The sequence below is a fragment of the Eretmochelys imbricata genome, chromosome 8, assembly GCF_965152235.1.
Source record: "Eretmochelys imbricata isolate rEreImb1 chromosome 8, rEreImb1.hap1, whole genome shotgun sequence".
Classification (NCBI taxonomy): domain Eukaryota; kingdom Metazoa; phylum Chordata; order Testudines; family Cheloniidae; genus Eretmochelys; species Eretmochelys imbricata.
The window spans coordinates 84,131,141-84,240,292 of record NC_135579.1 but is presented as its reverse complement, the minus strand read 5'-3'; the positions used below and the strand labels follow the sequence as shown (position 1 = coordinate 84,240,292).

The following is a 109,152-nucleotide window of genomic DNA, read 5'->3' as shown; positions in this document are numbered from 1 at the left end:
ATTTCATGCCGAATTCTAGTGTGGAAAGCACCGAGGTGCATGAAAATTAAAAAGTTTTCAAGAGGGAACCAAACTTTTTTTGAACCAGAAAAATGCTTTGCTTCAGGTTTGGCTCCAATTTTCCACACAGATTCTTATTTTATCACAACCAGAAAGTGTATGTATAACTACAGTCTATGCATCTGAGCCTACAATCCCTATGCAAGGAAACCCCTCCCCCGCCCCCCATTGGCTTCAACCGACTTAATGGAAGCTTTCCTGCGTAGGATGATGAGTTTCAGCACCTGAATCTTTATGTCCAAGAATGCTGAGAGTCTTAAAAATATCTTTGAACAGAACTGCTGATTATCAGCGTTGGAGAAATGTCAAAGAAGTAACTCAAACATGTCTCGATGCAGCCTCCTTATCACTAGCGTTACCCCTGAAGTGGCACAGAACTACAGGGACCCTCATAATCTTTTTATAACATCATTATAGCATCATCGCTTTATAACACTCAGAACTCTTGGCTTCCAGGAATGGAACAGTAATGGAGTGAGCACACAGGATTCTTGGCAATATCACAGACTGTTGCAATCCTCAAATCTTTACTTGATTTTGAAGTCAGTGAGCGTTTTGCTTGAATGGAGGTGAGGAAGAACCAAGAAAGGGCATGAGTATTTGGCCCTATATTTATATTTGATTTGGAGTCAGAGAAACTCAGATAAAAAACCCTGAGTACTATTTTAGTAAGCCTGTGATTGAAATGACTCCAAACTCTATCTCCCTTGATTCTTAATGTCTACAGAATATTCCTTATAATAAATATTAATAATTTGCAGTGACATGGATGAATACATTTTTATAATTATCAAAAACCAGACATACTGACTTAGTGTTTAAAATTAATTATTGCAAGGAAACTAGCATTACATAAGGGAATTACATTAACACATCAGAGTAAGTTCATCTTGCCTTTTCAGTTTACCCTTGTTAAACTTTATTTAGTGGTTTTGTATTGAACGTCCAAGCACTTAGTGAAAACATGATTTTCCTAACTAGAGGGCTTTATTTCCAAACATTTCAAATAATATTCATTTAAATTACAACAAAATAGAGCTAGAACCTGTTATGAAACCATGAATGCCAACACATTAACAGGAGTGACCATTTTTAATATTTACCCATAGTGGAATAGTCATTGGGCCAGAGAGAGAGAGAATGGGAATGACCATGTAGTTCAGTGGTTAGGGCACCTACTTGGGAGGTGGACAACCCTAGGACCCTTCCCCCTGTTTCAATTACATTTTCTCTATTTATCTACAGTAGACCAGTTTCAACAGGAGAGATGGAAGGAACCCACATCAGCAGTGGGAGACCCCCAGGGAAATCTTTCCCCCCCTCCGGCAGAGAGGGGGGAATTGAACCTGAGTCTCGCACATCCCAGTTGAGTGCTCTAACCACTAGGCTAAACGTTATAAAGGTGGGGACTATCAGTGATGTCAATGAGGTTTTGTGTGGAGCGAACCAGGTGCCTATCTCATTGTCTCAAGAAACACTTTAGGTGCCTGAGCCGCCTGTCTTCAAGTGGCTGGTTTGGATTCATGGGTCTCTAGCAGAGATAGGTGCCTTCCTACATTCTGGACTTAGGCATCTATCTCTGAGAGAGAGACAGGGCTTAGGTCACACCCCTTTTGTTGACATCTCCCATTGGCTAACTTAGGTGGCTCCGCACCTGATGTGCTGGCTTTTGTGGCTTGCATTCTTAGGAGCTTTTCTCTACCCATTCACTGTATGGGGAGTTTAGTGCCTAACTTGGATTTGTGGATCACAGTTTTGTTCCTGTGATTTTTCTAGCCATCGACAAGTTAGGTGCTGTGATGCGCAGTGTTGCAACGCCTAAGTCCCTTTGTGGATCCCACCCCAGGTCTTTAAAAGGGCTGTTTTTAGCATGTTTGTTTTTCCTCCATGCCCACCTTAGTTTATCATATCACTGAAATGTTTAATTAGGGGGAAGATTTCTAAAGGCACAAATGGCGTTAGGAGCCCATTGACTTTCAATAGAAGAGAGGTATATAACTGCCCTTTGGGCTTTGGAAATCTCCCCTTGAATTTCTCTCCAAATTCCAATGTTGAGGCTTTTTGTCTTGGAAACCACTGCTCAGTTGCAATGTATTAAAGAGAATAATGACATATAGCACTGTATGCATTGTAACTGTTAAAGAGCTGTTGTGTTTCACCCCAAAAGTGGCTGTGTTTCAGTGGTGGTGAAAATGCCATGTGACATAGAGAATCTCCCATGTATGTTGTGGTGATATGAATATGCTAAATTGTCTACCCATGTGACAAACTGTGGACTCGGTGGTCTGGTTATGTTTAATCATACACCCTTCACCATTCTATCTGTGCTCTGCCCTCTAATCTGTTTCTGGTGGGACTACTCCCAACTTTCCAATCCTGGAGAGGCTATTTCAATATGGAAGCTGCCGGAAGTCACAGAGTACTTTGCTGCTGAGGGTGACCTCGGGACAGAAGGATCCCTGCCCATAGCCCCAGGGAGCTCTCCAGAACATAGCCTGCCTACCCAGTCTGGGCAAGTAACAACAAATAGGTAGGGATGGGGTGAGAAAGAAAAGGGTTACAATGACAAGATTGTGTGTTGGGGAGGCTGGAGGTGCTGAGAATCATGAGCTATACTGTGCAGGAGTCAGTGAAAGCCTCAGAATAGCTCCACCAGTCTCTTCTTTCCCACTCAAAGATCTTTGAGCAGTAATTCATCTTAAATCTAGAGAGTTGCCTCAAAGCAACCATTATCCCCAGGATTTGGTTTAGACACTCCAAAGGATTAATAATATATAATAAAATATTATTTCACACTGTGTAAGGACAACTGTGAGAACATGAGCTCTCAGCTCTAACACATATTGCCGTAGCCTCCCCCACTTATTCTTTTAAGAATTGGCTTGCATACAATTACACAAATAGCACTGAAAGGGGGCATCCTTGACTAGTCCCCCTCCAAAGTCAAAATGAAGATAATATTGTGACATTAGCTTGTGTCCTTGCTCAGAACGCTGTAACTGATGGAATACATTCATGGCAAATTTTAAAATTTCCATCATAGTAAAGAGAAACTGCCATTCAATCCAGTGAAATGCTTTCTCAGTGTCAAAAGATGCTATTACTACAGGACTGGCGTCATTTTTCATCTTAAAGAGGATATTAAATAAGCACAGCAAATTCGTGCAGGTGAACCTACTGTACTAAACATAAAATAAAACCACACATTCAGGATGAATTATTTTAATGCTTATGCTTTGAGTCAATTGGCCAATAACTTTGGCAATTTGTTAATACCTACATTTAGGAACAAAATAGATCTATATGACCCACATTCCTATACACTTTGGTCTAGTTTCAGTGTTGCTACAATCAGCACAATGTGATTTGGAAAGCATCAGTCGGTCAGCGCTTCGTTTGCATAATTTATTGACACCAAGGCACGAAAACAGCAAACATTAGCTTGCAGAAATGATGTTCCCTTTGTGAACTGGGAGGACTAGACTTGCCTAAGGCTTGTAAGATTTATGAACAGCTCGATGGCAATAGACTGGAACAAGAGAAGGCCAGACCACACATTAAAAAAGAGTAATCTGCTTTGTCTAAAATTAGAAGTCCAAGACACATTTTGGATCCAAATCTGAATTTCCTTGTAGTCAGAGGGAGATGTGGGTGCTCAGTAACTTTGAAAATTAAATCACTTATATTTACTGGTTAAATCCTAACTATGGATTTAGGGACAGAAATTTCAGCACCCAGGTTTGACTGTTTAGTCTCCATCTTGTGGGTCTGTGGACCCCTGGACTCCAAACTAGGTTGCAGAGCACCAAGTCCTCTCCTTTTAAACTATCTATATTTTTAAGGTTGTAGATGTGATATTCCTGCTAGTCCCAGAATTTCTCACCCCCTATAGTGTCAGTGAGCGTACACAGCATACCAAGGCTTCTCTGCATGCGGCCCTCTACTTTCTTACTAAATCCCTATTAGCTGGTTTGAGATTTCAGCAACCTAGGGCAGGCTTTAGGCCCCAGAGCTTTTTTCTCTGCCTGTCTGAGTGAAATTGTGCCACTCAGACTAAATACTTTTATAAATATCTTTTTTGGCCTCGTGGCCCTCTGTGATGATGTCTAAGACCTTGTTTATCCCTGGCATACCCTCAAAGTGCTTATCATCATGTGCTATATCCTCACTTGCTTCACATGCTCTCTCCATCCCCTAATCCTTTCCTTTGCCATTCCATCCTAAAATGCGAGAAGCACAAATGGGGGCACTCTTTCTTCTTCAGTGACTAATACCCTGGCTATGGATGTAGAATTTCTGGTGCTACATTTTCTATTAATCCAGGAGCTTTGCAATCTCATTTGCACTCGTGTATATATATACACACACAGAGTATTACATATGCCGATTTAGCATGACCACTTGCTCAGGATGAAAGTACCTGAAGGGTCAGAAATAAGGCAGTGGTCCTACTTAATCTTTCTCTACCAATTGCGGGGAGTGAACAGTAACAAGGGGAAATGAAACAGCCTTTCAAGTCATAGAAGGCTTAAGAACCATGGCCTATAAGCAGAAAACGTCACGGCTGGAAGGGTAGGAAAAGGGTAGTTCTACACTGATTCTCCCATAGCGGGTGGATTGTGACTCAGGAAAATGTATTTGAGAAGCCACTTGTTTCAGATAGCCCAATGTGTTACTGGGGATCTGTAAAGGCAATTGCTGTAGCAAAACTGTATAGGGAGCATCATAGCAATGTTAGGGGTAGCAGCTGAGGTTGTGCAAGCCCGCTTCCCACCTGGTACTGGCAAAGGAGGTGATTTCCATGAGAACATGAACCGGAGGTGGTAGGTGGTGTATGGAGATAGAGAACTGAGGAGGAGACAGTGGAGATAGCAAAGAGGTAGGAGATTCTTGCAGCAGCTGACAAACTTTCCCACTAATTGGCTCTGTGTTGTGTGTTTGGTAGGGATGAAGACGAGGGCCCCAGATATTTTCTTCTGGTGGCCTCTTGGTCTCAAATGCATTTGGCTGTGTTCAGCTGGAGTTGATGGTAAGTCAGTAGAGGCTGCGAGGTTTTGAGACTCGTTGTACCTGAAAATGTGTCGCTGTTACAAAAATATTTGCCCTGAAGCTTATTGGGATATCTGATGCTGCTCTAGTTATAAGAGGTAGGGTTTCATTGCCCATTCACTGAAGCTCTAATTTAACTTGAAAGGTTTTCTACCTCTGTTCTATCAGGCTGAAATGAGACGTGAACACAGAACTGAGAGCCAGAAACTCCTTCCTCTAAAAGTGAGTTGGGGCCTGATGTTCAAACCAGGTCTCTTGTTCGGGGTGCCCGACTTTAGCTTCTGAGGGCTTGATTGTCAGAGTTACTCAGTCGTCCCAGCTCTAAGGCTTTGTCTACACTATGCACCTTTTAGCGACACAGCTGTGCCGCTACAGCCATGCTGCTAAAAGGCGCGCAGTGTAGCTGCTGTTCGTCAGCAGGAGAGAGCTCTCCCGCCAACAAAAAACTTCCACCCCCAACGAGCGGCAGCAGATTTGTCAGCTGTTCACACTGGCGCTTTTCTTTGGTAAAACTTTTGTTGTTCACAGTGTGTGGGGTTTTTTAACACCCCTGAATGACAAAAGGTTTGCCGCCAAAGTTCCAGTGTAGACCAAGCCTAAGAGATTTCAGCTAGAGTTGTGAGTGAGCAGGGTTTCCTGAAAATGTTGGCCTTATCTTTTCTGCCCAAGTTTCCACTCTGTAAAGTTGGGATAAAAACACACAACTTCTCTCACAGGGGTGCTGTGAGGATTAGTTAATGTTTAGACAGGACTTTGAAGATTACAAGTATTTGGAGTAAAATTATGTAAGAGTCTTAAGGCAAATTAGAAAATGTAGCAGTTTCTTTGATTAAGCAAGATTGATTAAGCCACACAAACAGGAGTGGCAGCTGGTTCCATCTCCCTGCTTGAGGAGAAAACACCCTCCCACCAGCTGGATAGCAAGTTATAAATATGAAATCTTCAGAACAAGCTCAGTGGCTGATCAAACATTGAGTGACTCAGAAGTCATTTTATACTAATGCTTCATGACAAGGTTAAAGGCTAGTTTAAATGCTGGAATCCTCACTCTCCTGGCCAGCCCTTATTCCTTTCCTAGTGTTTGTAAGTCCTTGAAATATGTGCTTCAAGCCCCTCATCACCAGCAACCTCGCTAACCAACCAGTCTCTCAGACTCCAAGCTCTATACTCTCTCAAACTGATGTTACCAGGCTTCAGAGGAGCTCTTGTTTACCAGCAGACAAAAACTGAAACCAATCAAAATCCAACATATACATGTGAGGGTGGGTCCGGTGTGATTTGGGCTTGTAACGGAGATGAATCAGTGGGAGATTGAGCAAAGGAAACCTATAAAACGAGGAACAAGTTGTCACACTAGCATCATTTCTCCCTCATCTGAATGTATGGTCTAAACCATGAGAGGTCTAGGACCCCGTTCATTTGAATTTATACTGTCCTACTTCAAGTACTAATCAGAAGAAAAATTGAACAGACTCCACAGAATGCTTTTGGTGACTACTGGTAAATAAGGCATATATTACAACACAAATGTAAAATACTCCAGAGAAAACAAAGACTTCCAAACTGGCCCTTCTAAACTGAAACAAACAACCATAAGCAAAGAGGACAAAATAAAACAATTACATAAACATGACTACTTGATTATAATACTTTAGCCCAAGGAGAGATTATGACTCTCCAAGCAAAGGGACAAAGAGAATTCTCACAAAGGAGACTATCAGAAGGAAATGCAAATTCTGTAGCAAAATTAGTGTTGGTGCATTCCAGGCAAAATGCTTCTGCTGTACTATGTATACAATAGATAAGTAATGGTCAACTTGAATAAAGTATTTAACAGTGACCAGGAAAAAGACCGGGATTTTCAAAAGGTTCCCAGAGCTGAATGAAAAGCATTGCTGGGTGGAAAAGGGGGTGAGGGCAGAGATAGCAAATAGGACAACTGCAGTTCAAAGAAAGGAAGGTACCTGGTGATATACACTCCACATCAGGCAGGGGAGGCTATCTAATTGCATGTTGATTTGAAAGTGATGAATAACAATAGTCTGGCAGAAATGATTCAATAGGCTCACAGTAATTGGGAAAAGAATGATACTACACAGAAAGAAGACTATCCATCTGCCTTGATAGCTGGTTTGAGGGGGTTGATTAGATTTGCATTGCGAGGAAGAACTTCTTCTACCAGTGTGGAGCCTGATCCTTACTCATCTAACTAGTGTTAATGTCTTCATAGATCTGGTCAGGTGAGTAAGAAGTTAGGGTTTGCAGAATCAGGCCAGGAAGAAGGAAATGGGTAAGTTGTTAATGTGATTCTGTAACCCCTCTAACATGACATTCTTAAGGCCACATTCTATTCTCAAATGTGGGTCAAATAAAAATATATAAAAATGGCTTCCTTCTCTATATCTTTGTACTATCACACTACATCACTCATTCCCTATAATGTTTCCTAGGACAAAGCTACCCTGGTGATTGGCTCTGGGCTGTGGCACCCAACACTGTATCTCTAACGAGCACCCCGCTTTAATGCATAAAGAGCCCAATCCTGACAAGGTGCTGAGTGTGGTCAACTCCTGTTGACTCCCCTGAACACCAATGCTCAGCACCTTGCAGGATCAAGACAATATCCCCAAGTAGAGCCGCATCCATTGGGATAACTGTATTTGGTGTATACTGGGGAAATACCATTTGAGATTTATGAACATATGGAAAAGACCACTAAATAATTTCAGTCTAACACTCCATGAATTAAATGTATTTTCTACTTTATCTTATAAAGCTGAAATATGAAACATTCAATTACAGCATAGCTTAGACTCTGAGAAGTACTGTCTTTAACCAGGGAGAAAAGGTGGGTGAGGTAATATCTTTTATTGGACCAACTTCTGTTGGTGAAAGAGACAAGCTTTAGAGCTTACACAGGGCTATTCTTCAGGTCTGGGCAAACAAACAAACATAGCAGGTACATAAGTTATACTAAGGCTATTATCTACGAATAGTAAGGACAGCTTGGATAAACCCTTAGTTAAGAATACTAGTTTTCTGCCAAAACATAAGACAGAGAAATCCAAAATTCAAGGACTTCTGTCAATTCACTGACATGTCCCTATTTCAATTTCATAGTAACAGATCCACTTGTCATAGTTGTTGTTCAGCCTGTCATCATAAGTACCATTTGTGTTTTTGTAAGTAACAGCAGGAGGCTTCCCAGATGACTGTCTAATAATACATGATGCACTGAAAGCCAGACCATGATGAGTACTTATCCATCAATCCTTTTGCATTCTTTATTAATGCTTGATTCCTGGTTACTCGTTAGGTCATCTTATTTTTTTAACTGGTAATTTTTTTAAAAAGTTTAATATTTCCTCCCAGCTTAATGCTTTACCTTCTTACTGGTACAGAGAGTTCTGTGCACTGGTTCTAAGCAAAGGAAGACAAAATATACAAATATTGGATGTTACAATCTACTGGAAGGAGGCTAAAAATCTTATTGATAGTGCATTTTCTGTATTAGATCAAAAAGCACACCCAGAATATTCAGTAAACATTTATCCAACCTCTTACAAAACTCTAGTAATTAAACTAATTCCCCCAATTACTTCATTCCATATGTTAAATTCGTGCCGTGTATAGAAAATTATATATTTATTCCTTCTCTTGCTTTCGTAGCAGACACTAGCTCAAAAAGACCTTGGTGTGTCTAGGTCTTGGAGTGGCTATGTTCTTCCAAAGCTGGTACTGTATACTGTACCTCAGTGATTTCCCCTCTTAATTTCCTCATATCTAAAGAAGACTATCAACCTCTAACAATTCACATATATAAGCTATGTCATGTTCCTGTATCATTTTTTGTTCATCCTGCATTGAGCCTTGTCTATTTCTACATTTTAATTTTTTTTTCAAAGGTGATCAGAACTAAGCACAGTATTTCATATGTGGCCTTATGACTAGTCAGTACCTTTGGTAGTGCTGGAAAGATTGGTTCTGAAATATCCATTACCTTTATTTATGCTTCCCAGATTGGGGAGAGAACCACGAAATAGATATGAATAAAACAGCAGACTTAGCAGATCTTTCCCTGTGTTTTCATATTCACTTCTATTTCCATGCAATATTTCATTTTTGTATGCATCTGTCACTGTTTGCTTCTGTCAGAAGTTCAAAGGCAGACCACTTTCATAAAAGGGAGATAGTATTGACTGATCCATAATATTGTTTCTACCTTCTTTTTTTTTTTTTTTTTTCTTTTTTTTAAACCAGTCCTTGATGCACATCTCCAATTTTGAAAAGCATTTCATGACTCACTGGGCAGTTTGAAAAATCTATACCATGAGCTCATTACCATGTTGGCTGTTGAGTGTTTTCCATTGGTAGTGTTTGCAATGCAAAACTGGTTTCACCAGGTTCTTTTTCTCTATGGGGAAAAAATGTTAAAAACTAATCTATACATACATAATAAAACATATGGGAAGTGATATCAATGTGATGGATTACATTTATCATGCAGCTTTGACTACCCCTCTGCTCATTAATCCACTTCTCCCACCAACTTCCAACACTCAGAACACCTTTGTACAGCCCTAATGTTTTAATCAACTCATCAGAAAAAGATTTTCTTCTTCCCCCTGAAATGTGGAATTCCCAATCATCCCCCCAAATCTCCCTGGCCTGAGGTCCAGAGAAGGCAATATGTTGTCCTACACCAGTGACCAGCTCTTTAAAACATGATATCTCAAGAGCCTGCAGAACTGGATATAGGAGTTTTACACTCTTGTGGTGAAATCCTGCCCTAAATGAAGTGAATGGGAGTGTTACCATTGACTTCAATGGGGCCACGATTTTTTCCCTGTAGAGGGAAAAATCCTAGCTTTCATAGAACCACATAATTTTCTTCTAGCCCTGGAAGTGCTCAAAATATGAAACTTTAAAGAAAACACAATTTTAGGTAATTTTTAAAGGTATTTTGCATGTTGAGCAAAAAATGTTCTCTCATTCTCAGCACTATATGGAACCTTAGTAACTAAGACACCTGGCTTTAGGGGCACAAAGATACAAAACTAGTCCCAATAGTTTTAAAAAATTCTATCTAAATCATTCTTGTGTCTCATTTTTCTGTAGAATACATGGCACTTACAGAATGCATGATGGTGTGGTATAAACGTGTTTTCAGCATTCATTTTGGATGACTTGCAGAACTCACCTAGAGCTTTCCTGCGGATGATGTATTCTCTCCCTCTCTCATTCCCTTTCTCTCCTTTGTGCATGATGCTAGACAAACAAGAACTTTGCCCCCTAAACTGGGTGCACAGCAAGCAGAATTACTATTTCATCATAGCACTCACTCTTTTACAGCAAAAGAACCACATTGGAATCAAAAGAACATCACAGAGAGCCACAAAATGATTAAATATTTAAGGCTAGGTTCTGGCTTTGATGAGATTGAGGCATGTGTGAGCAGCTGGAGCAGCTGTGTGGCAATGACTTGGAGGCATTCTCTTTACAGAGGGCAGACACAGACAGAATGCCTCCAGGGTGTCGTGAGGGGGATGGAGGAGCCGCATGATCAGAAGTGGCATTTGCTATACCTACACAACGGGAGTAGCAGCTGCCCTTGCCAGTGCTGGCCTCCAGATACTAGGCAGTGTGCATACTGGCAATGTCTTGGCCTCAGTCCATGAGACATCCTTTTGGGCACCAGCAGCAATGCTAGCCATTGTCATATCCCCAACTTGCACTCAGGGTGCGTGAACATTAGCATTGGATGTCTGCTACTGGGTGCTCTTGGGGGAGGAAGGAAAAAGAGATTCTCCCTCAACTGCACCCACCCCAGGGCAGCCATAATATGGCATTTGCTGTGTAACAACTTTATAGGCAATAGTTAATGCATTCATCTAAAAAGCTAAGTGAAGGTTACAATGTGAGCAGGAGTTTTTTTAGCTATCAGTGAGAGATCTCTGGCATTACCAAGTCTGTTACTGGTTTTTAGAAGTTTGCTTGTCTGTGTCACTGCTACCTACATGTTTCAGAGTAACAGCCGTGTTAGTCTGTATTTGCAAAAAGAAAAGGAGTACTTGTGGCACCTTAGAGACTAACCAATTTATTTGAGCATAAGCTTTTGTAAGCTACAGCTCACTTCATCGGATGCATACTGTGGAAAGTACACAAGATCTTTTTATACACACAAAGCATGAAAAAATGGGTGTTTACCACTACAAAAGGTTTTCTCTCCCCCCACCCCATTCTCCTGCTGGTAATAGCTTATCTAAAGTGATCACTCTCCTTACAATGTGTATGGTAATCAAGTTGGGCCATTTCCAGCACAAATCCAGGTTTTCTCCCCTCCCCCACACACAAACCCACTCTCCTGCTGGTAATAGCTTATCTAAAGTGATCACTGTCCTTACAATGTGTATGATAATCAAGTTGGGCCATTTCCAGCACAAATCCAGGTTTTCTCCCCTCCCCAACAGACAAACCCACTCTCCTGTTGATAATAGCTTATCTAAAGTGATCACTCTCCTTACAATGTGTACGACAATCAAGATGGGCCATTTCCAGCACAAATCCAGGGTTTAACAAGAACGTCTGGGTGGGGGTAGGAAAATACAAGGGGAAATAAGTTACCTTGCATAATGACTTAGCCACTCCCAGTCTCTATTCAAGCCTAAGTTAATTGTATCCAATTTGCAAATGAATTCCAATTCAACAGTCTCTCGCTGGAGTCTGGTTTTGAAGTTTTTTTGTTGTAATATCGCAACTTTCATGTCTGTAATCGCGTGATCAGAGAGATTGAAGTGTTCTCCGACTGGTTTATGAATGTTATAATTCTTGACGTCTGATTTGTGTCCATTTATTCTTTTACGTAGAGACTGTCCAGTTTGCCCAATGTACATGGCAGAGGGGCATTGCTGGCACATGATGGCATATATCACATTGGTGGATGTGCAGGTGAACGAGCTTCTGATAGTGTGGCTGATGTTATTAGACCCTGTGCTGGTGTCCCCTGAATAGATATGTGGGCACAGTTGGCAATGGGCTTTGTTGCAAGGATAGGTTCCTGGGTTAGTGGTTCTGTTGTGTGGTATGTGGTTGCTGGTGAGTATTTGCTTCAGGTTGGGGGGCTGTCTGAAGGCAAGGACTGGCCTGTCTCCCAAGATTTGTGAGAGTGTTGGGTCATCCTTCAGGACAGGTTGTAGATCCTTAATAATGTGTTGGAGGGGTTTTAGTTGGGGGCTGAAGGTGACGGCTAGTGGCGTTCTGTTATTTTCTTTGTTAGGCTTGTCCTGTAGTAGGTGACTTCTGGGAACTCTTTTGGCTCTATCGATCTGTTTCTTCACTTCCGCAGGTGGGTACTGTAGTTGTAAGAATGCTTGATAGAGATCTTGTAGGTGTTTGTCTCTGTCTGAGGGGTTGGAGCAAATGCAGTTGTATTGCAGAGCTTGGCTGTAGACAATGCATCATGTGGTGTGGTCAGGATGAAAGCTGGAGGCATGTAAGTAGGAATAGCGGTCAGTAGGTTTCCGGTATAGGGTGGTATTTATGTGACCATCGTTTATTAGCACTGTAGTGTCCAGGAAGTGGATCTCTTGTGTGGACTGGACCAGGCTGAGGTTGATGGTGGAATGGAAATTGTTGAAATCATGGTGGAGTTCCTCAAGGGCTTCTTTTCTATGGGTCCAGATGATGAAGATGTCATCAATATAGCGCAAGTAGAGTAGGGGCGTTAGGGGACGAGAGCTGAGGAAGCGTTGTTCTAAGTCAGCCATAAAAATGTTGGCATACTGTGGGGCCATGCGGGTGCCCATAGCAGTGCTGATTTGAAGGTATACATTGTCCCCAAATGTAAAATAGTTGTGGGTAAGGACAAAGTCACAAAGTTCAGACACCAGGTTAGCCGTGAGATTATCGGGGATAGTGTTCTTGACGGCTTGTAGTCCATCTTTGTGTGGAATGTTGGTGTAGAGGGCTTCTACATCCATAGTGGCCAGGATGGTGTTATCAGGAAAATCACCGATGGATTGTAGTTTCCTCAGGAAGTCAGTGGTGTCTCGAAGGTAGCTGGGAGTGCTGGTTGCGTAGGGCCTGAGGAGGGATTCTACATAGCCAGACAATCCTGCTCTCAGGGTGCCAATGCCTGAGATGATGGGGCGCCCAGGATTTCCAGGTTTATGAATCTTGGGTAGTAGATAGAATATCCCAGGTCGGGGTTCCAGGGGTGTGTCTGTGCGGATTTGATCTTGTGCTTTTTCAGGGAGTTTCTTGAGCAAATGCTGTAGTTTCTTTTGGTAACTCTCAGTGGGATCAGAGGGTAATGGCTTGTAGAAAGTGGTGTTGGAGAGCTGCCGATCAGCCTCTTGTTCATATTCCGACCTATTCATGACGACAACAGCACCTCCTTTGTCAGCCTTTTTGATTATGATGTCAGAGTTGTTTCTGAGGCTGTGGATGGCATTGTGTTCTGCACGGCTGAGGTTGTGGGGCAAGTGATGCTGCTTTTCCACAATTTCAGCCCGTGCACGTCAGCGGAAGCACTCTATGTAGAAGTCCAGTCTGCTGTCTCGACCTTCAGGAGGAATCCACCTAGAATCCTTCTTTTTGTAGTGTTGGTAGGGAGGTCTCTATGGATTAGTATGTTGTTCAGAGGTGTGTTGGAAATATTCCTTGAGTCGGAGACGTCGAAAATAGGATTCTAGGTCACCACAGAACTGTATCATGTTTGTGGGGGTGGAGGGGCAGAAGGAGAGGTCCCGAGATAGGACAGCTGCTTCTGCTGAGCTAAGAGTTTAGTTGGATAGGTTAACAATATTGCTGGGTGGGTTGAGGGAACCATTGCTGTAGCCCCTTGTGGCATGTAGTAGTTTAGAAAGTTTAGTGTCCTTTTTCTTTTGTAGAGAAGCAAAGTGTGTGTTGTAAATGGCTTGTCTAGTTTTAGTAAAGTCCAGCCACGAGGAAGTTTGTGTGGAAGGTTGTTTTTTTATGACAGTATCCATTTTTGAGAGCTCATTCTTTATCTTTCCCTGTTTGCTGTAGAGGATGTTGATCAGGTGGTTCCGCAGTTTCTTTGAGAACGTGTGGCACAAGCTGTCAGCATAGTCTGTGTGGTATGTAGATTGTAATGGATTTTTTACCTTCAGTCCTTTTGGTACGATGTCCATCTGTTTGCATTTGGAAAGGAAGATGATGTCTGTCTGTATCTGTACAAGTTTTTTCATGCAGTTGATAGATTTCCACTCCATACGGCTAAATGCAGTGCCTTGCATAATGACAGATTTCAGAGTAACAGCCGTGTTAGTCTCTCTCAGTCTATCTGTTTTCATTTGCCATTTAACTTTTCTGCCTTGCCTGTAACCACTATATGCAGGTCAGGACATCATGCAACTTCTAACTCAGACCACAGATAATACCAAGGGTTAAAGTAAAGAGCGGGTGTATGGTAGGGGTTTGGGGGGAGCTCCCCTTCCTCTCCCAGGCCTGTCTGAGCAGCATTTACCCTCCCTCTTTCTTGTGGTATGAGAAGAGCACCCTCTTCTGTTCCAATATACCTTAACCTCTTGATCCCATAGTGATGGGGGTCATATAAGTACAGAAATAGAAACTCATAGAAAGAGACATGTGCAGGGTGATGACAAGTGGTATGTGTGACACTGGTCTGGCACTTCAGACTGAGCATCACTGACCTAGACCATGGTGAAACATGTCCTCTGAAAGCAGCAAACAAAATTGTTGATTGATAAAACACAGTCCTTGTAATGCTTGATATAAACAGGGGACTGTGGCAGAGTTCAGAATAATCAGAAATCCATTTCAGTATCCCTTTCATATAAAAAAGAAATTATGACCAGATGATTCACTTGATATTGAATCAGGCGAGTCAGATGAACTTTAAAATGTTTTATTCCAAGTTGATTAAGTGTTTATGAACTCAGCCCATATTCCTCTACTTCTTGCTAGCCTAATTATTAAATTTAATGTGTGCGTGCATATAACTATATATCTATGCATTTATGTAGACACAAATACATTTTCTTAAATATAAAACCCCACAAAGCTAAAACGATTAACTTGTGGGAACTTAAAATTAAATTAAGTATCTGGGCTGTTTTCCAGTTGATTTATAATTTTCCCTGGACAAACCATGCTTATAAATAAAAACTACTGCAGAATTTACTTTATACTACACTATTTGTGTCGCTGCCCATTTGACTGCCAAGATTAGTGTTTATGGCCAGGATGGCAATCTAATTAAATATCTAAGAATCAGAAAACTGGACAATATTCAAGGCCAACTCAGCATTAAATTAGAAAATTTAGCCTGGCTACTCTATCAATATATTCAGCTATCAGCCCAGCTACTACCCCAACTATAAGTTTAATGAATTTGGTCAGCATACTGTGTCACAGATGTCTACATACAGCCATGAACCTAAATCATCATAAATAAGATGCTTCAGTTGGGCATGGCAAAATATATTAGAGGAGCTTTGTCAGTTACCAGCAACCTGCTTGCTGATAGTTGAGAAACAGCACTGTAAAATGCATGAGCTGCCTTTTGTAGTTTTTTGCAGGAAGCCTTGGAGAGCCGCAGATAATTTGCTTTCAATGATTCATCAAGTTGGCCCTTTGTTTCACTAATTTGAGTGTCAAGTGCAACCACATAATAAAGAATTACCAAGAACTGATAAGATTATTCTTATACTGTAGCTCCTGTCTTAACAACTGGTACTATTCTAACCTAAACCACAAATGGAATAAATAGCAAGTATACTTGCAATGCCAGCAATCTTCTTTGAAATGACAAAGCATGTTTACTGCCATCTCCACTGATGTAGCATACATTTTTGTTTCTGCTAATAATTTCTACTTTCTTAAAAAGCATCACCTGCTGAATGCTGTGCCATAGCTAGAGATGACATTTGTTCCACTGTTAGTCTACCAATGAATTAGTAAAGATGAAAAATGGATTTCAGCCTTGAGAAATTGACAATTCCAGCCTTGAGAAAGATATTATTGTGAACATGGTTGAGTTAGCCTGCTGATCATTTTCTCCTTAATGTAGTCTTTAATGTTATATTGCTATAGGGTAGATGTGAAGTCATATATTAGAACTATTATTTTTGATGAATAATTTCAAGAGAAATATGTTCATAATTAAGATCTAATTTTTTTCAAAATGCTATACTGTCATTTTAATAACTTCATAAGAAACCAATCTGAAAATGGGTTGTTTTGAAGGGGCGAATATATAAATATGGAATTCCTAGAGCAAGAAATTCATGTAATTTAAGTTGCTTTATTAAAGTTTTCACAATTGAACTATGCATCATTAATACAGCAAAATCAAAGAAGGAAACAGTAAAGGATGCCAGAGGACTGCTTATGAAATGATAGTAGAACGACTTTTATTTCCAGAAACCAGAAGGATGGCATGAGGAGCAAGAGTACAAGAAACTACAGCTCCACTTACTAGTGAGACCAGCATGTGTTTACATTTTTAAAAACTTATTATGAAGGGTTGTTAGATAATAAGGAAGCAGGAGACTCTAAAAGTTGTTAATACTATACTAGAAATGGAGGGTGTTAAAATATTTACAAACAAAAAATTAAAATTATTTAGATGAAAAATTGTTGCCTCAAAACCACAAGGCTCAGAAAACCCAGTTAATGCTTAGAGAGGGGTGAATCTTCCTCTAGGCAAAATGGAAATAAGGTAATTGAAGATTGGGTCCTAGTGTTAAAAGCAGGATTTTAAAAAAGGCAAAGCGAGTGTCAGCCTGCAGGGATATAATGCCGTTGTAGTTTGAAAAGGTTTCATTTATGTTGATCAGAATCCCACCCACTGATTAAATATGACATTGTGCAGAAGACTGTAGAGTGTGTTTCTATCCCTCTCTGCTGTTCTGTTTCAGAAGAGGGGAAAGTGGCTGCTGTGTGTATGCTGAGATGAGGTTTCTTTCTGAGGAATAATGCGACCTAACTTATGTCTTCCTTTAATTTCTAAAAAGAAAAGGAGTACTTGTGGCACCTTAGAGACTAACCAATTTATTTGAGCATAAGCTTTCGTGAGCTACAGCTCACTTCATCGGATGCATACCATTTTTTCATTCTTTGTGTGTATAAAAAAATCTTCTATACTTTCCACAGTATGCATCCGATGAAGTGAGCTGTAGCTCAGGAAAGCTTATGCTCTAATAAATTGGTTAGTCTCTAAGGTGCCACAAGTCCTCCTTTTCTTTTTGCGAATATAGACTAACACGCTGTTACTCTGAAACCTTTAACTTCTACTTATCCTGAAACTGCCTCAGTGCTGGAGACGAGGAAGGACCCGGAGTAGTTTAGGACCCAGCAGACAGTGGCAGGCGGCAGTTGTGTAGATCACTGAGAGACTAAGAGGGTCCAGTCCCGTTTTAATTCTGTCTCTAATCTCTGCCACAGCAGTGCTTTCCCCAACAGCCCCAGCTCGGGCTCGGGCGTCTGTCTCTCCAGCCTGATCCCCGGCAAAAAACATGTCACTGGCTTCCTCACAGTAGCAACCCTAGAGGGAAAAGTGGCCCCAGATGCGCAAGCCTGAGGATTCGGTACAAAGAGGTGCACAAAATGAAGACCCTGATGGTAAGTCAGTTGTTGGACCTAATTATCCTAGGTCACCCGGGGACCAAACGAAAGCAGCCCTGGTGGGGAAGAGGACGAGGGTAGTGGATCGGGGCTGGCCAGGGCATCAGACATATGCTCCAGCCTTTCCAGGGCTGCTAGCTTCTCTTTTGTTATATTTGACGAAGGGGAACAAAACCGAGGAGGAGGAGGAGGAGAACTTTCCACCTGCTTTTCTTTTATTCATGTGCAGCGTTATTGTTCAGAGCGGGTGGAAAACAGATCGGCTTAAAGGATGAGTCTGGATGTAACTTGGCTAGTACAACAATTCCTAACAGTCATGAAAACGCAGGGATGGAATGGCTAAAGGGGGATGAAGGCACGGGAAAGAGAGCGGAGGGAGAAGGGGAAGCCTGGGAAAGGGAAGGAAGGAGAGGGGGACAGGGAAAGACGGGGCTGGGGGGCAGAGGCGGAAAGAAAAGAAGAAGAAGGGGATGAGAGATGAAGGGGTGGAGAAGGGAGGGAGGCAGCGAGAGGGGGAGAAGAGAGGGGCGGCGGCGGGGGAGGGGGGATTATTGGAGTTCTCTAGCCGCACTTTTGCCTGGTCTTCATTGGTGTCAAACTTGCAGGAGGTGCACAGGGAAAGGCGCGGCAATTGCTGCCAAAATAGACACCTCACCCGAGCAGCTGCACCCTCCCGCCCGCCTGGATAGACACTGCCCCGCAAGTGAAACAAACTGGGAGCCCCGCCTTCGCCGCTGCCCCGGGCTAGGTGTAGCCCCCTGCAATGTGATGGCCCCCCCGAGAGAGGGGGGCAAATAGGTAGCGCGGCATAGGGCTGGGGTGGGGGGAGGGTGTGCAGAGCAGGAGACCCAGACTCCAGCCCGTCTCCCCCGCTCAGGATTTGAACCATCCCCCCTCCCCTCGCCTCCTTCCAGGGTGTCCAGTCTTTTCCCACGCGGGTCGGGGTTTGAACTGCGCCCTCCCCCGTTAGGCTCCCTCCGTCCGTGGGTCTGTGCCCCAGGCCCTGCGCTTTGCAGTTCGCAGCGGGGGCTCAGTGTCTCTTTGTCCCCTTTGCAGCGCCACGGGCTGGCGGTGTGTTTAGCGCTCACCACCATGTGCACCAGCTTGTTGCTCATGTACAGCAGCATCGGCGGCGGGGGCCAGAAAGAGCCGAGCCAGCAGCAGCAGCAGGTGGCGGCGGCGGCCAGTGGGAAGCCGGAGAGCAAGCAGCTGGGCCCCAGCCAGCAGCGCCCCAGGCTCCCTGTGGGGGCTGGGCTCCTGGAGGGCTACAGCGGCGTCCTGGACCACAAGGTGAGGCGATGGCACCCCGGCCTGGACACAAGGGCAGGGGGGATGGAGCACCCCAGGCAGGTGCAAGGCCCTTTGGGGGATCTATGGGTGCCTCCCACATGGTTCTTCCCAGCTCAGGGCCTGCTCTCCCAGCAGAAGCTTTGCTCTCCCAGCAGGTCCTGAATGATTGGCTCAGACATGTCATTTGGCACCATTCCCCTGGGAGAGGGGTGGGACTGGGGTGGTGGTACTCCTTGTCCATGGGGTAGCCGTGACTCCTGCATCCCTTGCCCTGGTGTGACTCTACTGCCCTTTGCTTAATGGGAAGCGGGACTGTGACTCACGGTGGCAGGGACGTCATTGTTTTCTGCTTGTTCTGTGTGTATGAGGGAGGGGGGTGGTATGACTGGCACCCTTAGCCATTTATTTGTGGTGGTACACCAGTGGTTTCATTGCTTCCGGACTGATGCCTCGGACCCTATTCTACTCTCCTCTGCTCACGTCCGTCTACTGCACTCATTCCTGTAGTATCTGAGCACCTTCCAGTAATGCAGAAAGCAGGGTGGCTGCACCTCTGTTCTATGTTTGTTTCTCCACAAGCAGTGTTTTATTTTGGATTTTTAAAAAATAATATACATACCCATTGCTATAGGTTTATGTTAGAGATAGCAAGGTCAAAGAACCAGGCCTTGACTTAGAGTGGAAGGTGGTGCAGCTTGCGATGATCCTTAGTTCTTGTAAGAGTTCATGCCACAGACTTGGACTGGCCCCCAAGAAAGCATAGGTGAGCTTCATCTTTATTGTAGAAAGGTCCATTGTGCCAGAAGAGTGAAGTTGTCGACCACGGTCTTCCTCTTGGAGGCATGCTGGCTGTGGTGCATCTCTGTGATTATGTACATTGCCGCCCTTTGATCTCAGGTGAACAAACTCGGGTGCCCTTCACCCATTCTGGGTAAACTGTGGTATCCCTTCCCTCTGTGGTGCTCAAAACCCCAGAGTGGGCTGACTGGGAACACTTGAGCCTGGGATGTCAGACTTCCGTATCCTTTACCTAAGGGTGAACGGACTCTGGTGTCCATCACCAGTGGTGTGCAATCTTGGCTGCCCCTCACATAGGACAGACCTTAGTGCCCATCGTTTGGCATGGGTAGATCCTGGAACCCCTCACAGAAGGCAGGGAGGGTGGATGGAGTCTAGTGGAGTAGGGCTCTCTAATGTGGTATCTAGACTCAGGAGAAGAAATATACAAAAGAAAGATATTGGCACGTATAAAGGTTGTATTTTGTGGTTGTAGTGGCATTTCCCTTCAGGGATAAAATTTAACAATTATTCACAATACTAAAATGTCACAGGCTACAGTATGTACAGCTACTGGCATTAGTGGGCCAGTACTAGTTTACTACCAAAGTAAATCACCTTATGCTTGAGGAGAATATTTGTCTGAAAATCAAGGCATTGGGCCTTGTAGAGCAAAGTATCACATCAGGAATGTCTACACTGCAGTCGAAGGTGTGGTTGCAGCTTAGGTAGGCATACCTGCACTAGCTTCAAGCTAGCTAACACAGCTACAAATAGCAGTAAAGATGTGGTGGTAGAAGCATCGGTGTGGGATGTAGAAGCCTGCCTGGAACTCTCGCTTGCCTGATTTGAAACCCCGGCCACCTTATCTGCATTGGTCTTGTTAACTGTGCTAGCTAGGTTAAAGTTATTCAGGTATGCCTATCTGAGCTTCAGTCACACCTCCAATTGCAGCATAAACATACCCTAAATTTCAGTTATCACATACTATGCTCAGATTACCTACCACATTCTTCTTTCACTTCATATACAGTCAGAATAGTAGTTCCAGGTCCACTCAGACATGGTGGCCACACAGCTTCTAAGAATATGGCTAACATATCTAATTTCCTATTCACTGTTGAAGAATGCTTTGCATGAGCCTCTCAGCACCTACTGAGGTTTGAAACTTTTTTCTTATTAATCTTTGTTTTCATGCATTTTACCTTGATTCTGCATCACAGCCAATGTTCTTAGCTTCAGCAGCGTTTTGCACTTTAGAAGCTGTATAATATTTTTTTTGAACTGAGCTCTTAAAAATTGTGGAACAGGCTGGATGGCTCTGAATCTGGTTCTTAGCATTTCACCCTTAGCATCTCAGGCCAACAGTGGTTGAAAATCATTGCCACCTGATGACTGAAATAAGTGGGACATCTCCCTTTAGTTCTTAGTAGCCAGGTGTTTACATTATAAAAACTATCAGGAGTGGCACAGAATCACTGTTTGTTGATAGCTGCTGCTGAGAGGTCAAAGACTGAGGGAAATAGCAACCACCTTGCAACTCCTAGAAGCTCTTACCTCACAGCAAGACTGCGGCACATTGTCAGGCCAGTCTGGAGAAGCTTTCCCTGCTTTTGTCTGTGCTGTACTTGTTCAATGACTAAAGAGAGGACACTGGTCTCACAGACTATCAAAGCAGCACCTTTCATGACGTCTGTAGTTGATACGAATTTTTATATTGACTTCCACAGAAGCAGGATCAGGCTCTGCCTAGTCATCAGACAGGGGGATGTAACTTTTTGATAGTTTATCAAAATGAGGATCACAATGTTAGCAATAAATGGCATGCTAATATTTTATGAGCAATTACCGCATGTGAGTAGGACAGAATTTATGAAAACAGAAAGGCTAGCAGTATTCTAAATCTTGCAAGAAATAAGTATTTAACCATCTGATTGTTCTGAAGTGAACATGAGAACAAGACTCTGGATAGTTAAAAAGCTTTTTACCCAGTATTGACTCAACAGTGGTTACTACCAATAACATGTGAGAGTTCTGCCACAGATGTAACTGGAAAATATTTCAGACCACCAAAGATTTTGCATTTCCCCCCCAAAAAAAGTACCATAACAAAACCAATCTTGCAAACAAAATATGAGTTTTTAGGCCTTTGCTGAAGCGCTCAGAGAACTTGATGACCAACCCACTAATTTACATGGATCACAATGATATTTATATATATAATTAAACAGATCAGAGAGTAGTACAGTTAATCAAGTGTTTGAAGAAGAGTCATTCTGCAAATAGTCTTATAGCTCCATAATCTCTCAGACGTTAGTGCTGGGACTTTATTCCTACATGGAAAAAATTATTCTGCTTTCTTCTTTACTCCGTCCACCTAAACAGGCAACAGCATTGACATGTTTGGGGTGAATGGCTCATAGTGTCATCACATTAACCATTCTTATCTGGAAAATTATGGGGATAAGGAAAATGAGTCTGAGGGTTCAGTCTATTCCATTTTGTTATATCACAAAATCATACAGCATTTTGGAATAGAGTAGTCAATTGCTCCTAAGGAGATCAAGGAGATTGGTCCTGGTGAGAGGGGGGGTCAAACATTGAAGTTGAGCTGTAATGGAGACTTTTGTGGCATATGGCTAGCAACATGAATGAAGTCCTCTATCCATAAAAGTTCTGCTGTGGAGTGGAGACTTTATTATGCAATAAACATCCTGATGGAGGCATTATGATGTAACAGATCTACCAGGGGGAGACTTTATTCTGGAATAACCTTGTCAGGGGAGAGTGTGTCGTGACATAAAGCTCAGCAGTATGTAGTTATGTATGACAGAGGGGTTTGGGCTTCTTTTTATGGCACTGCCTCTGTGTTTTGAGATAGTGGAATTAGTCTGTACATATAGCATATATAGTTATTAAACACTAATACAGTTAAGAGATTAAAAAATGGAAAAAGTATTTAATGTTTCCATCAAACTTTGAGGGAGAAGAAAGAGTACAATCGGATACAGTGTTTGATTGTAACAAGACTTGGAAAAGATTTAATTGGGTGAAAAAATATATACACATAGTAGAAAAATGTGTTTTACCAGGCTTACATTTGGAGCTGTTTGAAAGTGTTATAATTAATTGGATGCTGACTATCTTGTGTTTATATTTTGTTGCTTTTGTGCCACCAGCAGTGATCTCTATTTTTCTCATTTTAGCAAATCATAATACTGGTTCATTGCATTTTGATTATCCTTGTTTAAAGTTTTTAGCAGCTTCTGTGTGCAATAGGTGATAACATTCAATTTGCATTACAGAGCATGCGACAGAGATAGAAAATGGTACCGTTCGCTGTATTCCAGATTGCAGGCACCTCTGCACACAGCCAGCAGTTCTGGCTTGGCACTGTTACCATCTGTAATCTCTCAAAGTACTGTACACATTACTGTTGCTGATTACGGATCAGTCAGCTTAGCATGTTATGCATTTACGGTTTTGACTTAAAAATACAGGGTCAGATTTGTGCTGTCCTTAATTGTGCAAACTTTCCATTGACTTTATTGGTAGTTTTGCTTGAATGTGTGGACAACAGAATTTGGCAACAGAAAATAAAAGAGAGGGGAATGCAGCACAGGTAGCTGTGTGAAGTGTAAGTCTTCATAAAATAAGAGTTATCTAAGGTGGAATTTGGCTGATGGAGATACTGACTATGGATATGCAGTATAATTACACAGGCCAGGAATTTAGTTAATTGATAAAATATGTTAGCAAAACATTTTTATCAAAACAGAAACACATTTAAAGAAATGTAGCTACCTGATAAGCCTGAGTATCTAGTGTAGCTGAAGGAACGTGGTCTCTGGTCTCTTATTTCATTATGCATGTAAGGTATGAAGTTGTTATACATAAACTCACACCATGCAATCTGTAAAAACAAGGGTGGGCCACATTGGGTGGGGAAATTGCATGCAGGGCCATGAATGTAGGGCTGGGGCAGGGGGTTGGGGTGCAGGAGGGAGTGAGGGGTGTGGGAGGGGGTGCGGTGTGCAGGAAGGGGCTCAGGGCACGGGGTTGGGGCACAGGAGGGGTGCGAGGAGTATGAGGGGGCTCAGGGCAGAGGGTTGGGGTTCAGGGAGGGGTGAGGAGTGTGGGAGGTGGCTCAGGGCAGGGGGTTGGGGGCTCAGGGCAGGGGGCTGGAGTGCAGGAGGAGTGTGGGGTGTGGCAGGGGGCTCAAAACAGGGGGTTGGGGTGCAGGAGAGTGCAGCAGTGGGCTCAGGATAGGGGGCTCAGGGCAGGGGGTTGGTGTGCAGAGAGGTGCGGCAGGGGGCTCAGGGCAGGGGGTTAGGGTACAGGCGGGGTGTGGGGTGCAGGCTCCGGCCCAGCTCCGCTTACCTTGAGTGGCTCCGGGGTGGCAGCAGCGTGCAGCAGGGCTAAGGCACACTCCCTGCCTGTCCTGGCCCCACACCGCTCCCGGAAGCGGCCAGCACCATGTCCCTGCAGCCCCTGGGGGAGGGAGGGGCAGAGGGATCCACGTGCTTCCCTTGCCTGTGGGTACCTCGCCCGAAGCTGCCATTGGCCATGGTTCCCCGTTCCCTGCCAATGGGAGCTGCAGGAAGCAGCGCCTGCAGGCGAGGGCAGTGCGGGGAGCCCTCAGCCCCCTGCTCCTCCAGGGGCTCAGGGACATGGTGCCGGCCACTTCGGGAGCGGCGCGGGTACAAGCAGGCAGGGAGCCTGCCTTAGCCCCGCGGCGCCACAGGGGTGGCAATCCCGCAGGTCGGATCCAAAGCCCTGATGGGCCGGATCTAGCCCGCAGGCCGTAGTTTGCCCACCCCTGGTGTAAAAGCTTGTACTAACACACACACAAATAATGTGATTCTGATAACATCCCTGGTTACTGTGATCGTAAATATCAAAGGCAGATCCTAAACTGGAGTAAATTGTCATAGCTTCAGTGAAGTCAATGAAGCTATGACAATTTACAACATCTGAGGATCTGTCCCCAAGTAGTTTGGATGTCATCAGAACTCAGAAATGTGTGTAAAGCTTCATTCACTTCTTTTGCTTGATGGATTTTATATATTTGAAGAATTTTAACAACTAAAACTAGTTTTTATTAAACTCATCTCTTTGCACTGAACTTATCCATGTGTTCAGTGTTTTTAAAATGTTCTTTCATAGAAACCCAAACAACACAAAACTATTTGGGAGATTTTTTTTTTTTTAGTCCTACAGATTGATTTCGGTACAGTTATGAACAACAATGGGAGAGGTGGTCAGACTGAGACAGAGTTAACTCAGGCTAATTCAGCTGACAGTGGTTAATTTGCATATTGCAGTCCTTTTTGGTTTGAAACGCTGTAAAAGTATCTAGGCCTTTTCTCACACTTTCAAAATGTCACATTTCATGTGTATTATGTGACATCCATGAAATGTACCATAGTGCTCTGATCCCTTCTTTACAACAGACTAAGGTAGAAAGTTCTTTTTCTTTACAGACTTTGTGGAAAATAGCAGAACTCATAGAAGGACTCTAAAAATGCAGGATCCATTTTTTGTCTGTGGTTTCTCCATTGATCGTAGTTATGACCCTCACTCTGACTTGAGAACAATGAAGCTACAGTAAATATCTCTCCACTGTGAATATTAATATAATCATATATTAATAAATAATAGCAGCATCACACACACACATACCCTAGAAGGTTCACAAAATGCTTTGTTTTTCATCGTTAGTTTCATTGTTCTTATATGTATCTGTAGTATGCACTGTACTGTACTATTATATTGGATATCCTTTTAAATTTGCCATGTTGTACAGTTCTCACATGTTGAGTTTTACTTATGGGCATTTCAGGCAAACTGTCCTCTTAAGAGACCCAATTCTGCTTCTAATGACTACAGTGGGAGCAAGGCTGAGCCAAAGGAGACTAGCCATGAAGGAAACTGTAGTGTTTGCTCACCTCTGCTTGATGACTTTCCCTTAAGTTTTCCCCTTTAACCTGTACTGGAACTTAGGTGGAAATTGGAAGTCAGAATTTACAGGGATGTCTATAAATCTGCAGAACTTCTGATTACAGGCAGAGCTTTCCTTTTGTTACCGACCTTCTACATTAATCCAACCTGCATTGCTCAGTACAGCACGGTGTACAGTGCTATTGATGCAGAGATGGCATTGATAGTAAGGAATTCAGTGTATTAATTTAACTTCTAATTAATGCAATTATGATCAAATCAGCAGAGCTTTGGTGCTGATATAAACTGATGTGACAGCCCAAAGGTCACTTTCAAGGTGAGATTAAACGTCATACTGTCTCACCTCATCCCTAAGTAATGTGTCTCCATTAGTCAGTGCTATTTTGTTCTAACAGGTTTCAGAGTAGCAGCTGTGTTAGTCTGTATTCGCAAAAAGAAAAGGAGTACTTGTGGCACCTTAGAGACTAACCAATTTATTTGAGCATAAGCTTTCGTGGGCTACAGCTCATTTCATCGGATGCATTCATCCACTGAATACATCCGATGAAGTGAGCTGTAGCTCATGAAAGCTTATGCTCAAATAAATTTGTTAGTCTCTAAGGTGCCACAAGTACTCCTTTTCTTTTTGTTCTAACAGTTAACATTAAGTGCTTTAAAGACCAGGTTAATTAGTGAAGCTTCCTGTCAGCTTGAAAAGCAAATACGTTAAGTTCAGAGACTCCTACTAATGGTTCTCAAATTCTCACTTTTGAAAATTTCCAAATGCCTGTGTAATTTAATTGTAGATAAGAGCCAGATTCTCCCCTGATCACCATAAAACCCTGTGGGGCAATCAGAGCCTCCTTGCAGCAGAACTGGTGGAGTTCCTTGGTGCTAATGGTGGGCTAGGGGCCATACAGAGGATATGTGCATTGTGGAGTTCTGTTCTGTTGGGAAAACCTGCATGTTAGCACAGGTGATGGGACGGGTGAAGATGGGGCTGGGATGGGGAACCTGCTACTGTTTGGAGTGTATTCTGGAGGAGAGGGTTTGCCCCTAAATGCATAAGAGAAGTGCATTGTATGTTTTAAGTATGTGTATATTAAGTACAATCATAAATATTGGATTCTCAAAGAAACATTGTCAGTTATAATGTAGGACAAAAATAAATTATTTTATAAGTGAGATGCAAATCAATTATATATAATTAGTAAACTTAAACATTCCCCTGGTGTGTTTTGAACCCAAACACAACAGTATTGTGTTAGTGCATAAGAACCAGGACTTGTAGCATCACTGTTTAAGAAAAGGGGACTGTAAAGAGTAAATCCACAGCATAAATGGTAAACAAGCAGCATAGGTTAATTTCAGTTTTAATAATCTAGAGTGTGGTTAGTAACACAGGTTAGAAATTTATAAAAAAAACCAAGATTTATACTTACATGTGCCCCTTTAAGATACCATTGCAGTTATAGTCAAAAATAGCATCACAGAAGAGATACTTCGATTAAAAAATAGTGTGGAATAGACAAAGGATAACGACTCTCAATTGGTAGTCTGTGAACTCTGAATTAGCTTTGCTTTTTAATTCCCGTACTTAATATTTTGCTTTGCCAGCACCTCACAGTGTCATACCAAATAATATCATGTTTGTAGTTTAGTACATTATTAGCATCCTTAGATATTGCCGTGGCTTAAGTACTCAAGAACAAAATATTCTATAAAGTTCATATTGTTAGCCAAAGTTAACGTAGAGTATATTTTGTCCTCAGCTGTGGGAGGTCAGAAGTAGAGAGAACAGTTATAACGATAGTCAGTGGAGCATCCGTCCCAGTAGTTTTCTCTAAGGAAAAGAAAAATTAAGCAGGGAAGATCTGTGCAAACATGTACATGCACTTCAGGCACTACGTATAGGAAGCTTAAGGGAAACTGCTCTTCTTGGGAAACTGCTCACTGAGAAATACTCAGGAATAAAAGGACCAGGTTCTTCTGGGACTGCGTTCATCACCAAGAACGTGTTTCTCCCCACCTTTCCTTCTGGTTCGAAGGCTCAGGGATATGCCTCCTCTATAGTGACGTGGGTCACACTCAGGCTCATTTCTCTTCTGAACTTGTGTTTTCTTTTCCTTGCATTACATTCTCTATGGACAGACACCTATTCCATAGTGATGAAATGTGCCCTCTAACCCTGCTCAAAAACATAAGAGGAACATAGAGGCACAGAACGCACTTCTCCAGCCCGCTGCCAGGAAAATGGGCTGTGGTCGTAGGCTGTGGTAGTCACCATAGCCCCTCCATGCTCCTTAGGTGAGGGCTTTGGGCCGATTATTATCCGTAAGCACAGATCTCATGACCTGTTCCCATCCTGCAGCAGCCCCATACTTGACAGCCTATTCAGGGCCATTGTGCATACCCATTCCAGAGAACACAGAGGATCACAGGCACCAGGTGCAGCTGTAGAACCTGTGACTTCTCATCTGAGCTCCACGGCAGAGTTTAAGGGGCGTCCTTGTGTGAGCCATCCACATTTGGCTGAACTCACCCTCAGAGATTATAACAGTTACACCTGTACTTTTAAATATTGCTGTCCATTGTATTCCTAATGCTGCTGTAAAAGGGTTGGTTCCAGCTACGTCGGCATATTGGTTGGCTCTAAAATAGGAAAATAAAAACTCAAAATAGAGTCAGTGGTGTAACTGTGACTGGCAGGGAAATGCTGAATTAAAACTGCCACTTCTTTCTCAACTCATCTGCTTGTGCTCAGCTGTTTGTTGGGATCCTTCCTAGGAAAAATCCCTCTTCCAGTGTTCAGATCATTTTGTTCTTCATTTTTTTATTGATAAGGATCCAAAATTCATTTTAAAAATTAAAAACATGTAATAACTCCCTGCCCTGCTAATTCCCCATCCATGTGCACATTCCTTCTGATATTGCCTCACTTGCTCTGCCTTTGAATGGGACTGTCCAGTTTTGCCTTTCAGCACTGTAATGTTTACTTTGCAACTATTACAAATAGTGGGCCAGTTTGTTGTAACCGTGGTTACATTGAATAGTAGACATTGACTGCAAAGTCCCATTGCAGCCAATGGGACTGACTGTGGAGTAGGGTGCTGCCAGATATGAGTAAGGGTCTTGCAGTCTGACCCAGTGTCAGCCTGAAAGAGTGTCAGTAAGTCTCTTCCTCCTCCATGCCACTGGGAGTGCCATGGATGTAAGACACGACGCAGTGCTCTAGCTCCATGCAGCATGCTTACCGAGCAGCAATACGTTATTGAGTTAGTCAGGATTTTACATATTGCAAATGTTACTTGTCTCGGAGTAGTCTTATTAAACAAATCTTGGTAATGAGAACAGTGTGTCAGATGTTTGATAGACTTACTTAAAATACCGTCTGTCTAACTTTGTGCATTTCTGTAACACCTAACAACATAGATTGAGACTGACAAATGGCATTGATGGCCACATTTTCAAACCTGAATGCCGAAAGATAGGCACCTAGATCAGAATTTAGGCATTTAAATCACTGTTAGAGACACTGACATCCTGGTTTAGACACCTACATCTGCACATTTTTGTCTAAAACCGCCTGTTAGGTGTCTTCCTTTAAACACCCAAGTTTGACATTCTGGCCAAGTGTTGTCAGTATAGCTAGGTTATTACTCTATGTATTGACAGGTCAGTTCCTTTGCTGAAGTTTGCGATATACCTTACGGTGTTCCTACTACGTAAAATCCTTCTGAAAGGTTAACAACAACATGTAAGTCTTAGTTCACAAAGTCCCCCCAAAAACAATAGAATTTTTGGTAGTAGCCTTTCAGTCCATCTAATCGAGGCCTGCTAAGAAATACATTAAATACTATTCAGAAACATACATATGCACATGCATAATTAACCCCTTATTAGATTTAAATACCTCTTTTCTTTCAATCTGTATGAACACCCAAATAGCCACAGTTTGTAAAAATAATTAGAGCCAGATTCTTGGCCTCACCTGTGTCTGCTTTGCACTTCTGCAACAGCACAAAGCAGCTCAGGTTCCTGCACCTTGTAGCACTGGGGACAGGCATGGCATTGATGAAGAGGGTTGGGGCCTGGAGTGACTGCTGTTCCTGATTCCCAGCCAGTGCATGGCCCAGTGGGACTGCTGCAGTTGGTGCAGTTTGTAACAGCCAGGTTCTGAATTATGCCGGGGACTACCTTGGCCCCAAGGGAGTGGAAGGTTTGCCTCAGAAGCACCTTTCACTCCCAACTCAGCTGAGTCTAAACTCATCTCAGCTGGGAATCCAGCTCTCAGTGTCTAGATCCTGCCTCTGTTCTCATTGAAGACAATGGCACAACATCCTGGGACTTTAATAGGAGCAGGCCCTGAATCTTTCTATCAGTATGCTCACAACACTCCTGTTGACTTCAGCGTGGAATGATAACATGATATGTCTCCTGGCCTTTTATCTTTTTTCTGCTGGAGAATTACAAAATGTGTTTGGAGCTAATGTGACCTCTTAACATTGCTAAAGATTTAGAGATGCAGTTTGTATGAAAGACACTATGCAGACAAAGCTGTTTGTTAGACAAAAATTAAACTATAGCCCACTAAAATATTTTTTCTTCCACCATCTGTTTTTAATAGGAAATAAAAAAGGGCCATATCTTTTTACATCAAAATCTGGAAAGAAAATTCACACCTGAGCTGAAAACCTGTCTGCCAAGTTTTATACTGTTGTGGAGTACAGTAAAAGTGCTGAGTTAAAAGCATCTTAGAAATGGGATTTATGACAGAACCCTGACAAAGCTCTAATACCTATAGTGGTACTCCCAGACACGTCTAGAATAAAGTGATGGATGATAAGGAGACTCAGCTCTCATTAAAGTTTCTCAGAACTTATTTGTTATAATTATCCCGCTTCCTGGGTTTTTTTCAGTGTATGTGATGATGCCATATCTCCTTTGTATTGCACAAAGGGAAAATATTGTTTTAAAAAGACAATATCCTAACTTCTGAACTTTCTGATCTGGTTATGTTGGAGAGTCTACCTAGATAGGAAAAGAGGATTAATGCCACTTGAAAGCAGCAGAGTTAAACAAGGCCACATTAAATATGGCCCTCAACAAAGACTCTGTAAAATTGTTCAATCCAGTGAAGACAGAAAATGCATGAAAACCTTGTGACTGCTAACTGGGTAGTATCTTTATTATCAAGTGGCAAAAATGTTCGTCATGTACTGTAGCTTAAATTGTGCTTCCATATCCTGTCAAGTGTGGATGACAAGGATTGTATGTGTCTTTCTTTTCTGTTACTGGAAGCGCTTTTTGTGTAGCAGTCTGTGCAAAGTACTGCATCTTTGGACTTCAGAATATAAAGTAATGCTTTGAAGACATGAATATTGTAATTTCTTTGTTTCTCTTAGACAAAGAGAGATCTGTGCTTTTTAAATTTCATAGCCCATATTTTGTCATCAATAAGAGTACTGAAAATTACATTGCTGTGTTTATTAAAGTTGTGTTTCTATATAGTAATACACATACAACATCTTATACAGCTGTAAGGATAAAGTTAAGCTCCTTTGTCAAGCGTGTTGGTATGGCAGGGGTTTTAATCTTCTACTGTCAGAGCCTGGTTAGATATGGTCTTGGTTTAAGCAGAATCTGTGTGCAAAGAAATTAAAGAATCAACCTTTCCTATATTTATGCCTTAGCTTATTTGCACAGAGCAAGGAATAAAAGAGAAGTTGTGTAGTACATACGTTCCTCTACAAGAATATTGCATTTGGAGCCCATATTTAGCCTCATAATAACTTGCTTTATGTTTATGCTTCTAAAAGATGAGGCTGAAGTTGGCAAAAATGTTCAAAATTTTAAATCCATGAAAATGAGATCTACACTTGGAGACAGGATAGCTTATTGAAAAGAGGACAGGGAAATCATAACACAGCTTACATTTCCTAATTAAAATTCCATAGAGTTGTCTACAGTATGTTCACGTTTTATTGCATCAGTAATTACTCTTCCATTTTCCTTTCAGATTATAACGTTAAGTCACCAAGAAAGCATGTACTGTAGTTACAGCATCTTTAGACAAGGCAAGCCATTAAATAGTCTTACAACAAAAACGGCATGAAAAAAATGGTACAGTTGGGAGGCAAAGTCAAATCCACAGTTAAGGGATTAAAGCTCAATTTCAAGACACAACAGGGCATAAATACAATAAGATTTAAGGGGCGGCTGTGTTATGCTTATAAGTATTAGAGGTTTAGATCTCATCTGTGAATGTCCTCACTCGTACTGGTCTGTTTAATGATGTTAATGTTGTCTTAATGGAAACTTCCATAGATGTCTTTTAATCAGTTGTGGTTCGCTAATGTACAATTAGTGTAATTATGCAATTTGTGTAAATATATGTAATCACAGAATTGAAAGAGATAATTGTCAAATGTGATGATACCATTTAAATGTTTGACGATGTCTACTTTTTAGGATTGACAAAAAATGCAATGCACCTGTGAAGCAGAGGCTATTAGGTGCAGTAGCTTAGCTGTCTAAAAATATTATTTTTCTAAAATGTCAAAGCCAATCAATCTACGATTTTTGAGGAACAGGAACAGAGAAAGCCACTGAAGAATCCTAAATTCTTTCTTTTGCTCTTCTTCAAGTATAATCAAAGGATGTATAAACAACGAGGAATCCTTGTGACACCTTAGAGACTAACAAAGGATGTATGTTCTAGAAATGTTGCGCACGCAGCCACCACAGTCTGTAAAACAATCCATCTTCCGCCACAGCTCATTAAATAATAATAGTTTGCACTTACATATCCCTGTGCTTCTGAGGATCTCAAAGTGTTTTACAAATATTAAAAATTGAGCCTCTCAGCATCTTGGTAACAGAGGGAGGTATTCTTACCTTCATATTGCACAGTAGGAAACTGAAGCACAGAAAGGTTCAGGCCAAATTTTTCAAACTTGGATGCCTCATTTGGCATCTAAGGATTTTCTGATGCGCTAAAGTGATTTAGGAGCACAAGACCCACAGAGAGAGAATGGCGCTTGTGCTCCTCAGTCACTTAGGCACTTTTGAATATCCTGCTCTAAACTCCTATCCAGGCACTTAAATAAGTGGCTTGATTCTTGGAGGTGTTAAGCACATGCAGTTCCCAATGACTAAAGTGGCCTAGGGAAGGCTAATCCCTTGAACACTGGCATTTGGTGTGCACTCAAGGGCCACATAATTTACTGCATTCTAATAAATGAAGCTTGAGAACACAGGCACTCAAAGGCTAAAAGTAAGCAAGCACAGACAACTTAAAAGGAAATAGGTCCTGATCCAAAGCCCAGTAACATCAATGGAAAGACTCCTGTTGATTTGAGTGGGCTTTGGATCACTTCACTATATTAGGACCATGTAGCAGGGTGATTACCACCCAAGCTCCTCCTCATGGCCAGAGGGCGCTCTGCAGTACCCTGCATTTGTTCTTCTTGGACTCCTCAAAACTCCAGAGCACAGTCCAAATGAAACACTCCCCCTCTGGGATCCAGTTTATTTAATCCTGACACCCATTGGCATTCCATGTCCCAGCCCTAGCCCCAGCTCAGTGGCTCTTTCCCTTTGGGTAGGGAGTCCCCAGCCCTCCTTCCTGGAGCTGGATTATAATTCCTTTACTCTCTGCAGATGCTCAAACTCCCTTAGTGGCAGGATCTTCCCTGCAAGAGCATTCTTACTCTCTGTAGTTTCCTGAGGTCCCCGTTCCCACTCTGCGGAATCCTACTGCTCTTATAGCGGGATCATCTGACCTCACTCAGGTGTGCCTCTTCAGGAATCAGCCATTACGTGCTAACAACTTTCAATCAGTACTAAAATGGGTTGCACTGGAAAGTGGTAAGGCTCCTGCAGTCCTTCAAATTCATAGGGCACTCAGTGCCCCACTAATGGGTTAATATTTGTGTGTAACCCTAACTTCCATTGACTGATACTTGGAAACACAGTGAACAAATAAACATCTGTAAGAAGTTGTTTAATTAGTTATTTCATATGTGTTTCATTCCAAAAGACTACCAGATGTGATGCACAGCAAGAATTCAATGTGAACAGTTCTTTTTTTGGTTTATGCAGTAATCCGCATTGAGGAAACTAAGATGGTCTTCCAGTCTTAAAATAATGAAACTAAAATTTAAGAACTGATTTCAGTTTTATTTTGTGAGGACCAGGAACAGATACCTTTTCTCATCCCTTCTCTCCATTGTAGGGAATGGAAATGAAGCGAAAATAAAATTGAGATTGTCTCATTTAAACCCAGATAGTTACAGGGAAGAAATGAGAAATAGCGAACTCTGGTTATCGCAAATAGCAAAGCTGTAAACTTTGTAATACTGTTAATGGCTTTGCTGCATTGCCCAGCTTTTTGAATTAAGGGTGCATTCCCCCTCTGCAGCAAAACAGACCATTCTGATTACACCCTGGAAAACACATCTTTTAGATCTGCTGCAAGTGTTTGTGGCTTAAACTAGATACATGATTCACAAATGGTGAACCCTGACAAATAATCCATCAGGTGATGCTGAGACTCTGTCATGAGAGCTTGCCTCCCACAGCTGTGTTTTTTTCTCCTGTATTATGATCCATCACTTGTGCATCGTCTAACAGTCTTATATTGACAAAGACTCTTATAACCTCTCTCTTTGTTTATCTTAGGAGAACAGAAGCCTAGCATTGGATGAATAATATTCACACATATTGCTTTTTTACAGCTAAAGATGCTCAGAAAATGCGCAAGCCCTCCTTCGCCTGAAAAAAAAATCACTCTTACCAAATGACCAAATCCTGGTTCTGCCACAGCCAGGGGCACATCTCATTCAGTGGGAGCAGGAGCACAACCTGAGTTTGCAGCCTGATTTGATTAAATGCCATTAGGAAGGATTCTCAATACTGAGGTCTCAATTCTTTGAGACATTCAACCCTGCCTGTAAAGTGCAGAGCACCCTCCACTCCTACATGGGCGTGTTGATCATTTCCCGACCTACATTGAGATCAGTAGGAGATCAGGTCCTCTCTCTGCTAAATGCATGTAGCTCGATGAAACGATTGGGAACCGCTGTAATAGGGTCCAGTCAAGTGAGATACTGAGCACCTTCTGCAACATGCTGAGAGCTCTCAACTTCCTGCAGGGGGTCTCATTGTTAAAATAGAAGGGGAAACCTAGTATACTGTAAGAGAAATGTGGGTTGCTGTGCTGATGCGTAATTGGAATGAAGGAACTCATGATGTTATTATTAATTTTGAAGCATTTTTATGGTCCCTGAAATAAGGGGCTGAGATTGTTGGAATATTATGCCTGCTTTTATCAACAGTTCCATATTTAAGGAAAGATACAAGCTCTGCATTGCCGGCTAACCCACATGCCCCTCATAATGTCTTCTCAGCCTTCACCTGTGAGGCTTGCGTGGTTGAGAGTTGATGCAGCATTTGTTCTCAGTTCTGGCCTTTATTTAACAGCAGTACTATGTTATGAGTGGTGCCTGGATTATAGTCCAGTGCTGAGGGACCACTGAAACCCTGCCTTTTAATACTTCAAGTTAGTGCTGAGCTGAAGTCCCAGAGGTTCACTAAAAGACCAGAACTTTCTTTCATAAGCCACTGACCTTTCTTCTTGATTATCTTGGTGAACTGGTGCTGTCTTTCAGTTAATAGAACTTTGTAATCAAGGAGCCAAGAGGGCTGAAATGGAAGCAACAGGTTTGCTGCCAGTTAGATGTTAATGTGAGTTATGAACATCTTTTAAATGTGTTGTTATAAATCCGCCGAAGGGAGAAGAGTGCTCTATTAATAAAAGTGGAGGGAACAGAAAAGAATACATTTGTTGAATAAGGTTGTTGCCGGCACCCAGTGCCCAGAGGCTGAACAACAGCTTGAGTGGTTCGTTACCCAGGGTGCTACACCCAATAATCACAACAGGGTGGAGAAGCAGAAAAGTTTATTTGAAGCTTCAAATAGGTACAGGGAGATTTGAATCTCAAATCCTGTACACAGAGCAGGAAGTTACACAGGCTTTTATACATCCTTTTTCCCAGCATACTTATCCAATAGCAAGCTGCCCCAAGTATCCATATAGCCAGCCAATCCAGTTCCCAGCTAGTTCCCTGGTTCTCTGTATCATTTGTTAAACTATACATAAAGCTGCTTTATTCAGCATTGTTCTTCCATATCTCCCCTGTTTGGCCTTGCTTAGTTTCAGGCAGTCTGACTCTGCAGCATATTGTTGCAGATTCTCAGCATAACTGCTGTGTGTGCCTCCAGGTGGGGGGGCCAAGGACACTTGGGCCTAGTACGCAGAGCTGCTGCGAGTGCCTCCAGGTGGGAGGGGGGGCCAAGGACACCTGGGCCTAGTGCGAGGGGGCTTCATCGACACTCGTGGTCTTCCATCGAGTTACCTAGTGGCCATGCCCCAGTGTCCCCAACAAGGTGGAAAGACATGTCACTCACCTTGAAACCTGAGACATTAGTACAAAAACCTTCCCTCTATAAATGCAAACATGTGTGGGATCATATATTACACATATTTAGTTTTCTGAGAGTTTAATATTTCAGTAAATACAACCCCTACTAGTAAATATGGCTACATTGGGAATGACTCTATCATTCCATTCCTGGGCTGGGACAGAGATGGAGGAGGGCAAGGGGCAAAGTATTCGTGGACCATTCAGAGCCCTGCTTGGCCCCAGATGTGAGTTAAAGCTACCTCAGGGCTGTTCTCATTTATATTTTGCTTCCTGTAGCCTCCTGTGGTCCTTGGGAAGCAGAGAATAGCCACTGTGCTGTGCTGTCCTTTCCGACCATGCCCAACACAAGGGGCTGAGAGAATGGCCACTGTGAAGAACTCTTACTGCCAGGTCTTCTGTACAGGATCTTTCTCAGGAGGCAGTTTCTACCCATTTTCAGGCTGTTATGCTGCTGGAGCAGTGTGAAAGGGCCTGAGCATAAATGACAACCGAGTTTATTGAATCTCTTTTTAGCTTGAAATTATCTTTAAATATTAAAAGAGAAAAATTTTAAACCCAGTGCATTTGTTCTTAGCCACCTGCTTCAGAGAGAGCCAGCTGTAAGAGTTTGTAGGGTTCCACTCTTCAGGTATTACAAGCTGTTCCCAAGGAGAACAAGATGTGAAAACTTTCTAAAAATATAGGCACCTGGAACTTTTCACGTGTGTGCCAGAACAGGTGTTGTGAGTGTGGTATCTTCTAATCTTTGCTTTAGCTCCCACTTTTCAGCGCTTAATTCTCATCCCTACAGGGTCTATTGAGAAAGAGTCAAGATATAGAACAAATACTATCAGCACCTACATCTAACCAGAAATGTAACAACCCCAGTGCCAAATACTCATTTCCCTGTCTTAAACAGTTTGTTCAAGCATTTCTCTAAACTCTCACTGGGGACATGTTCTTGTAGGACTGATGTTTAGCGCCGGACACATCTCCATCAAATGCCACTTACCGCAAGATGTTTTTATTAAAACCAAGCATTTAATTTGTTTTAATTTGTCTTTAGTGGCAAGGATTTTTTTTAAATTTACAGGCAGTTTGTAAACAAATAGCATGGCAGTTTCCAAGTACCAGCTTCTGTACTTAGGGGCCATAAAAGCAGGCAGGTTCCTGTTAGCAAACTTTGCTATTCAACTGGCAATGAACTAGTTGGCTTTGAGCTACATATGAACACATCTCAAGAATATATTTCATATTCAATTAATTGTTTGTATAAAATAGTACTTGGCACTTACACTACACTTTTTATCTGAGATTCTCAAAGCCTTTTGCAAGTGGTTCAGTTTTATTACCCCTGAATCACAGCTAAAAGAATGAAATCAATGTCACACTTCTAGGCATTCACTTTAAATCTTTCTTTTTTGTTTCGTGGGAGATGAAACCATCAAAGACACAGACCAACAGTCTGGCAAATCCTGGATCCCCCTGTCCCCTGCGTGCTTCTTGGAGAAGCCCCAAACGCCTTTTATTCTAGCATCCAGAAGGACGGGGCAAAGGAAAATAAACAGATGCAACAAAAAACCCATAGTGGGGTTTATAAACCCCACTATCTAGACCTGACAGTGGGGTGTAGAGTGGGGGGAGAAAATAACTCTTTCATCCCAGCCACCATGAAGTGGGAGATGGAGGTGGGAAAGTGTCTCTCTCTCATCCAACCAGAGCTTTTCAACATTTGCATTGTGAAGTTGAATAACTTTGTGCAGCTGCTGAATCAAGCATTCTCATCAGTTATGGATGATGAATGGTACAGCGCAAGCATTGCCGCTCTGTGTTGGGCTGTCACGTATCTCGTATATCTGTGACACCATTCAGCGGCGATGATTCTTTGCACGTTGCCCTTGACTCTGCTCAGTACTTTAGCTGTTGGGCTTTAGCGATAACCCTGTTTAAGTAAATGGGGCCATAGATACCTCTCAGAGATGATTGTTTCAGGCTTTCAGGAGGCCAGTGTGTCATTGGGTCATATTTGGAAGTTTGTCTTTGAAGTCAGAAGGGCTAGAGACATAATCTTCTTTCAGTAAAGGTTAAATTCTGTAGAAACTCATGCTCTCAATGAGTGCCACTATACTGTACCACCATGTATCAACTCAATCCATCCTTAAATGGAAGTGTACCGTTACTGAGTGATGGGTGTATTTTTGTGTTAAGGTCCTCTTTCCTGTGTGTCACTTCCTCATTTTAGTGCATGTTCAGTGCATTACACCATGTAATACTGGAAACCTGTGCTCCAAAATTCAGTGCAAAATGTTCCTCCTTTAACTTGTAGATTGTGATAATAATAGCCTTTAAAGTGGAGTGGGGCAACATTTTTTGAATTAATAGTTATATTCGCCAGAAAATGCAGTTTTAGTCAACATGGAACTGTTTGCGAATTTGTCATGAATTTGCCCAAATAGTTTTGGACCAAAAAAAAAAAAAAGGCTACATTCCCTAGGGGACTTTGGTACCAGTCATGAAATGAAGGCATGGTGTGGTGCCCCCTTCTTCTAATCTTTAGTCTACTGGTTAGGGCACTCCCCTTGGGGGGAAGACCTGGTTCAGACCTGGTTCAAGTCCCTGTTCCAGAGTAGCAAGATGAACCTGGGGTGCGGGAGGAGACACATGTTGAACTCCCCACTCTGGACTGGCTTTGAGAGACTGAGAAAGACCCACCTCTAGAATGACAGGTTTCAGAGTAGCAGCCGTGTTAGTCTGTATCCGCAAAAAAACAGGAGTACTTGTGGCACCTTAGAGACTAACAAATTTATTAAAGCATAAGCTTTCATGGGCTACAGCCCACTTCATTGGATGCATAGAATGGAACATACAGTAAGAAGATATATATATATTATATATATATATATATATACACACAGAGAAGGTGGAAGTTGCCATACAAACTGTAAGAAGCTAATTAATTAAGATGAGCTATTATCAGCAGGAGAAAAAAACTTTTGTAGTGATAATCAAGATGGCCCATTTAGAAAAGTTGACAAGAAGGTGTGAGGATACTTAACATGGGGAAATAGATTCAATATGTGTAATGACCCAGCCACTCCCCGTCTCTATTCAAACCCAAGTTAATGGTATCTCATTTGCATATTAATTCAAGCTCAGCAGTTTCTCCTTGGAGTCTGTTTTTGAAGCTTTTCTAGTCTGTTGGGTAGGGCACTCCCCTGAGGAGGAAGATGTGGGTTCAAGACCCTCTCCAGGCTGGCACATCCCATGTGAGTGCCCTAACCACCAGGCTAACAGTTATAAGGGGGCTGGCAGCAGCAACTCCTTCTCAGGCTGTTTTGTGAATGTTGCCTTTTTAAAATGCCTAGAAACAAAACTAACCATTTTGTGTGACCTGAAATAAACTTTTTAAAATTTGCTTAAAATCCCAACAAGTTTCAGAATTGGTTAAAAGAAAACAGGTTTTTTTAAGTCTTTTTTTAAACTGCCAGTGAACCCCCAAAAACCAGTTATTCACACAGCTCTACTCTAAACTCACTGACTTGTAGGAACCACCCTGTATCATTTAGGTGCTCTAAAAAAACAAGAAGCAGAAGAGACGTGGTTAAATATATGGGAATAATAAGGAAAATGTTTCTTTAGATGCAACAATAGATTTATGTTAGCTCAATATTACTGTTGTGGAAGACCATGGGAAGAACTCAGATTTTTAAATTAAGACAAATCTTAAGCCTCTGTAGAGCACATGAAAAGCTGTGCAAAACTCAGATAGCTATTTTGTACGAGTACGTTCATACTATAACTCACAACAGGGCATATTGATATGTTTCACTCTTTATAGTCTGCCTTTTTCTCATTTATTTTCATTTTCGTCATAATGACTGTTTTCCTCCCCCTTTCTGTGGATTGCACAGCCCCTTTTTTCTTTTGAGAACTAGTATGTTAACAATTATACTCAACTTCATTTTGCTCTTTTTGGCAACTGTTGAATCTATCTGTTCTCTGTAGACATGTTTAATACATAGCATTATTGCTTTATTCAAGCATTTACATTTGATTGATGAGTTTATCTATGCAGGTCTTACAGAAGTCTATTAAATCTGTTTATTTGTGATTCTGATATAATTGTGCATGCCAGTGTTATTGCTGTTTTCCAGAAGATTAACCATATTTTATAGAACCTAGATTTCAGTTTTTGAATGGAAAGTGGTGATGATTTCAGTGTTTGATTTATAGACAGAAAATTAAGCTTGATAGGGCACAATCAAGAAGTAAACAGTAAGAAATAAGTGCCAGCTACCTTCTTGTATCCTTTTATTTGTTTGAAAATATCCAAGAATAATTTATGCTATTAGATTCTAAATCCATCTCATACTTTTAGACAATGTCATACATTTTGTTGTCTCTTTTTCCTCCTATCTTTAGCTGTATTGTCATAAATTTCCTTGTCTTCTTTTTCTATTGAAAATTATGAAGAAATACTGAAAGGTCATCATCTTTGTCTTAATCTGAACTTTATTTTCAATAATTGTATTTTCACCCTCATTGATTGTAATAGGATGTAATGTATTCTATGTATCCTAAAATTGATACAACATAGAAAATAGTATTTATGGACTTATGAACTTAAAAACAAACAAATATCCATTATTATTCATGTAATGCTGCATCAACTATATAATATAATTTATCAGGTATGGAACACTGAGTCCCATTGAAACCAATGAGAAATGAGTATATGACTATTCAACGTGCTTATTTGCTGTAATGTTTTTGGTTATTTAGAGCTCGTGTGGGCTTTGTTGATTACTTGATATGCATTTTTGAGATGTGCAGCAGTCACCCTTAAAACCTTGCCAGTTGAGCATTAGGTATATGGATATACTGTATTTCCCTCAGCATAGGTCTGATCCCAAGCCCTCTGAAATCATTGGGAATCTTACTGAAGATTTACTTTTCTAAGGCAACGTTACTACCCCTTGTCCTTTGTGTGTATGGTTGGGGAGGAGTCAAATTATAAGATGAGAGAAGAAGGGAGAAGAATCAGTAGTCTTATGGTTAGAGCCTAGTCAACTTGAATTTAAATAGCCAGGATTGACTAAGCACATTATGATTTTCATAAGGATGAAGTACTACTAACATACTTATTTGGTCAAGGAGAAATATGTCATTGACTCCAATGGGACTGGGATTAAATCCACTGCTTCCCCTGACCCTTCTGTATGATCTTTACCTTCAAACCCTCTCAGAGACTGTTGGTACTTTAGTTGTTCACCACTCATGGCAGAAAAACACACAGGGCCATATCCAGCCCCCCTTTGTGGTGCTCCTCTTTGTGGTGCCTTGGAAACATTATCGGCTGAAATTGTGGTGTCTGAGGAAACATCTTCCCTTGGCAGGATTGCCTCTTGGAATGTCAAATTCTCCCTTGGGGTGAGCTCTGTTTTTTGGCGGATTGTCAGAAAGCCTAATGTGTGGAATGTAGTATCAAACAAATTAAAATGTACACATTCATCTCATACACAACCAGAATTTATTAAACAAAGACAACTAGAGTTGGGCAGTAAAATGTCAAGGGTGAAATCCCGACCTTATTGAAGTCAATGACAGACTCCCATTGATTTTGATAGGACCAAGTTTTCACCATAATTGTTTCCATTTTTCCGGGATATATAATAAATGCTGAAATATGTAATATGTTAGTTGTTTACTCTCTCCATTACTCACAAACAATTTTTGCGTATATTTACTTAGGGGCAGATGGCTCCTTTCAGAAAAATGGCAGGAGGTTATCAGAGGTGAGGACAATTTTGTAAGTTTCCCTTGCAGAGTTTCTCCATATTCCCTCATGTTTGGCCCCTTCCCTGCCCCTAAAAATGCACAGATACACCTTCTTCCCCTCAAACTCACTGATAGTTAGAAATTCAGATTTCTATGTTGCAAACACATACAGATATGCTGAATATTTGTAGCCCCATTAGAGTCTAACGGTTGCTCGATTCTAATAAGTGTCTGTGTTTTATTTAGCTGTGTGTGTGTGTGAACATATGTATATGTGATGACCACTATCTTGGCCAACACTAGGAATTGAAGCAGGGACTTCCAGTGCTAAAAGCACATGCTTGTGCAGTTTGAGCCAAATTTCTCTAGCTGGAATTATAACAGACTCTCATCCTCAGCAGATCAGTTACAGAGGGGGATCGGTAATACATATTCACCAGCAGGTTACATATACTTACATATATATTTACATATACATAGTCCTGCAGTAGACTATTCCTAATTGCCTGGTGACCATTTCAGTTCATAGTTGATCTGAGCACAGTTCAGGCAAATATATTATACTGTCTTCCCACTGATGTTCTTTGTTAGGTAGTTTTTGTTTTCTGCCTATCGGAGTTAATATAGCTTCCATTCATTTGCACAAGTTGTTGGGTTATCTGCTTTTTGTGTATGAAAAGTCCTTGTTATTTTTCCTAACTAGTCTATGCAAGATCTTCTGTTGTTGCCCTCTGTATCTCATGCTTGTTATTCTTTGATATTTTGACTTTCTTTGTACAGAAATGTGTTGGAGGTCTAATTTTTATGTGCATTTTCCAGGAACAAAATGTAACTTTTGTCTGTCCTTAGTACTGTTAATCTAAAAGTGTCTCATAGTCTCTATAGAATTATAGATTGCATGCATTCATAATCTTTTGTAACTCATTTACCGCCTGATGGTTTTTTGTTATAGATGATCTTAATCAAAAGTTTTTTTGTTCTCTCTATAGGTTGAAATCCAGTGCAGCAGGTCAGCCTCTTAAGAAAAGCTTTGTGCTCATCAGATTGGAGGCTGTTAGCTTTGCAGTTTACTATTTCAGTTTTATTCTCTGGAATCATCCTTTGTGGGATTAATGTTGATCCATTCTCCCTTCCTCAGGCATTTTCTCTTCAAAAATCATCTTTCACTGCTTGCTTTAGCTGGTCTATTGATATGTGGGGTGTGCCTTTGATCCCCTCTCCTTCTTAACCTGTTTTTGATGTCAGGAAAAAAAGTTAATGAGTGTCATCTCTTTTTCTGATCTTCTCTACCAGTCACACATCGAAGTCATGTTTGAAAGAAGCACATGAGCCCCTTTATAGACAACTTTTCCTTTCAAAACTACTCTGGATCATTCTCCATGGACTGTACTTTCTGATGCCCTCTGTGATACTTTTCTTAGAGACTTGCCTACCTTGAAGTCTTTTGTCATTTGCTTCTGTCACGTTGCAATTTAATTGCGAGGCTTTAAGTAAATTCCATGTTTTCTTGCCTGATGCCCTTTCTTGCTACTTACTTCCTCAGTCTGTCAACATTATTATTCCAGTCTTGGTGTTTTGATCTTTCTAAACCCCATCCTTACTTCTGTCCTAAGTCTGATTTTGGAGGTTATGTGCTGCTTAGGATTAATATTCATGGCCTGTAATAATTCACTTTTGCCCATCACTGATAATGAGGATACAAATATTTGGATGAGATTAAGACTTAGGTTAATATCTTCAGCTGGGAAATAGAGTTTGACGTTCAGTAATTTTAGAGAATACATACCACATCTGTAATTAAAATGCCTATGGCCTAAATTTTCAAAAGTGGCTAATAATTTGGGATGCCTCAATTTCTGGGTGCCCAACGTGAAGCCCCTTAAAGGGGCCTGATTCTCAGAGAGCAGGCCCCTTCTGCGTCTGTCATGTTGGGCACGCAAAAACTGAGGCTTGCAAAATCTCTAGTCACTTTTGAACATTTAGGCCTATATTCTTAATGCAAGTGCAGCTACAGATTAATTTATTTTGGCTTAGAAAACTTTAATTCTAAAAAAGGATGGTTTGAATTTGAATGGTGAACAAATTACCAATTAGCAGTGGCATCCCTTTGATATCCGCACTATAATAAAACTGGAGTTACATTTGACGTCAGACACCCAAACCCAGCCTTTGTCAGTAATGTGCAGGAATAAATATTGTTTGATATTAAATGTGAGGTTTGGGGTTATTGGAACCAGTATAAATATGTTTGTTTGTAGGATGTTGTAGATATTTTGTGACAGCTGGAAAGATTCCTGCTTCATATACAGGTAATTGCATGAAGAATAAGACTTGCATTCTAAAAATTGATTATTTGAAAAGTAGTGAAGGTCAGGGAATATTGTTTTTTCTATTAACAGGCTAAACGAGAAGTCTGCATTTTTGCAGTTTTTCGTGGAGATTTATAAATAATATACTGGAAAGAGGACAATCCCTCTTTTTGAACAATTTCTGTATGTTCCTCAATTGAAATTGTGGTTCAGGGTCTTTGTTAGTAAGAAATAACGTGCTGAATATGCAAAATGTTTTTCAAAAGTGTAATATATTCCTTGTATTTAGTAGATCAAAGAGACCATAAACAGGAAAACAAATGGGGTCCTATTTGCTTATTTCACTCAGAGATAAAATGAGCCCAAATTAAATTCATCATTGTTTAATTAGCAATTTAATATGAAGTAATTTGCATGCTACGAATATATCATCAATTTCTGTTTTAAGTGAAGTGCATGGAGCGTGTGTGCAAGATGCTGTCTGGATAGCCTTGGAGGCTGAAGTTCTTTGTGCACCCACAGGACAGCTGTAGCATAGGTAGAGAGAGTGTAAGCTTCTCTCTCTGTTCTGGCTCTCTGCTTCAGTCCTGACTGGGGAGGGACTAGCCTGAAGGGCTAAGAACATAAATTAGTTTCTATGTCCGTGAATATACTTTCATTCTTTGGTAGAACTGGTTGAAAAATGAAAACCCATTTTTGTGGAAAATGTCAAAATTAAAAGTTATTTTAATTTTAAGGGATTGGAAGTTTCTCATTTTTTAAACTTTTCCACAAAATTTTTACTAAAAACATAAAAATGGTTATCAACATTTTTCAAGTACCAAACCCACAGTTTTCGGTAAATAAAAGCCTTGATGACCATTTTGAGAATGTTTTCAACGAAAACATTACAAAGTATTGAAAGGGCACACTTTTTTTGAAAAAATTAAAACTTTCTATAATGTTGATAATTTTTTGCAAAAACATGTTTTATTACAAAAAGCCATTTTTTCTATTAAAAGACTTTTTGGTGAGAAAATGTTGAGCAGCTCGAGTCTGGCTTTTCTGTTCAGAGTGCGAACGAGGACTATTTGGTAAAAATTATGATAGAGTTAGTGTGTGGTCTAAAGATGGAGAACTCAGCTTACACTGCCACTGACCTTACGTTGCCTAACTGCTGTCATCTGATCTCAACTTTGGGTCACTATCAGTAAGACCTGGATTCACATCAGTCACCTACATCTGAAAGGTATAATTATCATTTCCAGAAACCATCTAGTCCCCCAAACTATTTTTAAGCAATTATCCCTGGAATGCACTAACACATCTCCCAAAAGACTAAGAACAGTAACTAGTGATCCAGGAGTTTGGGTAGCACTGTAAGAGAGTCAAGGGAGTTCAGTGCGTAATCAGGGAAACCCAGATTACTCTGCCTGCAAAATATTTGGTATTTTTAACTATGCTGAACATTTCAAACTCTATATATGTTTAATAACTACAGTACTTAACTATGTGTTCAAGTTCGAAAGATTGTGTTTATCATGAAATATTTATTAAAGAGCAAACCTTACTGGATTCCACAGTTGGAAACTTGAAGAAATAGCCTTCATCAGAATAGTTGTCTTGCCTCAGTTTGGTTTTCTAGTGCCCCCTTCACTGTGCAAATACACACCTCAGCCAAGGAATGTGTGCTGCTGTACTTTGGAAACCATGCCTCCAGTAGGTGTGCAGTGCCTCTCCATTCATCTGAGTAAACCTGGGCAGGAATCTGCATGATTTGGGGAATACTGACACAAGGGCTATCTTTGATAAGTTATTGGATGATTCTCCCTTTCCCGTAGCCATTCTGGGCTTCATTGCCCAAGCAGACCAGGCACTTTGTGGTCCTGAAACTAGCAACACCACCATCAGATGCACGAAAAAGACACTGGCAGAAAGAATTGAGTATAATTACAGCTGTAGTTTACAGTCCACAAAGGTACTTAAGCATGTGCCTAAATGTAAGCATGTAACTACTCCAGTTGACTTCAATGAGAATATTTATGTTCTTAAAGTTAGACACATGGTTAAAAATCTTGCTGAATTGGTGACATGATGAGTGATGAGCTGTTTGTTGTCCCAGTTCAATGCCAGAATGGTTTGAACTTCCCCTGGTAGTATAGAGTGCCTTGAACCATTTTAGAACAGAACATGGGTCTTTCAAGAAGTGATTCAATTTCCTCTGGGAATAAACAGCTATTGAGACTTGTGCATGTGTGGACCTTTATTAGTTATTATCACTATGGTGAAATCCATAATGCTGGTGATGGAGCCTGTGACAAGATGAAAACCCTGGACATAAAAATCATTTCATACAGTAATAAGGTAATTTTCTAGCATGTAGAAACATTTGCGTTTTTTGTGCAGTAATGATCAGAATTCATTTGTTTGAAAATACCATTTTCAGCTCAGAGAGGGGGAATACAGTCTTTACTGTCTTGGGTGTTGGGAGTTTGCTGTCCTTTGCTGAGTAAATCTGTGACCCCCAAGTGAAGTATAGATCCTGTAAACTGTAGATTATAGAGATTTTTGGAAGAGTAATTTAATTCTGGTTATTACATTTCAGTTCCATGGGTCTCACTGCTATTTTTTGTCCTTCATAGAATTAGTATTTTGATTATGGATGAAAAGGAAAAGTTTTAATTGTTCTAGCCAGAGAATCAGAGACACAAAAGGATGCTGCTGTAAATGAGTCGAATCAATAAGAAATTTGTGTTGTTTGTTATTATTTATTTCTTTTATTGTAGCACCTAAGGGTTCAAGCCTCTTTTGCTAGGGCTTGTACAAACATATAACATTATAGGCAGTCCCTGCCTCAAAAACTTGCAGCTTAAGTGTAATATGAGAGACAAGTGGATAGATCAAACAGACAGGGGAAGCACAAGGTAAAAAGGATATTCTTGCGATCAGTGAGATAAACAGTGGTCACAGCACACCAGTTCCCTATTCATTATTGAGTTTTTTTGAAGCATCATGCAGAGGAGGAGACTGTTATAATTAATTCCAACCTGATACTTGTATGTTCAAATAATGGGAAAAGCAGATAATTTGACTATATCATATACCAGCAAAAAATTGAGGGGAAAGGTAGAGCATCACAGGCTAGACTAAGTAGCTGATTTACTGAAGTATTCAGTGCTTCTTACAAGTGCATCTGCAGAGGAAATCACTGACCATATGCTATTTCAGTGGTTGTAAACTCTAATTTCCCAGAGTGACTTCTGTGCCAGTAAAACTGAGGTTTTAATTAACAGTGCATTATGCGTGCATGTGTGTGCTCTCATGTGTCAGTCCTTGTTGTGTCAAGTATGTCTTGGAAATGTGACAGAAAATGAAATGTTTTATAAGATATAAAAGCATAATAAAAAAAATTAAGAAACAAATTGTATTAATGCCTTCAGATATAAACCAGTTACTGTGCTGTAGGGGACTGGAACAATGTTTCTGTGAAGCACCATTGTCAAACTGACATACATACCCGAGGTCTGGGGAAGCACTTAATGGGGGTTTTGCCTCATATCTCAAGTACAGTATTTAGCACCCAGGTAGTTCATAGATATGTGCCTTTCTCTGTCTCAGATCAAGTGTCAGTTCTCGTGTTCTCGTGTTGGTTCTCATACATTAAGAATATAAAAAGTCATATTTGTCATATTTCAATATATACAGATTCTGTCTCAGAACATTAATGCAAACCTGCATGGTGGTATTATTTTTTTAAAGTAAGTAGGAATAATCCCAATAGTTAATAGCATATATTTAGAGAAGAAAGATCCTGGTTGTCTATCCGCTTTGCTCAATTGTTGTGACGCTGTGCTCATCAACTAACACTGTAAAGTACTTTAACATCTGTCAGATTGTTGTAATCTGATGAGCTATACTTGGAACAAACCTGAGTTGATGAAACAATCGTTGAGCCTTGGGCGCACTCAAAACCGATGAGTAAAAATCTAGCCAGTCTCTGGAACATGTGGAATGCTAGCACTGTGGAGCACATTCTAATCTTGGTTCCTGGAGCTTTACCCCCATGATCACCACTTATAGTAATGGGAGTTGAGCGTGTGACTCCCCCATATAAAAAAGATAAGAATGTATCCCGTTCACTCTTTGTAGACTAATGGCCGTGGAGCCGCTTAGATATTCACTGAAAAGTAGACTTGTGTGCCTTTTTTTTAATTGATATTTCAAGAGCCTCAAAGAATAACTCTGGTCCTCTTACCATAGATATCAGCAATGTAGTGACTACTTAATGCACAGACATGATTCATTTAAATGTATGCATGTTAATTTTCAGACTTCCAACCTAGACTCCATAAAATGTACCAGCCATCCACTGAGACGTAACTGAATTTCAAGATATTTGCTCGTACTGCTTGACAAACCTCACTGTTGACAGCACATAGGACATACCCAAACAAAAAACAGTCACTGCTTTCTACATAGCTGAGATATGTCAGATATAGTAGTGCACTCAGAACACAATATGCCATACATTCCACCTATGCGAAATGTAGTTTTTAAAATGTTTCAGTTTAACCGGTGTACATCTTATATTGGCAGGATTTGTACAAACTGACCAATATGTATATTGCGTGTACCAGATTATGGACTTGGTCCTGAAGTCTTTTGGGAGTTTTGCTTGAATGTGCAAGGAAGGACCATGATGACCTGTCAGTAAGAGAGAAAGAGTATTAAAAGTAAACTGAAGTATTTGGAGTGATTTGAACCAAAATCTGTCTAATAATAACTCAATGAAATTCAAGAATGGCTTTGACACTTTACATTAGTATCAAATAATTATCTCCAATTAGGCTGAAATGAGGGTCAAGACTGGTTCTAACTAATAGAGCAGGAGTGCTGCTTGCTTTATTGAATGTGCTAATGCAAAGCTGCGTTTGAAAGAGATGAAGGGAAAAAAAATCCTCCAATGCAAATTGCAAAGTGACTGTTTTGCAAGATAGGTCATGAGTTGTTTTTAGAAGATGTTAAAGGGCTTAAGTTGTTTGGAATTAACCCTTCATATGTTGAATTGACAAAGGTATCTCAGATTGATCCAGATGACAACTTGTGCACTTGAACTTGATATCTCATATAAATAAGTTCCTGAGAATTAAAGATTTAAGCTCCTTCGGTTGGTGTTATTATAAAACAGTGATTGCTAAACAAGACATCAGATTTATAAATCTGGTGTGTTATCAAACCCATCAGAATGCTGAAAAAGAAAAATGATAACGGGGTGCCCAATTCTAATCTGATTTACACTGGTATAAAATAAGAAATAAGTGAGGTCAGAGTCATACCACTATAAAACTAATGTAAAACAGCACAGAATCAGACCCTAGGAGTACATATTAATTGTTTAAAAACTAATATGCCACTGTTTTGGAAATGTTTATAATTTTTAATAATAGAAGTTCTAAACCAAATTATTTCTGCTAATGAGGAATTTCCTAGTGACCTCTATTAGTGGATATTGTAATTGAATTTAAGTACTGTATTTCATATCTAAATACTGACAATTGGAATGACAATGTGATATGGTGGCTGGGAGACAACCACTCCGAGAAGCACAAAATATCATGAAATCCACTACATTCAATACAAATGCTGGAAATTAACACCCATCAACCCTTACCTCTGTGCCTAAATGAAGCATATTGGTGAGCTGTTCACCACCTCTTTGGTTCTGAGCTGTCTCTTTAAATTAGTGTTTGTTTGAATGTGGATTACGGTTAATCAGTTTTTTCATAATGGACTCAGTGAATCCAAATATAAAAATATATCCATTGTTATTTACATGCCTTGTTTTTAGCACACAAAGAGTGTTCTAAACACAAATTATGCGTCAGAATAATTCACAGAACACAATTTAGTTCAGGGCTATTTATTTGCCCACAAGCCCTCTTCCAAAATAGCAGTAATGGAATTATGGATATTACAGTCTTTTTCCAAGTTGCTTGGTTTAGAGCAGCAGAAGAGAGGAATTGTGGCTCGGGGAGCAGGTTTGCGTTGTAGGAGTCAGTGTTAAGGTACAGCTAGGGTTAACAATAGTCAATGCTAGGGGCAGCACAAAAGAAAAGGTAAATTTCCAGTGTTTGTGCAGTCTTCTTTTTGAAAAAAATCCAATCAGACTATACAGTGTGTGTGTGTTGATCCTAACACCTCACACACTGGCTGGAAATGTACTCCTGCTAGGAGATCTTGGAGGAAAAGATCTTAACTATACATCAGTGTCAGGACAAATTAGTTTGATAGAATTTGGTATGGGATGTTCAGAAACCGTGGAGTGGAAACATCCAGTATTTTTTACATTAAACATTACAGTTTTTGGTGTACTCCAGAATAAGTCTGGTGTTTCAGGAGCACTTCTGGGCATGTAGGATAACTTGGTTTAAGCCTCTTTCAGATTGATTACCAGTTACCTTTTTCTGAAAGCCTGCCCTATAGAGATCTGCTGCTTTGCTTCTCAGATAGTTTTACGTTGTAAACATTTTGGCTCTTATCAGTGCTGTTGGGAAGGGAACAGCCTGCTACTCTGTCTATACTCTAAATTGTATTCTGAAAATGGAAGTATTTGGAATACACACATTCTGAATAAATATTCTAAACAGCACAGTGACATGAGGGAAAAATACAAATTTCAAACTCAGACCTGCCAGGTGCTGAACTCCAGTGGAGCAGTGAAACTCAGCACCTCCTGGGAAACTCTCAGCACCTCACCAGATCGGACCCTCCTCTGGTGTATAACCCTCTGTAATAACATGTGGAGAACTATTAGTGGAATGTCATTAGTGCACGCATGCAGAAGGCCCTTACCAAAAAGAAATGTTCCCGGTGTGTTTGTAGTGGTTGTTCTAGTCCTGGATGTGCAAGCAAATGGTGTCAGTCTATTTTTTATTAAGACCTTGATTCACACTTGTGGTGTAATGTCTCCTCAGTGAGGACTGGTCTGCCCACAATTTCTGTACCAATTTAACTATATTGGTTAGAGATGTGATTTTTCTACTGAAATAGTTAGAATCATAGAACCATAGGTTAGAAGGGATTGCAAGGGTCATTTATTCTAACCCCCTGCCAAGATGCAGGATTTGTTGTGTCTAAACCATCTAAAACAGATGGCTTTCCAGCCTCCTTTTGAAACCTCCAGTGAAGGAGCTTCCACAGCCTCCCGAGGCAGTCTGTTCCAGTGTCCTACTGTTCTTACAGTTAGGAAGTTTTTCCTGAGATTTAATCTAAATCTACTATGCTGTAGTTCAGGGGCGAGCAAACTTTTTGGCCTGAGGGCCACATCGGGTTTCCCAAATTGTATGGAGGGCCAGTTAGGGGAGGCTGTGCCTCCCCAAACAGCCAGACGTGACCTGCCCCTGTCCCCTATCCAATCCCCACTGCTTCTCGCCCCCTGATGGCCCCCCCGGGACCCCTGCCCCATCCAACCACCCGTTCTCCCTGACCGCCTCTGGAACTCCTGCCTCTGACTGCCCCCTGCCGCCCCATCCAAGCCCCCCTCTTGTTCCTGACTGTCCCCCCTACCCCTACCCCCATTCAACCCCCCTGTTCCCCGCCCTCTGACCGCCCTGACCCCTATCCACACCCCTGCCCCCTGACCACCACCACAAACTCCTCTGCCCTCTATCCAACCCCCCCCGCCCCCTGCCCCCTTACTGCGCTGCCTGGAGCACGGGTGGCTGGTGGTGCTACAGCCGTGCCGCCCAGAGCACCAGGACAGGCAGCCGTGCCGCCCGGCTGGAGCCAGCCACGGCACTGCGCAGCACAGAGCACCGGGTCAGGCTGCGGCTCTGCAGCTGTGCTGTCTGGCACGAGCTCACTGCCCCGCTGCCCAGAGCATTGCGCCGGCAGTGCAGTGATCTGAGGCTACAGGGGAGGGGGAACAGCAGGGGAGGAGTCGGGGGGCTAGCCTCCCAGGCCAGGAGCTTAGGGGCCGGGCAGGAGGGTCCTGTGGGCTGTAGTTTGCCCACCTCTGCTGTAGTTTGAACCCAGTGGACTACCCTCTGTGGCAAGAAAGAACAGCTTTTCTCCATCTTTTTTATGGCAGCCTTTCAAGTACTTAAAGACTGCTATTGTGTCCCCGCTCAATCTCGTCTTTTCCAAACTAACAGTTCCTTCAGCGTTTGCTCATGGGGCTTGCATTCCATCTCTTTGATCATCTTTGTCGCTCATCTTTGGATCCTTTCCAGTTTCTCGTCATCCTTTCTCTACATTGGTGACCAAAACTGGACACAGTACTCCAGCTGTGGCCTAACCAGCCCCGAGTTAGAGCAATGCTATCACCTCCTGTGGCTTGCATGCTATGCCTCTGTTAATGCATTGCAACAGCATCGCATTGCTGACTCATGCTGAGGTTGTGATCCACCACAACTCCCAGATCCTTCTCAGTCCTGCTGCCAAGCCAGTTTTCCCCCATTCTGTATCTGTGCTTTTGATTTTTCTTCCCTAAGGATAGCACCTCACATGTGTCTTTGTTGAATTTCATTTTGTTGTCTAGAGCCCAGTTCTCCAATTGATCAAGATCCCTCTGGATTTTAAATTTTGAGTTAAATTGGTGCAACCTCCTAGGGTAGGTGCAGATATACTGGTGTAAAGGTGCCTTACCAGAACTTATTACCCTTCCCTTATGAAAATAAGCTATCTCGTCTCATTTCTTTCCTGCTCCTGCGTAATGATACTATGCCCTAATAGTACTGTGTTACATGCATAGCGGTCTCTGATGGTGCATTGTGTTCTCTAGTCATTTGGCCCGTCTTGTATTCATAATACCATTGTCCCCGCCGAGGCACTGCTTTGAAAGACATAACAGCTTTTCTCCTGCCCTTGACCAGTGCACTGACTGTTATCTTCAGCCTTCCTGAGGACAGCGTTTTGCTTCCCTCAGGAATGCCAGCAAGCAATTTCCTCCGATAACAGCCAAAAACCCAATTAAGCTTAGATTAAAGAAAAGAAGGATTTATTAGTATTTTACAGGACGAGAGAAAACAGAAAATAAAAATAGGTGATATTAAACCACCTGAAGTGGAAACACAGAATGTCCCATTGCTAGCATTACTCTCCGGTTTACAGAAGAATTGGTAGATTTTAGCTGGTTTACTACATAGCAGTAAAATCTTGGCTCTCCCACAGCCCAACGCCATAGCTGTCTTTTTCTGTCAGAGCTGTGAGGAGTGTGACATGCCTTCTTAGAAGGGCTGTGTATGTGCCCAGGAAACCCCCAACACCAGTGGCTAGGCCTTCTGACTTTGATGTGGAGTTGTCAGTAATAACAAAACAGATTTATTTCCCCAGTATGCCAAAATACGTACCGGCTTTTGAGCAAGACATTCCCTCTTTGGGAGATGGACCAAATATAACCTATTATAACTTCCACGTGTTAAGAATGAAGCGATAGAATCTGCCAGGGCAGGCGTGCCATTGCACAGCTGGAGGAACATGACCGGAAGACTCCCTCTATTGAACATTACTCATGGGACTTAACAACAATGGAGACATGCACAGAGCAGCCCAGGAAAGACAGAAATGTCAGAGCCTTGTTTGAGGTCTGACAGCATGAGAAGTATTCAGATTCCATTTATTTGCATCTCCCTGGTACACAGTGTGTTGACATGATTATATTGCATCCTCCATTATAATTTATTTCCCATTTTACATGGGGCTCATCCATTGTGCTTTGATCACCTATTTAAACAGAACATTTGGACCTTGCAGACTTGAAACACTAGAAATCAAATTATTTACATATCTCTAATTAACCCTCTCTTTGTCTAGGTAAAGATTGCTTTAAGCAACTGTCAGGTTACTTGACCAGTTGAATTAATAGCTTCTTGCATGTATTTCAATTACCTGCCCTTTTGTATTGCTAACGAGGCTAGGCAACACCTTCTTGAAAGCAATCTCAGTTTAGCAGTTTTATTCAGTTTTACACAGGTATAACGTCCAAGCCATTTAGTTAACAGTGCAGTTTGAGGTCTAGAGATGGACAGAAAATTAAAAATCAGCACTACAAGTACATCAGGTAAAATTAAAATTGGATTGCTATGTTATGACTTCTCAAGCACTTTTCATCTCAAAGGATACCAAACTGCTTTACAAACATCCATCCAACACAGCCACCTCTGTAATGGGAGGGCAGCAACCAGATAGCAAGCACACTGCCGAGAAGTGAGGAGAATGGAAAGTTTGACCAAGGGTACAGGTCAAGTGTCATGGAATCTTTGTTGTCCACAACAGACAGGAGCTGGGATTTTAAGACCTCATCTGAAAGAACCCCATGTAGAAAACGGCATGAAACTCAGAATGATGAAAGGCTGAATTTTACCTTACCAGGTTTGACCTTGTTGTTCCAGGGATTCTTGGTACTTCATAACTGATGTTTACACTTCTAAACCATTCCCTCTGCCTTACATGGCACCTTTCTTCCAAGGAATTCAGAATGCTTTTCACGTAGGTAGATATTATTATACCCATTTTACATCTGAGGAAAGTGAGGGATGTGAGAGGTTGTGTCTAACAATGACAGGATCCTAGCAGGACAGAGTTTGTGCACAAATCTCATCTATTAAAAATTATCTTAATTCTGATAATAATGGCTACATTCTCTATCTCGGTCTGTTCAGGCATTTATACCACACTCATCACTGTGATATCTGAGTGCCTGAACATAAACACTTATTTAAATAGTATTCATAATATGGGCAAATTCCTTCCAAATGCCTTGTTTAGATGGATGGAATAAATATTTTGAAATCTCAATATTCAGAATACTTGAACTGCAAAGCAGTTCAGCTGCAAAATCAGTGGGAAGAAGCTACAGTAGGAAGGTTTGGAAATGGGGATTGGGTGTTTAAGAAGGTGTTTTATAGCAAGAGAGAGGAAACAGGATTATAAACAATGCCTGCTAAGTGTGGTCAATTTTGGTCACATTACCTGCAGGAAACACATTGTAGCTCTTGAACCAGGCGGGGTGACCAGAGAGATCCTAGTATCAAATGGAAAGCAGCATAAGGGAAAGTCAGAAACACACATTTGCAAGTCAAGAGGACATTGAAAGGATCTAATTATAAGACAGTCTTAATCGCTGTAGTTAATGACAATTCATGCTACTGTTTTTGAAGCATTCTGGATGATATAACTGAGGTCATCAAATTAAGGCCCAGCAAATCCAGAGCACGCTTTAGAAAGCATGGAGTAATCCTAGCCCCATTAAAGTTAATGGAAGTTTTATCACTGGCTTCACTAGGGGTTGATTTCATCCTATGTGTATAGAAACCAAGACTCTGATCCAACAAATGGATCCAGTGGGATTAATCGTGTACTTTAAAGTTATGCATGCATTTAAATGCTTTGCTGGATCAAGATCAAGGCAGTATGTTCTAGCTGCTAGAGCAAGGGGCAGGGAGCCAGGATGTTTACCAAATCTCCCACTGGCTTGCAGTATGACTTTTGCTAAGTCACATGTTAACAATTTATGCTTCTCTGTTCCTCTCTGTTCCTTATTCTCCCCACCTGTAAAATGGGGCTAATTCTCTCTATTCATCTATATAAAGTGCTGTAAAATCTATGGATGAAAGGTGCTTTGTAAGTGCAGTGACTAGCTATTTTTAGAAAAAAATGAAGTGCGACTGCCTGAAGGAGCAGACTGGGCTTGGTGAATGAAATTGCCTGTTTTCATTCCAGTTGTGCATATTTATAGTTACTAATCATACCGGCATATCGACAAATCGATGTCCAGTAGCCTTTTGATGACATTTGTTGTGTTAATCAATAGCATGTAACAGGAGCACCATGTGAAGGTTATAGTCTTGCCCTCTTGATTATCTTTCAGGAGTTCCCAAGGTGAATAACATTGCACTAATCTGGACTCGGTTATTTGAACATTGCTAATCACCTCTCTTGCCATATGAAGGGAGATGTATGCACTTTAGAAAAGCTGAAGCAATATGGTATTAATTCACGGTCTGTAAAACTAAATCACGCTTTTAGTCTTCCATTTCAGTCTCATTTTCATGAACAGAACTTCTGCTGTTGTGTTTCACTTTGTGATATATTTGGTTGTTTTTCAAAGTGACTAGAGATTTATAATTCCTTATTAGTAACTCAGGATTCGAAGGGGAATAACACAGTACTTATTTACTTTTCTAGGTCAGGCTAGAAGTTTAAAGAACTTCTGCTAAACAGGAATTGAAGTAGCATTAACATCTTGGAAAGCATGTGTCCAATAAGATTATTTATCCTATTTTCTACCGCATAGATTTTTTTCCTTGTGAAATAGTGTTTAGGGTGCATTTTATAAGTAATTAGGAAAGAATATGAGACTCATACATAGCAGGTAATTTTATGTCACTGCATTGATGTGATTTTGCTCTGAAATTATACAGTGTCAGTAGGCCATAGTTATGTATCTGTGTGCAGGGTGGTAAGAGCTCAGTTTCAGATGTGCTGAGTCAGTGTTTGTGACTCTTGTTAAGAGCGAAACTATTGCTGAAGTGTTGCCTTTCAGATATTGCTTGGATCAATACAGCAGGTACTTCTCTGAGAGCAGTGCATTCACATCTAGATCCTAGAAAAACAGGGACATATCAGTGCTGCCCTGTAGGTGTGAGTGGAATACTGTATTTCATATCTTCACTGGAGATGTGCTCTTGGGTTTACTTGAAATTACAGAATTAGTGATGGAAATAAGGATGAGGTGGATGTAATGCAAGCAATATATACAAAATGTTCTATAACCGCACCCATAATGTCCACGAGACCTACACAGTAGGCAACAATGTTCGTTCTTTGTTGAAAAGAAGAATTTATGATACATTCAGCTACATGTGTGAACCAAATATTTTCATAACACTTCCATTACTCTCGTTTGTGATAAAAATATTTTTGGATGTCCCAAACATTTGACTGAATATTGCTTAGTACATGGAGATTTGTCATTGAAAATATTATTTAATGGCAAATTGCCATGGCTTCAGCAATATATAATACATTTATATAAAATATATTAATATAGCTTAAACCCTGGAGATTTTGTCCTTATGTATATTTAGGCTTGGCAGAATTCAGGTTTTATAATATCAGTGTTTATCTTTAAGCATTTTTTCACCAGTTTTTATCAATTCTGACATTTTCACAGTTGCAAGAAATTATGGGGAGTCAGACAGTTATTTGATGACAATGGATACTGGGATTCAAATAGTTAAGCTTTATAACTGTTAAACCACAAGTTGTCCACATTACATGTCAAAATATACAGAGTAAATATCCTTAAATCAAACTCTAATAAATTCTCAAGCAACATTTTTCTTAGTTTACCCATCTGTAAGTTTCTATTATCATCTATGGAAATATTTTTGTTGGGGGTGTGTGTGTGTGTGTGTGTATACAGTGGAATCAAAATTTACTGTTAAAAATCAAATCCTTCCAAGCCTGTATTACAAACAATATAATTATATATATTACAAAAATGAAAAAAGGCAAAATTGTAAAGAAGGAACCTTTTGTGGAAATTGTAATACCCTGGTGATTAGGTTAGTAACTGTGGTGCTGATCTCGCCCTGGTGTAGAAGAGAGCTAATGCCTAGATCTCCAAACTGCCTTATCCATGGAACAAGCCCATCACGACCAGGATGACCTAGTGGTCAGAGCAGGAGTCGGCAGTCAGGCTGAGTCAAGTACCGGGAGGTGAGAGTCTGAGACAAGCCAGAAGGTGAATCGAGAGTCAGGCATCAGGAGGCAGGCAGGGTCAGGTTACCAGGAGATCAGGGTTGGACACCAGGTTACAGATAGCAACCAAATAGCGAAGTCGAGGACAAACCAGGGTCGGGAGGTAGAGTCTAGGGTCTATCACAAGCAGGGTCTGGAGCAGAGACAGGAAGTTAATCTATATTGTTGCTCAAACAATACCCCTTTGTGGCTCCCACTTTAAGTACTGGTCTTGACCAATCGGGGGCTGTGAGTGGTTGCCACTCAGGTCCTGCTGTGCGGTGCTTCCTGCCAAGTCCAACCTTACAGAGTGCCCTCCTGGGAGCCCAACGTAAGCCTCCCATGGCTATGTGAAGGTATTGTATGGTTTTCTATTGTATGGTTTTCAAGGACTAAAACCTACCAGAGCCCTAGGTTGGAGTTGGGGGGAGGTTGACCTCTGTTAAGCTTGTTACCATGGATATAGGATCTTTTATTGTTTTAATATGTTTTTTCTGTAATGCTTTTTCCTTAAGAATAGATGTGCTTGCTTAGAAAGAGCTGTGTGGTAAATTATAACTGTGAGCAATACACTGGTCATAGCCTTCAGAGAGAAACCAAAGAGCAGGTGCTGGCCTTTCTAGGCTGTCAATCTTGCTGAACATATCACAGTGTAAGGCATGAACCTGTGTACTTTTAAAATCCCCAATCAGGAGGGAGTGAGATGTGGGGCTCTGCCCAACAGAGGTGATGGCTGGGACCTGGAAGCCTAAAATGGAAGCCCCTGGTGGATCATAGAGAGGGAATGCCCTGAAACTGTATGTTACAAAAATCCATGTGCTGGGATTATCACAGTTAATACATGGCAAGCCAAGCATTGTGCAATTATCTTGGTCCTTTTTTCCCCATGGAAAACCTGTGGGAGGGGAAGTAGGGTTGCCAGTTTTGGTGGGACAGATTCCTGGAGGTCTCATCACATGACAATCTTTAATTAAAGATTAATCTTTAATTCCTGGTGTCTCCAGGACAATCCTGAAGGGTTGGCAACCCTAGAGAGAAGAGTCTACCTGAAATGCCATGAATTTAAACTCCTGGAGATTTTCCTACATACCGCCTGCAGGGGTAATAGACTAACAGGCACCTGGAGAAGGCCATGAAAACCCACAGAGCCCAAGGATTTGAAGTCAAATCCTGTAGATTCTAGTAACTCTACATAGCCTGTCAGAACCTCCATGCTGCTGTCTGGACTCTTCTTTGTTCTTGGCAGCATGACTCATTCAGGCATCGTGCTGCCCTTGGCTCTCTCCCCCCCACAGCTATGTACAATCCTCTATTTGAGAGGGGATTAGAACCCTGTGGGTGGAGTTAATGCAGTAGCGATGATTTCCACTGAAAATTTGCTGGCCTCTGATCTGACATCCATGGAGCCCCAATCTCAGTGTTCATGCAGATGGGCTTCCTTAGGTTTGGGGAAGCATGTTGTGGCGTAGCCGTTTACAGTTTCCATGGGTTATTTGCACTCGGTCATTTTCTTGTGCTGACTTTGGCACCAAGAAGTGAAAAGGAGGTCTTGAACCTTGATTCTCAGTCCACCTCGTCATCCAGATTGTCAGCTGGCACTGATTGCAAAATCTCTATTACTGGCAATGATCGAAGCGGGAGAAAGAACCTGGCATCATTGCCAGATCCCAATTGCTGAGATTTAGGTGAAAATATAATCTTTTCACTCAACAAATCTGATATGGACATGACTGAGAAGGAAAGCCACCCATGTCAATTTTCCAGGCACTTTTCTGGTTTGACCACACAGAACTTGGTTAGAAAGTGATGACATACTACAGTTCTCATTGTCCTAGAATGTACTTGGGAGTAGTGCTGTAACTGACAGGGTAGAATTTACATCAATACTAATCAGGCAGAATTGTGCCAGCGTAAAGTGTAAACAAAAAAAGAACTAAAAGAGAACTTCGAAATATCACTGGCCAATATAAAATTATTTTATAATTAGTGTTTGCAAATCAAAGGGATCGTACAGCACCAGACATGATTTCTCATTTGTGGAACAGGGAGACTTAAGAAGCTGGAAGTTTTGTGCAGTTTAGAGTGGTTGATCCAGTCTGCACTGTTGAAATGGCAATGGAAATTGTCAGGCTCCCTTAGTACATGGCTGACTGAACTAACATTATCAGTGAAGCTATTGACTCTGGAGGAAGGGAATCTAAGAATGTCAAAGGCTGAAGATATGGGAATAGTCTGTCTTCCTCTTTCTCTGGTCAGGGGTGAGTAAAGACTTTAATGTAATAAAGGGGTAATCCTTACAGATTTATTTAGTGGTCCATTTTGTTCTAGCCTGAAACCTGAGCTACTTTAGCAGCTGGGTCAACTCAAATGATATCATGAGTACCCATCATGAAGAGTATATCATTGAACACCTGTCACACTTGGAAGCTTGCATGAATTTCATAAGCCACTTAGAGTAAAAGGTGATGCTCACCAGTATTATTGGTTTCAAAATGAATCATACTTGTGTACCTTGCTGTAAGCCTATATTAGGGGTTCTCAAACCTCAATGCACTGCAACCCCCCTGCTGACAATAAAGTTACTACATGACTTGGGAGGGGTGGGGCTTTGGAGCCCGAGCCCTGCTGCCCTGGGGGCAGGATGGGTGGGGGCTGTAGGCCAAGCCCTGCTAACCCAGGTGAGGGGAGAGGGGGCTGCAGCCAAAGCCCCATTGCCCCAGATGGGGGTGGAGCTCAGTCTTCAGCTTCAGCCCTGGGTCCCAGCAAGTCTAATGCTGGCCTTGACAACCTCATTACAATGGACCACTTTGGGGTCCCGACCCACAGTTTGAGAACCGCTGGCCTATATGAAGGAAAAGGCAGAACCACATGTAACACACAGACTAAATATATGTCTTTCCCCTATTAAATTGACATTTGTATTATACAGTCAATATATTCTCATACAAAAATGAATGCAATATTATTTTTAAGGAGGATTATTTCTCTAATCTTCCTTTGCTACTTAACAGACCAAGTTTATTGATAAAGGCACATCCAGACATAGAAATTTACTGGGAATTGCCTTAAATCCTTGAAAGATTGGGAGTTACTGCAGTGGGGTTAAACGGCTTGTGTAAGAAAGGGATCGTTGGTGATAACGCTATCATGTATTTACTGCCTAGCAAAGTAAAGCAAATGTTGCTGAATGGAGGCATTTCTTTTATGCCAAAATGAAGGTAGTTCTTTTGATGGGTGTTAGACCGAGACCCGTGGTTCTCTGCTTGTCAATAGCACCGAGAGAGGCAAGGAAGCTTCCCCACGCTATCCTGCCAATGAGCTTCTATTCTGCTCACTCCTCTACAAGTGCTGAATGACCTTGGGTTTGTCTAGAGTCCCCATTGCAAAGCCTTACCCATGCCAGAGAGGTAGAGTGCAAGAAAATACAGCCCGGGTGTGGGAAGGTGGTGGAGGACCTTCAGCAGACAGGCTTGATTAGCCAGTGTCCTCACAGCAAAGTAGGAGGCAAAACCTGGGCTCAAGGCTATAATCTCAGCTGTGTATGCTAGCCCAGGCTTAAAGCTACCTCAAGCCTAGGTGAGATGTTTTCCTGTTTTTCAGTTTGGACAGCAGGGGGGGTTGGGCAACACCTGGGTTAGACCTTGGGATAACTGTGCAGTGAAGAGATTTTAATTAGCATCCGTATGCACTCAGTCCTTAGCCTCACCACTGAGGCTGCCATGAGTGATGCCAGAGGGCAGTGGTGGTTTTGTGCAGTCTTGCCAAGTCTTACTGACTGAGAAGAAGGTACTCACTCATTTGGGATTAATTTTTAAGGCAGCTTGTAATATCTGACATTAGGCACGAAGGGGGAGTATTTCAATAAGACACTTAAAATCTCATTCCATGTTTTAAAAAAATCCCCTGATTCAAATTGTCACTACCTGACTGCCTCAAGTGAGCTCGAGGAACTGAACAGAGGCCAGGACTCAAAAAATACTCTCACCCACACTGAGCAGAAAGTGTGCTGGAGGGAGTGAGCTGAGTTGGACTGGGAGCCACAGGCTTCTTCCCTGCAGGGGGCGGGAGGGAGGAAGAAAGGATCAGAGTTGCTCCTCTAACAGGAGGTGAGGGGAAGGCTGGAAGCAAAGAGACAGGCCCCCTGCATTCCTTGCTCTTTTTCAGGGTACAGCTGCTGAGGCAGAACAGCAGAGCTCTGGATGGGGAGGAGTAAAGCAGGCACATAGGCTCAGATACACTGCTTCTCCATAAGCGGGGTTGGGGGGGAAGGAAATGAGAGTAGCTGGAGCCCTTGCAGCTGTTCCTGCAGTGTGGGGGAGGAGAATCAAGGAAAGCAGAGTGGTCTGTGGAGAAGAGTTGCTGAGGATTTACTCTGTCTCCCAGGGCCCAGCAGCTCCAGACAAGCCCTGCAAAGAGGTGTGTATGTGGGCAGCATTCATTTACCACGGGGCAGAATTAATTGAGTTTGTGGAGATGGGAGCCCAAAGTTTATTAATTTGGGTAGAGGAAGAGCCTAAATTTAATTAATTGGTGAGAAAGAGCCAGTGGTGAGGGACTATTTTTCCAAAACCCCAGACAAAAGTCCTGGCACCAGACAGTTAGGTATGTGACTCCAGCATCACAGCTAGGACAATGCAAAATGCCTTACTAGAACTGTGATGACAGCATTTCCAACCCCGGTGCTCAAAAATCATGAGATTGGCTTAAAATCATTAGATTTAAAAAATAATTTGGGGTTCATTTTATTTGCCCTCGGGATTTTGAGTGTTTAGGGTGCACCAGGGTCACATTTTTCAGTTTTTCTTTGCAAAAGGGATATAAACTTACTTGCTTTTTTTATGAGAGCTGAGATTCTCATGTAAGTCCACAACTCTGGGGGCTGGGGATTTTTTTAAAAAAATCAAATATTGTGAGTCTTGTCGTAAAATCTACAAGAGCTGGCAACATTTCGAGCCAACCCTAGAGTACAGCGTTACAGTAACCTAGATTCTCTAGCAGTGCTGCCTCAGGCAAGGAAGGCCTCCTGCAAGTACCCAGGAAAAAAAAGGTCCAGAAAGTCCCTGAACTTTCAGGTCTTACTCCAGGAACTGCTTCCACCTTCTTTGTGATTGAATCAGGGCACCCTGACTGGACCATGCCCTCCTGTTATTTATTAAAGTTATACTCCTCCAAACAGGGAGCAGATAGAATACTATCTAAGATAGGTGACCATCATGCAGTTGTATTAACAAACAGTGAATATCTGTGGGAAACACAGTTCACAAACAATCCATAAGCTGAAATTGTTCATAGGCATTTGGCAGCTCATTGCAAATAGCAAGTGCATTTGTACTGAACTGTTGATGAATAATTTGGGAACAGGAGAAAGACTGAAGTTCACTGGATAAGTTGCGCATTGTGAACAGTATGCCCAGCTGCTTTCACTACCATCCTGAAATTTAAGGGATAGCCTGGATTTTCATGGATTTGTAACTCTGTCGTATCCTACAAAATGACTTTCAAGATCATTTAAATGAATTTCACATTTACCAGATGTGCATCCTTATTTGCATCACTACTGAGGCAGAATCTGTGGCAGAGAGATTTTGCCCCCTAAAGGAAACATACACTGGGAAGTTAGCAACCATGGGAGAAATGAATAAAACTTGGACCAGGTGAGGTGAGGAGAAAGTCAAAGCAGACTGTCAGCCAAGAATCAGGAGAGAAGAGCTCAGCCTGGCTTTGAGTGCCTGCTGAAGTGAGTTAGGCAGTGGGAAACAGAGTGACCTTAGAGAAGAAATCAGATTTCCTCCTGACTGAGGAGACAGCAAAATTTAGCTGGTGCTGGATAAAGAGGAACCGTCTCTTCCATTGTATTATTAATTTTTGCAGAGAACCTACAGTACCTTTCCTTGGACTTTATAATTCTATACTTACCTACCCCTTGGCAAATGGAAATTGCTGCTTGAGAAAATCCATCTAGTAAATGTTATTTCTGAGGTTGCAGATTTTTTGTGAAATACTGGGATTTTCTTTATCCACTGTATCCATTTTATCTGACCTGCTAAGCATTTGTCATTTTTCTTCATTTGAGAAGCTTTAGTTGAATGAAAAACTGTTAACAGTTAATAACATCATCAAATAAGAAAAGCTATGCTATTAGTTTTGAATGGTTAATATGTGGGAAACTATTCAAGATAGAAATACTCTGCCTACTTTCTATGTTATCTGTGCATATATAGTATACTATTACTGTACATGTAAATAAGAATTATGTATCCATATGCATTATACTGTACAGTATCTACCATGTCTTTACAGTGTAAGTAATTTACATTTTTTACTGAGCAGAATCAGAGTTTTACCATGTCAGAAAAAAATTAGTTTGAAGTCTTGTCAGCTTATCATTTAGTCATTATTACTGAATGCCTAGTAACCATTTTCGCAGGTGTAAAATTCTAGGCAGCCTTGCTCTTCTGAGAGAAGATAAGTTGATTGATTCCTAGAGCCAATTTTGCTAAAGATGGAACTTTTTAATGTGAGCCTTATGTAGCATTTGCTCTGGCTCAGAACGACAAATAGAATTCTGGCAATCATTGTTGTGTTGGGCTAATCCAGGAGAGGTTGAGTGTTTACATACCCCATCAGCTGGCTACATCTCTCTCCTTAAGGAGACATTTTTTCTAAAGATGTAGCTATAGTTTATTAAATAATAATAAGTACATTAGCAGTATGCTCAGACCTGAACACAACATGGAGAAAGGGTTTGGTGCTCTTAGAGACAGATGGACAGATTATGCACTATAGACACATTGCACTGGATAATCAGAGGAAGGTAAGCAAAGAGGGCTGCAGTTTTTTGTTTTTGTATTTATTTTAAATGGGCAGGGTTAGCATTGGTAGTCCTGTACTATTAATCAGCTGTGATAAGTGTTGTAATGAACTATTAATAATAGAGGACCAGATCCACACTTAGGGCAAAGGGGTACCGCTTCAAATATGTAAGGAAAAGCTATTTTAGTATTTAAAGTAAAATACGCAGAACCAGATTCCTATTGACTATGTTCACCTGTACATAGTAAATATGTATATAATTCACATATTCAAGTTTTGTATAGTGCATATAGCTCATGCATGTAATTCAGCATTTTTACTTACTGTGTTTAGGATGGCTATCCATCCAGCTTCTTTCACATTCCTTATTTGCAATTCATGAATATAACACTCTCCCTTTGATGCACAGTTCCAAAAGCAGGCTGATTCTACATGAAAAAATATGCATTAAACTTGAACATATAGTATACAAGTGCTGCCTCTGTCATACAGATTTTCTTTCTTAAGGAACATTCACTTCAAAGTGTTCTGCAAACTACAGCAGCAACCATAGAAATACACTGTGGCATGTAGTGGCTGTTACACACACCTGCCAAGTGCAGGAATCAAAGGACAATCAGCCAGCAAGCACTTTCGCTTGGAAACTCAGTGGAACAATATTTTCTGGCAATTTAAAAACAATGAGTTGAGGCAGGAATGGCCTAATTGTCCAGAATGGCACTTTCTACCTGTGGGTCCAAAGCTGTATCATCTGCTTTAATCTGTTACCAATACATCAGACAAATAAACCTGTTTTCTTTGGATTATCTCAGGTGCTGTTAGCTGACAAGCTAGAGCTCTCATCCAGTTTGCATACTGAAGTTAGTACTAAGAAGTGCTTATCTTATTAAGTCGAAAAGACCTTCACTATTCTTTGTGCTGGCAAAGGCTAATATTTATTACAACATAGCATGTGAAAGAATGAGGCACACCTGACAGATAGGTGGAATAAGATGGCTTCTTCATTGCTGCTCTGTAAAACATTGGCATTTTCCTGCAGATTAGTGGACATTTGCTTGATGAAATTTTTAATCTTATTTTTCTATTTTGTTTGCTCTTCACTGGCTGTTAAGGGAGGGGTGGGATGGGGGGCGATAGGCAGGAGTACTTTTAGGATAGGTGGCTTTTTTAGACTCCTCCACCCTGCCAGGGTACTTGGCAATGAAAGACGTATGAAATCCAGGCATATGGACTCAGCATTTAAATTTTATTTGCAACACAAAGGGCCAAATTTTCAGCTCCAACTTAACCAGGCTTCCATTTTTTGCACCAGAAAATTATTGTGCTTAGAATTTAGGCCTCTTCCATGTCCTAGTCTGTGAGTGCGCTCACAAATTGTGAGGAGGGGGCACTCAATATCTAAGTGATCTAAATGTTACTTGCAGTCAGGGCCGTCCTTACCCATATGCAAAGTATGCAGCTGTGTAAGGCACCAAGAAATTTGGCCCTACGGAGCTGCATGCTGCTCCAGCCCCGCCTCTTCCCACCCCTGCTTGCCCCAGCCCCGCCCTGACTCCACCCCTTCCCTATGGCCCGTGCTCCGCCCCCACCCCGCCTCTTCCTGCCCCTGCTCCGCCCTACTTCCCGCCGCCCCGTGAGTGCAGGGTCGGGCCTGCCCTGCACTCACAGGGTGGCAGGAAGTGAAGCTACCTGGCCCCAACCCGCTCCGCCTGCTCATGCTGGGGGGCAGTTTCCTCCCTACCCCCCAAGCCTCCTCTTGCCCCCCCTGCGGAGGCCTGGGGCTGTCTCCCTCCCAAGGTGTCAGTCCTTGGTCCAGTACAATTCAATATTTTTATTAATAACTTGGATAATGGAGTGAAGAGTGTGCTTATAAAATTTGTGAAAGACCACGTATACTTACACCATCTCTGATCAGTATTTGTCTAATGCTGCAGAGGCCTGAGGCTGCGGGGGGCTGTGTAGGGCACCAAAATGGCTAGGGATGGCCCTGCTTGCAGTTATTTGTACCTTGGAAGTAGAGACTCTTGTCTAGAAATCTGGCCCAGAGAGAAGATTTAGGACAGCTTTGCCTGGCAGTTGAATGACATTGCTGTGAGCACTGGTTAATCAGTAGTTCATTGATCATGTCTGAACTATGCCTTTCAAAGCATTTGGTCCATTGCTCTGGGAACAGTGGACACTTCAAAAAACATCCATTGGTAGCTAAAATACACATTATTGGGTGGCTTTGCATTAACAGACTTCCATGATGTATGCTACCATTTCAGTGCCTTTTGAAAATATATCAACCAGTTATTGTTTTGCCAGACATCCAGTGCTTAATTCAGGATTCTGTTTAAAGAAACCTGATTTCCAAACATTTAAAAAAAAAAAACCTGCATGCAAACCAAATGCATGTTGCACTAAAATTAGCTGCTTCAGCAACTTGTTCAATGTTTTTTAATTGGAGGAAAATTGCAATCTCTCTCCCCTCCTTCCCCCCTTCACGCCCCCTCCCCCCACACGCATGCAGCGTACGTAGCTTAGAAAAGGTAGATATGTCTTCTGTTCCAAAATGACGTGTAATAATTTAAAATTAAATGTAAGATAAACCTACAGTACTTATGCCAGTCTCTGGAATACAACTTAATTGCTTTTTAATTTTGCTAGAGGATGTCATCTGACTTGTTTTTCTAGGAACACCTACATTTTTCTTATTCTAGATAGTCTGGGAGACAGAAGAGATATGGCATCAGTGACAAGTTCTGTCTAAATAACATCCCTAACATTAAACACTAGGCTCTGAGCAGAGTTTGGCGGATGGTATGTGCTAAACATGTGGATTTCAAATGTTGATTGGGGGGTGGAGGGGAGACTTCCCCTGGCTATTCCTTAGCAATAGAAAAGTATCCTAGAAATAAGCACCACTCTTTCTAGCCATGGCCTATATGCACACCCCCTTAGAAATAGCCAACAGGCCACAGGGAAACGACAAGCTCCCAGTAAGGACTGTAGATGTCTCTCAGCACCAAGTAGTCAGTGGAATTGGTGCAGTAGTAAGGAGGAGCCATTCCTGCTCCTGCTGATGCAGTCTGAGGGATGAAGTGATTTTAAAAGCCTGCATAGGACCTCAAGGGTCAGCTCTTTCTTCAATGGAAATAAGTCATTTTATACCAGTTGAGGACCTGGCCCCTCATTTTTAAGTTCTTGGCTGAAAGATCCACATAAAGTAAGCTCTGTGCATCTCACTTTGTCTCCCTCAGAAAAATGAAAAGCTGCACTAGCCCTGCTTGGGTTTGAAGTTGTGGTTCTAGAGAGTCTAGGTTCGTCAAAGCTACTATTTGGATGACTAAATCATCCCTTTTATTTGGAGCAATAAAGTTGGAAAGATGACCCACATGCCTGATGCAGGAAAGCTACTTTACGGTATGCCTACTGCACTGAAGAAACTGTTCCATAAAAGTCCATCGATATGAAACTGATTCTGGACTGCTGTCAGAATCCTGGAGAGCTACTGTATGGTGATCTGATGAGGAAGTGCTGGTTATATAAGTTAAAGCTTTCTGATGACAGATTTAAGTTAGGTGTCCAGCCTTTCCCGTTTAAAAAAACAAACAAACCAAACTGCTTTTTAAATGGTGACCAAAACAAGAAGGGGTTAAAGATTTTTTCCCCCCACACAGACGTCTATAATGTAGAGCATCTTTCTCATTGTGAAAAATTCTCCAACTCATTCTGCTTTCTTCCTCTCCTAGCTCATAGGTTTTACACCAAATTCCAGGAGTGAAATTTAGAATTATTTAAATAAAAAATTAAGCTGTAATGTCACTCTTCCCTTCAAACACACTGTACAGGGGGCATCTGAGAGCAGAATAGAATCCTGAAGCATTTCCAATTTTTACAGAGGGGGAATTGGCTGGCTCCAATGGCTTTATGAAGAAAAATACCAAGCTCTTCAAGCACCTTGTCTAGAAACCCTTGGAATAACCTCTGTTTTTCTGAGAGTTCAGCAATAACAATTTGCATGGTTAAGACACTGTGTTTGTGGCTTTATTGCATTTCAATGCAAGTGTTCGAGCTAAAGAACAAAAGTAAAGCAGTTTGATGTAATATGGATGTCTATTTGCACTCCTTTTAAGATAAACATTAGGCAATAACCATTTCTTTAGAGCCTATATATTGTTCATGTGATTCTCTCTCTCTCTCTTGTATAACAGCTCGTGTTCATCAACATGATACATTTCTCCCTGATTTTCCAGTTCTGTCTTTCATTGTGGATATCCTTTTCTCTTCTTTGATTGCTTTTTCTTTTTAGACCATTACTCTAGTTGATAGCTTCGGGTTATCATTGTATCCTATCTCCCTCTCCAATAAGCCTATGATTGATACTAATCTTCCTCATGGGACACATTTATAGGATACAGGATGGAAACTATTCTCTAAATCTTCGCTTTATATGTGCTGACAATTTACAAGGTTGCACCTTATATTCACTTCAGTTAGCTTAGGGGAAAGCACCCGCACCTTGTAATCATACTTCCTAATAAGAACAGAAATTTGTTTCATATACTGTTTCACTCAGGATCATGTGCTGTGCTGGCTTATATTTTAAGTGATTAGTAAGGGCCACTTTTATACAGCTGGTCAATTCCCAGGAACCAAACTCAAGCATTTTTCTCTCCAGTGAGAGGAGCCATATTTTAATTATTCTAACGCAAACGTTAACTAGCAGGCAGTCCCCTGAAAAAAGTTAATGTGGCGGAAAATGCTTTGCGCAAGCAAAGGACTCATCATTGACTAAAGTGCTTAACAGTACTTTCTATAAGAAAATTATCCCATTGAAAGCTATATGGAGTGCATATGGTTTTATTTTCTCTTGACGTAGGCTCATGTTTTGAAATTGAACTATATTTGTGTAAAGACCATTCAGAACTAGCTTGGGTCTGCCCATCACTGTGACATTTAGGCAGCTACAGACTTTGAGAAAACAACTCAGTATTAAAAACCAAGAGAATAGTCACTGTTGTGGGTGAGTTTATTCACTACATTTTTATTTTCACTCCTTGTCATATTTATCATTAGAAAAATGAAGACAGAGTCCTGCTATGTAATGAACTCATAGAATACTCAATGGAAATGGAAGATACTTGTGTTTCTTTAACATTTGCATGTTTAAGCTATGCAGCCGAAGAAACAAAGACAAATAATAAGTATTTGGTTTGTTTTAGCTTTTATCTTTATAAACAGACCTGTTTATCTTTAAAAATAAGCCTGCCAGACCTTTTTTGAATTGCTGAGTTTTGCTGCAAATGCTTGTTGTTTGGCTGTGCATAAGGATTAACACTATCAAGAGAAGTGCATCTCCTAACCTTTGTTTCTTTGCTCAATGTCCGTCATTGGGTCTCTGTTTTGGCAGACTTTCTGAGGTTCCAAAGTCTAGTTCAACAAAAAATAAAATTATATTTGCTCTTCTCTGCTTTTACACAGTAGACCTCACAATACTTAAAAGTGTAGTAGTTACAGAATGAAAGTTCAAGGGATAGTCTGAGTTAGTGTGCACAACCTGTAAATTAAGCTATGTGCCCTCCCTGGAACTAACATCCTCACAGAGAGTTTTGCAAAGCATAACAACTGTGTTGTCAAAGTGAAGCCATGTACCAGTGTGAAACAGCCTCATACTGCTGAGATCAGAACTCACAACCGGAAAGCAATTCCATCGTACACCTCAGACTAGAGAGAGATGGGCATATATCTCAAAAGGTTGAACTTAGACCCAGATCCAGACTTCTTCAGAAATTTCTGAGGGTTCCAATCTGGAGTTTGGGTTGCAGCTTGTTATATGAAAAAAATTGGATAAAAAATTCAAATCAGAATCTGAACTTTCTTACCACTCAGAGCTGCTTAGATCTGGAGCCTCTTTTAACAGAAATTCAGGTGGATGGAGGCTGAGAATTTTAAGGCAGAGTTTCTCTCTATTTTCCCACGTACTCCCTCTTTCCGTGTTATTGAGAGGACTGGACTAGCAGTTTCCAGGTTATTCTTGCAAGCATTTTGGGGCACAAAATTGGGTATTTTGGAAATAAATTCTAGAGTGGCAGTGAGGGCAGCTGTACTTAGCCAACGGAAAAGACATGTTGAGCAACATGACTTGCTACACTGACTCATATAGCAGAAGAAAATGAACTTTAGAAAAATAAAGCTTTGAGGGCCAAATTCTGCTCTAAGTTACATGAATCAGTGGGAGTTTTATCCATGTAACAGAGCAGAACTTGGCTCTAGAGTTAATTAATTAATCAGGTAGGAAAATGAAGGAAGGAGATGTGTTTTTAGGCACAGTCTGGGATTATGTGCTTGTACAATCATTGAACAATGAATAATGACAGAGGTTATTCTAGACGCAATAGCTGGGAGTAAACCAGGCATAATAAACTACACTGAACTTGGAAAGAACTTAGGAGCTGCTGTCATCAAGCATGAAATGCTGATGAGGTTCTGTGGAAAGGGCAGTGATTAAAAAATACTTCACATTTGAAAAGTAGACATCAAAGTAATGTGCAGTGAGTTAAAGAAAACTATCTGATATTCAGTAATGCTTAGGATGTTCACAGTGGGAAAAGAGGGAACTAGCTAGGATATATTTTGGAATGCTACAACAAAATTCATGCCAGTAAAATAGAATTTAAAATAGTCTGAAATGACTAAGAAGGGAGATGAAACCTGAAGCACAGGAGCTGAGGAGAGCACATCTACAGTAGAACAGGTTAGAAAATGTTTTTGGTTCTTTGTTTTTTTCCTGAAGAAAATTTTGATTTTTTTTCATCAGAAAACCAACAAGGCTGGGCATTTTGCAGCACTGTTTTGCCTGAAAATTGCTAATATATATATTTTGGGGCAGATAACGGCTGAAAATTTTAGGTTGAAAACTTGTCCAAAAACTTTGGGATTTTGTCCAGAAATTTTCAGGTTGTGTGCTTTCTGTTTTCTGATGAACTAATTCAAAATTTCTAGGAAAGCAGACATTAGCCAACCCCCAGTTGTCTGTTTAAAAAAAAAAGTTTATAAACATCTACAAAAATTGCAATGACACTGGGAAGGGAGGGGGTTACAGTCGCTGGTTGAGTTCCCGTTATGGTTGGTCATCAGGCTGCTGTAGTGGACCAAACCTTGGATCCCAAGTGCTTTTAAGCTTACTAAGTGAGCACTCACTGTCCCTATATCTGGTCTTTCAAGCACCCTCCCAGGGTATAGACTTCAATCTGGTGCCACTGCTCTGGATATAGGGCTCTGTGGTTCAGCTGCACTAGCCCCCAAGATCAGTGCTAACCCCCCACATCTCCCCAATATCTTATGCATGGCCTCTCCAAAGCTCCAGACTCATGGTTACTCTGGATTACAGTTCCACCCTTCAGAGACTTCATGACAAAGTAAGGGACACACCAATTTGCAGAGGAATTTGTAAACCAATCACGCTTTACTCAGACAAAGCATGAGATGTATAGATTTACAGAAAAATAACAAACATCTGCAGGCAAGACCTTGCCTCAGTTTCCTTAGCGGAGCCTCCTTCACAGTCTTGTCTTCTGGTTCTGGTCTGCTCTTCCTTGGTAGCAGCTTGTTTAACAGCAGACTCTAAAACCCATGTTTCTTCCTGTGTCTCCATTGCAGTTTTTCCATTATCCAAACCTTGTTCTTGTAACAGTGGATTAGAGTCATTAGTGTCAATTTTCTTCAGCCAGTTCTCTCCCCTTGGACAAATCAACAAAAGCTCCTGACACCTGTATTTTTTGTTTAAGTATCAGTGATTGGGCTATCTACACCCATTGCTTGCCTTTCTGCAGACACGTAAACCCCCAAGGACTAATTCTTTGCACCAATGTAATACTCTCATTATGAGAGTAATGAAATAGATGGAAATATCGATATTCATAAAAATAATATGGATATCTGCAACATTCTGTACAGAGGGAGACTGGAAATTATGATGTCCCAACTTAAAAGGTAGGCATTTTTTGGCTTCTTTTAAATAATAGCTTTTATTTTTTATATTGCGTTTACTTTACACCTTTATTTGGGTGCTTATGGAGAGCAGGCAGCTGATATGGTATGGTTCATGAGCCAAAGAGGTCAATCTTCGGGGTCGAGGATTCTTGGGGTTTTCATTTCAGTTCAGATCTGAGCCTCGTTTGTTTGTTTGTTTGTTTTAAACAAACACTGCCAGCACTGAGAAATACCACGTATGTGGAAATATTGCAGTGCAAAAGGGAATACTGTCTGTCAAGAATTCCAGCTTTGACAATAAAAAAACAGGAGTACTTGTGGCACCTTATAGACTAAACAATTTATTAGAGCATAAGCTTTCGTGGGCTACAGCCCACTTCATCGGATGCATTGAATGGAACGTATGGTAAGAAGATATATATATACGTACAGAGAAGGTGGAATGTGCCATACAAACTGTAAGAGGCTAATTAAGATGAGCTATTAATAGCAGGAGAAAAAGAACTTTTGTAGTGATAATCAAGGTGGCCCATTTAGACAGTTGACAAGAAGGTGTGAGGATACTTTACGTGGGGAAGTAGATTCAATATGTGCTTCTAGCAGAGTCCACGCTGCAGAGTTACTTTAGCAGCCTGTTGATATTTTTCCCTTACAGTCTCAAATTTTTAGCTGAAGATGATTAGTCCAAAAGGGTTTGGGAAATGTTGTTTAACCCTTCTCTGCCTCACTAAATGGCCCAAATGTGTCAGAAGTTGATATCTATGAGGGATGCTAATGATTCTAAACTGACATACTCCCTCTACTGAACTCAGTAATAAGCTACTCTTGACTCCAGAATATGTTTCAGCCTTTTTTTACAGGTCACCATTGTCAATATACAGAAATTAATTTTTTCCTGTAGGAAGAAAATGTTCACAGAGCTAGTAGCACTGTGATCTGCACCCAGGGCTTAACAAGCAGATTCGAACACCTATGTCTCTTCCTATACTATTGGGTACAGTTACCATTGGTTAGCCCACCATGACCTTAGCTGCTCAGTAAATAAACTGTAGTATTTCCTAGTGAAGTTAATTCCAATGTTAGTTTGTTTGCTTGCCTCCTATGTTGTTGAATGGGAGACCTTATGAAAATCAGCATTATTAGAAATTTTGATTTTTATCACAAGGTAACTAATTACATATAAAAGTCAAAAACTTTGAAACTTTACCCGGTTCCTAGGGCTCAAGGCGTAACCCTCTTAATTTAGGCATCCCTACCCTTTCCCAGTTCCTAGGGCTCCAGGCGAAAAGGACCCTCCATGAGCTCCGGGCTCTACTCCTCCATGGGCTCCAGCCAAACACCCTTTCCCTGTGGACTCAGAGAAAATATCATTTCCCTGTGGACTCAGGGCTTAATCTTTTGTGGGTTTACAGGGTCTTTTACCAGTGAAAGAGCCTTACACAGTATTATACTACATAACCTCTATTTATTAACAATCACCAAAACCAGACTGCACACACTACAGATACAGTGCTCACCATTCCCAATAAGACAGATGGACTTTTCTTGATGGCCAGTCAGGAGCAGGTCCATCTGGGGGACTCCAGTTTCTGCATGGTGTCACTGGCAGATTGTTGAAGTCTGTCAGCTCTGATCTTTGGGGCTGTGTCCTGGAGTTGGTTTCCAAAGAACTTCCTTTTGGACCCCAATTTATATAGTGATATTTGAGTCCTTTTTAGCTATACCTTAACCAATCGTTACACTATGTTAGGATTGGTTATTAAAGTTTAGTATAACAAAATTCTCTAACCAATCCTATCCCACCACCTTAATTAATATACACCTAGCAAAATTAAGTATATAACAGACAGAATTAAAGAACCAGACAGAGACGGATAAACAATAGGGAAGTGGGGACCATAATGACAAAACAATAAAGAAATGAAGATTTTACAACCACAACTATTGATAAGTGATTTCTTGACTGGATGCTATCAAACTAAGTTTTCTTTCAGAGAAGCAGCTGTGTTAGTCTGTATCCGCAAAAAGAAAAGGAGTACTTGTGGCACCTTAGAGAATAACAAACTTATTTGAGCCTAAGCTTTCATGAGCTACAGCTCACTTCATCGGATGCATTCAGTGGTAAATACCATAGGGGGATTTTATATACACAGAGAACATGAAACAATGGGTGTTACCATACACACTGTAACGAGAGTGATCAGGTAAGGTGAGCCATTACCAGCAGGAGAGAAAAAAAACCTTTTTTAGTGATAATCAAGGTGGGCCATTTCCAGCAGTTGACAAGAACGTGTAAGGAACAGTAGGGGGGAAAAATAAACATGGGGAAATAGTTTTACTTTGTGTAATGACACATCCACTCCCAGTCTTCATTCAAGCCTAATTTAATGGTGTCTAGTTTGCAACCTAATTCCAATTCAGCAGTCTCTCGTTGGAGCCTGCCCTTGAAGCCCCCCTGTTGTAATATTGCTACTTTTAGGTCTGTAATTGAGTGACCAGAGAGATTGAAGTGTTCTCCAACTGGTTTTTGAATGTTATAATTCTTGACGTCTGATTTGTGTCCATTTATTCTTTTGCATAGAGACTGTCCGGTTTGGCCAATGTACATGGCAGAGGGGCATTGCTGGCACATGATGGCAGATCACATTGGTAGATGTGGAGGTGAACGAGCCTCTGATAGTGTGGCTGATGTGATTAGGTCCTATGATGGTGTTCCTTGAATAGATATGTGGACAGAGTTGGCAACCGGGTTTGTTGCAAGGATAGGTTCCTGGGTTAGTGTTTTTGTTGGGTGGTGTGTGGTTGCTGGTGAGTATTTGCTTCAGGTTGGTGGGCTGTTTGTAAGCAAGGACTGGCCTGTCTCCCAAGATCTGTGAAAGTGATGGGTCGTCCTTCAGGATAGGTTGTAGATCCTTGCTGATGCGCTGGAGAGGTTTTAGTTGGGGGGCTAAAGGTGACGGCTAGTGGCATTCTATTACTTTCTTTGTTGGGCCTGTCCTGTAGTAGGTGACTTCTGGGTACTCTTCTGGCTCTGTCAATGTGTTTCTTCACTTCGTCAGGTGGGTATTGTAGCTGTAAGAATACTTGATAGAGATCTTGTAGGTGTTTGTCTCTGTCTGAGGGGTTGGACCAAATGCCATTAGGACAGGGTCTCCTTCTTCACAGCCTGATATTACGTTGTTTTAACGTAATTTAGATGGAATGTGAGGATGTGACTTCTTGCTTCTCAGCTAATGGCTGCTGCTTGGCTTATACTTACAGTTTGCGATGGCCCCCTGCCTTGTCTCTGGCATGTCACATGCAGCGAAGAGCAGCCAAGGGTGGTGTAGAGCTGGTTCTCCCACCTTTCCACTACTGGGATTCCCCACACTGGGCAAACCTCTAGCTGCCCAATTAGGGCAGCTCTAAGTCCTTTGGCACTGCCTGATCAGTGGAGCCAAGAGTCTGGCCATATGCTCTTATTTATTCTGCTGACAAGGAAATGAAAACAGGATGGCAAATATCTGTGGTTGATTCTAAATGGACAGTTTCCAAATGGACATGGTTAAGTAAGTTGTGCCCCAAATTTGACCTGCCTCACATTCTTTGATACAGAATCTAACAAAGTTATCAGAAATGCAGTGGAAGACGACAAAATGGGTACAGACAGCTATTGTTTTCAAGTATAAGCTGTAATGGAGAGGAACATGTGTCATATTACACTCACGCAAACACTTTTTCTTTCTCACACGTGTGCACACATGCTCTCTCTCTCTCTGTCTCTCTCAAGCAAGTGAAACATTGAGAAGGGATTCAAGCAATTTGTATGACTGATCTGTGAGTCATTCGTAGTCTAAAAATATCCTATACATTATTTATTTGTGTTATGGAAGTGCTCAAATGCCCCAGCCACATTGTGCTGGGTGCTGCATATTCACATCGGAAGCCATGAAACATGACTGAAAAAGCCTACTATTTAAGAAGACAGTTCAGGGAGAGTGATACAATTAAATATATACATTTTTAAATTATGCATTATATATATTCTTTTAAAATAGTGAATAAAAATATCTGTTCTATCCCAACTGTCCCATATACAGACTGCCCTGTTTTTGGGCTTCTCAGAAGTGAGTGTTGAGATGAGGGTAATGGCCCTCCTAAAAAAACCCAAAAACCATATGTCAGGGTTTGCTTAGGTTTTTAGGATCTTCCATTTATAACCGATAATTACCTTAACAGAGAGCATTGCATGGAATTAATGACAGCCTAGGTTTAATGGCCCTTGGTTATGTCTCAGGCCATCAGCTTTTCCCATCTGGCCATCAATCCCACGGAAATGCCCTACATCTCCATTATTATTGCCTAGGTAGATGACAGTTCTGCTGCAACCAATGCCTTATTTCTTCCAATGAGAGAATCTTACAGCTAATACTTTCTTTCTTCTCACTTTAGTTATCTGCAGTATTACCAAGACACTTTAAACAACTGGTACCCCAAATGATGAGGCTGTTGGCTGTAGATTTGCCTAGGACTACACCTTCAGGGTCCAAGACCCAGCTCCTCAAAGGTATTTAGGCACCTATCTGCTTCTTTAGGCACCCAAGTTCACCATTTAGGCACCAATGCCACCTAATCTTGTAGGTGCCTGATTCCCACCAGAATTTGCAAAGCTTCCCAAGCCTGATGCCACTCTGCAACTAATGAGCAGCTCAGAGCTGTAGCTCAAGCCAAAGCCTCAGAGGCCTCAAAGCAAATTCTCAAGCTAGGCTGTGTCTACACTGTGGACCTTACAGAAGCACAGCTGTACTGCTATAGATGTGCCGCTGTAAGGTCTCCAGTCTAGCTGCTCTTTGCCAGCAGGAGAGCTCTCCTGCCGGCATAATTAAATGACCCCAGCGATCACCGTTAGCTATGTTGGCAGGAGAGACTCTCCTGCCAACGTAGTGCTGTCCACACCAACACTTTTGCCAGTGAAATTTATGTTGGTCAGGGCAATGTTTTTTCCACACCCCTGATCGGCAAAAGCTTTACTGACAAAAGTGGTAGTGTAGACAAAGCCCTAGACAGGGGATCATCTGTCTCTCCAGCAAGGCCTGATCCCATAGGGGCAGCTCCTACCGGGGTTCAGGGCTTCTGCCCTGATGCCTCCCCCCCCTTTTGGGCTAAAACCTTAGACCCCACCTCCCTGAAGAGCAGAAGCTCCTAGTCTCACCTCCCCTCTGCAGGGCAGAAGCCCTGAGCTCCCCCCTGCCCAGTAGGTGGAGGATGGGGGGGAGCGTGTGTGGGGGCCTCCGGGAGCCACACTTTACTGTAAAAGAGCCACATGTGGCTCATGAGCCAGTTTGGCCACACCTGACATTATTGTGGGCAGGTTGTGGTGTTGGGTGGGAGAAGTTGTGTCTGGTGTGTGTGTGTGTATTTTGTTGAGTTTTTTTGTAACATGGTTCTCTATTACTAAAAAAAAAGTTTAATTAGCTAGTTTAGTAATAATTAATCGGCATTGGGTCCTTTCAATTGGTTGGGGATGGAAGGCCAGTGGTGGCTGCTATTTGTTATTGTGAGGGGGGCGGCCAGTTATATTGGTGGGGGGGTGTGGCCAGTGGCTGGCTTATATTGGGAGTGAGGGGGTGGTGGCCAGTGGCTGGGTTATATTGGGGGTGGTGAGGTGGCTGCCAGTGGCTGGGTTATATTGGGGGTGGAGGGGGTGGCTGCCAGTGGCTGGGTTATATTGGGGGTGAGGGGGGGAAGTCCCGACTAAGAACTGATACTTGTCAGATCCTGCAGCAGAAGGGCCAAATGCAGGCCAGGTCAAGGGACAACACAGCATCCACACAAGAGATACCTGGGGCATAGGGACACATAGGGTGAGTGTGAGAGAGGTGCCAGGGAGAGACATTAACTGAGCTTGGCCTAGAAACCTGCAAGCATCAATGTGCTTGGAATACTGACTGGACTGGAGAGGCATTAGGCCTGTAGAACCTTGTCTCTCAACTGTCCTGCCCCAGGAACCCAAACATTTACCGCTGTCGCTCACTATGAATTGTAACTGTTAAGCTTCTCTACTTAGAGTATCTGCAACCTTTGCCTTTCTTGCCAACCTAGTAAAATACCCTTTTACTTGCCATGTGTCTGGGCGGTTATCGGAGCCCGCAAGGGCTAGTGCCTACAAGGCCTCGCTGCTGAAACACTTTCAGGGCTCGCCTCCAAGTCATTGTACCGCTGGCACGCTCCTGGCACCTGAGGGGGTTGGTGTGCTCCAGCCCTAAGCAGCTATAATAATTACAGAACTGCCGAACATGAGCAGAGGGTGGAGAGAAAGAGCGATGGTTTAGACTGCTCAGGCACGGGCTACCTAAGCGGATTCAGTGCCTGCTTCCAGGAGAGTGTTCACTGCTGAGGTTCCCAGTTAGAGCGGGGCACTTATCTCAGGCACAAGGAGGGAGACCAGGTCAGCTGCTTAGGCACCTAAGCCTCTCTCCCTGCGACTCTTCTTGGTGTTTCACTCCTGGCTAGCTTAGGAGGTGCCCCATTCACCTGATTGGCTTCTGAAAATCCCTTCCTTAGGCACCTAACTCTCACCATGCATTGTATGGGGAGCCCAGGTGCTTTGCTGGGCACTGAGGATTCCACTGGGCAGGAGACCTCCTAGGAAGTAAACATCATAACACCGAGTGGAGCAATGCTTCAGTAACTTGGAGGTTCTGGGCCCCAGTCTATAACTGTAGTTTGGAGAGTACATGAAACTCCCAGTAAAGTCAATGGGAGTCACTTGCAAGGAGCAGCTGCAAAAAATCAGGTCCCAAGTATTGCTCGGGAAGTAAGTGGGAAATCACTGACAGATTTTTCACAAAGGAAATAGTTTGGTGGAAGCAGGAGAGAGAGGGTATGTTAACAGATATGTCAACATTCATAAAAATATATGTGTTTAAAAAAAATAGGTTTTCATGGTTCCAATGGTTGTTGTCCTTGTTTCCTTGCAATTGATGGGTTCTTTGGCAGGCTTTCTAAAGAAACTAATAAGTTGTAGCTCAGTAGGCAAGAAACCAGCAGAAATTGTTTTAGGTGAAAATGCCTTGCTATGTGGATATTCAAAAGTATGTGAATTAACATTGGTGCTGACTACATTTCCTTTAACCTCATTAGCAGTTCATCTTGCTTTCCCATGCATGATGCTGGAGCAACTAGTTCACCTTTGTGCCTTCTGGTACGTAATTCATCAAAGTGGCAGACGAATGCTTGAAGGAAAACGCATGTAAATACTCATTAGGAACCTGAGTCACAAAGGCATGAATATTTCTACCCGTATCATTAGGTCCCTCAGGATTTTAGTAATGCATTTGTGTGAATGAAAATGGACTTAGCTCTGTGTGAAAAATGAGACTATAACACCCATTGGAAATACCACTACACAAATTGTTTAATTTTTTTAGTAATTCCATTGAAAAGATTGTTTTGGTTTTTTGTTAAGATTATCTTAATTAAAAAAAATCATTCCTCAGTGGCTGTTTCCACACACAAATCTTCATTAAGATGAAGCTGGATTGCAGTCAGTTATATGCTGTTTCAGTGGATATTACTTTCCAAGAATGAAAGAGGAAATAAGTAAATAAATAAACCCTCAATTGTTAGAAACCAAGGATGTCCCAAACTATCCTAACTCTGCTCCATATTAATGCCAGCTTCCGTCTTCCTTCCTAGCCTGTACCATGTCAAAGGTGTGCACCACAGAACATTGCTTTTATAACGTTTTTCATACGTACATGTCTCTGTATTAACTGTAATAATAATGTCACCACACTAACTTCTGCTCTTTTTTTGCAAGTACGTTAATAGGAATATGAGATTTATGTTTGGAGACCTGTGTAATAGCCTGGATAATTGGCTGCCACAGGGCCAAATCTCATGGGGCGCTGAGCACTCCTGTGAGGCACTGAGGCCTAGATCCTCAAAGGTATTTCGGTGAGTTGGGTGCCTAAACACCTTGCAGTGTCTGGGCCTGAATTCACTTAGTGGTTTGCAGGATCAGGCCCTTACTTGAGGTGTGGATGCCTTTAGCACAGACGGGGGCAAACTATGGCCCGCGGGCCACATCCCGCTTGCAGGACCCTTTCCTCTGGCCCCTGAGCTCCTGCCAGGGAGCGGGGTCAGGACAGGCTTGCGGAGGAGCCAGCCCAACTCTCCGGCAGCCTGGTGAGCGGGGCGGAGGCTAGCCCCTGTCCCCTCCTCTTCTGCTCCCCTCCCTCCCTCGCAGTCACAGTTACCCCAGCGCCTGGGCAGCGTGGCTGCAGGTCCGGTCAGGCAGCACGGCTATAGCACCCTCGTGCTCCAGGGCAGCACGGTCAGGGAGTGGGGAGCAGGTGGAGTTCCGGGGGGGCGAGGAGCTGGTGGAGTTGCGGGGGCGGTCAAGGGGCTTGGGCCCTGCTGCCGGGGACAGAGGCAGAGCAAGCCAGGGCCCTCCTCCACCCCCAGCATGCTTGGCCCCTGTCCCCAGCAGCCAAGCCCAGACAAGCAGGGGAAACGCACAGGGAAAGGACTGAGCCCCCCTTTCCCCCACCTCACATGTAACGTGGGGCGGGGAGAGCAAAGAGGGTTGGATAGGGGGCGGGGGCTCCAGGGGGAAGGTCAGGGAGTGGGGAGCAGGGGATATTGGAGAAGGGTGGGGGTCTCGGGAGTGGTCAGGAGCTGGGGAGCAGGGGCAATTGGATAGGGGATGGGTGTCGTGGGGGGATGGTCAGGGGCAGAGAGCAGGGGTGTTTGGGTAGGATGCAGGAGTCCCGAGGGGCAGTCAGGGGTGGGGAACAGGTGGGGGTTGGATGGGGGCAGGGGCCAGGCCATGCCTCACTGTTTGGGGACACATAGCCTCCCCCAGCCTTCCCTACCCAGCTCTCCATACAATTTCTATACTCCATGTGGCCCTAGGGCCAAAAATTTTGCTCACCCCTGCTTTAGCAGGTCAGAATATGTAAATAATAATAAAAGTGTCTGTGTGTTTTTGTGCACGTTGTAGGTGGCCATAAAGGAAGCTGTGAATTAGCCCAGCCACAATGCCACCTTTACTTACCTTGAGTAGTATGTTGCTCCACAAATACAGTATATTCCTGATTATCTGAATAGCTTGGGGGAGATGGACATGGATTTTATTCGGATAATCAGGAGTTTGGATAATTGAGAGGGCAGGAGCCATTCAGTAGCAGGATTTCCTCCCCTGCATCTGGGAGCTTGATGTTGTCATCCTTCTAGCAATGCCCCGCGGGGGTCTCTGCTCTGTTATCCAAACTTCTACATTATCTGAGTCCCTTTCTTGTCCCACACCATGAGAGAGCTGCCCTCTGCAGCATGTATCTCATGCTGAGGGACAAGGAAGGGATTCAGATGATGCAGGGTTTCAAATAATAGGATTTCAGATAAATGGGGATATACTATAGACCCATTGATTTTCAATGAGGCTACTCATTGTGAGAAAGGGTGGCAGAATCTGGCTCTGTACAGTTACAATTAAGACAATCTAGCTTTTATGGTCTGTGATCAAAAGTAACTGGCTGGTTATGGTAGACCTGGATAGATAAGACTATCTATTAGGGCACTGCTGGGGATGCAGGTAGTTTGGGTGCCTGGCTTGAGACGTGTAACTTTGACTTTGCAGTTCCTGGCATTCTAATCTTGGGGCAGCTTGTGCGGATGGTGGTGGGTTACAGTAACTCCTCGCTTAACGTTGTAGTTATGTTCCTGAAAAATGCAACTTTAAGTGAAACGATGTTAAACGAATCCAATTTTTCCATAAGATTTAATGTAAATGCGGGGGATTAGGTTCCAAGGAAATTTTGGGGCGGGCAGACAAAAGGCATTATATACTGTACTGTACTGTGGTTTGGAAGTGCCCCTGGCTTACCCCACACAGGCACAGCCCGCTGCAGGCAAGGACACTAGGAAGCACCTTCCCTGCAGTAGCAGTGGCAGTTTACCCGGAGAAGAACAGGCACCGACTTTGCCAGGGGATGCTCCAGGCCCGCCTCTTCCCACTCCCACTCCCACTCCTCTCCAGAGCACGCTGCATCCTCACTCCTTCCCTCCTCCTTCCCTCCCCCCCCCCGAAAGTCTGAAGCACTGGGCGGTGGGGGAAGTGCTGGGAGGGAGGGGGAGGAGGCAGAGAAGAGGAACTTGTGCAATGCTCCCTTGTAAAGTCGCTGCTCTTCTACAAAATCTTACAAGCGGTGGACAGAGCAGGCAGCCTAACGACGTTAGAAGGGAGCATTGCACAACTTTAAACGAGCATGTTCCCTAATTGAGCAGCAACGTAACTTTAAAACAACGTTAAATGGGAGGATGTTAAGTGAGGAGTTACTGTATTTTGTTTTTTCACTTTACCATTTTTGAAAAGCACTGTTATGTCAGACCACTGATATGTGTCTGCAACCGTAACTCCATCTTAATAAGGGTTTTGAGAGGGATTTCCTTAGCTTGGTCATTGGACTGGGGAATGGAAGAGATAGGTAAGGGGGTAGGGGAGCTTTGTCACCCTGGCTTCCTGAAGCCTGCAGGAGGGGACCCGCACTAATCTATACCTTCTGTGAGTCTTGAGAGGGGAGCCTCTCTCTCGTACGCCTTATAAGATGCACAAGAGTATGGGAATCAACTGCTGAGAGAGGCATGTGGTCTGGTGAGGAATTTCACAAGCCTTTATAATCCTTATGATTGTTAGGGTCCCTGAACTCCTCCCCTCACAGGCCTCGAGGTTTGTGGGTCCATCATGAGCCCTAAGACCTATGGGGTGACTGTAAGGGAAAGGGGCTACAGGGAGCTTTGGGGAGAGTGGATTTATGCTCATGGCTTTTGGGGAGGGGGCTGCAAGGAGCAGTGAGGGCGAGGCAGGAGAGTTTAGCACTGCAGAGGGAAGGAAGGGGAAAGTACTTTCCCTGGCTTATGCAACAGATGAATCTCCTGTTGTTTACAGCAATGCGATTTCCTGCTCATGAACCACAGGTGGCTTGTTGGGTGAAAAAGGCAGTGAAGTGCTAATTCTAATGCTTCCTGCTTGACTTCTCCTCCTGCTCCTGAGTATCCCACTCCTCACCAGGATCCTGTGCTCCTGGCAGCACTCCCTCCCCCAAACATTTACGCCTCACCTAGTCCTCATTTCTCCCGTAGGCCCTGTTCTCCCCCTCATTAGCTCCAGCCAGTGACCTGTTGCCTCTCAGGTCTTCATGCACCTGTGTCCTCTCTCCTGCACTCCACCCCCTAGAAACCTCATGATTTGGAGGTACAGCCTGCCAGTCAAAGGAGGAGTCCAGGTGTGGAAGGTGCTCATGGGCAGCTTGCATGTAAGAGTCATTGTGGGGTGCACTAGCATCTTCACTGCCACCTCTACCTGAGGAACCTCCTGTTGTTCATCAGAGAGGAACCACAGAGCATGATCAGAGAATCTCTTGAGGTCCACGAAGTGGGAGTGGAGCTTGAGGGGCTAGGGGAGGAGATCAGTGGGGGTATTTCCCACTTCCTGCAGGAAGGGAGAAGCCCCCATCAAGTCTCCTCAGCCCCAGCTCAGGAAGCTGACCATGCTCTTTGCGTTCTCCCCCTTGCCTTCACAAACCTGTAATAGAATGTATGAGGGTCCTCAGCCCCTTTGCATGCCTTTTGTAAGGACAAAGTCTCATTTCTGTTGACAAACCTTCCAAGTCACGGAGTCATGTGGTGTGAGCTCTATCTGCATAAGGAAAGGGACTAGAGACTAGTTTGTTAAACACGGCCAGCTTAGGTCTTCAGCATTTGTTGTGATGAGCTGTGCACTGAGGTCACCAGAACTGATATTCCTCAGCAGTGTTACTGAAGACAATGTTAATTGCTCTGGTAATTTGAATTTAATCAACTACATTTTGCTCCGGGGCACTAGATCTCAGCTAAGGGAATCCATGCAAGTCAGTTAACTTGCCTTTTTTGGTATAAAGTGGGAAACAGACAAATATCATTAGAATACGTCTGGACTTGTGCTTAACAGCTCTAGTTTAGGGTCTCATAGTTCAGGAACAAGTTGTCAGACTTGCTTCAGATTTTATAGAAAAAAAGAGCTAATTTACATGTTTTGAGAACAATATACATAGAAGGTCAGGCTGAAATCAGGTTTATAACAGAAACTCAGTTGCTCTCTTAACTATGACACAACGGCTGTCACTCTGTTAATGATTCAGTGCTTGGTTCATCTTCTCATGTACAGCTGTAAAATGTAACATTACAAAGTTATTATTTTATTGGTACAACTTACTGTAGGAAATTTTGCTATCATCATTCAAAATTTCTTCATTTTCTGAGACATTTCTAATGTCACTGCACTTGTAACAGTGACTGTTGGAGATAGTGCTAGTTGATAATTTAGTACATAGAGAATTTGCATATCTCTTGCAAAAATCAGGTATAGTTACTTAATAGAATTTATTTACTGATTTCTAGAATACTCATTTCTGAGTACAGAATCTGAGACGTAGTACAAATTTTAAACAAAGTTTAAAACAAAACTGTGCCCAGTGCCTACAAGAACCAGAAGCTCTTACTAAGAGAACAGTGCAAAAGAACTAAAACAAGAAAGGAAGAGCTGGTGCACAATAGACAGTACAATGTTGTGCTGACCTAAATGGAAAGACTTAGCTCTGAACCCTGGAAATCTGATGGATGTCCTCAGAGAGGATGATCCATAGACAAGGTCTCTGGTCAAAAACATCCTTATCCCCAGAGGGGAACTTGGGATGGTGAGCGCAAACAATGCAAGTAACCTCAGTTTTCTTGGAGAGACAGAGGGATATGATAAAGTACTTCAGGCCAGCACTGTGCTCTTTGGAAATGTAGGGTCAAATCCAGCTCAGGCCAGCACAGCAAATGGAAGGAGACATGTAGGCTACTGCATTCTCCTTAATCAAGGAAAGACTATCTAGACCTCTTCAACAAATCGTGAATAATGCTGCAAGATATCATCATTCCACAGGAGCCTATTGAAGGGCCACATCATGAAACAGTCCTGTCGTCTTAGTTCAGTATATCATCACTGAGAACTCACTGCACCTTGCTGCACACTGCGTATTTGATTATCTTTAGCTTTCCTTCTTTCTTTTTCTTCATTCTCCTGTTAAACAATGGGATAAGATGTATTTACAGATTGATTATGATAGTTTATACATCTTTTAATAACCTGGCTTATTTTCATGGAAGTTTGTGGTTTTCCGCTCTTCCATTGCCTTGTAAACACACATTGTATAGATGTACTCCATCTCCTGTTACTGTGTATCTTTTGAAGATGACTTGACAGACAGTCTAGAAAAAGTGCAAACCACTAGTTATCAGTGCGATTGTAAAATATGTGTATGCATTAAAGACAAAGAAATGTATTGATTAAGCACTACGATAATCTTGACAGTGATTTTGTTTAAAACGAGTGTACTTACATGCTGAACTGTTACCTGTATAACATTAATGCTGCAGATGACAATCCAAGGGAGACAATTTGCTGACATTTGGCACCAGAGAAACCTGATTAAAATATTATTTCCATTCACCAAAGCAATGTTTTAAGTAATAAAATCTGTTAGAATATGAAAATGTTAATAGAAAACATTTACCTACCCAGCAGGGTGTTTGGAAAGCACGCTGAGATCTTTGTACTAAAAGGTGCAATATATGAGTAAATTAATTAGTAATAATTATTTTATTGCCTAGTGGATGAAGAAGTGATTGCAGTTAATCTTGAAGGGTTTATTTCTTTGCAGCCTTTAAAAATGCACTGCAAGAGTTGTGCACTGGTAACCAGTTCTGGACACCTCTTGGGAAGCAAACAAGGCAACAGAATTGACCAGACTGAGTGTGTAATACGAATGAACGATGCACCCACTCGAGGTTATGGAAAAGATGTTGGAAACAAAACTAGCCTTCGAGTCATTGCACATTCTAGTATCCAGAGAATTCTGCGAAACCGGAATGAACTGTTAAATATGAGTCAAGGTACTGTGTTTATCTTCTGGGGTCCCAGCAGCTATATGAGAAGAGATGGAAAAGGTTTGGTTTATAATAATCTGCAATTGATGAATCAGATACTACCTCAATTAAAAGTATATATGGTTTCTCGGCACAAGATGCTTCAATTTGATGACCTCTTCAAACGGGAAACTGGCAAAGACAGGTGAGGAAGTTTATGTGGGTACATTTGGGGAAATTTCCATAGCTGCAGAATAATGGCATTTAAACTCATCAGCTTCAGATTAACTCAGAGGGAACATCATGCCCCTTACATGTGATTGTAATATGATTTTACGTGCTAAATAACACTTAGCCTTTGTAACTTAAATCAAAAATGTGCATCAAAATAATTTGTATTGAATATTTTTCCATTAACTTATAACACTAAAAACGTGTGTGTTGAATACAATCAAGCAAGGGAATTGCAGAAAGAAACAGCCAGGAGATGGACACTGCGTTTTACATCTCACTTTGGGGTAATAAACCTGAAAGCAGTTTTTTACTGGTTTTGAAAAATAAGAATTGATAGGTTTTACTTTCTTATGGAGGAAATGCTACTGTTTTGTGAATTATAATGGCTACTTATTGAATTTAAGCATTCTTCAACATTGCTGCTGTAAAGCTTCCTGTAAAACAAATACACACTTTTTTCATATATTAGGTGCTTCTGGACAGTTCATCTGCCATTTACAGCTGAGAAAAAAGAAATTGTTATGATAGATCTTTATGAGACCATCTGTAACGTATAGACTGATCTTTAAATGAAATTTTTAATAAGTGACCACTGCACAACTGGAGTGTTTTTGTGCATAATGTAGGTAAATGGGCTTTTAAGCCAAGGACATTCTCAAGAAAAATACATTTGTTTTTATTTTTATTAACTCATTATATTTGTACATATTAAATATGCAGCAGTAAAAATGGTACAAGGTCCCCACTTCAGTACAAACGAAGAGGTGAGTACACAGTGCAGTAAATCACTGTGAACAGTTTTCCCCACCTCGAAACTTACTAGAGAGTCCAGACCATACAGCTGGTTTTAGTACTGGGCAACCATAACGGATGTGTCCTGTCTTCCAGGCTGCAGGGCAGGGGCAAGGCAGAGTCACTCCATAGCAGATTATTGCTCCTGATTGGCTGAAGGAACCGTCTTTTGGTTCTGTGTTTGTACAGCACCTAGCAGAATGGGGGCATGGTCCATGACTGGGGTGCCTAGGCGTTACTGCAACACAGATAATAAATAATAATGATAGGTAGCTGTCCCTACCCTTTAGAAGCCCACACTGTAAGGTAAAGGACCACTGCAACCAAGATACACTGTATCCTCTGGCCCCAGCCTACCTTATGTATTGCCAGTATGAGCATAATGTAACTATGTCTAGGCCTACTTGTTAAAGATCCTCTCTCGGTTCGAAGTGGTGGCAGGGCCTCTCTTCATTCACTGTAATTGCAGAGGGAAACGACAGCTGGGGGAGGTGATCTACCAGCACAGAAAAAACTCTTCCCTCTCTTAGTTTGCTCAGCCAGAGCGGAGAAGAAGGGGAAGCTGACAATCCCCAGGGAATTGATCATTTAATACTTTTTTTGGAGGTTGTATGGAATTAGCTGCATCCCCAGTATACAGCGGAGTGAAACTTAACAGTAAGTATAATGAGGCTTCACTGTGGGCTAGATGGGGCATTTAGGCTCAGGCTCTGCCTATAGGGCAGTGCAGTGCTGTATTCTCCCAGTCACAATACTTCCCTTGGCCCCCTCTTGCTCTAGAGAAGGTAAGATGCAGCACCCCTTTTTGAGAGGCAGGCTACTTCCTGCCCTGCTATCTGGCCAGCTCTGCTGGCTACACATGTGGGAGGGTGGAATCATGCCTCCTCACTTGCAGTGGGGATATCAGGCACACAGCAGGGATCTGAGCAGGCTCTGTGTGTGCACAGAGTGAGGGCTGTTTACACCTCTGCAGTCACATCTGCTCAGAGCATGGTCTTGTCCTGTAGGACAAGTGAAAACCTGAAGGGAATTTTGTCCTTTAATTACCCTATAGCTGAGTTTATTGTGAGCCCAGTTCTGGGCACCTTCCGCTCCCAGTGGGAACCAAGGGCACTGGGATCCTTGTAGCATTTGGTCTTACAAACAAGTTCTGTTGGTAATAAGAAGACGCGCATGCTCCTGTAGAAGAAATGCTCCTTTAGAGGACACTTTTGACCTACTTGAAGGACTAAGAAGATTAAAACAAGAGATGAAAATAAATGAAAAGGCAGCACAAACGAAGGAGGAAGGAATGTGAAAGGAAACATAGGCAGGAAGGAATTTGTAGAGAAAAAGACAATTACAGAGCTGTGGTTGCAGGAACAGAACACTGTGTAACCCAGAATCTTCTCTACTCAGTGTGCTTTTTTTTTCCCTGTTGAGTACTACTGAGTTATTGACTGCAAAAAACAAAGGGGGAGAAATCTGATTGCAAGGAACCAATAATCAAGCCATCCATTTCTGTCTTTAGTATTATGAGAAAAAGGATAATTGGATGTATTGTGATTTATAAAAAAAGGTCTGATTTTTAAAACTGAAGGAGAACCTTCAGAAAATGTCACCAATGAAATAGTATGGCAAATGACAGAGGCTGCAGAGCAATATACTTTGATATTACAAAGTAACTGTACTTGAAAATAACTTTGTAATTGAATAAAGGGTACATTAAGAAAATATGATTCAGAACCAATATTACAGTAATTAGATAAAGGAAGCATAAATGAAATAACTTCAGGAAGAGTATTTCCACAGAGATTATAAATGAGATTTTGGTGGAGCAGAAAGGCCTTTAATTGTAATTTAGTGTGCACTACAGAATTATCAGCACAATGTGTTAGTTCATCATAAAAAAGAATATCTGATAATTCCCCCTAATAAGCACATGACAGCTCTTCGTATTCTTTCATTACAGCTGATTAGGAGTAAAAACAGTAGATATTCTTTTGTAGGACTCTTGTTAAAATCTTTTATGAAAAGGCAAGACAATGTAACCCTGTTTCTGTACTGTAATACTGCAGAGGTGGCATTTAGAGAGATGGAAGCATTAACAGTGGTCCTTGAACAGGTTTTCAGATTTAAATTCTTCATGCTCGTTGATTGTCTTGTGTTTAAAGTTTGTTTAAATTCCTTTATTTTTCCTATTTATTGAAACCTTGAGAGTTACAGTAACTAACAAAATAATTGTCTAACTGAAAAGGGCCAGACCCTTCTGACAGATGCCCTGGGTTTTCTGGGCTGTGCAAACCCTAGACGTTGGGGGAATCTTGTCTGTTGAGAACGTCTATTCCCCCCCAGATCTCTCACTTCTGTGGCATGCAAACAAATTCTCCTCCTTGGGTCCTTATCCCTTCCCCCTCCACCTTTGAGCTGGAAAATTATTATTTGTATTGCAATAGTGCCTACAGACCCCAACTGAGATTAGGGCCCCATTGTGCTAGGTGCTGCATATACACACAGTGAGAAACCAGTCCCTGCCCCAAAGAGCTTACACTGTAAATAGACATGGCAGAACATAGGGTAGGAAAAAGGAAGTATTACTATCTCCATTTTACAGATGTGGACCCAAGGCACAGAGAAATTAAAGGTCAGATTGAGGCTGCTGTCTTTACTGTTCTCCCATAGCGGACAGGTCCATTCCTGAGGTGAGTCAAGTAGACTAATTTATGCTAGCCATTAGTCTCCTCATCAGTAGTAAGGGGTGGAGATTAATAGATGGCATACATGGTTCCTTGGAAGCCTCAGTAATGAACCTGAAAGTCACATAAACACCCAAGAGTGGAATCAGGTATGCCCCTTTTAAAGACTGTCCCCAGCTTACAGATGTTCAGTTAGCCAGAAAGGAGCCAGGCACAGGATATCTGGGTTAGGATATCTGGGTTACTCCTCAAATGGAATCCCACATTGTTGTTCAGAGATGCCAGATGCCATTAATGACACTCAGGCTAGGTGGAGTCAGAGTCTCTGATCTTGTGCAAGAGGTGTCATGTTACGGCTAATGGATGGCAATGGCTTTAGTCATTGAAGAAAGGAGACTCCCTGCTAAGAATCACAATTAGAATTCTCAGGTATGGAACACAGAGTAGCTGAGGCACCTCCACAGACCAGCACTTGCAAAAGCTCGTTTTGGCTGGATTGAGCTCTTGGGATCAAATCCTGGTCCCACTGAAATTATGTGTATATCTACACAGCTCTCGGCAGTGAGTCTCTGGGGTCCACAGATCTGAGCTAGCGCTAAAAATTGCTGTGCAGAAAGTGCTTTGAAATTGCTTGGGTGGGAACGTGCTCGAGTCCCATAGCCACAACTTCAAAGCACTGTCTACACAGCTATTTTAGAGCACTATTGCAAGCCCCGAGCTGGGAGGCTTGCTGCCGCAGGCTATGTAGACATACACAATGGGACCAGCATTAGGCTCTAAATGGCATCCTGTGTCGCCATGCAGTTGGGTGATGGTTTCCATTAAGCAATTATCGATACAGGGTATTTTTCTGGTAGTTAACTAGTATCCGAATATAAACACAGGCTTGGAGGCTACAGTTGCCTAAGGTAAATGTCACAAAAACATTAATATTTCTTTGCCCAAAATTAATGACAGCAAAAGAGGTGTTGGTTGCCCAGTTTTCATAACCTTTCACAAAAATGGAGAAAACTGCCCAGAAATTACTTTAGATGTTTCAAGAATTATTTGTCACCCTGGAAACTTAATTATGTTTTTACTTTTAGGAAGATATCCAACACTTGGCTTAGCACAGGATGGTTCACGATGACTATCGCATTAGAACTCTGTGACAGGATAAATGTTTATGGCATGGTGCCACCAGATTTCTGCAGGTAAGATGTATTTTGGAAGCATTATTTGCTAACCAGGCTGAACATTGGAGATAAATATTGAAATCTTTAATTTTGTTTCCAAGAAACATGTCTACGGTCCTCTAGAAGCAATTAATTAACATGTCCCAGGATCTGGTTCAAGAAACAACAAACAGCATTTAATTCTGTTATATAAAATATTAAATGTTTTTGTTCATACAGTGGAAGAATTAATCCATCTTGTTGGTGTCTTTTAGCCTTTGAATATTTATCAGCTAAAACTAATGCAATAATTGGCATGAAATTAATCTGGAAAATATTAGTTTCAATCTTCCTCTGAAGGGATTTTTCATTATAGAAGGAGGGAAGCTCTGACAGTTTGACTAGTTTCTAAACTGAACTATTTATGAAACCAAAATTAAGATCCCAGTTCCCCTGACATGTAAGCCCTACACATCTGGAAAACTGGCTACCTATATTACCCCCACAAAATCTGAATTTGCACATGTAAAATGGATGGTTAATCTTGCTATTAGCTATCTTGTGAATGCAAATTTCGTTTGCAGGTGAAAGACACAGCACTCAGACTTTTGCCAGTGAAACTGGCTAGTGTTAGAAAGTTTGGTAACAGGTGTAAGTTCAATGAGAGGTAACTTGCTACAAAAATTGATATTGAGCCATTTCACAAGTACAGTTTATTTTCAGCCACATTCAGTGCTCATATGCAACAAGGGGAAGGGATTCAGTACAACTTTTCATCGCTCACTCCCCATTTGAACTAGTGGGTACTTCATAGAATTTTCTGCTGCAAACTCACTGACTTCACTGAAGTCTAGTTTATCGGTAAAATGACTTTCAGTGGCAAGGAAAGCAAGATTACAGAGATGGGTTGGCTCATTGTATCATGGAGGTAGAGTTTCTTTTGTTTTAATTCTTTTGAACATTAAAAATGACCATTCATGACCTTGCATTTGTGCTGACCATGAAGAAGTAGCAGCTTATTGACAGGATCTTTACCATAGGCAATGTCAACACCAAATTGTACGTGGTGAGAATCTTTATGTATTTCTAACAGAACATTAGTGACTGTAACTTGAGCTGTTGCTACCAGAGCTCCCAAATTTCACAAGGAGCTCTTCAAGGAAGGCATCAGATGAGATGAGATACTACGGATATCAGACATAAACAACTTCCATTGCACTCCGCCTACTTGAGTTTCCTGCCAATTCAATTGGATAAGACCTTCTTCACTTCCTACTCTAAAACTGTAAAGTTCCTGGCACCATTATGATGGCTGCCAGGTCCTAACCCAGAAGTGGTTGCATTCTGGTGGTAAGTGAAGCGATCCCTATGAATTTATAAGTCATAAATCTGTGTACCACTTTAATTCAGTGTAAAGTAAGACAACCCCTTTGAGGTTTGTTTGTTGGGGTCCATGCATGTAGATGGGAAAAAAGAAGGGCAATCCCTGGTCCAGAGAGCTTAACATCTTCACTATGACTGTGTGTAAAATGTTCATAAGAATCAGTGTACTGTAACAAAGTAGCATAATATTAAATTATAAGACACTATAATATTTACTACTGTTTATATAAGAACACAAGAATGGCCATATTGTGTCAGACCAATGGCCCATCTATCCAGTATCCAGTCTTCTGGCAGTGGCTGGTGCCAGATGCTTCAAAGGGAATAAACAGAACAGGGCAATCATCAAATGATTCAGTCCCGGCTTCTGGCAGTCAGAGGTTTAGGCACACCAAGAGCATGGGGTTATGTCCCTGACCATCATGGCTAATAGCCATTGATGGACCTATCGTCCATGAATTTATCTAATTCTTCGTTGAACCCAGTTATACTTTTGGTCTTCACAACATCCTCTGGCAATGAGTTCCACAGGTTGACTGTGCATATGTGAAGTAGTAGTTCCTTATGTTGGCTTTAAACCTACTGCTTATTAATTTCATTGGGTGACCTCTGGTTCTTGTATTATGGGAAGGGGTAGCTAACACTTCTCTATTCACATTCTCCACACCATTCATGATTTTATAGATCTCTGTCAGATCCCCCCTTAGCTCTCTCTTTTTTTTCAAGCTGAACAGTCCCAGTCTTTTTAATCTCTCCTCATATGGGATTCCATACCCCTAATCATTTTTGTTTCCTTACTTTTTCCAATTCTAATATATGTTTTTTGAGATGGGGTGACCAGAACTACACACAGTATTTGAGATATGAGCATACTGTGGATTTATACGGTGGCATTATGATATTTTCTGTCTTACTATCTATCCCTAGCCTAATGGTTCCTAACATTGTTAGCTTTTTTGACTGCTACTGCACACTGAGTGGATATTTTCAGAGAACCATCCACAATGACTCCAAGATCTCTTTCTTGAGTGGTAACAGCTAATTTAGACCCCATCATTTTGTATGTATAGTTGGGATTATGTTTTCCAGTGTGCATTACTTTGCATTTATCAACATTGAATGTCTTCTGCCATTATGTTGCCCAGTCACTTAGTTTTGTGAGATCCCTTTGTAACTCTTCACAGTCAGCTTTGGACTTAACTGTGTTGAGTAATTTCGTATTGTCTGGTTTCAGAGTGGTAGCCATGTTAGTCTGTATCAGCAGAAAGAACGACGAGTACTTGTGGCACCTTAGAGACTAACAAATTTATTTAAGCATAAGCTTTCATGGGCTAAAGCCTACTTTAGCAGATGCATGCAGTGGAAAGTACAGTAGGAAGATATATATAGATAGATATACAGAGAACATGAAAAAATGGGGGTTGCCATACCAACTCTTAACGAGACCAATCGATTAAGGTGGGCTATTATCAGCAGGATAATTATCTCCCTCAGCAGGAGAAAAAAAATGTGCAGTGATAATCAGGATGGCCCATTTCAAACAGTTGACAAGAAGGTGTGAGTAACAGTAGGGGGAAAATTAGCATGGGGAAATAGTTTTTAGTTAGTGTAATGACTCATCCACTCCCAGTCTTTATTCAAGCCTAAGTTAATGGTGTCCAGTTTGCAGATTAATTCCCGTTCTGCTGTTTCTGTTTGGAGTCTGTTTTTGAAGTTTTTTTGTTGAAGAATTGTGACTTTTAGGTCTGTAATGGAGTGTCCAGGGAAGTTGAAGTGTTCTCTGACTGGTCTTTGAATGTTATAATTCTTGACGTCTGATTTGTGTCCATTTATTCTTTTGTGTAGAGACTGTCCGGTCTGGTCAATGTACATGGCAGAAGGGCATTGCTGGCACATGATGGCATAGATCACATTGGTGGATGTGCAGGTGAACGAGCCTCTGATAGTGTGGCTGATGTGATTAGGCCCTATGGTGGTGTCCCTTGAATAGATACGTGGACAGAGTTGGCAACGGGCTTTGTTGCAAAGATAGGTTCCTGGGTTAGTGTTTTTGTTGGGTGGTGTGTGGTTGCTAGTGAGTATTTGCTTCAGGTTGGGGGGTTGTCTGTAAGCGAGGACTGGCCTCCCAAGATCTGTGAGATTGAGAGATCGTCCTTCAGGATAGGTTGTAGATCCTTGATGATGCTTTGGAGAGGTTTTAGTTGGGGGGCTGAAGGTGAGGGCTAGTGGCATTATGTTATTTTCTTTGTTGGGCCTGTCCTGTAGTAGGTGACTTCTGTGTCCTCTTCTGGCTCTGTCAATGTGTTTCTCCACTTCAGCAGGTGGGTATTGTAGTTTTAAGAACGTTTGATAGAGATCTTGTAGGTGTTTGTCTCTGTCTGAGGGGTTGGAGCAATTTGGTTGTATCTTAGAGCTTGGCTGTAGATAATTGACCATGTGGTGTGGTCTGGATGAAAGCTGGAGGCATGTAGGTAAGTATAGCAGTCAGTAGGTTTCCAGTATAGGGTGGTGTTTATGTGACCATCGCTTATTAGCACTGCAGTGTCCGGGAAGTGGATCTCTTTTGTGGACTGGTCCAGGCTGAGGTTGATGGTGGGATGGAAATTGTTGAAATCATGGTGGAATTCCTCAAGAGCTTCTTTTCCATGGGTCCAGCTGATGAAGATGTCATCAACGTAGTGCAAGTAGAGTAGGGGCGTTAGAGGACGAGAGCTGAGGAAGCGTTGCTCTAAGTCAGCCATAAAAATGTTGGCATACTGTGTGGCCATGCTGGTACCCATAGCAGTACCGCTGACTTGAAGGTACACATTGTCCGCAAATGTGAAATAGTTGTGGGTGAGGACAAAGTCACAAAGTTCAGCCACCAGGTTTGCCGTGATATTACTGGGGATACTGTTCCTGACGGTTTGTCCATCTTTATGTGGAATGTTGGTATAGAGGGCTTCTACATCCATAGTGGTCAGGATGGTGTTTTCTGGAACATCACCAATGGACCTGACGGTTTGTCCATCTTTATGTGGAATGTTGGTGTAGAGAGCTTCTACATCCATAGTGGTCAGGATGGTGTTTTCTGGAACATCACCAATGGATTGTAGTATCCTCAGGAAGTCAGTGGTGTTTCAAAGATAGCTCGGAGTGCTGGTAGCGTAGGGCCTGAGGAGAGAGTCTACATAGCCAGACAGTCCTGCTGTCCGGGTGCCAATGCCTGAGATGATGGGGCATCCAGGGTTTCCAGGTTTATGGATCTTGGGTAGCAGATAGAATACCCCTGGTCGGGTTCTAGGGGGTGTGTCTGTGCAGATTTGGTCTTGTGCTTTTTCAGGGAGTTTCTTGAGCAGATGGGGTAGTTTCTTTTGGGAACTCTCAGTGGGATCAGAGGATAATGGCCTGTAGAATGTGGAGTTAGAGAGCTGCCTAGCAGCCTCTCGTTCATATTGTGACCTATTCATGATGATGACAGCACCTCCTTTGTCAGCCTTTTTGATTATGATGTCAAAGTTGTTCCTGAGGCTGTGGATGGCATTGTGTTCTGCATGGCTGAGGTTATGGGGCAAGTGATGCTGCTTTTCCACGATTTCAGTAAACTTTGTCTCCTCACTGTTTATCCCTTTTTCCAGATCATTTATGAATGTGTTGAACATCATTGGTCCCAGTACAGACCCCGCTATTTACCTCTCTCCACTGTGAAAACTGATCATTTATTTCTACCCTTTGTTTCCTGTCTTTTAACCAGTTACTGATTCATGAGAGGACCTTCCCTCTTATCCTGTCACTGCCTACTTTGCTTAAGAGCCTTTGGCGAGGGACCTTGTTAAAGGCTTTCTGAAACCCCAAATGCATTATATCCAATGAATCACCCTTGTCCACATGTTTGTTGACCCCCTCAAAGAATTCTAATAGATTGGTGAGGCATGATTTCCCTTTACAAGCCATGCTGACTCTTCCCCAATTTATCATGTTCATCTATGTGTCTGATAATTCTGTTCTTTACTGTAGTTTTTTTTTAAGATTGGTGTTACATTAGCTATTTGCCAATTATTTGGTACAGAGGCTGATTTAAATGATAGATTACATACCAAAGATAATAGTTCTGCAATGTCATATCTGAGTTCCTTCAGAACTCTTGAGTGAATATCATCTGGTGCTGGTGAGTTATTACTGTTTAATGTATCAGTTTGTTCCAAAAGCTCCTCTGTTGACCTCAGACTGGGACAGTTCCTCAGATTTGTCACCTAAAAACAATGACTCAAGTATGGGACTCTTGCTCACATCCTCTGCAGTGAAGAGCAATGCAAAGAATTAATTTAGCTTCTCTGCAATAGCCTTGTCTTCCTTGAGTGCTTCTTTAGCACCTTGATCACTCAAAGTCCCCACTGATTGTTTGGCAAGCTTCCTGCTTCTCATGTACTTTAAAAAAAATTGCTGTTTAGTTTTAGTCTGTTTTGCTAATTGCTCTTCAAATCCTTTTTTTGGCTGCTTAATTATACTTGGCTTGCCTGAGTTTATGCTCCTTTCTATTTTCCTCAGTAGGATTTGCCTTCCAATTTTTAAAATGTGTCTTTTTATCTCTAACTGCCTCTTTTACTCTGTTTAGCCTTGGTGCCATTTTTTGGTTCTCTTACTCAAAGTAATGAGTCTGGGTGATCACTCTCATGGAACTAAATTGATATCAAATCTGTAATGTGAAGGACATTTCAGAGGAATCATGAATATTACATAGTTGGTTCTGTTAAAATTATTAGCTTAAGATCATTAACCAAACTTCTTTCCACCAGGGCAGGGGGAAACAAATTCTGTTTAAAGGAATTTGTCCTACAGAATGAGAAGATTTTCATTGTCAACACAAACAACACTTAGGTGTATAAATCTGTACATTTACTAAATTTAATATTTACGTGTGTTGGTATTTGCAATTGAAAGTGAAATGGTTGACCTGAGTATTGTGATTTTTCTGGTGTTCTGCAATAGATCCATATGTAAGATTGAATCGTTCACCTTGGTCATCATATTACTGGATTTTTTCAAAAGCGAAGGGTATGTCTACACTGCAATTAAATACCTGCAGCTGGCTCATGTCAGCTGACTTGGACAAAAGGGCTCATGATAAGGGGGTGTTTAACTGTGATGCAGATGCTTGGGTTGGAGCCCGGCTCTGAGATCCTCCACTCTTGCAGAGTCCAAGAGCCCAGGCACCAGCCGAAGCCCGAACGTCTACATCACAGTTAAACACCCCTTAACCCAACTCTCGCAAGCCTGAGTCAGCTGACAGGCCAGTTGTGGATTTTAATTGCAGTGTAGACAAACCCTAAGGTGCCCTGATGTTGCTCTTATGCCACTCTATGTGAGTATCTGACTTACAAAGTGCTGCTTGGATAGGGATGCGCTGAAGTTATTAAGTATTCCGGTAGTAAGATGATAACCTGCTTTAGTCCCTAGCAACAGTGTAGCCCAGAGAATACACTTCTCTTGCTCCAAAATAAAATTAAGGGGGAAGATCACCTACTCTGAGTGTTCAGGAAGCAAATTCCAGCCCATAGTGGACTTGGGGCCAGATCTCCCTCTTCTGTAGAGAAGCCGTTGGAAGAAGTCAAAAGAGCAGAAATACACCATATTTCACAGTGCTTCCTTTAATTGTCCTTGCAAAGTGAGGGATTTGGGCTCCTGTAGAATTCACAGACAGTGAGATCTCCTAATTCCTGTGATCTTGGGCACACAAGGAAGCGCCATTGTTCCCCAGAGACAGGAGCCATTCTGTATGGATGTTCCTGTCTCTACTGGCTCCCATTGCAACCCAGCTCCAGGAGCTGCATTGCCATTGCTGGATCCCCTTGGGTATGTCCACACTGCATGCTAAGCCTGGGTCTATGAGACCCGAACTTGTGGACTCACAAGTGGACTATGGTTTCCTATCCAATGCTTGAGCATCCACACTGCATTGTAAACTTACTGTGTTTCCAGTTGCTGGATCCGGGTTTCATAGCCGTGCTAATGCATCTCTTCTGCACTACACAGACCTTCCATCTCAGGTTGGTCGTTTGATTTGTGTCCACTCTGCAAAATGACAGGGCTTATCCCAAGTCACAGTGGGATTCAGACTCTAAGAACCCTCCTAGCTGGGTCCTAGGCCTCGGCTCCACAGTGCTTGCTGATGCAAGTAGACTGATTTGTGTGTGGACAGAGGTGGGGCTTGGGCTCAGACCTGAGTCTCAGCCTGGTCTTAGTTTGCAGTGCAGAGAGACATACCCAAGCTTCTGGCTGCCCAGTAGCATATGCCAGAAGGACACAAGAGGGTTGATGTTACTTCTGGTGGGATTAACTTCTGATAGGAAATCTGACACAATCTCGGAATGGTGCCATAGAGAGCCGCCAGGCTCCTGCTCCATTTGCAACCCCACAGAACCTTTTCTGCACTTAACAGCTGCTGGGTGAGGGAGGCTGGCACCATACATGTTTCTGCTTTCCGCATTTGGGGAGGAGCTCTGCCTGAGGAGAGCCCCAGCATGGATCTGTGGAGATCTTCCCACAGTAGAGCTTATTCTGACCACTGTTTTAATTGCTAACTCTTTTTACACCAGAGGCATATACATAGAGGCAATTTAGAGTCAGGTAAAAAAATGATATTTTCCTATCAAGAATTCTCTTGTTTGGCTGCAAGGTCGTTTCTCATTTGTGAAAATGTAGGCAAAGTGGTGTTTAAAGTCCTGTAATTTATTCCTTTGGCCACCACCTCTGAATCTGGCTTCTTACTCTGTCCCACTCCCAACTGCCTTAAATCAAGTAGCTATTGTTCCTAGTTATGTTGTCTGGAGTTATGCATTTTATTCCCAATTATATGGCAACTATTCATGGTGGGCTATCTCCTTCAGTCCTTACTTATTGACCTCAGTGAGAGCACTGCCTCAGTAAGGGCTGCACAATTCCGTCCTGTATAACCAGGAGCAAAATGTATAAAGGTGTTTGGAACAATTTTAATGGACTAGAAATTAGATTCCAAAGGGGGCAGGGCACTGGAGAGAGGAGGCAAAATTGTCCAGAAAACTTAACAGCCGAAGCACAAAATCTGCTTGTCCATACTTCAACATGATGATTGATGATGATAAAGAATGATGACATTTTATTCACCCTTCAAAATATATATAGTACTCACCCCGAGTGAGCAAGTATAATTCTGCAAGGCTGATTTACAGCCACTTTTAATTTGTAAAGGAAGAGATTGACTGGAGCGGGAGATGGGATGGCCTTGTTTTTCTGCTTCATTCCTTTCAATGCAAACACGGTTTGCTGTATTTTCAGGTACCAGTGTGGGTGGATACCATCTGTGGAAAAATGTGCACTGAAGTGTCAAAAAGCAAATGATTGACGCCAGATACAAGTGCTTATTGTGTGTCAGCACTGGCATGCGATGAGTGGGAAAGTATAGTGTATTTTACAAACTGCCCTCCAACACCTCTCTCCCAGCTGTGATATTAATATGCATGCTAACTGACAAAATACTGATTAATGTCCAGTGTCAGGCAGTGGTAAAATAGCATCTGTTTTAATATTAATAAATGAGATGACTAGCAATTTCCTGATAGAGATTACTCATGCATTTCATTTGCCGGTGACACAAGTTGATTGCAGTTAGGAGAGAACATGGTACAGTTAAGTTGGGTTACCGTGTACTTACTCAAGCCACAGAGTTCAGATCCAAACCCAGCAATCCTGAAGTTCAGGGGTCTTTGGAACTGGGATTTAGGTTTGCCTTATATGAGAGAAGAAGAGACTAAACACAAAGGCCCAGGCGCTCAAATGTATTTAGGCACCTAACTCCCATTGGGTATCCCTTTGAAGAGCTGGGCCAAAGCTGTTAAGATACAAATCTGGATGTTCCCTTCCCCTGAGTTTGGTGTTTTCCTATAACTGGTTTTGGTTCAGACCCATTTCTAGTAGTCACCACTGTATTAAATGGAATAACCTGGAATTTCTGGAACCCAATCCTGGAAGTGACTGCTCATGAGTGGACATCTGTACCCATACAGAGTCCCACTGAAGCCAGTGTGGAGTTATTCACAAGATCTGGGTCTAAAATAACACATTGTTATGAAGTAACTATAGGCCCCAGCCAGCACAAGATATAGGCCTTCCTACATAGGAAAGTTTGGCCTGCTATTGAAGCCCTCAAACAAAGCAAAAAATAAGATCCATGGGAGTTAAACTCAAGGTAGAGGCACAAGGAGAGAGGGGGAAGAGACATAATACAAATAAATTATTTGCTTCATTTGCTCTTCTGTTCCAAGTTCTTGGGACCATCCAGGTCCCAACTCCAGACTCTGAAGTCTACATGTGTTTCTACAACTGTAGCTTTGAACTAACCCCTTTAAATAGGGAGTATCTTCCTAATAAGCTTTTATCTTTCCATATGATGAGAAAAAGGAATTCTTGTCTAATCCAACATGCTGGATACCCACCCTTTTTAATATGATGCAGACTCCAAGATGCTGTTTAAAAGCCTAGGAAGTGCCAGAGCCAGTAAGCCTGGAAGTTTTAGCAGGAGTGGACCCTAAGCAGTTAATTTGTTACCACAGTAAAAGTATTAGTTAGATGGATACCATGGACCTGATTCTGATCTCACACACACTGATTTTACAGCCGAGTATTTCCAGTGACTTAAACAGTTACTCCAGATTTACAGTAGAGAAAGTGTGGCGGGGGGTGCGGAGGGGAATACATGTAAAGGAGCAATAATCTAAATTATATGCACATGCCTATATACATAGTAGTTTCTTTTTGAATACCACATTAAAAATATACCCTGTTAGATTTATGGCAACAGTATAAACCACTCAGCTAGGAGATTTATTTTTCTTTTTAATACATTGGACCTTTTATAATAAAATTAGCGTGTGACATTCATTTGAAATAGAGATCTAGAAATCTACCTTGGTGATAGATGAAACCATCTATATTAAATACATATATAAACATGGATTTTTAAAATTAAAAAAATCGGGGTCTGTAGATGAAGTACTAATGGGTTTTTTGTTTTTTCTTTGTATTTTTTTTTTAGTTCTCATACATATTCCAGTGAGGCTGTGTACAATAAGAACAGAATCAATCTTGTTTTTAGAAATGTAATTTTATTGTTAGTGTGGTGCTGGAGGATTGATCTCAGTATTGTATTGTGTTATGAGAAAGCCAGACTGATTGAATTAAAATGTTAATCTGAGGGATAAATGGAAAGCACCAGCAATTTTTTACATGACTGCTGCACATACAATATAGAGATTGGTGAAATAAGGAAAATTAGCCAGAGAATTGTGCAGGTGACAGATGCTATACAATAGAAATAATGGGCAATACCAAAATACTTTAGATATTGTTTGTATATTTGATTGAAATTGAGATCAAACATTAAATAGTTCCTTTTTCAAACGGAAAGTAATAACCTTGGCATTACAGCTGCCAGCCCTGATTCTGCATTGGTCTATTCATGCGCCATATCAGGGGCCAGCTCAGCACACACCTTAGAGCAACTTCATAGCTCCTCTGAGTTGCAACAACTTGGAACAACCAGAGGTGAAAGTAAGCCGGTACAGTGTACCGGCAAGAGCCAGTACGCCGTGCCGCATCGGACCGGCTTCCCCAGGCTGACACTTTAAAGGGCCTCTGGCTCCCTGCAGCAGCCGGAGCCCCAGGCCCTTTAAAGCACCACCCGAGCCCTGCTGCGGAAGCCCCTGGTGGAAGGGCTCTGGCAGTGATTTAAAGGGCCTGGAGCTCCACTGCGGTAGTGGTGGCCGGAGCCCCGGGCCCTTTAAATTGCGCCGGGGCTCCCAGCTGCCTGTGCAGCTGGGAGCTCCAGGGGTGATTTAAAGGGCCCGGGTAGTTAAAGGCCCCGCCTCTTTTAGTCGAGGCCATGCCCCCCTGCTCAAGACTCCAAGTTACTTTCACCCCTGGGAACAACCTTGTGTGGACCATTATGCTGGTACACAGTAGTCAGAGTAGTGCATTCTGGCCCGTCCTGGGGGCAGGAAGGAGTGAGGCACAGAGGAATTATGACAGGTTTCAGAGTAACAGCCGTGTTAGTCTGTATTCGCAGAAAGAAAAGGAGTACTTGTGGCACCTTAGAGACTAACGAATTTATTTGAGCATGAGCTTTCGTGAGCTACAGCTCACTTCATCAGATGCATACCGTGGAAACTGCAGCAGACTCTATATATACACAGAGAATATGAAACAATACCTCCTCCCACCCCACTGTCCTGCTGGTAATAGCTTATCTAAAAGCCATTTCCAGCACAAATCCAGGTTTTCTCACCCTCCACCCCCCCACACAAATTCACTCTCCTGCTGGTGATAGCCCATCCAAAGTGACAACTCTTTACACAATGTGCATGATAATGAAGTTAGGCCATTTCCTGCACAAATCCAGGTTCTCTCACTCCCTCACCCCCCTCCAAAAACCCACCCCCATACACACACAAACTCACTCTCCTGCTGGTAATAGCTCATCCAAACTGGCCACTCTCCAAGTTTAAATCCAAGTTAAACCAGAACATCGGGGGGGGGGGGGGGTAGGAAAAAACAAGAGGAAATAGGCTACCTTGCATAATGACTTAGCCACTCCCAGTCTCTATTTAAGCCTAAATTAATAGTATCCAATTTGCAAATGAATTCCAATTCAGCAGTTTCTCGCTGGAGTCTGGATTTGAAGTTTTTTTGTTTTAAGATAGCGACCTTCATGTCTGTGATTGCGTGACCAGAGAGATTGAAGTGTTCTCCGACTGGTTTATGAATGTTATAATTCTTGACATCTGATTTGTGTCCATTTATTCTTTTACGTAGAGACTGTCCAGTTTGACCAATGTACATGGCAGAGGGGCATTGCTGGCACATGATGGCATAAATCACATTGGTGGATGTGCAGGTGAACGAGCCTCTGATAGTGTGGCTGATGTTATTAGGCCCTGTGATGGTGTCCCCTGAATAGATATGTGGGCACAATTGGCAACGGGCTTTGTTGCAAGGATAAGTTCCTGGGTTAGTGGTTCTGTTGTGTGGTATGTGGTTGTTGGTGAGTATTTGCTTCAGGTTGCGGGGCTGTCTGTAGGCAAGGACTGGCCTGTCTCCCAAGATTTGTGAGAGTGTTGGGTCATCCTTTAGGATAGGTTGTAGATCCTTAATAATGCGTTGGAGGGGTTTTAGTTGGGGGCTGAAGGTGACGGCTAGTGAGAAGCCCTTGAGGAATTCCACCATGATTTCAACAATTTCCATCCCACCACCAACCTCAGCCTGGTCCAGTCCACACAAGAGATACACTTCCTGGACACTACAGTGCTAATAAACAATGGTCACATAAACACCACCCTATACCGGAAACCTACTGACCGCTATTCCTACCTGCATGCCTCCAGCTTTCACCCTGACCACACCACACGATCCATCGTCTACAGCCAAGCTCTGCGATACAACCGCATTTGCTCCAACCCCTCAGACAGAGACAAACACCTACAAGATCTCTGTCAAGCTTTCTTACAACTACAATACCCACCTGCGGAAGTAAAGAAACAGATTGATAGAGCCAGAAGAGTTCCCAGAAGTTACCTACTACAGGACAGGCCTAACAAAGAAAATAACAGAACGCCACTAGCCGTCACCTTCAGCCCCCAACTAAAACCCCTCCAACGCATTATTAAGGATCTACAACCTATCCTAAAGGATGACCCAACACTCTCACAAATCTTGGGAGACAGGCCAGTCCTTGCCTACAGACAGCCCCGCAACCTGAAGCAAATACTCACCAACAACCACATACCACACAACAGAACCACTAACCCAGGAACTTATCCTTGCAACAAAGCCCGTTGCCAATTGTGCCCACATATCTATTCAGGGGACACCATCACAGGGCCTAATAACATCAGCCACACTATCAGAGGCTCGTTCACCTGCACATCCACCAATGTGATTTATGCCATCATGTGCCAGCAATGCCCCTCTGCCATGTACATTGGTCAAACTGGACAGTCTCTACGTAAAAGAATAAATGGACACAAATCAGATGTCAAGAATTATAACATTCATAAACCAGTCGGAGAACACTTCAATCTCTCTGGTCACGCAATCACAGACATGAAGGTCGCTATCTTAAAACAAAAAAACTTCAAATCCAGACTCCAGCGAGAAACTGCTGAATTGGAATTCATTTGCAAATTGGATACTATTAATTTAGGCTTAAATAGAGACTGGGAGTGGCTAAGTCATTATGCAAGGTAGCCTATTTCCTCTTGTTTTTTCCTACCCCCCCCCCCCCCGATGTTCTGGTTTAACTTGGATTTAAACTTGGAGAGTGGCCAGTTTGGATGAGCTATTACCAGCAGGAGAGTGAGTTTGTGTGTGTATGGGGGTGGGTTTTTGGAGGGGGGTGAGGGAGTGAGAGAACCTGGATTTGTGCAGGAAATGGCCTAACTTCATTATCATGCACATTGTGTAAAGAGTTGTCACTTTGGATGGGCTATCACCAGCAGGAGAGTGAATTTGTGTGGGGGGGTGGAGGGTGAGAAAACCTGGATTTGTGCTGGAAATGGCTTTTAGATAAGCTATTACCAGCAGGACAGTGGGGTGGGAGGAGGTATTGTTTCATATTCTCTGTGTATATATAGAGTCTGCTGCAGTTTCCACGGTATGCATCTGATGAAGTGAGCTGTAGCTCACGAAAGCTCATGCTCAAATAAATTCGTTAGTCTCTAAGGTGCCACAAGTACTCCTTTTCTTTCAGAGGAATTATGGGAGCACTGCATCAGCCAGAAAACAGCCCTACACTAGAGTTGTTTTGTATTGGCCATATGCACTCCATTTAAGCTCCAGTAGTAACACTGGCCTGGATAGGTTTTCTTGTGAGATCAAATTAGCCATGCCCATATTAAAGGCATTTTGGAGGGTAATATGTATATTTTTCAAAACAACATACTGGCTGATATAGACAATCAAACAGGGCAACCAAAGTATGGTGTGAGAATTAAAACCAAACACCTTTTCTGTAGCAGGTACCATCAGTGAGTTGAAAATTGTTAAAATGATCCATGTCTCATATAAATCTCTCTCTACTTAAAATGTTGTGCTCTGTGGCATCCCTGCAGGTTGATGTGCATGGGGTTACAAGGTCTAAGAGATGCCCTGTGTGAATGGCTTTAATTTTTGCCCCCTACATATATGAAAGTTGATACTATAATAGAAGGAACTCATTTGTGCATTGGTTCCATTTGATTAAAAAGTCAGCAAGAGAGGGTTGCATCATCAACCTGATATATGTGGGAAGCGCTAATGAAGTTGTGTGGCACCATGGTGGGAGAATATTCACACAAGCAGGTGTGAGAGAATGAAGTGACTGGGATCAACTCCTCCCCTTCCCCCAGTTCAATAGAGTGTGCACCTCTCCTCTCGAGTTAAAAACTGAATATAGTTTTCAGTGGTAGCCGTGTTAGTCTGTATCAGCAAAAACAATGAGTCCTTGTGGCCCCTTAGAGACTAACACATTTATTTGGGCGTAAGCTTTCGTGGGCTAGAACTCACTTCATCAGCTGAATGAAGTAAAAGATACAGGAACAGGTATAAATACATGAAAGGATGTGGGTTGGCTTTACCAAGTGTTAGGTCAGTCTAACGAGATAAATCAATTAACAGCAGGATACCAAGGGAGGAGAAATAACTTTTGAAGTGGTAAGAGAGTGGCCCATTACAGACAGTTGACAAGAAGGTGTGAGTAACTTTTAAGCACCGTGCTTCAAATTTCAGTGCAGCAATGTGGCACTGCCGTGTGCACACCCTCCCTTGTTTTTGAGCCAGTGGAGTCACTCTTTTAAAAGGAAGGAAAAAGAAAACCACCTTTGCTTCATTCAGATACTGCTGAACTATGCTAGAAAAATACCAGCTGCAGGAAATTCAGTTTAACTGGGACAAAAAATGATTTGCGCCCACCAGCTTATTTAAGATAGCATCTTTTTTCAATCAGTACGAAGAACATCTTGGGCTTCCATCTATTTTCTTTTTTCCGCAGGGATCCTAATCATTCTTCAGTACCTTATCATTATTATGAACCTTTGGGACCTGATGAATGTACAATGTACATTTCACACGAGCGGGGACGAAAGGGCAGCCATCATCGTTTTATCACAGAGAAACGAGTGTTTGAGAACTGGGCACGGACATTCAATATTCACTTTTTTCAACCAGACTGGAAACCAGAATCACTTACGATAAATCACCTGGAGATTAAACCCGTGTTCTGAGGAATGAACGCACAAGACTGCAATCACAATCACCTACTGTATCAGGCTTCAGGGTATTGAACCTCGCAGAAGAGCAAAGCAATCTAAAAAAGCAAGGTTAACAGGATTTGTGGGTGGAAACTGCTACAATATTCAGGAAGTTCTTGCGAAGAAATACATAAAAGGACATTTTGTATCCAATTGTATCATAATCCAATAATTAACATTGTCTGGCCAGCTCACCTCCTGTAAAGTATGTGATCTGTAAAAAACAACTTGACTATCGTTAATGGGATGTTTAATTCATTATAGTTTTTTAAAGCACGTTGCCACTGAATTTTCATAGTGAAAACTTAAAATACTTATTTAATGGAGGTTTTTATGCAGGCTAGGCCAGTATTTTTCTAATTCACAATTATGTGATTATCTTTCATAAGCCTACAAACCCAAAATTTATTGCTGGTCATATAGAAGGGTCTAGCTTCTTGTTTATAAGTTTTTCCTTTGAAAAATATGATTCTATTGAGCATGTAATTAATATTTGATCTGTAAATGTTGTATTTCTTTTTAAATTGCCGGGCTCCACTCCAATATAGAGTCTTTAACGGCAAAAAAATTCCCGTCTGATGATCATGTGAGAGACGATACAATCTGACATTTCACATTAATATGAAAATGACAAAGAAAATTCCTTTTGATGTAAATGTGCACTTGCTGCTATGATGTCAGGCTGCTCTTTCTTAATGGAGAGGGAGTAGAGGGCAGGGCAAGGTTTACTAGATTGTATCCTGGGATATCGCCACCATCTGTGGCACTGTGCATATAATTAAGACTGAAAAATGAGAGGGGCCACTTCAGGAGGTCAGAGGACTCTCAGTAACTCCATCATTCTGTTTGGCCTTTTATATTTCCCACTAACTCTGTAATGCTCCCATTTCCAGATGCAATCTGCAAGACAGCCTGCAATGGATTAAGAGTACATGAACTGAATCCTTCCCCTACGATAGGTACTTACGTGATGTTCCTAAGTCTACACCAACCAGCAGAATAGAAATTGTTTGGCATCAATTACATGAGATATAACATTACCACTCCAAACTCTCTCCTATCTATTTCCCCAGTAACTTTCTTCTCATAGATCCTGGGTCACAGTGAGGTTAGGAGCCTGAGTGGATTGAGATCAGTGGTTCTGAGACTGTCCTCTTGAGGACAAAAAGTAGCAGAACAGGGCAGGTTCTTCATGATGCACATGTGGCTAGTTCCTGTGAATTACAGTGGTGGACACTAATAGTTCTATATATGGAAATTCACAGTGGGTCTTATTGGGTTATAATGGCTTGCACAGAAAGATGGATTTCATTTCCTGTTTCAGAGTAGCAGCCGTGTTAGTCTGTATTCGCAAAAAGAAAAGGAGTACTTGTGGCACCTTAGAGACTAACAAATTTATTTATTCATCCGATGAAGTGAGCTGTAGATCACGAAAGCTTATGCTCAAATAAATTTGTTAGTCTCTAAGGTGCCACAAGTACTCCTTTTCATTTCCTGTGTTATTTGTCCTTTCAACTCCCAACTACTAAAACTCAATCACTTTTTCAAAGTAATTTCTGGGAGTAATTTACTTATTACATGAGTACTATAATTCAGGCGATAAAGCTCCTTCATTGTACAAAGAGTGAAACCAAAGCTATTATTAATGGTTGATCTTAAAATGTCAAAAGTCAGGAAACTCAAAAGTGAGGTGCAATACCCCGAGGCAGTGGGATCACACTGGGTGTACACAATTTGCCCAAATTCACACCTGATGGGAGTAGCTGCACCTCCTGTGGAAGTCTCTGCTTCATACTCAGCCAGGACATAAACAGTGGTGGCATGTGGTTAGAAAATGGGTCACATAGCATAATTTGCACCAATTTAGCATTCAGTGGAGTCTAAACCATAACTGC

At 41.9% G+C, this 109,152-nt stretch overlaps 1 protein-coding gene across 1 annotated transcript; it reads left to right on the top strand.

Moving 5' to 3' along the window:
• Positions 1-17,685: 17,685 nt before the first annotated feature.
• Positions 17,686-107,303, top strand: ST6GALNAC5 (ST6 N-acetylgalactosaminide alpha-2,6-sialyltransferase 5). The gene is made up of 5 exons (XM_077824986.1): positions 17,686-17,718; positions 18,778-19,011; positions 86,521-86,930; positions 91,512-91,619; positions 106,999-107,303. The coding sequence occupies exons 1-5, from the start codon at positions 17,704-17,706 to the stop codon at positions 107,228-107,230; spliced, it is 999 nt and encodes a 332-aa protein (XP_077681112.1). The 5' UTR covers positions 17,686-17,703; the 3' UTR covers positions 107,231-107,303.
• The last annotated feature ends 1,849 nt before the right edge of the window (positions 107,304-109,152 follow it).

Coding starts and splice junctions, on each gene's coding strand:
- ST6GALNAC5 (XM_077824986.1), top strand. Junction 19,012..86,520: donor GCGGCGTCCTGGACCACAAG/GTGAGGCGATGG, acceptor ATTTCTTTGCAG/CCTTTAAAAATGCACTGCAA. Junction 91,620..106,998: donor GTGCCACCAGATTTCTGCAG/GTAAGATGTATT, acceptor TTTTTTCCGCAG/GGATCCTAATCATTCTTCAG.